The following is a 103,910-nucleotide window of genomic DNA, read 5'->3' on the forward strand; positions in this document are numbered from 1 at the left end:
CACCTATTTTCAAGCAGCCAAAAAAAATATTCGCTTGTAATATATTCGTATTTATATACGTTAACATTTATACATTTTTATCAGTATGTAAGTACAAATATGGTAACAAGGTGTAAGGGGCCACCTGGGAGAAAAAGAGATCGGTTTGTTGGTACGGCGGGCTGACGAGCTTAAAAAAACTGTAAGGAGGACTTCTATACTCTATTAAATATAATTTATTTTTGTATAAGTATCAGTAGTTCTTTAATAAATGTTTCAAGGAATAAATGAAGCTTAATTATTATTTTTAATATTTGTAAATATGAACAACAACTGTAAAAATTTTGAATCCGTTGCATTTTTGAGATGTCCCCGTCGAATACAAATTGGATACAAGTTCGATTTCATTGGAATAGGAATAATTTCCATATTTTCATTCAATTATGCTTATGAAAAATGTGATGTCACTTTTTAAACTTTCCGTTTTAAGCCATTTTAATATATTTGTAGCTGTGGTATTACTACGTCCACTTCGTAAACACGGAAGATACTAAAAAGCCTTTAGCCTTAAACGACAGATAGATGCGCTTACAGACCTATTTTAGAAATTTGCATTTGACCCTCAAAAGATCTAATGAAAGTTCTCAAAAATAAAATGGATCTTTACCGGGGCCAGCCTGTCTAAACCGATTATTAACACGACACATTTTTTATTTCCAATCCGAATTAGCATGTATGACGCTTGTTTGTCTTGTATTTCTGTTCGCTTTCTTTATCAATATCGTTGATTTACCAGATACCTAAGTATTTATTGCATAGCGTACGTATACACATATATAATACATGTGAATTTTATGTTCACTGATATACAAGAGTAATGTAAATGGTGAAGAAAATAATTTTGTGAATTAAGATTCAAACGCGTTGAATTCTTACTAGGGTTGGGTCGGGAACTGTGAGCGACAACTAAGGTAATCAATAAGTCTGGATTGATTTTAAACCTTTTTGGAGATGAATATAGTCTATGATATTGTAGTATTGTCTTTTTGAGTATATTTTTGCAAACACAGATACAAAAATTGTTTTCTCCTATATTTCTATTAGAATATCACTAAACCTTGAAAAGAATGATTCACTATAAAAATATGCCTACTTATTAATTTGAAATATTGTTGGAATTATAATTGTAATACTTTATTATGCTAAGGTTAAGAAATTTCACCGTAATGTATTCGAAGAGTGATATAAATAATAAAGAGAGTTTAATGTAAAATACAGCCTTCTTGCCTTGTTACTATGATCAAAGGCAGAATATGTATGTACATAGTTATCTAGCTGTATATAAATAAAAATGAATTGCAAAATATGTTGATAAGCGCAAAACTGACGGCTGAGGAGGTGTTTAGGGAGAGAAAATTTAGAAAACAAATTTTAGTTTTATTTAGCACGTTGGTTTTGCTTCCGGAAAAATTAACAGTCTAATGGGATGCCATAGAAAAATATTGATATGTTGTAGTTAAGGTAGGTTAAGTAAAAAAATTATATAGTATTTTGCGGCGGCTAGCGATAAAATTTCTGTTTGATCGATAAATCAATGTATAATGTATGGCATATATATTCATACTTCTATAAACCGAAAACTCATCATCTCTATCTGTATCAACACGATAAACTGTAATAAACTTCTTTGTGGTTTTCACCAATAGTTGGTATGATAACTATCTAAATAACTATCTGGCCGTAAATACCGTTACATAAAAACTTTTTTTTTTTTCAACTTTTTAATTATTTGGAATTTGAAACTCGTATTTTAAAAACTTATTTCGATTTTGCGCCATTTCACATACATTTTCTTGTTCAATATTAAATTACAATATGGAATAGGGTGTTAGAGAAAGTAGGATTAGAGTGATCGGTGATCTTGCACAAAGTTGGTAAGAGCCGTCGGTCAGTCGTATTCAAGACACTTCAGAAGCTTGGTCTTCATCGACCGAGGTCATCATCCTGCGTCAGTGATGCTTTGGATCAAGGAATCACAAAACTATTTTTTTTTAAAAAAGGAATAAAAACTTTAGCCAAAGTGTATCAAGATACAGGATCATGTTGTGAACCTGTCACCTATATTTTTTTTTATATACCGTGTACTTTCTAGCAGGATTCTGTACCTGGTCATAAGAGCTGAGACTGGCCCTCATTTAGCCCAGACCTCAATACTTTAGAATTAAAATGATGGTCAGTTCAAGAGGACATTCAATCACTTAAAAAATCTTTGGAGGAAGCCGCGGCGTAATTTCCCTTGGAAACAGTGCGTAAATCCAAGAATTTATGGCCAAACCAATCAAAGGCCCGTATAAAAGCCAAAGGTGGCCATTTCAAATAGATTTTTGTGGCGGAGACTGAGGTTTATTTAAATTATAAAAAATAATAAATGATATGTTCATTTAAATTTGTAACAGAGTTTATGGCTGTACTCGGTAAAGTGTATTCATAACTAAAATGTAAATGATAAGAACGCAAAAAGTCTTGTAGTGAAAAATGTAGAATTTTTACGAAGTGATATTTTAGAAAGCCTTAAAATATCTCGTGAAGTAATATAGGGCAAAAGCCTTAAGAAACAGAGTGCTAAGTTATTTAGTAGTATTAATATATTATAACAAAAGACTAGTCATTAATATAGTTAATGACTTTACATTCGCTAAATATAAATGCACTTTATGTAAGGTAATGTGTCATTAAAGAATAACGATACTGGATTATTTATGTAAAAAAATTTAGCTAAACGAAAACAATGTAAAATAAAAAAAAAGTTTACTTAACATGAAATTATAGCAATTTAGGTGAAAATATTTAAAACTTTACTAAATGCCAAACTAGTACTTGCCTTGGTGTCAAAATCAAAGGCTATGGGCGATATAAGTTTCTTTATTAAAAACTTAAGATGACGTTAATGAGTTTGGTCTTAAGGGTAGACTACACTTATGTTACTCACCGGGCTTGTAATGTGTAAGCGTCCTAATTTAGCTGGGTTAGGTAAATTTGAGGTGTAAAGAGCGCACTCATTGCCGCTCGCCGCGCGTCCCAATCGCGCGCTATCGCACCGCACTGTGTTATCGCGGCGAAGCTCCTGGGGGGAGGAGAGGGGGCACCGGGGGGCAAAGGGAGGAGTACGGCCGTGCGATTGGTCGTCATAATTTTCTCAATTTTTCCCCTCACGCGCGACGCTCTGTCAAATAACGCAGCCATTAAACAATGATATTTTTATAAATCTAGAGTCCGCTTCGACGGGAAGTATATAGTTCTTTTAGAGTTATAATTTTCATGTTATAAGCTTATTGGAACGCTGAGATTTTACTGTATACTATGAATACTGTATATTACTTTAAATAATAAATTTTGTAAGAAATTATAACATAACTTATATTTTTCTGATGTAGTGAGAACTATACATATTTCAGGAGCCTAAGAATTATTTGTTACATATATTTTACCAAGTAATTTTATTAAATTACTTACTTTTTCAAAATATTTGCAGATTCACTGACATTTGTTTTTCTTAGTAATAATCCTTTTTAATAAAAAAATGGAGGTTAATAAACTTAAGATAAGTTAAGTAAAAATAAAAACCTACGTCCAATTGCACAGTATTTGGAAAATAATATTTAGTTCACGGTTAAAAAACAACTGCACAACTTACAATTAATAATCATATCATCGAATCGATAAAAAAATTATGTCGAGACAATAATTTCGATGTTATCTTTATAACAAAAACTTTAAAAAATTGATAAATTTAATGCCCATATCTAATCAATGGCTTACAGAAGACATCGATCATCGGTCTAATTGCGCACTCGGAGTACACACACTACTACAATATTTAGTGTCAATTATTAAACACTTTTATAATTAAAAACAATCATTCATTTCGAGTTGTAGAGTTGGCCTTTAGGTTGTAGGTATAAACGACTCCAAATCAGATGTTGGGCTCCCACAGCAGCCGCTCATGACAGAGACACAGATTAAGGAAACTGTTACCGCACCTCCCAAACATAGCGAACAGATCAGATAGCGGGGCTGTTGGGTTTTAGTGGGTCCATTGTACCATAAGGACTGAACCCCACACTCGTCGCGTCAGTTTTCAATCGTTCCCCGACTGTAGCACATATATATAAAGTGTTATTATAAGCTTAGCAAGCATTTAGCTTTCGCTTTCATCCTACCATGCGTTAATCAAGAACAAGACAGCAAGGATGGGATTGAATGAAGATTTTTCTTGGCCAAAACCCAATAGGCTCGAGCAAAACTTGGAAAGTAGGTACTTGAAAATTACTTTTCTATTTTTTTACTATCTTAAAGATCACTGCTTAACAAGCACCAGTGTATAATATGCATACATTGTAAAATACGTTTAGATCGCAAGATTTCACTTTCATATAGGGTAAAATCAGCTTAATAGTTTAGAGGCCGTCAGTCATAGTATCGATACTATAAAACTTTTCATGCATTGAGTACTAATACTAGTTACTAATACTTGTAATATGGGGTAATTAGAACTTTAGTGGAAGGGGGAATACTGTAAAGTATCTAGAGACCTACTGTGTCTAATGTAGTAACTAAACTAATCGTTTGTCTCACTCAGTCAAACTGTGTTTGGGCTGTGATGAAAAGCGACAGCACTAAGCTTATCTATATTTTATGAGGTTTAGTCCTGTCATATAATACTGATGACTGAAAAAATGACATTTTTTAATATTTAAATCAGCGTTATTCAAAATATTCCCATTATATCCGGGACGGTCTGAACAAAACTGCTTTTAAAGTAAAATCCAAATCAGTTAGAATGTCACTTTAAAAAAACACCACACCAGCTATGACAAAAATATTGCGAAACGCCACAATACACACATTTACGTAGATTATATTATATTTAATTAAATTTTATGGTAGCTTGTTAAATAAACTCTGAACGTGAACGTGAAGAAGCACCGTGCCTTTCTAATAATTCGAAGCATTCTCTGTCTGTTTTGTGAAAATTCTAGGAAGATAAAATAGGAATAAAATAAAATTCTTAAATAGCTGTCGGGGTTTTTGATATCTAAGCGACGAATCTCAGTGATTTTATGTGAGATAACCGTTTAAATTATTATCGCTAACACGAATAAAATGAATGATCCAATTAATAACTTATCGTTTTATTAAAACCTTCTTAAGGCTTTTTCTTCACCCATCTGCAATTAACATCTTTACTTTTATAAGATTTTATGGTTTTAGGGGAGGCAAATCCAACGATTTGTTTTCCCTCTGTAACTCGCAAACTATCGAACTGCGTAAATCTCTCGAAGAAGAGAAGAAGAGCCGAAGAGAGTCTCAAGTTGCTGTTGTCTGTAAGTTGCAGAAGTCTCCATTGGCATTCAGTTTGGCAGACTTTAAAAATTAATCTAAGAAAATATGTTTCTATACATTGCTGTCTATCAGACATATATTTTTATACATTTCATTGAACAAAGGACTTTATCGGTAAATAAACTCATATTAAGCTGAACAAACAACATAGAAGAAATAATTAGTTTATTAACGTTTTCTGCCCTATATTAGTTATGTGGTATACATTCTTTTGTTTTCTCCTGTGCCTATCACAGGAGAAAACCAAAGAACCACCAACCCCAATTCATAATTGGAGAGCAAAAAAATTCGGCTACGTTCTACGCCGCTACACAACTACGTAGCAAGCGTTCGTAGCAACTGGAAATCTTTGTATCGTAATATAGACGTATTTTTTCGCTAGGCAACGCTGTCAAAACTTATAGCAATATAAGCCAAATAAATAAAAGATATGAATATCCAATATATTATGTTATCGACACTTGTCGCGATATCAGTATATCAGCCTGACTCACGTCCGAGATCAATGCTTATCTACGCCTTACGGTCGTGTTGCAGGCTCATAATATTCTCACTAAAATGTCTCACAGTTTAGGTTTAGACTCGTTACATCGGTGCAATCATCTTATCAGTAATTATCACACTGATTACAGAAATAAAACGATACTGCTCTTGTTTTTGATCTCGTTTAGACACCTTTCTTTAGGCTTTACGAACTTTACGAAAAATGTTTGAATACTAGGTATATAATAAAATAGGTAATAAAAATGTGATTGCAACGGAATTTATCGCTTATAAGCGATCTCTTTCTGTGCTTAAAGAGAGCTAATAGAAATTTAAAGAAAAAAGAAAATTTAAGTAGATTTCTGGTTATTGCGATACCATTTTTAGTTGATATGAATCGTCATTCCGCGTTTTTTTCTACGAAATGTGTTTAAACAATGACGCTACTTCCTTCTGGGAAATATTTCATACAATACCTAATTTAATGTCACACGTAAAATAATCATTGTTTCTGTTACAGAGACAGAACTTAAAAAATAGTTTCTAAAGAAAATGTTAGTTGCATATCGCAAATATCAGATGTGTATTGATAATTGATGAAGTGTGTGATAAGGTGACAGTCGCCTGTCTACTGTCAATATCTTCGTATAAACAAGATTATCAGCATCAGTTTTATTGACAGATCAATGATTTTATATTTTTGCTATACACTTTAAAAACAAATTCCTAGTTTTAATATTACGAGTATACAACTGTTAACCAGCCCGTTCCGCTGTTTACAGTACATTGATGTTATCTATCATAATTCATAACGTGTATGGTGTTTGCCCTTTGCTAGTACATACATCATAAAATACCAACCATAAAATATGAATAATAAGATAAAAATACGAAAACTAAATTGAAGGCATTTCATGCATAAAATAACTAGGATTCAAACGACATTTTTGATAGCGTTATTGTTGAAATTCTCTTATAATTTGTCCGTATATATATATATATATATATATAATATAATGATCTGTATTTACGATTAACATACGATCAAAAATTAACTTAATTCATGCCTGAATCATCAATGCACGTAATTCCAGTGATAATGAGATAAATGTCCACGTATCTTTACGATATCATTACAAAATAGTGAGATAAATAGATAGTTAATTATACTTTGTGTCTTTTTATAGACGTAGCGGTATCTATTCAGCAAACTAAAGAAAGGTACGCGACTGACACACATTTGAGGTGTTGTAATGTTTTGTATTCAGTGGTGTACTGAGAGAGGACAATATGAAAATAGAGACATTTTAATCTCGTTACAGTAAATGCGACTTTTGCTTTTGGATACATAACTAAGATGCAAACGCGTGTTATAGGCAGTAATAGATCTGGTGAACTGTGCTCGCATGTAGAACAGTCAAGTTCAATGACCCCACCCCCCCAGCAGTGGCTTGTCTAAGATATGCAAACTGCTATCTTGTTTATCTTAACTAGGCGTTAATGTGCTGGTTATCTTCGAGATTTGATAATCGTATCTAACAGATAGAGCGTGTAGCGGAGCTGGCGGCGTTGAGAGCGGGCTAGGCCGGCTGCTGCCGCGGCCGGGACGACTGCGGGGTGATAAGGGGAGCAAACAGCGCCGGCGCGGGCAAATATTTGTAGGGAACGGCGACGTGTCATCGTCTCCCCCCGCCTCGTCCCTCAAGCGACGATATGAAGCCGTGATATGACGGCACTATCCCTGATACGGAGTAATTATCAGATACAAGTCCCACAGATTTGATTACGAGAGCTCGTCTCCTCATTATACTGGCTGCCCCGACACGAGCAGCGCCTGTTGCGGGAGACCAGCTTTCGAGAGCTGGTGACTCGTCTGCATTTTGTGTAATTCCGTGTGTGATTGTGCTCTTGTGTGGGTGCGGGGCGTGGGGCCGGGGCGGAGTGTCCGCCGATCCGATAAGCCCTCGATACGTCCGCGGATTATTGATGGGCGCCGCTCGACCTCATCATGATGTTATCACTTGTTTTTTTCGTCGAATATTTTCCGTGAAAAGCTAATAAAGTGTTGGAGTGAGTGGGTGAGAGACGCGCGGGGCGTCAACGACACGTGACGCGATAAGCGGCCATATTGTTTCACTGTCCCCTCTACCCCACCCCGCACCACCGCAGCGGAATTTCAAGAACGGTGTATCACGCAATCCCCACGTTTCAGCGCTCTTGAGTGCTTACACAATGACAAAGAGTAGGTAGGTAACACGTACTCACCTCTAGGTACCTGTGCCGTAAACTGGAACACCGAAGTGCTAGCACAATAAACACGATAATACTATTTACAATAATTTGCCATAGCTTTCAATGTTCCTTTTAGTTTCAGTTTAAAAGGTGTTTTTGAGGTCATTCGTGGAAAGAAAATGAGGTAAACAATGACAAATGGAAATACGGCTTTGTGGCTAAAATAATCTGCTATTTCAAATATATAATTTATTGTTATATATCAAACTTTGAGTCACATAAAAATTGAATAATTTCAAACCATATTGCTGTTAATTCTTTTGGTTGTAAATAGCCGTCGGTAAAAGTTTGCACGTTTAAGGAATTTACAAATGCGTTATTTGACAAGAGATTTTTACTATCACAAATTACAAAATCTTAGAGCGCTTTCTTCTCTTTCTATCAAGTGTTTACGCTAACGTAAGAGAGAGAGAGAGGAGTTTAATTAAAACGGTGCAATGAACCGATTAGATAAGTGTGTCAGTATATAATAGCGTTTAGTTTTCGTGTTTTTCAGGTGAGAGGTCCAGCTTCATCACCTCTGCAAAGTTCATTATAAAAGTTATATATAACGCGTTCAAAAGGCTTTTTCAGCTAACAATACGACGCATTTATTTTTTCATATGTATGCAAGTGTAATTTTTAGAGCAGTGTGGGTTAAAATATTACCTAAAGATATGGCTACAAAAGGAATTATATAGCAGCAAATTAAGTAGTACACGCAGAACTATTTTTTATATGATTTATTCGTCAAACAATTGTTTTATATCCAGAGAGCGCTGAGTCTTGGCTAGAGGCCAACTAGACTCTCATCCATGAGGTGCTAGGTTTGACACCAAGCTTGTACTTCAATAAACTTTTCTTTCCGTGCGCATTTAGCATTCGCTGCTTGCATTCGCATTCGTACGTTGAAGAAAACATCGTCAGGAAACCGCATGCCTTAAACCCAAAAACGTCGACAGCGTATGTCAGGCACAGAAAGCTGATCTACTTGACTATAGAGATAGATAGAAAAGAAACAAATGATTACTTAACAGATTCAAATATAAGAGGCCCATGTTTAAAACGTTGTAGCATCTTAAATGTCTTCCTAACTTGATTCCTACACGAATCCTGATCTGTTTACGAACTTCTCTAATGTTTTATTTAAAAATGAATTAAAACTATTGTTATTTTTTCCTTAAGCTTGTTGTATATTTCATTATAATTATCAGTAGTTTCGTAATGTGTAATCTCTTTATTATTATATTTTTTACTTATCTTACGATCCTGCTGTCATGTTGAATACTTTTTAATTTGTTCTGTGAAATAAATAAAAGATTATCTCTTACTTATATGCGAATTACTCCGGTTGCAACAACATCAGTTCTCAACCAGTTGACCATTACTTAGAAAATTGAGCACAATACCATCTTTATAATAATAATTTCATATTATATAATATATAGCAGACTCGGCCAAGCGTTGCTGTGGCTAAGGTTTTTGTTATATTACATAGTAGTAAATTAATCAAGGGAAACCGTAGGAGAACTTATGTGAAACGTTGGTACCACGACACGGACCTAAACTAAACTACCTTTAACTCAGCGCCATCTGTTAGAATTGTATCAAATAATAAACAAATGTTAATGTTATCGTAATTTTAGTAAGGATGCCTATTTTTTTAGAAAATGAAATATAGCCTATGTCACTCAGGAATGATGTAGCTTTCCAACAGTGAAAGAATTTTTCAAATCTGCCAAGTAGTTTCGGAGCCTATTCAATTCATACAAACAAACAAAAAATCAAACCTTTCCTCTTTATAATATTAGTATAGATGTAGTTTTAGTTACAGTTATTTACAATTCGGGTTTAGTTAGTGTGTCAATATAGGTTAGTTAACAAAACAACTCAAGACATACACGTTCAGTATACCATTGGTGCTATACCTTATGGCTTATACGATGTATCAAGGATGTCACCCTTTTCCAAATCAATCACTTAGTTGCTGAAACCGTCTTTCAGGAACTTTCTATAAAACCATAATGAATTGGTTTACTTCTGTTCAGCAGTTTTCCAATCTCACTTTCAGAATGACGACAGATATTGTGGCTATAGTGTGGCTGAAAGACTTTAATTTATAAAATCTAAGGATTGACTGTGGTTTATGCGCCACACATTATACCAAATTATTTACAGATTTATTTAAATATTTAAAAGAGAGACGGAGTGTTTATTGCCAGTTCTTCTCGTCCGATTACGCCCTTGATTCGAGAACTGGCAGTAAATGTAAACTTTTTTACTGACGTTTATAAGAGTAAATAAGGTTACCAAAATTAATTGGGATATTTTAAATTCACTTACAGTTATACTTAAGTGAACCTTATTTGTTGAAATAATAAATTGATTACTATTCAATTAGGTAATTTTGTTTTGATCCATCATTTTTATATTGTTATTACTACTAATCATCTGTATTAAATTGATAGATTGTGTCACTATTAAAAAAATAGGCGTACATGAACTAACTTTTTATGGTTTAATGATAAACTTTTAACCTTCTGACTCCCAGAACCAACATTGGACGCCGTGAGCCTATTCACAGGATGTGTTCTACTTTGGATTCGCACTCCTCTACAGCGTTTAAGAAATGTCCTAAGACTTGTATCTTTCTTCTTTATTATAGCTAACAGAATATTTGCCCATGTGCTAATTTATAAATTTTGTGGTGTCATATTTTTTTATCAGTGAAAATTTTTGTCGGTACGTCCAATGTATTGATTTTATGTTTTACTGTATAGATATGTATCTGTTCAGTTTCCTTAATAAATAAGTAAATATTGATAAAAACTTAAACTAATCAGATTAAAAAAAAAGTTTGTTTCGTAGGTATTGGAGTTTATTATAAGACAATTTGATAAAATTATAATAACTAATATTATGTACAAAAACAATATAATAAAATTCTATACTAAAATTTGCCTCTTCGACAAAGCGGGCATCTGTAACTGCATTATAACGTACAGAGCCATCTACCGGTAACAATATAAAACTAGTTGATACTAATTAGAATTAGCATTTATGGAGTTTGATTCATTTTAGGTCGGTATTAAACATACAGGTAAATCTTTTATAAAATATATCTCTAATAAAATATAGAATTCGGTTCGCATTCAGAGAGGCTTCAGATCTCTTCGATGTTACCACTGGATTAACACTTGATTATATAAATATGTATATTTCATTTACAGCATCTCATAGTACATAGTGCACAGCTTAAAAAGTTATTCGGGGTCATTCTGAATCGGCACTAAATAAAAGAGACATTGTAAAGAAACGAGATATTTTGTAATATTTTAAATTTAAATTATTATGTCAAAATACATTTGCACCTTTGTTATCTAGCTTAAAACAAAGTATAGTAACTAATATTAAAAAAATTTATTTATACAACAGAAAGTTAAAACCAACTATTAAAATAACTTTGGTTTATGAGCTCGCTTAGTGATTCAACAAATATCTGCCTCTATACAAATATACTTTGCGACAGGCACCCGGGAACGTAATATTAAATTTTATTAAAAATGGACCATCTTTTATTTTCGCTAGTATTTTTTTTCTAGAGGCCCTGTTGTTCCAACCGTGAAAATCATTTGAAAAAATTTTATGACATTAAATTAATATAAATTAATCATGTCGTGTCAATATAATTTAAAACCATAATATATTTCTAAGGAACGTTTACATACTTTTTGAGCTTAAAACTACAATATGAACACATTCATTCAACAATTGAGCGAACATCAACAGGAATAAAATTAATAATTATTACTATAGAATAACGTGTATAATCTTATATAATAAATTCGTGGAATGCACACATGAAGTCATGAAGGTCACCTATTTATTGTACTTAGTAGCCTCTAAAATTAATTATAAAATTTATAAACGAATTAGGAATTCATCTTAGGAATGTTTCGCAGTCTCAATTTAATTACATTATTTTGGTAACGATTACTTACAAATAAGTAACTAGTGGGATTACATTATCATTGTTATATTAAAATAGAGCAGGCATTTTACAGTCATCTGTAAGCAATAGTAACTAAAAGTTGTTTGGACTGATACGCCAGTACTGCCATGGCGCACTGTCATTATTTGGTCAACTAGCGACTCCACTACGACTACACTATAGACACGTTTTGTGTCAACCCTATTGGAAATAAATTAAGGACCACTTTTGCGAGAATAACACGAATCACGCAGCGGAAGATACCTTAAGGATACTAAGCGAGTGAGATTCTATCGCGGAGATTCCGTGAGTTTGTTCTGTGCGTTGGGAGGGGCGAGGAGCTCAGCTGCCCAGGGACACAACGGTGGGCCGTTCGGGGTCCGCTGCGTGCGTATACGCCGCCTCCTCGTAGTACTCCTTGTGTGTGTGCGCGTGTGTGTGCGCGTGGGCGTGCGTGTGTGCGTGCAACGGCGGCGCGTAGTGCGCGTGCGCCGGTGGCGGTTCTTCAACCTTTACGGGACCGCCATAGCCGTAGTTCTCTATTTTCACCTCACGCTCTTGCTTGATATCCTGCGTTTGTATAGCCGACATCAACCTTTCCGTCAGCCCTGTGAAAACGATACATTTTTAAATTGATCTAATCTTTCCCGTATAATACATAAAAATGGAAAATGTTTTTATAAGAAACAAGATTTGCACGGTCAGGTTGTTCTCGAGCAATTTAAAATCTTAGATGTGACTAAAACTTTTTAATGAGTGACTTATGGCATTCTACTTTACGTACTGTTCAATACTTTTACCATAGTAACAGTATCACAGTCACAGTTATAAAAATAATTGAAAAAACTAACAGTTGTTTTTAACTTCGACGGAAGACGGCATAGAGTGTTGCGCTTGCGAATTGTGCGGCGAGTGTGCGGTGTGAGGAGGGTGGGCGCGGGGGGCGTGTTGCACCGCGTGCACTATGCTCTTGCTTAAGTGACGTTCCGCCTTCATACTGTTCTTGGGTTTGCGCTTTCGAGTCTGAAAACATTTGACGGTCACATTAAATATCACTTCTCACTAGTGAACTCCCAACTAACGTCTTTAGTTTTTGCGGGTACTTGTAAATACCTGTATTGAGTCTTTCTTCATGGCGATGGGGCGTGGGATGTTGTGCAGTTTGTAATAAAGCCCACAAGCGTTACAAACTGTCTCACCGTGAGCGTTGCGACGCCACAATGACGTGGTAGTGGTTTGGCAGTTGCTGCACGACATACCTGGCCGCTTGGTACCCATCTGCACACACACAAAATTTTCTTAATACACAGAAATACCATCCGCCAGAAAAACACTACGTGACCATTTTAATCTGTTAACCTCTTTAATCAAGCTTTTTGGTTTCGTTCTGTGTCGGTGATGACGAACATAAAGAAGTCTAAGTTATACCTCCCTGATACAGTCCAGTAGATTTTGCATACCAACATGAAGTCAAAGAGTCAATATTTTCTGAACACGAAAATTGTTTTTTTTTTGTTTTAGACCTTAAGTAATATTAATAATAAAATAACCAATTGGTCAGAGTGTTTCTCTTAGCGGAATTAGCCACAATAATGGGTTTAGTAAAATGTCAAAGCCAATGAAGGACTGATGGTTGTTAGTCAACAAATTTATAGTTTAGAATTCTGATACGAAGTATATAATCATGCATTATGTATGTTGGAGCAAGCAATGACTTATGTTAGTAAGCGTGAGGTCAGGGACAAGGGGAAAGTACGGATCTGGAACGTTTTTGTGGGACCGAAGGGACGAAGGACATCGGAGGGAGGGAATTCTCCGCACACCTACCCCTTTCTTCTGTTTGTAGTCGGGTTGGGCGGAGAGCGCGGGCGCGCAGAGCGGCGCGGCGGCGGCGCCGTTATACAGGAAGCTCTTGTAGAAATCCGCGCCCGGCGGCGCCCCCTCGGCCACTGCAAGGAAGACAAGTGTCAAGGACACGAAAGGACGCTCGGCGGGCGCGGATTTCATCGCGGGAGCGGGAGGTGAGTGGCGGGCGGCGGGTTAGTGGAGCTGTGGCTGCGTACGTCGGGGGCGGGGGGATGCGCCGCGTGCCGCTGACGTACCAGCCGCCGGGGCTGCTTCAGCGGCCGGTTCATGCCGTTCATCTTGTTGTAGAGGCCGCACGCGTTGCACAGGTAGTGGCCAGTGCCGTCGCGGCGCCACAGCGGTGTGTGCACGGCGCCGCAGTTGACGCACTCTCGGCTATCCGTCACCACCTCCGCCAGCTCCACTGCGCGATACCAGAGTTTACCGCCCACCAGACCTCCGGCTCACCGGCCCACCGAGCGTCATACATACATCTCCACATTACGCTCACGCAGCCATTCGCCAGCTTATTTCTACTTATTACTTAGGTTCAGAAGTTTTAGTAACTGCCTAATTTAGTCTTACAAAAACCTTATTCAGCAAATATTATCAAAATAATTTCTAAGCAAAAAAAAACAAAATATATCCTGATGCCTTTTTAATAAATGTAATGTTTGTTCGACGAATATAACGTGCATTATTTTCAGCGTTATTAATATATGATAACAATACAATTTTATACAGCTTGGACAATGTGAATATGGAAGTTAGACGGGATATCTAGTTTACTAGAAAGCATAGGTAAGCTAAAATCATAACTGACCCATAGAGAGAACTAAAACTGCTTGATCAGCGGCGCGACTTGCAATTGTTTATGTTAGTGTCGTCGAACTTGGCCCTGACAATGGACCTGTATGTATGTGTGTTTGTGTGTGTGCAAGGCCGCGCGTGCTTCATTCATTGCAAGCGCGACCAGGAAGCTATTACTGCACACAACCAACTTGCTTACAATGCTTATAAGTACTAAGTCCTTTGATTCTTTAAAAATCATTTTATGATTCAATATCATTAGTAATGTTGGCAATAGCGGTGAGTAACATGGACTTTGTGTACTTTGGAGGTACGTAAAATGTACGTCACATCCGTCCGTTGAGAGCAATGGGCCGGTGTCGCATTACTGTGATCCGGCGATACCTAGCTCACCTCACACGGAAATATTTCCCAGAACACTCGACTGTTTATAATAAAAATTAATTATTAAACGCGGAACGTGACTAGTAGTTATTTTGGATAATATATAATAATATTAATAATATAATAATATTAATAATAATATATAATATACCATCAATACAAGAACGTAAATCGATTGTCAAGTAGGTACAGTATAAATCAAGTGTATACTTTAAAGTAGTATTGACTTAACTATAAAGATAATTTTGACAAGTTGACTCAGGCTAGGTTGTATACCCGGCTGTGCACCATAGACTAGTTAGTTAAATTACAATAGTTGATAAAGGGCCGCATGTTGGACGAAGCTAAAAAACTATCTATTTTTACCGAAATACTATCTTAATTATTGTTATTAAATGCATCAGATACGGGCCATATGCGACCACGGCCATGTGCGCTGATAACAGCTCAATATTAAATTACTATCATTTCAAAATCGATCGATGAGTGATTCCAAAATCATATTTTTTATCTTATTACAATCAAGAATACAGTATTTACAATTTTTTAACCTACAAAGTAATAATAGAAATAATTAAAATTTAAATCCAAACAAATTTAAAAAGTTTGGTGCGTAAAGCGTACGTTTAACGCAGGATTGCGTCGCTGTATTGCGATACTTATTATTATAATTTTTTATCTTAATTTTTGTTTTTATTTTACGACAAATTGATATAAAATAATCATTTGAAATATTCTTCATTGTGCGCTGTGGAAACTGTATTATAAATTGTAATAGAATTTTTATAATGCATTGAACTTGAATTAACCATGACTGGTACCATCTCTTTTTATTACATATAATGGGTCAAATTCTGGGTGAACAGCGTGTTGGTAGAAGGATAAATCATGACTTTGCAGACTGGTATTGTGACTGCGCGAGAGTCGCTGCGTATCTGGCACACAAAGACACGTTTCGCGAGACTGACGGACAACCGCCAGTAGTGGACAGGCACAAAAAGAAGTCAAACAGAACGAAACAGATCTGTTTGTCTTCTTTTCGTCTGTCATATTAGGTCTTAAAACAGTGGATATGTAAATTTTAAATTAATTATCGTTGGTGCTTTCTTCAATCATAGAATTAGTATTGCAATACACCGAGGAAATGCTGCCATCGTTAAAATTACGCTGCCACAGCAAGCAAACTTTTTAAATTCGTTTTAATAAAATTTTATTACGTTTACTATGTTCGTTAAGAAATTTAAATATTATATTTTGTGTGGGAAAATTTAATTAATGTGTCTAATTAAAATTTAATATGTTAATGTAACACTATGTTTCTATGAGTTTAGGTGAACAAAAGACATGCGTCAGCGCCGGTGACGTCACGCGCGGGCTCTCTCCGCGATAAGGTGCGGAACTAATGTTCGGTAAACGTCGCCGCTAATTACTCTGTCCGACTTGCATGGCCTGACTATTAACTAGAATACGTCGAATGTATAATTTTCAACTTACACCTTACATCACCTAGGTATATAATATATGTATATCACGTGACGCATTTATTGACAAAGAAAAAACATCGAAATCCAAAATGAATAAATTGTAGTGTAAACAAATCATATGATGATTAACTATTTTAAAATGAAACGTAATTGAAGCTATTTTAATTTTAGCATTTGTAATGCGTGGAACGTTTAATTCTACGAATGATGGTATTTAAAACTAATGTTCGACATACACTTGTGTGCGTGTGTGCGACATGTATTTAAGTCAATAAATGTGTTCTTTCCTTTCTTTTAGAAGTCGAGGTGTGGACAAAGGCGCGGGCGGTTTGTCATCCTGTTTGCGGCACGTGCCTTATCCAGAATGCGATTTTAATGCTCGGACATCGGACAGGCGTTATTTGTCGCGAGGCCTAAGCAAACACGACCCATACATACATACACACACATTATTATCGCGGCTACATCACTTTGTTTTCGTTACAATCACGTAACATTCGTGCGCTTCCAACAACATGCTTCATTTATCGTATTTCATTATTACAATTTTTACGACATATTAAGAAATTTATCAATCTTATTTGTAGCAAATCTTTTATGTATGTACTATTTTACATATATACAACCATTAAACGGCGGGAAAGAATAGAAAATAATTAATATTTTTTGTTGAATTAATATAAAAAAAAGGTTTATTTATTTATACTATACCTAATATATGGTTCAAGTAAGTGCTTAGCAGATTTGCGAAATAACCTATAAGGTTCGATTTGGGTTAAAAAACAATATTACGAGTTTTAGACATGGTAATACTTCTTCTCTTCTTCTCTCTTTTCAATGCAATCATATTTCTTTAAAAAAAAATCTACACTACTACTATATTGTTATCTGCGCTGTAATTTCGTAGATTGATTCTATTCATTCAGCTTAATATATTTAAATATGTTCAAAACAGATCGAAAATTAAAAAAAAATCCGGAAAACAAGTATTTTTTTGCCTCTCAAGTTCGGCGGGCACTTTTTGTGTGAACTATTTCACGAAAACCAATAAATATTTTATGGGCCACAAAATATTAACACTTTTGAAGATGGATGACGGTTTAAGTGTGCACTTATCTATGATCTTAGTAAAATATCGTTTGAGATATCGCGGTCTATCTTTTTCTGACCCCTGACATTATGCTCCTCCCCAAACAGCATTTAAAAACTATTATCATAGCATTCTCGGGTTATCAGTAGTGTCACAAAATCTGTATATGTGTTACAATTTTGTGGTGTGTTTTTCAAGAATTATATTAAAGTGTTATTCTATATATTTTTTTAAAGTTTACTACATTTTAATGATTTATCTATAGTATATGTTTAAAGCTATATTTAGCTTCTTAATTTAAAATTAAAGATATATATAGCTTCTAAAATACATGACATTTATGGGAAACATGTAATTAAAACATAAAAAATAATAAAAATACAATATAAGTTCACTTCAAATTTTGTATTTTACAATAGGCTAAAAATTGCTAGCAAAATAGCGGATTACGCACCAAAAATTTTGCCGATAAGTAGGGATGCCTACAGGTTCAAATGACGTGGAATAAGTGATACCTGTCTATCTTATGTTTCATAATAAAGTTATTTTATTTTATTATAAAGGTGATTAACAATTCAGTTTAAACTTCCGCTCTTTTAAAATTTATCAGTCCACACCCGATTTATATTAAGCTCTGGATAGATAGTGTTTTTTTCTGTTATATCGCGTAAAATTCTAATGAGAAGTGCCTGATCTCATAAGTTGGTTATGAAAATTGTTTTTTAAACATGATTTTATTTACCACAAAATGTCATTATTATATTTTAATTGTTAATCTACGAATCTATTAGAAACTTCAAACACTGCTTCGTTCTATTGCTTGCTAACAAGCCTATTAACTTGTGCATGCACCTGCTTTTATTTGTGTGTGAATTAATCAGCATGTGGCTTAAATGTCGTCCGCGTAAAAGCAATAGCTAATTTGATTTAGGCTCAGATGAAACAAGACAGTACTTTATACATGGTCTATGTGTTTGTGAAATCATGTCGTTAACAAGGTTGTATTTCTCTGTAACGATTACACCAGAGTTATATAACACTGAAAACTATTAACATTAAATTCATTCGAACATACATAAAATAATTTTATTACCTGACTTAAGATACAGTGTTTACCAGTTACGAATACTCGGTCGTAGTTAATTGTAGAAATCATAATTATTTAATTAAAATGTCGGTAATCTAAAATTGATATGAACTCAAATCAATGATAGTTAAAAGATACTTAACTGGCTAACGATTCGCTCGAAAAGTAACGGTATTTTTGGCATGTATTAGGCAATAATGCATAATAGTTGAATTATCTTATATTGTTTTTGTGTGTTCTGTACTTACTGGCAGAAAGACTTGCGGCGGCGGATAGCTGAGGTCTATAGCTGCATTCGACACGCCAAAGCTCCTGCAACATAACACGATACTTCTCACTCACACACTCAAACATTACCGTATAAGGTTAGGAAATACTGACTCATGCAAGCCTAATGGCATTCTGAACAATGTCCTTATCCTACACAGCATATATATACTGTAAGCATGTAAATTCGTAAATATCCTGATATGTTTAAAAAAGGGAAGATACAAGAGCCCTTTTCTCTCTGAGACCTCGTAAAAGCCAACTGGTTCCACCTACGTCCAGATTGGGATTACATGAATCCTTTTCAATAAAAATATATAAAAATCCAAATCAGAAATGTTATTACACTGTTACAGAGTACCTGACCGATAGACATTAATCGCTTTTATAAAAGTTAAGTTTATTAAGTTAAGTACATTCTCCTTTTCGCAAAGTGAAGCCAAACAAGTATCTTGTAAGAATATAAATGTAGTGGAGCCGCTCACAACATTGATGTGCCTAACCAAGGTTCTTATTGTAATAAATTATAAAGTGTCACGTGTAAAATATAAGGAATGCAATAAAGATTTGAGTTTGAGGTCGTACAGGTAAAGGATAGTCCAGTTCTTCTTACCCGCTCTACGCCCTTGACTTGCGAACTGGTGGTAAATGTAAATTTACGATTAATTTAATTTGTTTTTCTTGACGTTCATAAGTGTACATGTTTACCGAAATGAATAAAGATATTATGACTATGACTATGATAGGTACTTACGGGCTGCGAGTAGGTAGCAGGGGCTGTGGCGGGAGCGCGTGACGTGGAGGCAAAGCCACCTCCGAAGCGCGCACTAAAAGCGGGAAGCGTACCACCACTGGCGGGTTCACCTCCACTTTCGCCTTCCACATAATCACCAAGCACAGTGCTCCCACAATAGACGGGTGATGAACCACCCCATGTTTGTGGTTGTCCAAGTTCTCCGCCACTGCTGTAGTACGTCGTGCTGCCACTGGCGTAACCACCGCAGCGTGCATACGCCGCACCGCTGCTTACGCTGCTCTCCGCTACGCCGCTGTAGATAAGTGTCTTACTATTAAATAACATACTAGAATAAGACATTTGAAATAATTGTAATTTCAGTAAAATAGTTTGCATTGTGAGGGAGCGTATTACGTAACGATTAAAACGAGGCGGGGTTTGAGTTATGCGTTATTGTTAATATTATTAGTTATTAATATGTAATATTATTTTCGACTTTCCGATACTTTACATCACTTAAATGACAACTTTAAGGTGTAATAAGTACCTGGGTGGTAACGAAACGTTTTACTTTTTGGTACAGAAGAATCAAGGACAATCGAGGGGGGGTCAAGAATCTTCAAAAATGGAGTCTTAATATGAAATAAGCTTTCATAATGTTATAAGGTATTTGTTAAATATACTAAATGTTGTTTGTATGTGGTCGCAGTCGATTGCGGTAAATATTAAAATTAAAATGTCTGGCAGTTGGTTGTTTTTGCTTAAAATGTGTACTAATTATTATATTAACTTAATTCACTGAAATAAAAAAGAAACCAGATACAATGCAGACTTGTAAAATACATATTAATGAACAACAATTATTCAGGGCAATTTAAAAGATAATATTTCGTATATACTTATAAGAAATTAAACTGTATTTAATTAAACTTCAATTCTGCATCGTTTTTATAAACGCCAAAGGGATCTTAATTTATTAATTGCAAGAAGAACAAGAAATTACATGTAAATAGATAAATACCTTGTATGTTATATTAATCTATTTAAAAAAAATCTTGTTTTAATAGAAATTGTAAAAAAAGGGTAGATTCTAAATTCTTATAATTATTATATAGAAATAATATTAAGAAAATTACCATTGACACATGTATTATATTGTATTCCTCTTTAAGGACAAATGACATTATATTAGACAATTCTAGTTGCTTTAACGAATGTTTAAGTTTACTTAAAATTTGTAAAAGTAAAAACCATAAATTTCATTAATGACATTGACAATTTACATATTTGCAAGTACCATTAACTATCTTCGCTATTGTAATAAATATGTTCATTATTTCGATATTACAATTTTCTTTAAAACTTGTTTTTCGTTTATTACACCTAGATAGATTCACAGACAGTAATAAATTAGAATTAAGGTAATATACTATAATATATAAAAAGTATGTATCTATATGTATCAGGAAGTTTTTATGTACAGCTCTCGCATGACATAGGACCCAAATATCGTATATATTGTATTCTTATAAAAGTTGATTATCTCTCTTTTGACAGCTTTTATTGTGAAAGAAATCGAGCCCATCGTATCTATAATATGCGAAGATTGTGACAGTTAAAGAATATGTTCAAAAATATGTATTATACACGCTAAGCACAGAGCATCGTTAGATTATTAAATCAATCTCAATTCTGCAAAACAGAAAGAATTGAACGTGAGATTTGTAATTATATTTAAGTCTTTTATAAGATTTAAATATACAAATCTGACAAGACAGACAAATTCGCGATTTGACTACACTTAAAACGTCTAAGTTTGCTTTTACAGTTTTACGCTGTGAAACATGACAATCAGACCTTGCTCTTTCAAATTCATTTCGTTTCCATATAATAAAAAAGAATCCTACTGTGTAACATCATCGCAGCGTCGATATCAGATATAGTTCAGTACGTTACTGAATTAACTGGATGGTCCTAGATCCTACGCCCTATGTATGTTAGCATGAAACTGTACTTGTGCTTATGTTATAAGTAATTACAACGCCAACTTGCTTACTACCGCAGCTCACTATGGGATGTAGTGCGCGGCTAATGGCCCGGAACATGCCCCCCTCCCTCACCCCGCTTACCTCGACCTGCTTGCATGTATTAGGTACAGTTTAACGACTGCGTCAACATGCCACCATAATTACAAGACTCACTAAAGTTACTACCATCTACCGCTACTTGTTGCCAGGCAACGAGACGATTAGGCAACACGGTTCCCCAAAAGGCGTGACAAGGGGACCATGTTATCGTACCAAACATTTCCTCGTGATGAGTGGTAGTCAGCTGGGCAAGATAAGCATAAACACGTCCATATAACGCGGTAACATGAGAACCCGGAACCCAGTGCCCTACTCGCACGACCGTTCACTTCTATTGTTTTCCCTTACGCACTAAACTTTATAGTTATGAGCTATACGATACGGCTCTGGCGGAATTACAAACCGATAATGTACATTTTCAGTCAGGCGATGACAAAACTGCAGTTGTCGAAGCACTGTTAACACGTGTGACTGCCCGTATTACCAACAGGATATGTCCAGTGTTGGCCCGTGTCTTTGCACGTGTCCGCACTTCCGGTTGACTCCCCGCGGACAGTGTTAACCCACGTTATCACATTACATTAGCTAACGAGATGTAGTACCGAAAGAGTTTGTAGAGTCTCACATCAATTTTGAATTTAGAATTCAAAACAAAGGATAACGAATGGCTGAAAAAAATTGTGAGAGCGCGCGTCGGGCGATATTTGCGCAGGGCTATAATCCCAGTCCTAAGAGCCTATACAAACAAGTCGTTTCGAGACACTTAAGATGTCACTCGACGCCGTAAATAAAGAGGACAAATTTGGATATGATCCGAGGCCGGGCAGAGTCTTCGTGACCCGTGACCCTTGACTGTGACCAGTCGTTATTATATTTGTCACATCATTAGTGTTTGTTATATCCCCTCAATATTTTCCTCTAATTATTATGATTTATTTGCATTGGCAATTAAAATAAGGAAAATTCCAAATACGAAACGATAAGGAGACGAATATAGATCTGGCGTAAGTTTCATTCCCTGATCGTAAGCTCCTTTGGATAAGATTTTGGCTATCTTAACGAGCCGTTGGCGCCGACATCACATTATCGACGAGTTGACGCATTTCGTCTTGACTCGCGACTTGGCAAACAACTTTACTTTTTCTTTCCGTTTCCTGGGCCGGGGCTGCGCCTGCGACTTGTATTTGCACCGATCTCGAGGGTCGTTTGCTTAACTACTTAGAACGTTTGCTATAAATTAATGCTTGCATCGTCAAACAAGATTGTTTGTCGTCCCAACATCTCACCAACACTTGAAACCCAGCCATAAACTTTTGTTTATTATTAATATTAAACCTTTTATTTCTTGCGTTAATTAGTACCATTAACAGGGTTGTAGACATAATGTTAGCTAGTTAAAAAAAACAAAATATTTACTAAGACACAGTCATTAAGTAATTGTTCGTAATCTAAACTATGGCCACTAATCTTTAAAACGTTGAGTCAGCAAGGCTCTGCCAGCTTGCACAAAACATTGTGAGTAATGTAAGCTCTTTACCTGATAAGATAACTCATTAGAAGAGCTTGACAGACCCATTTGCAAAAATAGAATACCCTAATGCTTGTTACATATATTACAAGATAGTACAATAAGCAAAAACTTAAATACGCTCCCAAAACGAATAAAGGATGTTTATGTCTACATACGGTTTCTGGTAATATAACTATTAACAAGCAAAAATAGATTGCCAATTAAATAAAATGTTTTAAATAAAACGTTGTTTGTGTGTGAGCACTCACACATGGACGAGTGGTCGCGCAGTTAATTGCGGCGAACGATAATAACCGAGGACAATAATTACTATTTACTGGTCTGCCTAAGCCGAAATTCTAATGAAATAAATTATAATGATTTCCTGAAATTATGCTAAAGTATTTTTAAATTTGAATAAATTGTAATTGTAAACTTTTTGAAACATTTGTCGGCGATAGTAGGAGACTTATTAGGTGACTGGAAATACTAACTACTTATGCAAAAAATCACAAAATTATTAAAACTAACATAGTTTCTAATAATTGTAGGCAATCATGGCGAAACGACAGAGTTGATACGCGCCGGACGGGTAGAATCGTTTGTAACTATGAAAAAAAATGTATTAACGATGATCATATCTATTAAATATAAAAACGATCAAATCTCAATTGTTGCCAAACCGCAGAGCTAAAACAAAAACCACAGCATAGAAGATACAGCGCCGTTCAATGAGTCTAAACAAAGTCACAAGCATAATTAAATAAAGAAGGGTTCGAGGTCCAAAAGGATTGAGTAATAGAACAATGATAACGAGAGACGGAAAATTCCGGGAGGCAGCTAACAACGTAGGACGTGCGCTGCGCGGAATGTGCGCCGCGGCGTGTCGAAACGCGCCCTGCAGGCACGTACTACCCATTGCAACATGCTCTACACCCGAAGGCTTCTTCGCAATCGACTAATTAATTAATCCACCAAGTATGAGAAGATTGCACATGTTAAACACGTGCGAAAATACCGCGTGAGTGAGGCTATCGGAAGTGAGCGTATGTTTACAATTAGCGTAGAGAGGTGATAGAGAGATAGGCATATGGCGCTATCTGGCAGCCTGCCAGACGGAGTGCCGGCTCCATATCGCAGCCGCGATATCCCTGCGCCCTTTGGTTGCCGTCCGACCTCTCTATCTGTCCATCTCCCACAATCATTCACTTATATTCGCTTCATAATAATGTGAACGAGAACCTGATTCTACTATTCACATTTGACTGTGATTCAATTTATCTTATTAATGCAACCCATACCTCTCACTTTATCGTACAATCTACGAATCACAAATCCAAATACAAAAGGCAGATACACATCTCGAAGTTGTAATCTCACTTCCCGGGTCGTCAAATAGTTATAAACAAACGAATGATCTATATAGAAGGGTTTACATTATGTATCGTGTATATATTAGGGTAAAGATATAGATATTCAGGCAGTCAGTCTATGTAAAGTGCAGGTAATTTTGTGCCCAGCTTTGGAATGGATTTGAAAATCAAAAAATCAAAATACTATTTCTAACTTCGAAACATAGTTTTTCTATAGAAATGTTGCCATATTTCTTCATTCATAATCTGGGATTCGTAATAATTATTAATAGGAATGGAACAAGAATTTTCTTTAAAAAAATTTAATTGATAGAAGTGCTATCTGCAGATCTAAATTATGTTTGTTTGTCACATCTCCTAATGTGTTTGATGTTGTCTCAAGGCAGGAGTACCAACATCATTAAATAACTAACCATCTATATTTAATGACTTATACGTTAATAATAGATATTTTTAACATATAATTTATACTTGTAGTGATTTTTTGTATAAATTGCATCGAGAAAGATAAAACATATTAAAATTTTATGCTGAACATTCATTATGTAGCCAGCTTCTTTTAAGAATTCATGTGTATTAAACGTTTTTAGGCGTGTTATTTCATTTGTGCCTACGCCTCTATTGCAAATTCGTTCTTTACCAATTCATCAATCTATACCTCATCAATCAAATTGTTTTATTATCCTATCCTATAAATTCAAAAATTGTTAAAAATCGGTGTACTACAAACTCAGGTGGTTGAACTGGTCCATGCCTAGATACTATTCATAGTAAGTCTGATGTAAAAGAAGAAGAGATCGTTAGTGTTACATACAGCTATGTAACACTCACGATCTACTATTTTTTACTACTATTTTTCACTAGACAGAGTTGGTCTAGAAGTAGACGTTATAGCTTAAAATCGCTTGTAATTCTGTACTTAATTGGAATAATAATAAAAATAATTAGTGTCAGACCTAATGACCTCATCGAAACCTAAATTACTCATTTCCTTGTTCTTTGGCAAAGGTTTCAAAGGGTTGAATGAAACGCGACTGGAGTCAAATTTTTAAGACTTTTCGATCGCTCGTATTGCTCGATTCTTTCGGTATTGCCATCAGCTACTATCCTCAATTAACATAACGAGCCTTCAAGGTCTTCCGAGGCTTATGTACGATTAAACGATATGTACTCACTTGTCGAGGTGGTGATAAGGTTGCGGCGCGGGCGGCGGTGAGTAGGGCTCGTAGTGCATCGTGCGGTACGAATCCTCGCGGCGTTCGGGCGAGGGTGTTAGGTCGGGACTGCGGTGCATGTATTCTCCCCCTGCCTTAAACAGCGCCTCCTCCAGGTGCGCGTATGACAGCATGTCGCGCGCGACTGGCGGTCGCAGTTCCTCATAGCTTCGCGCGCCCGGAGACCCGCCCCCGCCCGCCGCGCCTTCCGCACCTCCTGTACCCTCCGCGCCCTCTGTAACACATGCACACACGCTTAGCACACCCGCCATTGGCTCACACACTACCATAATACTACCGCACTGTCTCTTCACTACACAATCATAATATGACCACCAATCGAACCTGTGCCTACTGCCTACCTATATAAATTAAAAATTGTTCAAGTTCGCCATAAACGAAGGGAAATGCTCCATATATACAGCGTTGTTAAATTACGTTGTTATAAAAAAACAATAGGTATTCGTAATACGTAAACACTTTTAAACTAAGTAACATTTCGTAAACAACATAACGTGTAACAGCCGCATTGGCTAGCGAGGCGGGACAAGAACTGACCTTTACGTTCGTTGTTGTTAACCTCAGCAATGAAATCGTCCAGGGTGTTGTAGGTGGTTCGGCCGCGGTGCCGGCAGGCCTCAAGCCACGTCTCGTGTAGCATGTCGTATATGTGTCACTCGCAGACGTGCGGCGCGCTGAGCGTCGCTTTGTCAACTGGCGTCTGAGCGCCGGCGAGATGCGCGCGCGCACAGTCCCACCCCGCCCCGCCTCGTATACCGCTCGCCCCGCCCACCCTCTCCCATTGACTACTCCGGCCAAACACAGCCCTATCGCCTATCATTGTACCGGTTATCACTCACAATAAATCTCTAGGACTACTTTTCACATGGTTTTTATTAAGTCGTTACATACCGGTCTGTTTCGTATGTCAATTGTGAATTCTTTGTGTTTCGCATCGTAGTCCTATTTCCTAACTTAGTCCTAGAAATATACAATTTATATGTCGCAGCCAACAAGCTAATTAGCTGTTTAATTAACAGCCTAGCCTTTTAACTAAATAGCGCCGTTTAACTACCGGCCTGAAAGATATTCAGCCGTACCGTTTGTTACAACATTTAATAAACTGGCAAATGCTGAGGCCATTCGTACCTAGAGTCAATATTTGACAGAAATAAATAAGATGAAACATGATATACCTACTTACAAAATATTTATGTTAAGATTAAATTGCTTCAGTCAAATTGACATTATTATTATCACTACACTCTTCAAGTGTACTTACTTGTTATTTTTCATAAAACTTTTGAAAACACCATCAAAGTTGTGGTTTTCCAACGCCATATTGACAATTTCAAGAGTTATGTTCCGTGTTTGAGGGTGGTGGAATTAAATTTAAGTAACAGTAATTTGCCTCGCTGTTTGATAAACCGGCTGAACATCTTTCAGGCCGCTAGTCAAATGGCGCCGTTAAGTTAAACGGCTAGACATTTGATAGAACGGTTGATGAAGCTAGTTGGCTGTGGCATATATACTAGGTATTGTATAGGAAAGGTATTTTGTTAAGCGTAAACGTAGGTTATTTTAATATCTAAATACTGACTTGCCTGCATGTAGTTTAATGAACACAAAATAACTTTATTCATATATACGTACTAACCAACTACAATTCTGAAGACCAACATATTACATTGATTCTTACTTTTTGACATAATCTCACAAAGTAGTTTTTCATTAAATGGTACGAATGGCTCTTTAATATTTAATCTTTGACAAGCTGTCAAAAATATATTGTTTATAATCCCTTAAGGGTTTTGTTTTGAGTAAACAAATTAAAAACAAACAAATATGTGATTCAACTTGACTGCTAAACCCAACCAAAGGACTCCCCGCTGTTTGTACTACTGCGATATGTGTGGAGTATGATTTATGTTTTTAGGCATAGACAAGCGATTCCATACCTATATTTGTGTGTGTATGTGTAAGTGATTTTAAATTAGAGTTTTAATCATCATCAGCCTCCATAGTCCATTTGGAGTGAGGCCTCATCCATTTTGCTTCACTACGGCCTGCTCTTTGCATCTGCTGGGAGCTTTTAAAAATATTGTTTTGAGCTTTTGTAAGTACTATGTTAATAAGTTTCGGTTATTACAGTTCAAATTATTGATTTCAAAAAATACGTTGAAATTAATAATAGAGATGACGTAATACCTAAAAAACACGGTTGTCTGTAATGTCGGTGTACCTACTGACGATAGTTGAACTTGACAACATAAGAAAATACTGATAGAATGATTGCATCCCAATAACCAATCCCTACGAAGACCATCCATTTTTGGCGACGGATAGAATGCAATCTCTTCGCTCTTTACACTCATATTTGATAATCAATATAAACCAAATAAAGTTAATAAAAACGTACAATAATATTAAAATATACACGTCTATGTTTAAAACATATCAAGTAGCTTTTTAATTATTTTAAAAACTGGTGTAAGTTAAAATCTGAAGATATTGGCACAGTTGAACTGTCATTTTCTTACAAAGGTCTCACCGATCCGACCTACCATGGATAGCTTGTATCGACAGATGGCAATTACAATCCGTCGATTGGTTATTGACACACTATCAATATTTGGTTAAACATGGATTGTGATAGGTTATTTGGTTAGTTATTGGGTTTGGGCGTCTTCGTCTTAACTCTAAATCTTAAGAGTCCTGAACTTTGATATATAAAGATCTTATCCTCTTTAAAGCCGAAGCAAAGCTATAATTGTATACATACAAATCGAATATTAAAATCATTCGTTTCAGTTAAAACAACTCTAAAAGTTAACCGTAATGTTCGTAAGAATCTTTTTAATTGAACCAATTTTATATCATATTAATATTTAGCAGTAATAATACATATGAAGTTTTAATGTACGGTCAGATATAAAAAACAACATGTTGCTTTTTGCCATTTTTCATCTTACATTTGGTGCTAAGCATCAAACAAATGTCACCACACGTGTAACATGAACCGAATCCATGTCGGCAATAAATAACAGTAGATAATTACGTCATCAGTGTGAAATTCGGGAGTTCTCTGAATGTATTGCCTACAAATCATCAGCCAAATCTCCCGGAACTGGTATCAATTTTATCGTTCGCTTTAAGGGCGCTGTAAATCGCCTTTTTCTAGTTCCTAGTATCGACCCCCGTCGCGCTAATCCCATGTTGTGACTAGCCGCACGTGGGAACGGACGGGTTATAGATTAAGCCCCGTAATGGGCCATGGGGCAAACACATTTCTGCGTCTGTTTTTCTATCCAACAATTTTTATTGTGAATTTTTTCCATGCCATGCCATTCGTTGGAATCGAAACCAGAAATTATAGATTATTTAGATACGCAAAAATTTTTTTGTATCTCTTTAATCAATTTTTTCATGCCATTTTCTGGTTAATCCAAAAATTCTCATTACTTTTAAATTCATAATGTTGATTCCTGGTAGTCAACCCGTTCTTAGCTCTCATTATATCAGAAAAATACATTTACGTACCCTAAATCAACATTTCATTGTAAATAACATTTGACAAAACAAATACGTTTAATTATTCAGATAATTAACTAATTATGTATATGGGATTCAATTAAGGTATTTTTTATTCCCGTAGTGGTAACAAATGTTGGTCTAATGTATTTTCTTCTTATGTGCGTATTTAACACAATCATATTGGGGGTATAATAATCTTAAACACAAAGCTGGAAGCACAGAAGGCTGTGTAGAGGTTCTAATGGCATACATAATTCATGTTTCTAACAATTGCCTAATGCTTAAGAATTTAACCACAGAGAATTTTCTATAAAGTTAGGAAAACCAAAGACAAGAGTGAAATTTGTGTAACATACTATTGTGTTAACGATTACAAGTTGTTCTGTTTATATGACTATTATAAATAAGTATAGCTGGTTATTTTGTTTTCTAATTTTTTTAAATTGAATTTTTTATTTTTATTATAAGTCAAATCATTTATTCCAATTAGACCACCTGAAATAGCACTTTTGAAAAGATGATTCTAGTTGCCCCTTCCAAAAGTTTCGTTTGAAGAAGAATGGACAAGAAACTCCACAATCTCTCTCATTAAAAAAAAGACTTACTTAGTCTTACTCTTTAAAAATAGGATCCGCAATATTTATATTAGTTAAATAATTATATGTGAAGACAATGTACTCCTAGAATAAAACTACTATACAATTATTGTTTTTTTGTATTACATGTTCCTCGCACATTTACAAATATCGAAACCGTAGAATATTATAAATTTTTTTTTTCAAGAGCGCATCGTGCAATCAGTCTTCTGACTATGAGCAGATAAGTTGTAGGAGGACTGAGAATATTATAAATTAAAGATTAATCAAAAATCAAGACTTGTGATTCCGAGTTGTTCGAAAGGAAGACCTACAAAGTACAGAGCATCCCTACTCTTACTTAAGACCTCCGATAATAAATTTAAAAAAATAGCTGCTATGGTTCCTAGCAGCTATTTTTGTACTGGGCATAGATGTGTTATTTAAGATAAAATTGTTTAGATAATGGTAAATCATTGTTAATACTTGAGCGGCGGCCGGCGAAGGCCGGAGGTCATTTGTTATCGCTGCCTACCCCTCCCCAACCCCGCATGTACATCGACAAGTTAAATATGTGTTTTTATAAAACCCTATTACAGATTTAAACGAGAATTTTTATTCACGTCCATTCGAATTGCAAATAAATAAGGCTATTATTAAAATCGAGTTGTTACATTTTTTAAGGCAGTCTTATACAGACACAAAGAGCAGTTTTAGCTTTAGCATACGACTTTCATGCTCGGGATCGCAAGTTCGGCTGTAGACCAATGAACTTTCTTTCTATGTACGCAATTAGCATTCGCTCGGACGGTTCAGGCGAACATCGTGAGGAAAGCGGCTTGCCTTAGACCCAACAACCCGACGGCGGCAGCACAGGGGGCTGATCACCTATTTTTTTGACAGATGATTAAGAATCAGATCTGAAGCCAGCTAAAAAGGCTGTGACGTCACATTTTTTTTATTTAATACAGACACTAAACAGAGTTACCAAGAATATTATAGAGAGAATAATATTACTACCGTTTTACATGTATCGTTGTTAAATAAATGTATAGAGGTCGCGTAAAAATTTTTGGTGCACTAAGGGTAATTTGAAAATGTAATGGATTTTGACAGAGTCATAGTTCGCGCTAAGTTACGTTTCTAAATATTACTAAGTCTTGGCTATATGTATCTGTTTCGTGATAATTATTTTACTAATATATTTAATAGATATACTCAATAAGATGTCCATGAAAAAAAAAGAAAAGATGATATATAGATATTTTTTGTGTGTGGATATTGTGTGTTGTGTGTTTTTCAAGGAATAAATGTGGCTTTATTATTAATTATTATAATATTTAATAGAAAATTAGTAATGTGACTGGCATCTCTCCAATAGGTCCAATCACACCGGTTTCCTCCCGATGTATTCCGTCAACGTACTAGAGAGTTTTAACACATAGAGTCCATTGGAAGATTCAAACCCGCGACATGACACACGCTCAATCCACTAGACCAGTGTTTCTAAAGCTTTTTTGTGCCATGTGCCCCACAATTTAAAAATGATTATGCCAAGTGTGTATACATAACGTTTAATATTAAAAGTTGAATTGTTCACTTAAGAAAATTTAATGTTTATATTTTATGAAGAAATTACTAGAAAATTCTTAACGAAACACAGTAAGTAAATTTTCAAAATGTCTTATGAAAAAAATCGAGTCAATTTTCGCCCCACTGTGAACAGTGAACACCAAGTTGTTAAACACTACACTAGGCCAAAGTTAATACAGTGTCTGCATTTACCATAGAGAATATAAAATTCATTACTGAAGAGTTTGTGCTACGCGGGGTGCGGGGGGTGTATCGGGGCCGGGTCAGCGCGGCCGCAGCTCTTATCGCTACCTCCCCTCCCGTCCCTCACCCCGCTTATATTATGCAACGTAACCGCTCTGGCGAAAACCGAAAACGAATTCATGAAATAGGCTTGCAAGTTATAGCTTGATAATAATCTATATTAACTAATTTTGTAATTCAATTTAGCTCACTAATATTCTGTTTATAGATTTATACCTATATATTAATATTGTTTTCTTTCTGATAGAGAAAGAATAAAATAAATAAAAACAACTAAAGTAGAAGAAAGCAGAAGTTACAAGGAAAATAAGGAACCCTACTAAAACTACAATAATGTTAGGGAAGGTGTATAAAATGCCTATAAAATACATTTTATCGCATGCGCTGCGAAAACTATTGATGGTAGAAAAAAAATGTTCGATAATATTAAAGAACAATTCAATGTACATACAAAAAATGTTTCAAATATAAATGTCCACCCGTGCGAAGCCGTATTTATATTTGGCCATACATATTACATACTAATTGTAAAAAATAATTTAGTAAACCCGACAACCTTATTGTATCATCAAAGTAGCTATGATACTATAATATAATATTATATTATAACATTAATGTTATAATCTAATTATAATTTGGATAATCTAATTTTCTAGAAAAATAAATTAACTTTGATGTCACACACTCTTTCAATCTATATATTAATTATTTATTTTATAAAGAATAATGTAAAATCTATGGTTGCAATATTTGTGAATATGTGAGCCCCACATATTCACTTTTTCAAATTTGACTCAAAAGCACCTATTTAATATGGCTAACTAAAATAAATGATTTGTCTTCTACGTGTATAAAAATACATATATAATCTTAAATAAAATCAAAAAATCACAATCGGACAATTCTTTTGCTATGATGTCACAAACAGATACGTTAAAAAAAGCCTTTTTGGTGTAAATAGTTATGTTAAATCTATTTATCTTCTTATATCGTATGATATTTTATAACCGCAAGTTCAAAGGTTCAAAAATACTGTTTTTATTAATACGCCGTTAGCCGCACCCAACGCCTAATGACAATAGAGACTATTTTATAATAAACTGAATACTAACATTTGAGACATACGTTTTAATGTTTGTATAAACGGGAAAAAAAAAAATTAAACTGTTTTATCAGATCGATTCCGGAGATGATCGGATGATGTTTAGTAGTGCTATTCGCTTAGCTCCTTCTCTATTTTTCTTTAACATTACATTACATTTTATTTAAATTACCTATCATCATCGTAATAACTACTAACTGACGTGAGACTGATTTTGAATTTAATTTTCGAGATTCATGTGCACTTTTTACTTTTTGTTTCACGTACCTATCCAGTATCAGTTTAGTTTAATTTTTTGTTCCAGTTTAGTTTCTTCTTAATAACTAAATGTATTTTTGCACTTTTAGCCTACCTTATGAAATTTAATCCATTTTTTTTACTCAAAGTGGTTGCCTAGAAGAGATGGCTCGAATGCGATAAGGCTGCTAGTTGCCCCTCTTTTCATTTAATTATGTTCAATTTTTATATTTTAATGTAACGAAGTGTTAACGGATAAATAAATAAATAGTGCTTTAAATGAAAAAACCACGTGTGCACCACTCAATTGCTCTGGAATGTCATCATCAAATTCTGATTTCTTTTCACGGTACCACCATATCTCCTGCCCAACAATCAAATAAACGCCAAGTTATCCGATATCACACCATGAAATATACGAAGTGAAAACCCTCCTTTTTTCGAAGTCGGATAAAAATGTGTCAGTATCGCTTGACAGTCTACAGTTCCGGATACAGACCAAAACATGAGGCATCATAGCTTTAACTATTGTTTACATAAAAACGTGGTCATATATGATAACTGCTGACCATTTGCGTATTTTGAACGCGTTATCGGATTTTTATTATTATCTGACAGAAAGGTTGAATATTTTTTTGTGACCACACATAAACGGGTCTCATTTTCATTTATGATTACTAATTACTTAAGAATGCTTTGTTTTCTTTGCAAAGTTACACAAGTGATAACAGAATAGGAATAACTTTTTGTGAGCAAGTTTGAAGCTATCTAAAACGATTTTAATTTAAATCACAAATAAGATTACGTAATTCATATGATAATAGTCCAGTTATTAAAGCTTAAATTAGGTAAGAATCGGAATTCGAGATACCCAGCTGTAAGTCTGTAAATACTTGTATATTGACACCCAAAAAGTTGACTCAAAACCTGCATATGGTAGTGTGTACGCATCTATTTAATTTCACAGATATTTTTTGCGTTTTTTTTGTAAAATTCTCTACAATTTTTTATTTTTTACCCTTTTGGACTGGACTGGACTGGACTGGATATCTGAAATTCCGAGGTGAACTTACTATAACTTTATAATTACTGGACTATAAGTCACAAAAACTTTCAGAAGATTATCTGTATTTTTTCCCATTATTTTGCAGAAATTGCTCACGGTGTCCTCCATTTTCGCGGAAACGTCGGAAAAATTTAAAATTATATTAATTAATTTTTTACGATTTTTGCAAGAATTGTTTTACGGTCTATACTTGATTAGGATAAAAACCTTAAATGAAAAACATTAAATCTCTTTTAAAAGTATATATTATGTATATTATATTATATAAGAAAGACACAACTATTTAGTTAATATCGAATACAGTTTTTGTTTCTGACTAAAGTGATGAAAAGCGTTTATCAGGAATGGCATCATTTACATTATTTGTCTTTTTTATTCCTGTTTTAGTGATATTTTTTATTTTATTTATAAATAATTTCTCCATACTTTTTAAACACAAATAAATAGTATTTTAAATAATCATAACCAACATTAATAAAAAAATATTAATAGAAAATTAAAACAAATTAAATAGTATGGTCCCTGTCGGCTGTGGCAGTGTACTGGCAGGATTTTCTCGCTGTATATATATATATATATATTTATTTGTTGAGCGAGGAAAGAAACAGCTTAATATACTATTTACGTTTACTAAATTATTAGTATTAAATATATATAGTGAATGATACATTTAACTTCTAATTGTCTTATTTGAACCTTTATTGAATACTTAGTTACCAAAAAATATTTTACCTAGAACGGCGTTACGCCCTCGGCCCTACTGCGTCAATCGTGCAACTCACCCACATAGTGCTGCATACAATAAAATACATACGGTATTTTCAGAAGACAATAGAATGTAGAAAAAATATCTTTCAATTATCTTTCTTATAATCTGTCTGCAACACCTGAATTACTTTTCTGAATTTGAACTGTTATATGCAACCCGTATTACCCACTTTATACACAATAAATATTAAATGAGGTTTAAAAATATAATCATAATATTTTCTCTAATGTCATTCCGTTTGGGTAGAGTAAGTGGGAATGATTTTGTCTCAGGCAACTGGTGAGATTAAAAGTGACTCAAACTAATTGCAAAACGATACTGAAAAGATCTGTAGCGCAAGAATCAAGCCAGGGTGATAGAGGTACAGCTATAGTAAGCTATGATAGCAAACTTTTTACAATGAAAACAACTTAAATTATCAACATCTTTCAAATAAACTACTGATTGTGACTCAAAAGCTTGACTCAAAAGTTAATTATTTATGTACTCTATCCTCTGTTGGTGTTCCTTCGTTTTTAATTGTTACAAATTAGAGTTTTCTGGAAGAATCGCTAGTTAGCGATAAGGCTGCCCATTACCTAATAACTTATGCAACCTGCTTTTTTTATATGTATGTTTTTGTAATGTGTAAATAAATTAATAAAGGAAAATTTAGAAATTAAATTTTAAAGGGAGGAAATAGAAAATAATCTAAGCTAATCATTATATCAATCAATTATATTTGAATACTCATAAACGTTAAGTAATATTATACTTTATACATTTAAGTAGTGTTTAGAGCAGTTCCTCTCAAGGTAGTGATAAAAAAATCACTTGGTATAAAAACCATCGTGTACCCTAATTCCTGCAATAAGCGATGCACAATTTGCAACAGAAAAAGTTTTTTTTAAACACAGAATCCACTGTAAGAAAGGACCTATAGATAGATGTCTATATATTTTATTGTAGTGTTACAAACATAGTATATTATTATAATCGTATTATATGAAGTGAAATATAATGTTAGCGCTGATAGATGGATAGAGGTTATGTATGTTGTTTAGATGTATCATATATACTTTGTATCCCAATAAACAATGTTTTCATAAAGGGTCTACATAAACAAGAACTAGGCAATGTTTGATGTTGGTAACGGTTGGCGCATTACCGGCCCTTATCAGCAGCGCGGGCGGAAGTGGGTGGGGGGGGGGGGGGGTCGCTTATCGCCGCCTGCACTCTGCGACAACACGCCGCTACACATTTTTAATACGTATTTTGTAATGAAATAAAGAGGAAACACAACAGAACTCACCAACGCAGACATTTCACGCAACAATGATTCATTGCCGTCAACTAACATTGGGTGCCGTCGACAACTGCATTGGATAACACTGTAAGCAGTCCATCACTACCACGTCATCCGTGCTCATGCTGCGTGCTCTTACAGCGTTGCTGGCAGCGGACGAGCTGACTACGGCGGCGGAATAAGCAGCGGTGGGAGCGTGGCGCGGGCGCGCGCGCGGGTCGCTACTACTGACTGCCTCCACCTCGCTTTCAGCGGTTTTGCTTTATCTAATCGCGGGATGATAAAGCGCAGCCACTCCGCGTGTCTCGACACCGCCCCCGCCGCCCCCCACTGCCACTGCCTCCACCAGGTCTTGTGCTGATGTGCTCATTACCTGTACCGAACCCTCTACAATTTCCCTTTGATTTTATCCCATACCATACGACGTTTAAAGCCTCGTAGGTATATCTGAGTAGGTACAGGTAACTCACGTGCACAGCGCAAGCAATAAACCTCGAAGTACGTAATAATTTTAAACAATAGCTCGATTACTAGTTACAGTTTTACGTTCTTTAGAACTTTCCGTTACTACGCAAATCTAGGTTTGCTTTGTGCTGGATCAAATATCGGAATATAATTTATTTATTAGCGAACTATCTTGTGGGCTAAGCTAACTTAACTTATAAAACTATAATATCCGCCCAATGCCTTCGTGTTGTACGTGCTGCATCGCAGTTTGTCACGGTACAATACACAGCTCGCTGTAACATGTTCTCATTCATTTCTTTGAATCAATTGACCCACACGTGTAGGTATATAAGTATTTTGAACATTATTTACACAAATCGAAAGAATGGTTAGTGTGAATAACGTCTCGTAAATGAATATAAAGTAACATAAGATGTTGTTTTTAAAAACAGGCGAGATGCTGTTGTATATACACCTATTGTATATACTGTACTAAATTAAGAGTGTACCAAAAAGGGCCGGCAACACACTCGTGAGCCCTCTGCCATTGAGTGTCCATGGGCGGCGGTATCAATTAACATAAGGTGAGCTTCCTACCAATAAAAAAACTCCATAAGTGTCAGATTAATTTGTCCTCAAATCAGCCTAGTTCGCGCGAAGTTTTGTACTTTTATTTATTTAGGTATTTCTTCACGCCTTTTTTCCGAAAGCGAAAATCTCTACTTTCTACGGTCCAGATGTACCTTACTCGCTTCATTCACTTCCATGACATACACCAAGAATGAGGTCGGTTATGGGTACTTTTAATTTGTGCCTTCTCTATTACGTCCTGGATTTGGTCCAGGTATGTATGGCAAGGCCTACCCAACCCGACTTTGCCATCCACGGTTGCTTCTTACCCGCTTCATTCTATTCATGGCTAAACAACCCTCACTGTTCACCTATCTCTATAACTTACCCTAACACGAAATTTAAAACCCTCACATGGAAATCCACGGTATTTATTCTATATATGTTTTTTCCTATATTTCTATTTACTATATATCTAGAGAATATGTTATGGCCTTCCAGTTTCTGGTAAACTCCAACATGCAAAGCATTGGTTAAGAATAATACGAGATTGAGGAAAATATAGTTACCTATTTTAGTTGGATGCTTTAAAAATAAATGTTATTGTTTCAACCATAACCTTTGTTCACTTCACTTTATTATAATTATTAGTACTCTGTTTAATTATTTATACAAATAAAATGATAAAGTTCATTTGGTATTTTTCAACAGTTGTATAATGTGTATTCGACTCGATTTCACAACTTCTCAATATTTTTATTTAAAGTTTTGCTCTTATCTACCTAACAGTCTTGTCTTACTTAGTTGGTAACGCATAACGGTGGTCCTAGCGATTCCAGAAGAAATAATTGGCCGACGAAATTATTATTTTTATTTACTCCTACATATTCTAACATCATAGATATTACCTAGAGGTAATATCTATGATGTTAGAATATAGCTTGTGCTATAATCTACATATATAATCTACAATCTGTATTAGTAAGTTAATCTAGTTAATAACTGGAAAATTATTTAAATATGTGATATGTATAGACAAATAAAGCCAGGGTTTTAAAACCCTTTAATATACAATAATATACAGTTATAGATACATTTATCTTCAAATTAAATCGAAGGGGATTATAGCCATATTCAGCTAATAAGATATCAGTTTACTGGTCTAAGTTGGGTAGTGATGGGGCCAATGTGACCAAAGTAGTAGTGTCATAGCGCGGCGAGGGCCGACTCGCGATAAGAGGGCCAAGAGTTCACGCTCACATTTTTAACGAGTATCGGAGTCGATCGCTTTTGTCACAATACAAAATATAATATCCCTCTCGCATATTATTTCTCATTAAATATATGTTAAGACACCCGTTTACTACGTCTAGTGGCAATGTAACAAGTACCTTTATGTACATTTGTTTTTAAATCGGCCTCCGCGATCGCTTGTACGAATGTAAAGGGTAGATGTGAAAAAGTTGATTATAACTTTGAAAGGTTAATTGCTGCTGTCAAAAACAATGTGCAGGGTTAACTCACCAAAGTGGTAGTCGGTCCTTGTGGCCATCGTGTGGCGGTAGAAGCGGTGTTGCGCGCGTGTACAGAGCGGCTCATCGCGTCAGCGCCGCGAGAGATGTGCGCGCGGTCGCCGCTCGCCATTCGCCGGAGGTCGTCGCGAGAGTTGACGCCGCCGCCCGCGCCCCGCCGCCCCAGCACTTACCAATACAATAAATTCCAGTAGATTTACGGTAAATATTAATTTAAAATCAAGCGATCTGAATGAAGAGAATTTCTTTAGTTTGTTGGGTATTTATTTTTAATAATACTAAAAATAAGCGTTAATCATTGTTGAACTTAATCTAAGTTGCTCCTTTCTCCTCTCCTAACTACATACTCTCAAAGAGTGTTACCGCTAACCATGCGGAAATGAATTCGATGTTATAAACATAACACAATTACTGTCATAATTTTGTTAAATATTTGCTTCATCCTACAAAATAGAAGAGAATAATATAAAGTTGGTTTCTGTAAAGAACAATATTTCAGATGTTATCTGCATCGGAAAAAAAATTAACTGCATGAACCGACAGAATAATTGAGAAGTATAAAATATAGAACAAAGTATTAATAAAATATCTTCTTAATATTTTGATTTCAATTTAGCTCTACTTTATAAATGTATATTAACGACATCTAGACGATTCCCGTGTAAACTAAATGAGATCCAACGCTTTAAGTTACGTTAGTAAAGGCTGTGTTAAATTGCTCTATTAATGGCTCGCTGGCTGGATGGCTCTGGCGTTTCTATATCTATTATTTTTACGAGATTAAATCGTATGTACGCACTGTATTTCTAGGATGTGTTGTAATTAAAATATACTATGTTACAAACTAACCAACTGTATGGAGTAGGTTCCAGGTTTTTTTCTGCATTTTAAGGCTCATAGGGGGCGCTTTTATCAAACTAGAATATCTCCCCTAGATTGGTGTATACAGACTTATAAGATAATATCACGAGGTATCTAAATAAGCACAGTATAATTTTAAGATTTATTCAGATGAAAAAATTTCAAAAATACAAGATTTGTCGAGTAGAAATTTTTAACCTCGAGGAGCACTCATAAAAAATATGAATAATCGACATCGACAGTGAAAGTACACAATATCTACAATCTATTGATAATAATTATTTTTATTTATAAATCACAACAACACTTACGAGGTGTCTACACAAGGAGTAGAAGGTACGACGCAACGGGAATTACCTTGACAAGAGTCTGACTCATATGGAATATAAAAGTTAACTTCACACTAGAAACGTGTTTTATTATTAAATTTGTTATTAAATATATATCGAACGTCTCTAGCCTTTCAGGATCCTTGCATTAGACTGGGACGTGACGAATTATTGCGTAAAAGTAGTTATTGTCGGGGACACATTGAGTAGGGAGGGGTTAGCGCTCGGTGTCGGCGCGGGTTCTATAGCGTGGGGGCGCTGGCCGCGGAGGGGGGGCCCTCAACGCCAGGGGCTCCAGCGCCATGCTTCCGCTATCTGGGCCCGCCGCCGCCGCAGCTAAAGCATCCCCACGCTCCAACGACCATTGTCGCCGCAAAACGCGCGGTGCTGGTGCTTCCAGCGATCCCGCCACTGAGCAGCTGGAAAGGGAAGAACGTAGGTAGCGAAAGCGCGCTGCACCTGCGCTGCTACGACCGCTTAATGCCATACTTCTTCCAAGCGTAGCGCTACCCCGCATCCCATCTACGGCTGACCGTAAGCATGGGCTGCTTTCCGCAGACAGCGCGCCACCTTGGTTGCCCTCACCTAGATAAAAATTGTATTAACTGTAATAATGTTTATATATAATTGGTCGTTGTCTGGATTACTACTGTATTAAATTTTCTACTTTGTAGTTTTTGCCATTTCAAACCGAGTTACCGAGGAACTGGGCGCAGGGATCTGAGCTCTGCCGCTCTACCGTCTGCTGCGGGGCTGTGAGAGTCCGACCGAGATCCACAACGTTAGTGATATCAGACGATTCACTGTCATTCTCTCCGTCTGTTTCGAAAAGTACCTCTTCAGACCTAAAAAATTAGAAGAAAAAATTGTCGTTAATGTCTACAAACACACTGTGAACGTGAGCATTAATGAAACAAATGAAGAGATTTACTTACTCTAGTGGAGGGGGCGTGGGGAGTGGCTTGTCAAAGCCTTCCTTGCCAAGTAGCCAGTAAGTGTGCATAGCACCCTTTCCCTTGATCTGCGTGAGGCCACGCGAGCGCAAACGGAATCCGCCTGCCGCCGCTAACCTTTCTGCAGTCGCAGTGGACACCTGCACGCGCCATGCCGCTCCCGTTGACTCCATACGAGAAGCCGTATTGACGGTATCTCCAAACAAACAGTATCGCGGCATGGTAAGGCCGACAACGCCAGCACAGCAGGGTCCAGTGTGTAATCCAATTCGCAGATGAAGCGGGGTGGATGGCGAATGCCTTATACGAAACCGACCAGCTAAGTGGAGCAAATGTAACGCCATAGTGGCAACTGCTTGAGCATGATCCGTACTACGTATTGGCAGACCGCCGACTACCATATACGCATCACCAATTGTCTCTACCTGCAATTGGAGCTATTAACACACCTTTACTTCGAAAAAAAGGAAAAATAATGAAATTGTAGTTCAAACCTTGTATACAGCGTATTGTTCGATTGCTGCGTCAAAAGTAGTATATAAGTCATTAAGGAGATCGACAACTTGCACGGGCGTTGCTCTCGCAGCAATAGAAGTAAAACCCACGATATCGCTGAAGTAAATTGACACCTCCTCGAACATTTCGGGTTCCACGCGAAGTCCTAACAGCAACCGCTCTGCCACGGTTCTAGATAAGAAAAAGTCAGTTGAACGTTACAAGAATGTACTCGAACCAATTGCCAGTATGGCAACGCTTGTTATACTTGGTAAGCATTCTATACGTGGGAAGCATTCTATACCTGGGAAGCATTCTATACTTGGGAAGCATTCTATACCTGGGAAGCATTCTATACCTGGGAAGCATTCTATACCTGGGAAGCATTCTGTTCAACAACTGCTCCGTTTTTTTCTTCTCGATGTCCAATTGCTCTGTTCGTTCCTTAATTAATTCTTCTAAATTATTGCTATATTTTTCTAACATTTCAAACATTGAATCCATGATGTTTACTTTTCTAAAACAATTAAGTTCATCGTGAAATGGTTAAAGTAAATTTCAAACTGTAGATGGGGCAACGTGAGTCAGTACCGTCCACTGTGCAATTGGCGAAAAACCTCGTGAAGACGGTCAAAGTCAGGGCGATGCTCAGGTTGCTCGCTCCAGCACTGACGCATAATACTGACCGCTTCAGGCGGCGCTGCACCCATTGACACTGACGGTCTGATTAATGGCGGTGGACGACACAGTTTCTCCACTATTTCTATAAAAAAGTTTACATGATATTTCCCGACAACCACTAAATATAATATGAAAGTACATACAGCACGTGTAGAATTATGTTACCTTCAGGCGTAAAGCTGAGCATACAGTAGGGTTCCCCACGAACGATGACTTCTTGCATGATGATAGAAAAGGAGAACACGTCAGCTGACTGAGTAGGGGGCATTGCATCGCCGACTCTCAGCACCTCAGGCGCGCTCCATAGCAAGTCGCGGGGGCACCGTAGTCCTATGGGCATCCCCTGAGCATGCCCTAGCTGGGCAACACCATAGTCTGACACTCGCAGCACCCACCGCGCATCGACAAGACAGGCACGTGAAGTAAGGCAGCCATGGGCGCGTAGTGGTGACGCGTGTAGATAGCGCATTCCTCTAACCAGGTCCGTCAGCAGTGACAGCCGAAATGTCCAGTCTAGCCGCAGCTCATCCGCCTGCAATACTGCTTGAAGGGAGCCGCGCGCACCCGCACCGTACACCAATGCAGGTCGTGCAACACAGACACACCCTGCACACACACACTGTTGTAGTACTTAATATACGCTCTCCTAATCTAGCAAGAGCGTACTAATAACACGACATGTTTTCATATGAACAAACTTTTTTAGATGGGAAACAAATGAACAGCTGTCAAAATGAAAAGAGTCAATCTTAGAAAAGGAACCGCTTTTGTTTTGGTCTTGGCTAGCTTAGCTTGGCTTCAGTCTACTCTCATCCCTGAGGTGGGTTCAATGACCGGCTGACCAAAGGACTTTCAGTATATGTGCGCATTTAACTTTACGTATATTATTATAATATAAGAAATGAAAAAAATTGTCAGGAAACCGGCGTGCCTCAGACCCTAAATCTCGACGTCGTGTGTCAGGCAAAGAAATCTTATTACCTATTAGATTAATATTTTTTAGATTCTTATTTAACATTCGATCATATTGAAAGAGCAGCTTGTAAGAAATGGCAGCAATATTAAAACACTTACCAATAAAAATATTGAGATTTTCATGTCGCAAACTTTGCATAACAAGTAGCACATCGATAGCCTTTCGTTTAAGCTCCAATGTAGCCACAGGAAGGTACTTCATATGCACCGGATCCCCCTGAAAAAAACTTTATTTTCAAACTGACCCCATAATTGTGTAATACCAATTTCGTTTTACTTTATTACTTTGTACCGAATCCTTCCATCGGGCGACAGCCTCGAAACGCTACACACTGATGAGGGAGCAGAGGGAGCGAGCGGTCGCTTCAGTAAGTCAGGCTGGTCAGGCAGATCATGTAGTTGTTGTAACCAGCTTAACACACTTTCCATCCCCTCACCAACGCGCCGCTGTTCTTCCGCCGGGAACTCGAAGTCTACTGGAGCCAGCACGACAGCAGTACGTGGACGCCTACGCACGCCACGCCGCCAACTGATTGCACGACGCAGTACAACTACAGTAATCATAACTGCGGCTAGGACCGCACCTGCCGCACTCGCTGCTCCAACCGCGCAGACTGCCTCTCCCGGCATCCGCTCTACTCCAATTTCTTGATAAACTTCTGCGTGATTTATACACCACGCCTCGAAGTCACTACCCCCTTCCCATCTCACATCCGTGTGCCAACTCCCATCTGCCGATTGGGTGGTCTCTGTTAATGATGTTGTAACCAGCTCCCAGGTTGCTGATCCCTCGATCATTTTACTCTCATACAAATCATAAGAGTACATGATGGTTCCGGTATTGTTATACGGTGTTTCAAGCAAGTAGGTATAGGTGTCGATCGGAGCGCGTTCAATAAATAGCAAACTGTTTAGATAATCCGCGGGGTTGAGTCCTTTCAACTTCGTATTTTGTTTAATTGTGTTATCAATGTCAACTGAAGCCATCGAATGAAAAGTGGAATTGACTCTGTGATATTGAAAATATTCGGTCCATTCTAACTGTCGTTCAGTATCATTACGAGCAGATCTTCGTCTTATTTTCGTTTTTGTATTGTTAGTTAAATCGTTTTGTAATTTTATATTATCATAAATGTACGCAAAAGACCGATGTTTTGCAGAATGCATTATTGTCGAAACAAGCGGTCGCCGTACTATTAACACGGGGTGAACTGCATACTGCTTGTTCCGTTCATCATAGTTACGATCATCGCAGATAATAGAAACTGGAAAATAATAAATAAATCGTTTATTTGTAAGGAAGTAGTAAATTTAGATAGATTAATTAAAAAACCCTACAACCATAAAAAATTGGCTTGCAAATGTTATATTTTCATCATGTCAGATTAAGAACATTAACATTTTATAAAAATAAGTTAAGAAATGTATAATTGTTGGCAAAACTATGGTCCAAATACGCTATGAAGGCATCTTGCCTATAAATCTTGAATTTTAATCACCTTCCCCTTGAAAGCAATATATGGCAGTGATTGGAAGGCGATTAAATAGTTTGATAGCCATGGCGTAATGATTTTTTAGCGTAACAAAAATGTTTTAATTATTCGGCACAAAAAGTTTACTTACTTATTACATATTATGTTGCATTTCTAAATTATTTACTCCTTCACATTTAAATTATACAAATTATATATTTTTCCATAATTTTATTTAAATTTTGAATAAGGGAATATAAAAATAATTATTTCAAAAAATAAGTCAGTACACTTACTGTGTGTTTTCTCATTATATTTAGATTGAATATCTGTTTGACGCAGTTGTAATCCTACATCAAGAAGGGCTCGTTCTACTTCTTTCAGGATAGATGTGCAAAGATCCGACTGTTGGTTTCGACTCGCCACCAGCAAAGTGGCACTCCGCCAACGCAGGCGCAGGGCAAGTGCAGCCAGGGCTGCAGCACGCGCGTGTGGGTCAGCGCAGGATGCAGGGGCAAGATTCAGCATGGACAGCGCTCCACACAAGGCAGCGCCACCCCATCCTGCGCTTACCACAACTCCACCTTGAACTGCTATCTTTAAACCAGCTGTCGCAACGTGTTGCTGCCATCCTCTACCACACGTATCTGCAAAAATATGTTTATTTTACGAAGAATTAACATTTATAGGACTTTTATAAAATCATTTATTTTCAGAATGAGAGCAATTATTAACTATAGTGAAATATAAATAATTTACGAACCGTTGTAGTTCAGAACTGTAAAGGGACGCGGTGGTGAAATTCGCCCAGAGGACGCGATAAAATTCTCGAGAGCCGTTTCCGAGAACAGAAAGGTGTCGTTGAAACCACAGGCCGAGCGAAGTACCAGGAGGAGCGGCGCAGCAGCAGTAGTGGCGACGACGAGCGCAGCGAAGGTGGATAGCGTCGCGAGAGCAGCAGCGAGCATGACCCCGATGGCACTGTGGGCGCTGCGGGCGCTACGGGGCGGCCCTCATGAGGGCAGTGTGTCGATTACACGCTTGGCCGCGTCCTCCACACTTCACCGCCCCACATCAAACTGATCCGAGACCTCTCTCGCTACAAATAAATCGATTTAAGTTTATTTTTGATTATCACTTTGTACTTAACACCGAACTTATTTTCTTATTAATCGTTGAACATTTAACGGAATTAGGTAATATTTTTTTAAATGTAAATATTCTACAAGAAGACAGAAGACTACGGTTTCTTCTAATAAGAAATCTTGTGTTGCTATTTTAAATAAGCGGCACACTTAAAGCCTTAAATTGTTTTTGACTATTGTTTTGGAAGCCAATAACACAGACAGAAATTCTAAATAATATTCTATGTACATATTACAGTTATAAATATATTACTGAATGAAACACCCATTCTAACACGTCCATTTTAGTTAGTATTTTAATTGTAATTAATAATGAAATTAAATAAGTATCCATAAGTATGTTTGACAATAATATACTTACTAATTGATTAGTTCACGAAAGATCCAAACGAAAAATGTAATATAAATTACAGTCGATTTTATAACGAAATAGATTTTTTGATTTTAAAATATAAGATTGCGTAGATATTTCTATTGCTTGTGTATTTGTTTTCCTAGATATAACATAGCGGGTATATAAAATGGCAGACTCATTTCTGATGTGTATATAACCATTAGTAATACTAAAAACACAAATAGAAATTGTAATAATTGTAATTCGTTAGTAGGATTAGGTCACTATGATTTCAGATATATTTTCACATGAACACTCTGCGAATAATGGATATAAAATTCGACGACAACTGTTCGTTGAGTGTGGTACGAGGTGTAAAGGTTTGAATATACACGTAATTCTTGAGATGTTCCTACCTGAGTGTGTGCAGCGCGCGTAAAGCGTACATTACGCGCCGCAGGAAGCAGCGGGCGCGCGCCGCGTTACGGACGGGACTGCTGGCTGCTTCCGCCCGTTGCCCAATGCCTGCTGATTCGCGCCTGCGCGCACCCTGTTGTTTTCGCCACTTGCGTGATTTGATCCGTGATCTCATTGCTAGCTCATATCGGTGGTTCATTGTGTTTAGGGTAGTTGAGTATAATTTCTTAATTAGGCTGTTTCTGGAAAAAGCTTTTTCTTCGTCTAACCCTCTTTCGATTTTCAAATAAACAACGTTCTGTTACGTACTGTTCTTTGGATTCCTATGGCAACTACTAGAACTATATAGAAATATTTATTAATTTATATATAAAATAAGTAGGTACTGGATAGGATAAATAAAGAATCGTTAAATAAAAATTCAAAATCGCTTTCAAAATTCATGACAGTGCTGCTTACTTTATTCAGAACCCTATACTATAATTATTATAATATTGGATATAACGTTTAATATGATTACAGGCTTTTTGGGGAATAAAAACCAATGAGAGTTTGTATTTTTGTATGTACATATATTATTACAGTTCAAATGAGTTCCAAAAGATGGCAGTCAATTAAAATGAACATTAATGTCTGGCTTTGAGTAATTTTAGTTAGTTTTAGTTAGCATGCTAAATGTTCACAGTTTTCGAAGTCCTTAATTATTTAATAACAACAAAAAAGATATAAGTTAAAATAACGTGGAAGTCAAAAGTCTTAGAATTTGATATTTTATGTATGCTCAAAAAGTACTCCTCATGTGTGATGTAATCTGTGATCTGTCATTCTCATTCATCTAATCATCTAAAATTCAAAACAGTTTACAGTATACAGATTACAGTCTACAGAACAGCATATTAGTATATGAAACAAATTTACTTTGATACTTTTTAAATTTTTAATAATTAGTGTTTTAATCTAGCGAAAACTCGTGGTGAAAACTCTTTAAACGTTAAGTGAAAAGTGAGAAGAAATACTTACGGTATAAATAAGATCATTCCGGTTTGTTGTAAATATAATCCGTATTTGATAAGAAATAATACTATCAACCTGCTATTAAAAATTCAATCAAAATATGCGAATGAAAATTATTTTTTAGTTTGTAATGCTCATTACTTTGTTGGTAAACTTTAGGAGTATTATGGACTATATTAATATAGTTCCATTGGTGTATTTGAATAAAAAGATTAATTTGACTATCACAGATTTACTTCAAGTTCAGTTGGTTGTTTGAGTATCATAATTTTCCCTAGTTAAATACCAATAGAGATTTCCCCCTGAGCTTCTACTCTGTTTAAGAATTAATGGTATGATATTTTTATTGAAACAAATTCCTTTAGATTTTGGATTAAGTTCAGTTTGAATGAGAGGTCAGAATTATTGTTTAAGTCATAATTCTGAGAATTATTAATTATCTAGCATTTCTGCTAAAATTTTCATTTAACAAACAATCACTATTATCATATAATATAAAATTAACAATAATTGATAAAATGAATGTTAAAATTTGAAGCAAGAATTTAAAATTTATTATAAATTGTATTTTGATTTAAGGAATGTGCACTGAATCTAGAATGGTAATTTAAGTTAAAAATTTTAAAGTTAACTGGAGGTCACCATAAAATGGAAAAATTTAAAAAGTTATTTCCCAATAAGGAAGGATTTATTGTATTTGCTTTATATATAATATTATTTGTTTTTCAAGGTAAGACTTTTACACATTTCAGAAATATTTTTCTGAATGATGATTGATTACTAATTTAAATATCATTTTAGGTGTTTTCATTACTGCATCTAAAACTGAAAATGGAATATATGATTACAACACAACACTAGTTGTTTTTTTATCTGAATTGTTAAAGCTATTCATTTCTGCTGCTCTGTATACATTTAAAAGAGGGTAAGTGTAATTTTCTTTTCTTGTGATTAAATTGTATACATTTAAATAGATCATTCACAATAGTATTTCTTTTTCAGAGATAAACCTCATATATTTAAAGCTATTTCAAATAATTATAATCTTCTGCTCCAGTACTTCATACCATCTTTGCTATATTGTTTCTACAATAATTTAGCTTTTATCAATTTATCACATTATGATCCAACATCATACTATATTCTCCTGCAATTCAGAGTAGTACTGACAGCATTTATTTTTCAGGTGAGTAATAACTACCTGATAACAGTATTTATAAAAAAAATATATAATTAAAAGATTACAATCTATATGATAAAAATTTATCAAGTATTCATTTCCTTTCAGTTCCTATTCAAGAAAAAGTTGGCATTTATCCAATGGATATCTCTGGGCATACTTACACTAGGTTGTATGTTAAAGAACTTTGATGCTGCTACAATAACATCCAAGGGAGATCCTGATGGTATCTGGTCTCAGATATTTAATATTTATTTTGTTTCAATAAACTTTCAAAACTTCTGTTCATGCTTAGCTGGCACTTATAATGAATATTTGCTCAAAACAAAGGGTTCCAATGTAGACATATTTCTACAAAATGTTTTCATGTATTTGGATTCTGTCATTTGCAACTTTTTTATTCTTATGTGCAAAGGAGAAGTTCTTACTATGTTTCAAGATTTTCAATCTTTAGGAGATGTGTTTGTGATATTAATCACTGTGAATAGTGCTATTGTAGGAATAGTGACAAGCTTCTTTTTGAAGAATTTGAATTCAATTCTCAAAACATATGCTAGTGCTTTAGAGTTAATAATAACAGCTGTGGTATGTTATATTTTATTCCATATACTAATTACATTTTACACAATAGTATCTATTTGTTTAGTTGTTATATCTGTGGCTATGTATTTCAAAAATCCAGTTAATAACAGTAATGTTGAGAGTGAACAGACGAGAAAAGACAAAAAACCCCTTTTGGATGTAGTTGTTCAATAGATAGACCAGACAATATAGGATATAACATAAGTTGACAAAAATGTATACAAGAATGCCTAGGCTTCTTCAAAATTATCTTACTTCTACTTGTTTAAAACTGCATCAATAAAAATAAATTAAAAATTCATAATTAGGATCTTTCTTTTTTTATAACATTAAAAATTCAAAATAGTTCTATGAGTATCAAATCAGAAATTCAAAAAATAACATGCCAATGCAATATTATAAGATAGCTGTAAAGCCATCATTAGTATATAATTAGCCAAAACAAAGTGATACACATCCTTTAAGATTCTGGTTTAAATAGTATTTTCAACATAATAATTAATAGTGCTATTACTCAAAATTAAGCTAAGTTATAAAATTGAATTTTGAAATTTTTTAAGTCATAGAATTGCTAAGATTGTGATTAAGTGGTCTGCATTAGCTAGCAACATAAATTGCTGTAGTCAGATCTATGAATAATCAATATATAACTAAATAAGTTTTCCAGCATACTCATAAACTACATTTGCTACATCATAAATTTTATATATTATTCACTATTAAGAGGCCATTGGTGTTTTTGGCTAACACAATTGCAATAATTAAATTAATAAATGATGAATTTGATGACACTGAAACTAGAATAGACAAAATAATTTTACTACAGATTATATAAAAAAATTTCAAAGACATGCCGGAATATGATTTTTTATGGATTTTGGTTGATTCAAATAAAATTAACGTTTTACCTAAATAAGCTTGTACATCACACAGTGAGTAATTCAATAAATGAGTCATAACAGATATGATTTTAAATAATTAAGGTATTGTGGTTTTACCAAAGGATTATATAAATTAGTATTATAATTTTAATATTGATATAGAAGTGTTGAAAAGTTACAATATTATGAGAAAGTAATTAATATATGTCAAACATTTGTTGTTTTAATTTAATGCCATATATGTATAAGTAAAATCATTTACTAATATATTAATTTACAGAATGCAAAATTGTCAACTGACATGCACTTTTTTAAATGTTTATGTCACTTTTTCATTTAAAGAATCTTCATTCTTTGAGATACCATACCAGTGCAATATTAATAAAATGTTCTAGCCTTAGTTTTAGACTGTTAATCTAATCACAAATGATCTAAAAGTTTAACTTCATTGTAATTAAACCTAAAATCTTATAATAAAGAAAAATGATAATAAATAAATAGTATAATATCTAATGTTTTTCCTATATTTCAATACTTTTTAGTGATTTAAGTACCTACAATTTTTGTTTAAATTGGTTTATACAGCAATGTTGTGACATACTTCTTCCTGTGTCTATGTGTTGCTGATAGCACCATAACTCCATCCTTAATTGATAATGCATACAAATGGTTCAACATCACATGATTGGGTTCTGGTAAAAGTGTTGGCTCACACTGAAAATTTTAATATTGTTCAATTATCACTGTCACCTCAAATATGTGGTGTGGCAAAAGGCATACTAATGTAACTAAATTCCATTTATTAAAGCAGAAATAGTACAATAACTATGAATATTCTTGTTAAATAATTTTTTAATATATGAAAATGAAATCAAGTGGTCAGTCAAATTTGGTTAACTATAATCTATTTTTTTACACTGGAATTAGTAACCATTGGGAGATTTCACATAAGCAAAAGTGTATCAAAATTCAAAAGTATGCCAGTTTCCTTACAATGTTTAGCTGAGCACATAGAAACAAACATGCAAAGCTTAGAGCTGAGAGTTAAATGAAGCATATTAAAGTAAAATATAAAATTACCCTACCGATAATGGTGTATCTTTATTTAAAATAACTTGCAACAGATGGGGTGGTAATATTGGAGGCCCAGATACTTTTTCCCAAGGTTTGGATTGTGGGATTTCCTGAAAATAAACATCAGGCACATTGTAAATAATTTCCTTTCCTTAATATAGAAAGATTTATTTAGTTTATAATAGAAACCTGGGAATATTCAGTCTGAGCTGAACTATGTATGCCTTCACTGTCCTTAGCAAGAGCTTGAAATACTTCAAAATCAGACATTTTCACAGTTACCAAATTGTTTTTAGATCCCATACCATTGTCTACAACTTTCTAAAAAAATAAAATGGCTTGTTAAAACTTTAATAATAAATTTATTGTTCATAGTAATAATATATTTATAAAGGCCTAGCAAAATAAAAATAATATATAAAATAAAACATTAATCAAATAATAATATTAAAATTTGTATGTAAAGTTGAATGTTTTGTATATGATTTTTTTATAAAAATAGAAGTTTCAAGACTTGATCATTATCATTTATAAAAATAAAGGGGTGCCATAGTTGATTACTTACTACTGTAGGATCATGTCTCCATTCTCCATCTACGAAATATTTATACTGATGCTCACCTTCTGGTAGGTCAATAATAGTTACAAAATCTCCATGAGATTTGACCATGGGAATTGTTTTCCAATCAGTAAATGTTCCACTGATAAAAACCTGTAATGGTTAAAAACAGCATATTAGTATTGTTTAATATTAATGTAATTTTTAAAATGTCAACAAAAGAAACCTGTTTTCCTCCTCCTTCCCATTTGAAGACTGTAGGTAACACTTGAACATCTTCTATATTCTTATTGCTTTCAGTTAATGTATTTGATCTTTTACGGGGCATTGGTTCTTCATCATGATCTTCATGTTCAGGCACAGCTTTTGTATAATATGGAGCTCCTTCTTCAAGGATATTGTCATCGTCTCGACCGCTTCGGTCGTCGTCTGTTTTCTTGTCAAATGTAAAGGCCTCTCCATCTTTCGTTGGAGAAGATGGTCCAACTTCAACATGTTTACTTTGATGATCTTTTGTCCATTCCTTAGGAGGATTACTCCCTGCGTTACCCATAGTTTACTAAGGTAATAAAGGGTACTTCAGACACCGTCACTTCAAAGACATTAAAATTTCTTAAGGGTTATTAAATCTGAAATGTTTTATTTGTTTAATGGTATGTAAATTGAAATTAATATTTTATGCTATTATGTAAAAACCCACTGAATATAAAACCTTGTTTTTATTCTACAAGGTTCGAACCATTCGAACTATTTAGAACATAATTTTGAAGTTTGAACGAAAGATTTTTATTTTTTTCGCCAGTCGCCTACCTACTCACTCATTTTTCACTTGACAGTAGATAAATGACAACTATATTTGCCAATACTTTGCACAAATGAGTATAGACAGTAGAATTATAAGCCGTCTGCCGTATCATAGAAATGACAGATGAATGACATATTTAACATTGAATTTTGCATATTGGATTTATATTTTATACTTTCATTTTGAAATTTGATGGAAAAACAAATAATTTAGCCATAAAAAGAGAAAAATGCTATTGATACGGAAAGTTAATATTTCTTAAAATTGTGGGTGTGGGCGATACTAGGTGGATATGTTAAGATAAAGATAATAATAGCTATTTATTAAACATAAATTGTTATTACAAGAAATAAGTCGGATAAAGAAGTGAGATCCAAGAGATAGAAGATATAGTACTCATGGAGACTTACTTGTAAAAATTGTGTTATTACCTTTTACATTCAGCTTTTGATTTATCAACCTATATTAGATTATATTTTAACAATGACAAAGGAAGAAGAGGATACAACTTGGTAAGTATATATTTGCAGATATTTGCCATCTGTGTTGGAAGACTTGCGATTATACTTCTATATCTTTTTAGGTTGATTGAACTGGAATCGGCGCTCTTAGATGGTTGCTCATCATATGAAATAAACAACATAACAAAAGGTAAAAGAATTCCTGATAGCCTTCGGGCTGATATATGGCTGGTGTGTCTTAATTGTCAGGACAGTGCCAACCAATTACTTATGTTTGACGAAATTTTTGATTTGACTAACCAAAATGATCTAAGAGATGATGTAAAAAAATTTGTTCAGAAACTAGACAATGATGATGATGAAAAGTTGTCGGTAATTTCAGACATTGAGTCAATCATAACATTCTATTGTAAATCGAAATCACTAAACTATGCATCAAGTAATGGCTGGGTAGAAATATTGTATCCACTTTTAAGTTTAAAATTGCCACGCTCTGATACATACAACCTTTTTGAAAAGATATTAAAGTTATACATTCCAAGTGGATGTGTGGCTAATGGTGTACCTTTTCACATTTTAAGATTGATTATTCAATATCATGATCCAGAACTATGTTCTTTTTTGGATACTAAAAGGATTACACCTGAGCAATACTGTATGCCATGGCTTCGGTCTCTGTTCTCCGGGACTTGTAACTTGGAAGTAGTTCTATTTATGTGGGATTTATACTTCCAGAGGTCTGACCCCTTTTTTATATTCTTCTTATGTTTAATAATGATCATAAATGCAAGAGAACAACTATTGCAAATGAAAGAGGATGGTAAAGCAACTATAATTGAATGCTTAAGAAAAATGCCTCAGGATTTGGATGCTAATGATGTTTCAGATTTCTGTTCTTTAGCTCATTACTATTCTCTAAAGACACCAGTTTCATTCCGTGAAGATGTGCTAGAGGTATTGTTCTCTGATTGTGGACTTGAAATAAATTCAAAGCTCTATTCTCAAGCTTTATGTCTTCCATTGGCTGTCCATGAACTTATTGAGAGTGCTACCATTGACAGTATGGATACAGATACTGTCAAGTTTTTTTTAGTTGATTGCCGGCCAGCGGAGCAGTACAATGCTGGTCACTTATCGACAGCCTTCCATCTTGACTGCAACCTCATGCTGCAAGAACCTAATGCTTTTAACACAGCAGTACAAGGCTTGCTGAGTGCCCAAAAGCAAGCTCTAGCTGCAGGCTCACTGGCAGCTGGTGAACATTTATGTTTTGTCGGGTCGGGTAGAACTGAAGAAGATAGCTATGCTCATATGGTCGTGGCATCTTTCCTGAAAAGAAATATAAAGCACGTGTCTATGCTCGACGGCGGATTCGTTGCGATTCACGATTACTTTGGACCGCACATGACTGATTGTTTAGAGGATCACAATCAAGCAAAGTGTTTAGTGTGCGCTCCCAATAATAATAACGTACATTCGGAGTTAAGGGAAACAAAGAGAAGAGAAAACATACCAGCTATTCAGTTGTTCGGCAAGTTATCGTCAGCAATGAGGGCTAAAAGTCAGGAGGTCAAAGGAAAGTTAATTGAGTACATAGTTAATCCAAATTCGCAGAGTAACACAAGCGATTGGCACGTATCCACATCTGATCGAAAGGATAGCCGGTACAGGAATGTGCCACCTGTGTTTACCATTAATGATGATGACGACGAGTCTTACTCTGATGTGCGACCGGACCCAGCCGAGCTCGCAGACGAGATCGTACAAACGCAGTCTTTTCTTAAAGGACAGAATGTGATCAATAGTTTTCAATGTCAAGAAGTGTTATACAATGGTTATATGTATGACTCATACCTTGTAGTAACGGAAACCCATTTAGTTATTCTACGTGAAATCCCCAACAAGAAAGGTTTCGCTAAGGTGCTGTCTAGGCGGCTGCTTTCAACGATTGTTAAGATCACAGCGAAGAAGAGACACCCTGAATTGATCACTTTTAAGTATGGTGTGCCTGATGGTGATAGCTTGCTTATTAAAGATATGGACCGCTTTCTCATCCCGGATGCTGCGCTTGCTACTAAAGTTGTTTCTAACCAGATTGTTACGCAGCTAGACAATAAAGCTGAGTAATATTTCCATCTTGTTTCATACTGGTTTAGATAATGCATGAAACTTACTTGCCATTTTATCGTAATATTAGATTGTTTAATTTATCTACATTAAATACTATACGATTTGCACATAGACTATTAAATTAAAATCTCTTATAAGTACATATACATATAGTAAATTATTTCGCCACTCATACATCAAAACGTACTCTGTATACGTGATTTTTTTTCTGTAAAGTAGTTTTCTCAGTATTCACCACAGAGCATTGCACTATTCACAGCATTCCAGTACACTATTAATTCATATGTTTTTATTTAATTGTTATTTTAATATTATTTTGATGTTATAAATTTTTGTATTAACCATTAGGAGTAATATTATTGTGATTGTAGTACCTACTGACTTAGGATTTAGAAATATAGGTGTAACAAATATTTACTAGAGTATTTAAATGTATATTATAGAAAATGTTTTAATAAAATGCGCAAATAATTTTTATTTTTGTTAATTTTTTTTACTGTTTATCATTTAGTTTTCGCTCCGATCTATTCATTTCCATAACGTGATCGTGAAATAATACGTATACATTTTGTAACTTAGTATGTAATTACATAGCAAATAATTACATAATTTTAATTATATTGGCCGTCTCGCCTTGTGTCGCATGTAGGTACAATGCTATCACCAAAATTGAAGCAATTCCATTATTTCGTGGGGTTTATTGTATGAAATAATTCTCTAATGTTACGTGCTTAAAGATGGTTGTTTTCATATTTTCACAACAAAAACTGGTTAAATTTACCAAATTTTTAGTTTCTAAGCTCAAGTAAACAATTTTGTTGTTAACCATGGTATCTTCCACCTCAAACGTTCAAAAACTAATCATTGAGATGAATCTCAATTATGAGCTTTTGAACGTTACTACTGAAGTATTCTTTGAAAATAAGTTGCTCTGAGTCATTAGATGCCTAAAATTTGTTTTTATGTGATTTCCCAACTACCTAATTCGTATATTGGTTTGCTGTTATTACATTGAGTCACATTAAATGAATCGACACACTTGACTCGGTAGAAATTGTCAAACGAAATTCATATAAAAGCTGTTGATGTAAACGACGACGACTGTTGGTTCGGATGTTTTTTTTGTGCTAAAATGCAATTGCATATAATTGGGCTTCTAGCTAGTTTTGACGGTTCACAGTATTTACCGTCAAAATTTGCAGTGTTCAACTGTACACCGATATCAGCCCTTACTATATACTATATAGCTTCCGATAGCGATAGGAATACGTCTGCATACAGATTCGATGTAGTTCGCTCAATATCTGTAGCGCTGATTATCAATGTACTTAAGTACTTTTTATCTTTATTCGACTAAAATCAAATGACTTCTTGAAGAGTACAATTACAATGCCATACAAAACATGTTCCTCTTAAACTATTTTAGTGGTTAATTTGATCCCCTCCCCCCTTAAACCCCCATTAGATAGCTATTGAAAATCGTCCATTGAAAGTTGGTTAAAGCTCGTTCTATAGTAATCACCAAACACCAGATTCTCAATCATTGCTGGAAATTTTGACTTCTTTATGTAATAATCGTACTTAAGTTTTCGCATTTCTATGTATTTTATGAGTGGACCTCCTTCGAATTCGTTCCAAACGAATGTTTGAACAGCGACCGATATTGTTTTATGTATAAGTTATTGTTTTAAAGATTTTATGAATTGTGAAACGAGTCATTCATTCTTGAAATATACTTGATAAAATATACATGTTGTTTTATTTAAATTTATTCTCGTGAGACAATAAATTTACTGATCAAAATATAAGTATAGAATATATTTTTTTTTCACATCGAACAGGGGAAAAACAGGCATCATCTGATGTTGTTGTTGTACCGTCGCCTATGAACACTCACACTGCCAGACTGTAGAAGACTAAAGAAGCGCGTTGCCGGCCTTTTAAGAATTCGTATGTATAGTAGAAGGATGATATTTATTGTTTTGGTATAAGTACTATCAACACTAGAGTTCTTGAGTTAAATTCGCAGTGATTTATATTTTTTTGGGCTATTAACGTTACTTAACAATTATTAAAAAGGTAGAAATGTGTGTGCACATTATTCGACAATGAAAATTATCGTATATATAGTTTCCATATACATATATATATATATATATACGATATAAGTTCGACACTTTGTCAATATTACAGAATTTAATCTCGAGGCGAAACATAGGGTTTAAATTAAGATACGTCATTTTAAAGGAAAATAATTATCGTAACTCATATTCATTATTTTTATCAACAAGTTATTTATAGTAAATAACGAAACATATTCATTACTTATTGTAATACAAGTTGATTGCAGTGGTGAATAGAGAGTTATTTCAACAGTTACTTTCAACCTTTCTTAGATATCCTATAGGAGTAATTTTGGAAAGCCTTCTAAGATGCAGAGAGTGCTGTCAGATAAGCGGTATCTTATGTCAGTCGTTATGTACCAAGCAGCTGAGAATACCCTTTTAGACTGAATACTGGTTAGCACTAGCGTGAGTCAGCTATTTCAAAAGATATGTCAATTCAAATCCTCTGCAATGAAAGAGGCAATTAGTTTTTTAGGTATCTTAGTTTTGTTTCGATGTTAATCTCATTACCAGCTGTAGAGGTGTTTAAAATGGTATCTGACGATAAAGTCGTTTGATTAGGCTTTTGATTAGAGACTCTCCGTACGATATATTTGCTAAGCAAATGGTATATTTCGTCGCCTGACAACTGTCATTTTTATGAAATATGACATTTTATTGTCTATAAAAAGTCATTTTTACAGGGATTTAAATACATATAACAACGTTACCGTTGGTTTTATTCATCCATAAGAATAACCATTCTGATACTATTTGCTACTACCAGATCTCGTCATGTTCCTGATTCGATTGAAAAATGGCACGAGATCGCGCGAGATCGGGATTCCATAGATTAAATATTTACGATAGCAAACGTCGTTTGCTAGCCCAACCAATCAAAAAACAAGAGGAAAATTAGAGAAATAACAAAAAGGTTATTACTTATAATATGTATATTTTATTAGCATAGTTCGTCACTATCCATTCCATGTGGCGAATACAATTGACTAACTGTAGTTTTAGACATGCACCTTATTTTATTCAACACGATTATTAAAAAAAATAAAGCTTAAGTAATTGACAGTTATAATGAACAACATACTATGCAATTTACTTGATCATATATATTATAAAATTCATAGTTTAAATCAAGTAAAATATGTGACTATACAAACATAATAAATATCGTTAAACAAAATTAATTTTTTAGTTAGTTTTAATGAGTTGATCATGAAATAATACAAAAATAAGAGCTCAACAAAAATGGCTTGCCATATCTTCCATGGTATTTATCTGTGGCAGCCGCGGGACCTTCATAAAATGGACCTTCAGAAACTTCAAGGACAAATATACAAATAATTTTTCAATATTTAATGAATATACTTAACTATACAGTTTAAGAAATGTTTAATATACTCTGTTTTTGTACTGGGTTGCTGGTATTTATAGAACCTTTTAGATTAAACTTAACATTTTTAACACCATGTGATAAGTCGTATTGTTTCATCAATTGCAGGATATATAATTTATTAAATTATTGATAGGTATACAATTGTGACACTGTCGCAAAACGGCCAATAGCCGTCAATGTTTGTCATGTACTGCACAGAATAAAGCGATTGATTTTAATTTCATAAGAGTATACGATTATGAAATAATTCGTTAGAATTTTACTATTAAGTATTGCCTTGAATTGGTTCATGTTTTTTTAGCTTTTATTGACCGGAGCTAAAAAGTCGCAGTACTTTTCAAAATTTCACAATCTTCTGGCCATTTGGCTTGGCCACGCTACGTTCTTACATATACTTTGATCCCAATTAAACAAGGAGCTATGTACCATTATGAATAATTATAATAAATGAACGATACCCATCTATGAATGGCTACATGACTAATATTAAGAATATTTACATATATTTTTATAAATTATCTTATCTCCAATGGAGTAGTGATATGTATTATTTGGCGATTTCGATAAAATCTAGGCACAGTAAGGTAACTATCGTAAGAAGCCTTATTAACGAAATATTTCAACAGTTGAACTATTAAATTTCTACGTGAATTGAAATATTGAAAGTTGTTAAAGTCTCTTATATATGAAAAGTACTTAATGAAAAAATCTTATGTTTTGTCGTACGTGAAGCATTGATCATAATTGTTTACTTATAAAGATTGAAGATCTAGCAGAAGATAAAAATTTTACTTACGAAGTAATTACATCTAGCTAATATTAACGTATTAACTAATATAAGGAACACAGTTTTTTGCTGAGAACAATGTTTTGTTTTGATCATATAGTTCTACCATGCGTTTTATACTATGATACATAATTTGTATCAAGTCCTCGCCCCAAATTAAAGTAAATAATGTGATTAAATCTTTAGCGCTGACACGTTAAAGATAATTTCCGATAAAAAATATTAAGTAAACAATACATTTTCTACATTTAGTTTTTTAATATCTCTGTCACCTATTAAATATGTTGGCAAATGTTTTCCGAAGTAGACTTTTCTTTTACAATTTACAAATTGCTGAGAAATCAATGGTAGTCCATTCATTTAAAATTAACAAGACTTGACTTTATAATTTAGAGTTTCATCTTTAACGATTGCCTTCACAAGGCTTTCAGCAATGATTAGAACGATATAATTTACGCTTGCGTTTAATACTTTGTCAAAGTCACGATAGAGCTACTGTAGCGGACTGCGTCTTGGTACTACACTCCATCGTATTCTGGACGTGTGTATTCATTCCATTAACATAGCTTGCTTTATAAATGATAAGAAGCATTATTATGTTACTATCATTCTAACCAAAGCCAATATTTCAATGTTTACTATGATAAAAACAGAACGGTTTAAGTGTGATGTGATGTTGAATTACCTGCTTAGAACAGACTTTGGTAATTAAATCAGAAAATTCATTGTTTTGCCGGGATTTATTTCTTTTGTTATGATAAAAGTTTTTATCTCCAAGAGAATAAAAAATCTTTCACTATATTTTAATCGCGGTTTCGTTTGTAGTTTCTTTGTTGGTTTATTAAGCACTATCATTTATAATTTAGAGGAAAGTGCGTTTCCACTTGTATTAAAGCTGTATAAAAAGGCTTACTATAAAGTTAGCGATTATCTAGTTGATAAAAGGGCCTTGGACTAGGTGCTGGGTGGGCTACTTCTAATTAATTTGTTATATTTGTTTTAAATATTGTAGTATTGTTTGATGATTTGCTTTTTTAAGAGTACCGAGAGTTTTTTACGCCAGCTTTTTCTCTCGGCCTCTGTCTTGTTTGCGGATGAGTAGGGATGCCTTCAGATTCAAATTTACGGACGTGGAATTAGTGATACTTTGATGATCTTATGTTCCAAAATAAACGTATTTTATTTTATTTTAATATTAGGTTCTTCGCCTTAAACTACTTATCGGTATCGGTTACTTTCTTCCTTCGAATTTACCTATTTTTACTACTACCCGTACATACATCACAGCTCACAAGAGTACATTACTATGTCACTGTAATATGTTGTTGTAAATATACAAAATACATACACAAAATTTTGAATATCAGTTTCCCGACCAAAATTTGTCACAGAAGGTTTTAGACCTATTAGTATACCGTAAAATAAACTGTATTACTTTAATAAATTATTCTTGTTCGTGTTTGTGCACAGCTTGTTTACAAATGACATACAAAACATTGCCCTCAGCAGGTTGTACTTGAATCTAATCGATGTTTAGGTGAAGCGTCGAAGCTCGCGTTCTTTGTAAGCCCGAGCGATTAATCTCGAATGTATATCACAGCCAGATTACTTATTTTTGCAAAACCACAGTCAAATAATATAAAGGAGGTGTAAAAATATAATATGCGTAATAAGAGGTGTGACGAGCGCGCTGCAAGCATCGGAAGTGTTCTGTCCTGTCGTCAGATTCGAAGCTGGCTCCGGTTGACGTGAAGGTTTTTCTACTTCCACTGAAATGAATAAAATATATCGTTACTTATGTACAAGTGTCTAATATGTCTTAGGGTTCGTTCATATCTGGCGAATTGCCCTTTGCGAGCTGCGCGCGTGCATTTTTGTTCGTGCGCCGCCTGCGCGCAGTTCGCTCGCACTACCCTACACTTACATATTTATGTAATTCAATGTTATTTTATTCATTTGAATTTGGCGCGCTTCGCGTTTGTACAAGTTGTCTGTGGAAGTTTGGGGACACATCGGAGTAACGCGCGATGGAATGGCGGTTATTAATACATTGTACCGTTATAAAAAGATAGATAAAAGGATATAATTGTGGAGCCGATATTAGTGCACTTTAAATGTCGTTTCTTTGTATTTTCAGACAAAGAATTTGTGGTTTATTTTGAAATTCCTTAATAATACCTATATCTTATATTTATATAAGATGTCATGTGTAACATGTCTTATGGTCTATAAAAAGTAGCCGTATTTTGTTCATGTGTTCTTCGAATTACGATATTACTGTTATAACACCTTAGTATAAGATATTCAGTAAATGTTTTTACAATTGGCTTTAAATAAAAAAAAATATACTATCTACGCAGACATAGTAGTTGATATATATACCTATTACAGTTTCATTCCGGATATCAGCAAACTTATCGTGAATGCTCCTAAACTCGGGAATGGTACTGACACAGGTGAGCTGCAGACGTCCACTGACTTCTACTGTCACCTCCGACACTGTCACAAATAGTTCTCGCCGTCGCCATTTATGTCTGCTAACTCCTTGGACTGCATTAGCATCTTCCCGAGTAGTCCCTCCTGACTGTAAATTAATAAGTAAAGTGTATACACTACTCAATTAATTAACTTAGCAAAGTACCCTTCCGTTTAAGAAATATGTTGTAACAAAGTCTTCAAGATAGTATTTTTGATAAATTATAAATGTATGGGTTGTATTAATATACTTTTTATCATTGTTCAATTCTCAGTGTTTGTACAAATTTAAATATATGTAAAATATGTATACATTTTTTTACTTTATTTCCTCTGCGAATTTAAACTCGCTAGTTAAAGCGGAATTGAAGAAAAAACATTCTGAGGAAACAGGCATGGACATTAGACCGAAATACGGCGTGTGTCACAAAATGCCCATTACCTATTAAGAATATAGAAAAGTCACAAAACAAACACAGAAAAGCGCAGCGACACTGTATTTTTTTACTTTTTTTATTTGACTTCGAACACCTAATGTTTCGAGATTCATTACAACTCTATCCTTCCTACCTTGATTACCTTATCTTTTGATGAATTTATACTCTATGTATTTATTTCTTTGCCTTTAAAACTTATAGGTTAACATCGAAATGTGCTGTAAACTATCGTGCTACGTACGTAACTACATTCAGCGCTTCCGGGCCCACGAGGGGACGATGTATGACATCGTCAAACGCCCGCGACGCATACTGAATGTCAGTGACGTCCAGGTTCATTTGCATACAAGTAATTTCCCTAACCCTAATGGGAAAAGTTGTATAATGTTTAATAGCCATCGTAAAATTAACGCTAATAGAAAGCTATTTTAAGAAGGAAAACTTTTTAATGATGTTCTCTCTTATCTTTAAGTTACTGAAGTCATTAACTATTTAGGTTAATTTACATATCACAATTTACAAATAACACTAGTAGTCTTACTAAATATGTGTAACTTTACAAGCCATAAACAGATAATCATTCGCTTCTATCCTTACTTATATCCAGTTATAAAATGATTGATGACTGTAAAAATAAATTATTCAAAACGTTTAAAGAAGCTTGTACCTACACCAACACGGCCGCCTGAATGTTGCACCACGATGTAATTAATAATTTGTTATGCCATGACTATCAAAGTATTTTATCACCTTCCCAGAAATTATAGATGCCGTGTAATGCTTTCAAGGAGAAGGTGATTAAATTTTTAAAGGAAAGGTGTGGGATATAGTTTAGACAACCTTTATAAGTAGTAAGTTAAAATTAGGTATGACATTTGCATGCCTATTTTTATGTAGTTGTTGCGTTTCTAATAAATAAATCTGAATGTAACATTTTCTTTGAAAATAAAACTTTTATTGCCTAACAATTCATATTCAAAGTTGTTAATTTTTATACGTCAATCACCTGTTAAAAAACGGTCAGTATTAATCGACATCTCACATCAATATAGTCTTCACTTGTTTAATAATAATACTGTTTGGCGGATTTGAACGAAATTTCAGTGGAATTTTTAATGACGATACTTAACCAAATTTAAAAAAGTCATAAATATAATTTTACATGGAATTTAAAATACTACTAAGTAGCCTATAGCCAACTGCTATTTCTTATATAAGTATTCTCGCAAAGAAAGATTCTTTTCAGTTTCAGTATTTATATAAATGTAAATTTTCAGTTCACGGACTTTGTACACTTAAACATTCCGGGCGCGCTTCTAGTTCATAATGTACATACAGTTTTCTTTATATAAAACTTTATAACAACGAGACAAAATAATATTTCATTATGTTAATGTCATTGCTTAAGAAACTAACTTCTTTCGTTGAGGGCGATGCTGAATAAAAGTTACAGAATAATTATAAATTTTGTTAATATATTTTTTGTACACTCTGAGTTTCCTAATACTGGACCTTTAGCGCAGTGCTGCGGTCATTGAACTTTTAAGATCGCAAACTCAAACGTTCCTATCAAAATAGCTTTGGCTAGATTCTGTTTCGGGATATATATAACGAGGTCAAAGGAAGTTTTTTCCTATATCAATCCTCTATCCTATATCTGTTTAATATTGAATATAATTTATGTAATTTATGCGTGCCGGTAATAATCATAGCGTGATGTTTTTTTGTATTATTATAGGTACTATCGAACATAAAAAGAATGTATTAATTGGAATCAGGAGTTATCGACATTAACACATTAAATGCAAACAAACTGTTCAGTTTCTTATCTATACCGATATTTTTAAACCGATGACTCACGCTTGGTAATGATTATTACATAGAGAACTATTTTTCCTGTTTGTCAAAATCCAATACATTTAACGTGCGATCACGTACGTACATTTCAAACTAAAACGTCGATAATGCGACTAACGTAAAATCCCAATTTTCCCAAAATTTTTAAATTTCTATTCTTTTTTTAAATACCTCTCTCTCTTTCTGTGTACAGCCGGGCGGTCGCGTGGCAAGATGCGTGTTATGCGTAAGGGTTAAAAGTGGGGACGGGCTGGTCTGCGTAAGGGAACCCCGTCGGCCACCCCAGGATCGCTCGCTCACCGACACTCTGTACTTTTGTGAGTTAGCTAGCAGCTCATCCATCTGAAAACGTTGAGGAAACTTTAAAATTGGAAAAACATTGTAGTCAACTATCTTTCAGATTAGCCAAACATCATTTATAGGGTATTGTGTCAAATGTTACATTATATTCAAGATAAGAATACTTGGACAATCATAGAGCCTTGTCAAAATCAATTGGTTGCTGATCTAATTATGCATATTTTTGTTATTGTTGTTATAATACTACAAACTGTAATTATTTTATTTTTATCTCACACACACGTTTTATTGATTTTTTATTACTCTTGAATGTATAATATTCTACGGTTTCGATTTTGTAAATATGTGATTAACATGTATACTACACAATAGAATAACAGACCTGTTTAGTCGTTTTATTTTAGGGGTACATTATCTTCACATATAATTATTTAACAATTGTATACTGTGTAATTCTATTTTAAAAGAGTAAATGTGGAGTTTCTTGCCCATTCTCCTCCACACGAAACTACTTTTTGGAATGTGCAAGTAGAGTCATCTTTATATTTTATTTAATGTTCAAAAGTGCCTTTTAGGTCGTCTAATTGGAATAAATGATTTGTATGGAAGTGATTGTTTATGTTGGCTTTTTACGCGAATACTATAATGCTGTAAGTCATTGAGTACGTTACGTTAATACACATTCATCCACGAATACATCTACACAACTAACTTATTTTTAGAGACTGAAAAGTTTACGAGTGCGTTTTATATAAATAAAGGTATTTTGAACGTATTCCTCGTGTATTGTACATTTATCGAACAGTCGCTGAGGAATAAGAGTCTCAGATAGACTCTCAGAGACTTCATAGTTTCGATAGTGAATGTTTGTTCAAAATAATCGTAAATCTTTTGAACAACTAATGATAAAAAAGGGAGCAATCAAAACCGTTCCCGTCCATGATAAAATAAAACTGTAACAAGAGGGTAATTGTTTATTAAAGGCGAGCAGCGAGAGCATAACTGTGAATGGAATATGAGATTACCTTTTTGCCGTTTATAAACCAGGTGACGTGGGGCGCGGGGGCAGAGGGCGCAGTGGTACAGCGGGCTCGGAGGGGCGCGGGGGGTGGCTCCCGGGGGGGCACCTCTATCCGTGGGTGGTGCTTCTGCGGCTCTGTGGGATACTGACCAGTCACACCGAAGAATTTACGCTAGCTTATGCGAAAAATAACAGACGACCATAAAAGAGACCAGAAAGAAAATGCTTGGTTCACAGCCGGGGATCGAACCGACGACATCCAGGATAAGAGTTACTGCCAATACTGCTCTCATTGACCAATATAACTCTTAAACCTGTATAAAACAAGATTTGGACTCAATTTTCTTTAACAAAATCAGGGATAAGATTAAATAAATTTGGAAAAATAATACGTCTTTCAAAAGCTTTTCGTAATACTGATTAAAAAAGTAATAACAACATAAATGTAAAAAACAAAAAACCTTATATTCTGGCGATGTAGTAAATTATATATTCTGTTTCAACTACCAACTTGTGTTATATATGCCAACAGTTTCCATTCCACTCGTGAAATTGCTAAATATTGTGATATAATTACCTCACAGGATATTTAAATGATGATGTCTATGATGACATTTATCATTTCATGTGTTGTATTTATAAGAAGACTAGGGATGTATTGATTAATATATTTAGCAGTCATCTGATCTGAATATGATACAAGTACGTTGAGACTATTTATTTACATATTGGCGGTGTCAAAAAATATCGTATACATAAAACGATTCGAGATCAAATTGTTTGAATAAAGGGTCTGTAATATCTTTACTGGACCCGGCACATCTCCGTACTTGATAAATGGCCCGACCCAAGAAATAAACAACTGCCGTTTTCTTTCTTGAAATGTTAAATTTATTTCGACCTAGTAATCGGCACGTGAGAAATCTTAGTTTCTTCTTTAAATAAAAAAACGAACAGTGTACGCAATATTTAAAGTATTTATTATTTAGAGTTAATATTTAAATTAAATTATATCTATTCTGAAACTTTAGTTAGATCAAGCTTTTTTGTATATTGCTCCGTGCATGTTCCCCGAGGAAATCTAGAATTCTATGCTCTTAGGATAAATACTCTCACAAACAGAGAACAAAATACATACATATTAAAGGGTTTTATTAATTTCAGCCCTTAGTTCATAGTTTCATTCAAGCAACTTTTGCTATTTTATTTCCCCAGAATTGAGTAAAAGTTCTAAAAACAGAACCTTTTAGACTCTCAGCAATGATAGCTTGGAATTGGTTAGAGTGAACAATATTTTTATCCGTTTTGTTGATTGAAATATTTCCGCGATACTTACGGAATACTGTTAGCTGTTTTTCAGCGGAGGCTTTCGTGTAGATTGGAGTCTCTAATGACACTTCGCAAGAGTATCTGCCACTCGCCTCCAGCTCCAAGTTTTGTAGGATTATCGAGTTCTCTGTTGCTAGGGCTATCTGTAAAATATAATTCACCATATCATATTGTCATAGGAAGCGGTGTTGACTTATTGGTTAACTGTGCGCTATGGTCAAATGGTGCTATTCTGAAATGAATATTAATAGTTACTCGTACGGTTTTTTAAATGCATGGAATCAACAATAAACGTGTATCAAGTATACGTCGATAAATTATAAATAAAACTAAAGCGAGAACCTATTATACACCTACCTATCTGTTATTATCAGTCATAGTGTACTCACGCCTGTTGTATAAGCATTATCTAGTAGGAGAATAAGTTGATGGATAATATTAACCAATTTTTAAAATAACTAATTGAAATCAAGAGAAATGAATGTTTAGATTCTATTTTTATATTTCATTGAAGCCAGGATCTCGCTACGGCGTAGCATTTGTAGCTGTCGTGTATTCGCAAGCCTCAGTCTGACCCGGGGGTTATAGGAAGGGGAAGGTAGCTGTGAGCTCGACCTGTTACGCCCTCCCAACCTGAATGAGACGGCCACATGCAACTAGGGCTGCAGAAAGTACATACTATATAATAATTATTCATTTTATTATCATTACAATAGTATAATATTAATCTAGTGCATATGAAGAATTTGTGTGGCCAATATTATGAGGATATTCGGATGTTATTTTAGGCATAGATTTGTATATGTAAGTTTACTGAATGCTGTGACAACCTTAAAATTAATCACGAATAAAATTTCGGTGATGGACACATTTATTACTATGAACCTTTGGTTTGCTTTTTGTTGCAGGATAACACCGCTCATAGCTACTCCTATTACCAGAGGGATACCAAGTGCAGGCTTTATAACAATTGCTGCGCACTTTTCTTGAAGGACCCATAGTCGAATTGGTGCGGAATACATCGGTGCAGCTGGTTCCACAAAGTGGTGGTGCGTGGCTAAAACTGCCTAAAAAATGTTCAGTTGAAACTTGTAGATATGATAATGTATGCGTATTCAAAATCGAAACAAGTATTCCCCAGAAGTCTAATTAGCCCTTAATTTGCTGTGATAGTTCTATTATTTGTATGTCATATTTATTTGTGTTAACTTATTTAAACCTACACATTTTTTTTCTACTCCGTTTAATAATAAAGACACCCCTGCAATGTTAACGAAATTAAATTAAATGCGCTTTCCCAACACCATTTTATTTCTATTTGATTGGCTGCAGCTGAATAAAAACGTTAAGCTTTTAGATTTAGAACCCAGTGCTTTTAGTATATGAATTACATAATATAGATTCTGGGTTACGGTCGGATTGTCTGCTTTTATCATAATGAAATGCATTAATATATATTTAATAAACTGATATATTTTTCATCATGGAAATGTTTATTTATCTTTCTCCATTTGGCAATGGATGGTGTTTTCGAAAATGAGGTCCATATTTTATAGATCTTTGTCTTGGTGATTCTATAAAAATTGAAACGATGTAAGACAGATATAAATCAAAATTTAAAAATGATTTGTTCATGTAGTTAACATAATGTACACTTATGAACGTCAAAAAAGTAATATACATTAAATGCTTCTAGTAATTTTACATTTAAATTCTAAAATCACTGGCCTACAGTAATAGTACTAAACTCTACCGTAATTGTAGGAAATATTACTCGTATTACATTACGTATCGTAGTAGAAGTGTCTCTACACCTGACCCGGAAAATTAACTACAGCTGGGGTATTAGACACGCCGCAGACGAATATCAAGTGTGTGAAATGAGTCCATACATTCCCAAGTGCAAATGGCGACTAAGACTGTCCAATGTCCTCTGTTATTTATGTTGTGTGATGAAAACATTGACACTGTGTAAATTAAGTTTTATCTTAAATGTATTTTTATAGCAACTTGGACACTTGTCTTATATCAATTTTATATCAATGTATTCTTGAATGATTTTTACGGTTTTAAAATTAAAGTAATTTAATAACTCAGAATTTTGAAGTAACTCCATCTGTATTGGGCTTTAAATTTTTAGTAATTTAACATGTGTTTGCGAAACGCGTTTTGTAAAAAAATAATTTTGTTATGAGATTTATTTCGAATTTATAAAACCGTGTTCATTAAAGTTATGCGGATATTCGGATAGAATTTAAGACATACATTTGACACATCATTGTTATTGGATTCGGTATATGTTTTATGTATTAAACTAACAATCGAATTTCAACTATTTTTTAGGTGCATATTTATTATTTTCACCGATAAATCTCCATCGTGCCTTCTCCATCCTCACGACACTGGCGAAGTACCTTGTGCCCAGTTGGCACAAATTAAAGCAATTAAAAAAAATGTTTTATGTAAATTGTCATTAACATTAACTTTCAATTAATTTTACAAACTTATTAATCAGTGATGTATGAGATGTACGCATTTATTACTATGTTTACCTTAGGTTGTTATAATCAAAATCGAAACAACATAGTAAACAGATAATAATAATATTTAAAAATGAGTTTAAATAGAAAATTGAAACAAATTCAAAAAGTGCTACTTGTGTGTGTGCGTCCCAAAGAGAGTGCGAAGTGCAGTGAGCTGGCTCGAAATAATAACCAGCTGAAATATAAGTCTTCCCCGCAACTTCGATTTTGCTCCCTTTGGAGTAGATCTTGAGCTACTCCAAAGTGTTCAAGTTCACAGGCGATAATTATTAAAGAATTAAAGTTTTACCTGGTAGGTACACCGGTAGAGGGTAGATTTTTTCGTTGCTCAACGATTTTTATTAAAATAAAAATCATTACTATGTCGGAAAGAATATGGGTAAATAATATGTAAATACTATATATTTGTATGTTTAAAATAAATATAAACATAATATAATTAGATTAACCCGGTTTCGCTTAAATACAAGACAAGTTGAATGAAAACATAAATTTTCATACATTGGAAGTATAAATTACATTTCTTGGAATTACTTGAAATAAGTTTGTTGCAGTCGAGTGTTTTCTTGTACACGAATTGAATTGAGTTATTGAATAAGTTCGTAACATACGATTTTACGACTGTCTATAAATATGGAGGAAGTGTAGGCTCCATATAAAATATTTAAGCAACTAGATTTTATACGAAATTCCAGACTTCAACTGTAAGTGTATTTTTCCAATGTAAACCAGAACCAGAAGTATTATAGAAGCGTCTTAATACTATAATATGTCTACCGCTTCCAAGCTTAGTAGTTAATCTACATGTCTTAGTTTCCTAAACAAAAACGTTAAGAATATATTACAATCCCACTGAATTACACTCAATTATACAGAACCCCATGTCTTGTGTCGTTGAAGAGTTAGAGGAATATTCAAGACATTGTCGTGTTGGCATAGTCAGTAACGATAATTTATGTATGTCTGTAAATAAAATAAACTTTCGTAATTATTGCATGAAATCAGCTTGGCCATAAATTACAGATGTTATATTATGATGTGAGCTATTGCGCTTAAATAAATTACGTTGCATGTATATTGTATTGCTTGAATACAAATACAGTTTGATTGCTTCGACTACATAGGTATATATCTTTAATAATTTAGAAAACAAACGCCGAAAGAAACTGTACAGAATTTGTAAATTATATTTTAAAATAGTAAGTGTGGAGTTTCGTCCCATTCTTCTCCACACGAAACTACCTTTTGGAAGGGGCAACTAGAATCATCTTTATATTTTATTTAACGTTCAAAAGTTTAATTTTAGTTGGTCTAATTAGAATAAATGATTTGATTTGAATAACATAGTCGAATAGTACGTTTATAGATAAGACTTGTATTGATAAGTTATTATAAATAAATCAGTGACCTTTTCCCTCACGACGTTTTCCTTTACCGTACGAGCGTGTATTAAATGTACACACAGAGAAAGGGTGTACGACCCGGGATCGAACCTACGACTTTAGGAATGAGACTCGCACAATGAAGCCGACAATGCTCCTGATAAGTTATTCTATAACATTATATACTCAAGCAAAAATCTTTAGAGGTTAAAACTATTTGGAGCGAGAAACTGATACGATAATGTAATATGTACACTTGCGTTCAAAACTGTAAAGGTCATATTTAAATATGTAGTATTAACTTACGTTGAGAACAGCACCGGGTGTGGTAAAATTTCTGTATGGCGGCTTGCGGTTCTTAATGTACTGGAAGATCTTGGTGCCCTGTCGAAGGAAGACCACCTTGTCGAGAAGATGCGGAGGCACGTCGTGCAGGCAGCGTAACCGTACTGAACCACCGCGCCCCACCCACCGCTCCATCTGCAGCTCCACCAGTACCTCCGTGTGCCCCCGACCTGATGAAAAGATGGTAATTTTCTTTCAATACTATATGAAGTCCAGCAGTATCGCTTTCTCTGTCCCTATGTCCCTTTGTATGCTTAAATCTTTGAAACTACGCAACGGATTTTGATGCGGTTTTTTTTAATAGATAGAGTCATTCAAGAGGGAGGTTTATATGTATAATAACATCCATTAAATAGTGGAGAAGTACTGTTATTTTTGAGGTTTCTAATGTGATGTCGTAAATAATTACATTTTTTCCGCTTACATTGCAAACGCAGGCTGAACCCTACGAGTTTTATCAAAATAATGTACTAAGTATTGTACACATTGAAAAGGTCTACAGAAAAGTCCGTGATGGTATATGTCTATCTCTTATGGATAACCCACATTTTTATATACAACGTTCACAGATTTTCTGTAGTGTATTTAGTATCAGCATTTCACCCGTGCGAAGCCGGGGCGGGTCGCTAGTAATATATATATATATATATATATATATATATATATATATATATATATATATATATATATTGTTTTATATTATATTTATTGTTTCGCTGCTGAACTAACCCAACGTCTCTGGGTTAAAAGTTACTTAATCATAGAAACTAATACTGCTCAATTAGACTGCTTTATCAAAATTCACTCATCGTTATTTTTTCATAGTATTAAGATGGAAAGACACAAAAAAGTTCTCAAGTCAAAACAGATCAATAATGGTGATTGTATGATTAAGTACCTACGTAGTCAGCGTATTGTCCAGCCATAGATTAAAAAAGCGGATTTAAAAAATGAAATCGAATTAGCACTAAGCCGCCGAATGATTTAAATTTGAAAAAGGAATACAAGTTTGTAACTTTTTTAAGTTAAAACAGAAATAAAGATTCCTTACCTATAGATGTTGCAATCCATAGCTACAAATACATCGCCCGAATAACAAATACATAGTTCCCAATCTATAAAGGGCGGGACGTGAAAGAAAATTGAAATCCTACATATATACTTATACAACAATGTTGTGGAAGGTGTGAGCGATATAATTTGCGTTGTTGGGGAATGGAAACCCGCGGAAATATCGCATCTTCCTCGCGTGCCGTAAACCATTCCCGTGGCTGCCATTATGATTTGCACGGCTTTACGAGTTTCGCCTCGTCTATGCAACTTTCTACGTGGTACGTGGGGGTACAACACCCTCGCAATAGATTATTTAATTTACTTTGTATAGAGGAATTCATAATTTCTGATATTCATATATTTCTGCAAATACCTGCAGAATATTACGAAAGGTTGTACGATGCTTGCGACTTTGTTATATAATAGTCATGATTTAAAATAGTGTTAGAGAAGCGGTTGATTATGCGATTTTTAATCTTAAATCACGCATTTGAAATCCAGCTGTGCAACTGTGTTAGAACTACAAAGGAATAAACACATTTACGGACAAAACAACAGATTATATCGCCCTAAAGATTGTTTTAAAATTTAAATAAATAAAAATGGCGCAGATTTTCGTCTCTATTGTATATGTGCTATTTAAAGGGCTTCTTATACTTTTAAGAAAGAAGAAGCAATATTTAATATAACAAATAATATACACATAATTATAGAATATTTACAATATTACCTTAATGTGGTATATAACATAAATGTGGTATCAATGGCAGCTTTGATGCTGGCAACATTTCCTTGCATTATTGTGATATTATTTCTTAGAAAAATATGTTTTAATTATAATTATCCATAGTTATAATATAACGGTAATAATCTATTGCCAATATATACCAAAATAGCTCAAGTAACAATGAATACCTACATGGATATCAATAGACATTTTAATGTAAAAAGTCCACAGACAAGCCCTGTTGTGGTATAGATAAGATCTATTAAGTGACATAGCGTGCAAATTTAAAATAGTCCATAATAATTTCTTCGTATCTTGTGTCACTCAAGGTTTGTAGCAATCCAGTATCTTTCTTGGTTCAAATGGTTGTATTAAGATTACTTAATGGTAATCATTGTTTTATTTTATGAAAACAAAGATCATCTAAGAGCAGCAGGCAGGCCATATTGTATGGTGTACAGATAAAAGTGCAAGGAAGTGAAACGTGGAAAGGCCACAAAAGATGGATTGACGATATCGTAGAGGTTTCTGGGTAGAAATGGATGGAGGAAGCAAGGAATAGATTAAAAAGGGAAACCACAGGAGGAGGCATCTACCCATAAGAGGTCCATACTTCCACCAAGTCACGGAAATAACAATAACTAACGCAGACCAGTTTATAATAACTAATCTAACACCCGTATAATTTGTTATTGTCATATTATGCAATTAAAGTGGCTCTATTATTATTACTAATTTATTTATAGCGTGTATCTGTAATACGTGAACAAATGTATAAAAACTTGTGAAGAACAGATTTGCTCCTTCACCAATAGATGGCGGTGTATTCCCTAAAACAAGTTTATTTTATTAAAGGAATATTCTATAGACAAACTTTTGTCGACGATACGACATTTCATCTACATACAATTTTTAATCCCTAATTCTAATTCATAAAAACTACATCAGTCCAATTACACTGTTCTAACGGAAGTACTATTTTCTCTTTTCATCATAGCGTAAACATAGTAATTTCACAGAAAAAAACAAATGAGTACTCAATCCACATAATGAAACTACATTTTCTCATAAGTGTAGGTCACGTATTTTAAATAAAATGTCTTTCTTTCTGAATGATGAAGCATAAAACTTTTCTTTTAAAGAAAACACTTTTAATTTATTTAAGAATTTGTTAGAGAAATTATTTAAATACTTTATAAAGTGTCCGCTTTAAAAAACTATAAAGTTTTAATATTTTTTAAGAATACGTTCGACGTAGACGAATCTTTTAAATTGAAGCGAGAGAAATATATATAGAATGCGATTTCTGCTGTCAGAAATATTCCGCAAAAATTGTAATACCTAGAAAGCTTTCGTTTCGTGTTTCATTTTAAATATCTATTGTTGGTCTTTTGTTTCGTTACGAAAGAACTCACTTGAAATAGAGAAAACTGTGAGTATCCAGGTTTGCTTAAAAACCTCAAAATATTTCTTCGCTGCAATATTTTACCAATGGTTAAGATTAAAGAATATACGAATGGTTATGGTTTAATTACATAGATATATCTGAATATATCTATGTAATTAAACCAAATTCATATATTCAATTAACTTACCTTATATGAAATTTAACACAATAATAATTTTGTTGATTATAATTATCTAGCGAATTTTTCATTAATATTATTTTATTTACAAAACCTTGCCAACGCTTGGCACACTGATACATTCGTACACAAACATGATTTAGTTTGACAACCGCATTCATTGATTCATGAATTATAAAAACTAAAGGATAATTGATTTCAAAGTGTGAGGAGAGTAACTGTGGATATCCAGACCTACATTTATAAGAGTGCTCAATCTGGATATCGGAGGGTCGGAGGGGCAAATGAGATGATGGGATGATCAAATAATGTTCACGCTGAGATAAAACGTTTATATATTATATAAACCATTGCACACATAAAACACGTATGTTCTCATATTAAATACCGATACAAGCTTTAGACAAATTTTTGAATCATTTTTGCCCTTTTGAATTTGCATATATGCAATTCTTTTACTTTTCTTTGTTATCTTGTTTTATTTTTTAAATAAAATTAATCCTTAAATTTCTATTTTATTATAAGCGTTGCCAAATTATCAACTTCATTAAAATCTTGTGTTCATTTGCAAACAGTACAATACCTAGTGCAATATATATATATATATATACATATACAATACGAATTCCATCCTTGTCCAATTATCACTAACACAGAACCAATAAAATGTAATAAATTACGGCTAATTTAAAAAACAAAGAAATTAAGTAACTAAATTTACAGCCAGTTCTTAAATCAAGGGCGTAAAATGGACGAGAACAATGATCAAGAATGTGAAAATATTTGTGAGAAGCAATCGTTATACCTTACTCCACATAATCAAGCTAATAATAATAATAAAGCAACTTCAGAACATAGAAGACCGCTAGAAAGAATTCACACAAGTTTTTTATTAAAAACATAATTTTAAGGAAAATAACATAACATATCGTACATTTTTACCATTTGAGAGAAAATATGCAGACAATTTTAAAGTTATGTTTCGTCGTAACTAACAAGGGTTTGAAACAGTTATATTTAACAGGGTTTTCTGCATAACTTTCGTAGACGCAATAAAGTAAGATTATTATCTTTACATTTGAGACTTTACGATCGTGCCGTTAAGTTTTGTTTCTATGAAATATGACGTAATTATAATTAAAAGACGTTTAATTATACTACACGTTATCCCTTCGACAAGGTTAACAATAATTTATTAAAATAAAGTAGACTGTTTTTTCTATTAAAATGAGATTCTTTAATACATATATTCAAATACAACAATAATTTATTCATATAGGTAACAAAATACACTTATAAACGTCAAAAAATAAATATATAAGAAATGCTAATTTTACATTTACTGCCAGTTCTCAAATATAATACAAAATAATATAAATAAATTAAAAACAAAGATTTGCCCTCTATCAGCAGGAGGCATGGTGTAATAGGAGCACACACTTACATTTTCGTATGAACAACTCGCCAATATAATATAGATATGTGCCTAACTCATTAGGAGATTACATTCCTTATAAGGCCATCCTATTTATTGGGTCCTCAGCCGTGTATAGCCATCAATAGCTACTTAATAATATGAACTTAAATAACGCAAAATTGCGAGTTTAACGCATTAATAACTTGGGACGAAAATGTATTCATTAATAGTAGAAATAAATTCAGCCTATTTAAGGGTAGAAATTGTAAAAATGGTTTTTTAATCTCTCCAATAGTTTTTAAGTTGTTTTCGTTACAAAAATATATATCACCTACTTATAACATTGATGAATGTATATGTTACATTAAAAAAAACATTAATCTCGGCCGTAAATTGGGGACCTACTAATTTCCTTCCGGGACGATTTGGTTAAAAGAAAACCCTTTTGTGGGTTCATCAATCCTAAAGGTCAAGCAAACAGAGTATCGTAATATATTGATATATTTTCGTTTATTTATTTTTTCTTAAACTGGGAAGGAGCCCTATGTTTATTGATTGTTCGCCCATGGTCACTCTAAATTCCTGAGGGATGCAAGTGCGTTGCCGGCTTTTATTATTTGGTACGCTCTTTTCTTGATGTCTTAAGTCGAGTTAGTTCGGAAATACTTCAGAGGGTAAGTTTGTGGTAGTGGGGAAAAACTACCATAAAATACGTTCAGTTGTGAAATGACAGACGTGGAGGTGATACGAGTGGAATTTCGTATTCTGTATTTTCTTATAACATTGACTCCATCTTTGCCCCTGGGACATACACTTAGGACCTATCCTTTACAGGTCTTAGGCTTAGTTTGCCTCCGTTAGACAAGCAAACAATCAGCCTTCTGTCTCACGCATATCTTTGATTATTTGGTTGCCTTCACCATGGCAAGTGTTAGATTGCCTGAAATTTCATTGGTGCATTCGTGATTCATATGTACGTCCTCAGGGTTGGGAATTACATGAATTGGGAATGATTATGATGATTATTAGTTAATTAATATTGTAATAACTTTAAAGAAGAAGAAGAGGGCGCCCCAATAAAAAGTGGATAGAAGAAATAGAAGCGGTAACAGGAAGCGAATGGAGAAAGAAAGCCATGGACAGAGTCAGATGGAAAAAGCTGTAGAAGGCCTTCACCCGCGAAGGGGTTCCGATCGGCGGTACTAATTTTAGGTAAGATATGGAATATACGATATAAATACAATGTAAAAAATATAAGCTATATATTATATTTTTTGTAACGATTGTTAATTAATAACTTATTATTATTGAGTATAAATAAAGTTTAATTAATAATAAAGTAATAATAATTTCAAAAATATACGAGGTGTGCCTAAAATATTTGCTATTGTGTGTGTGTGTAAAATATTTGCTCGTTTGCTAGTAATGATAATTACGGAAAAGGATTTAATGTGTACATCGCAATATTTATTAATATCGAGGAACTATTCGGGAATGCAAATAAGCAATCATTAACATAATATCTCTTAGTAAAAGTTGTATTCAATAAAAGAGCTCTGATGAAATGATTATAATACTTTTATTTAAAACTGCAAAACAATAAAAATTTGGAGGGGAGGGGGGTCAAAATGACAGCCCCTTATCTCGTCATATCATACATATATATGTAACTAGTCTGGCCAAGTTTTTTTATAACGTATAATTTCCTAGTTAAATAAACTTTATTTATCTAGGATATAAAATAACTACATAAAAAAGGTCATTTATTTTAACATGTTGTCTATGCTAACTTTAGAGTGTCGGTGTGCGCATCGTTAAAATTTTACTCTTATCATTTGAAGTATAACTTTAAAAATAACGAAACAGACAGAAATTTGAGGTCCACACCGAGTCGGATGACTAATATTTACTTAAAGACACCATATATTTTACTTAAAGACATTGGAATGCTTACTTCTTTTACATAACTTTCCATAGATCTGAGGCTGAGATTTAGAAACGATCCTCCCGTATATCTGTCAAATGTGTAAAAGAAAAAACTTTAATTAAAAAGAGTGGCGGAGAGTTTATTGCCAGTTCTTCCCTTCCGTTCTACGACCTTGAGTTGAGAACTGGTAGTAAATGTAAAGTTAGAAGCATTTAAATACACTAAACTTTGACGTTCATAAGTGTACATTATGTTACCAACACGAATAAATGATTTTTAATTTGAAAAACGAATGCAATTTTTACTTACGGGAGTCATACTTAGCCATTATTTTCGTTTCTGAATATCACTCTGAGTATGTAAAGATCAGTACTAAATTAGTAAAAAATGAATGTGCAGCTATCGTCCCGAACTAATTGTGTCACCGTCTGACAACTTCGCTCGACCTACATATGTCCTTCTATGGATTATCATGTATTCAAAAGTATTTTCATGCTTTCATAATTACATCTAATTAGTTTATGTCAACACTACCTTCATTAACATCGTGACCCGTTGCTTGGTCTTCTACGGTATGAAAGACTTATCATGTAGCTAGTAGAAAAACACAAATTTGCTTACATTCCTTGATCGTTTGTATTAATATTTAGGCATTCAGTGCCTGAAATCATCGATTATTCATTAGTATACCCGGTACGTGGGCTGTAATTACTGCCTTTGAATAGCTGTAAGCTCTTTTGTCCGAGGGCTATATTACGTATGCAAATTTTCTGCAATGTATCCCCCCCACTTCCTCTGGTCATCAAAAGTAAAGCACTCAAAAATAATAGCACATAAACATTCCTTGTACAAATCCTTAAAAAAACATTGATTTTCAAGCATAGACAATACGCATAATATATGGGTAATATTTGTATAAAAGTAAATAAATAAAATTAATGTTGATGTAGCCAAACATGACAATTAAAGACGTCCTCATATAGTGCTTACGAAATACTTGCCTATACTGTCATCTTATAAAAAAATCATTTAGTCGGATAGGTCCCTTTAATCACGTTTCTTAATTAAGGTCGATAGTTTAGTAAAATACATGCACAAAATAAAGATTATCCGCGCACTTAGTAATCTCTTCAGCAAGTAACGTTCATAAATAATTTAAAACAAGACACGGCCGACGCTTCCCTCTCACTACAGCCTCGCTTAAATGTTGCATTAAACTTTACCTGAATTTGGAGTTAGATAATGCATTCGATATTAAAGGAAATTTAATTGTAGACTGTATTATTTTATTGAAATTTAATTATATGTTAATATAAAAAATATATTAATAGGTATTTATATATTTTTTTAATTTTGTGAGATTTGGCTTATTATTTTAATATCTAATAGGAATCACACAAACAGATGACAATATACAAATCACACCTGAAAACAAGAGTGGTAAATGTATAAAAAAATATCAAAATAGTTAACAGGTACATAGAGAATATAAAAGAAAAACAAAAACATTAAACAGAGATAATGCAACGGATGCATTTACAATATAAAATGTATTATAATAATGTATTAATATCTAATGACAAGATCATAGAATAATTACATCTCGACGCCTGGCGTTCCACAACACAGTACTTTTTAAGGAACTTCCTGCCGCACTCCAACTCTTTGTGAGATCGGCTGCCGGTAGAGGTATGTCCAAAACCAAACGACGGAATTCAAAAAAAGAGCGTACCATTCCTGAAAGGTCGGCAACACACCCGCTAGCGTTGTAGGTGTGTGCGGCGGTTATTGCTTTTTCCCAACGGCTGCTCGTTTGCCTCCTATCCCATAAAAAAATAAAAAACAAATAGTTGTATCTATATACAAGAAAAGAAAACTTATATTTATTACAGGCATAATAGACAATATATATAAATCTCGTGTCACAATGTTTGTCCTAAATGGACTCCTAAACCACTTAACCAATTATAATAAAATTCGTACACCATGTGCAGTTCGATCCAACATGAGATATAGGATAGGTAAGATCTTTAATTATAGTCGCAATTTTATTTTATTGCAAATTATTTGTTTATTATTTGATACAATTCTAACAGATGGCGCTGAGTTAAAGGTAGTTTAGTTTAGGTCCGTGTCGTGGAACCAACGTTTCACATAAGTTCTCCTACGGTTTCCCTTGATTAATTTACTACTATTTAATATAACCAAAACCTTAGCCACAGCAACGCTTGGCCGAGTCTGCTAGTAGACAATATTACATTCCATACATATCTATGGTAACGGTGCTACGGAATACTGAGTAGTAGGACTCATAAAATTAGCAGCTAATATTTCGTAATTCGTCGTCATATGAGCGTTTTCGAAATTCAAAATAACTTTAAAACCTCAAAGAATTTCATTTAAAAACATTTTACGCAAATGACCAACGTTTACTTCTAGTTAATCTCTTCGCTAAAAAGGATGAAGGTACGCGACATGTGATTAATATTTAAAAATGTTAAGCTGTTAGTTATTTATATAATGAATCGGATATTCATGTTTGACGACGTCACAGTATGTACACAATTATAAATTCACGCGTTTGTATTACTCGAATGGGCAAATAAACAAAGCAGAACTGTGGCGGTTCTATATTTTGGAGCAAACCGTTGCATGACCATATTAATGGTCAGTGTTCGTGACAGGTAAAAACAACTATCTTTACAGTATATAATTTTATTGCTTAAGCTTGTGGTCGTGCCATACAAAAAAATCATACAATTATTATAATCATAAAATAATACATTCAAATAATTTATTTACACATTAATTATTTTTATTTTTATTTTAAATCAATTGTTCTTGAATACGACATATTAAAACTTTGTAAATAAGCGTCCCTGTCACAGGTCTCTGACTTACTAGGGAGGCCTCCATCTGTATCCCATTTTATATGCCCATTGTATATGCTAAACAAATAAAGAATGTTATTTATTTTTTTGTTGTTATTTTATATTCATGCCCTTTGTCTTCAGTTTAATGCGTTCAGATTGTTAATGGAACTCTTTAGCTATGCAATAATAGCGCACTAGTGGACTAATTTATTGCTAAACGATAATTAAGTATATAGTGATTATATGCCCGGCCTAGGCAACCGTTGCCAGTTTATATTTTAAAAATATGTACCTAAACTGTTACGTTCACATTATAGAAAATGAAAACTGGTTTTTCCATGATATTTTTCCAAAATTTCTCTCCATAAAAACCATAGAGTTAAAAAATTACTAGAATAGATCCAACCGTCTTGGACTTTTGCATTTTTATTAAAGTATATAGATTTTATTGTTATTTGTACCTCGCTTATTACAATTACAATTTTAGCTCAAATGTACCTCGGAGAAGTTTTACGTATGATAGTAGAAGGAAAGTTACGAACGGAACTTCTTCCACGCTTGCCAACTTGTTTTCCTGTAACTTTACAGAATGAAATACAACTGCAATCTGCATCATACATTTCTGTTTTAATTAAAACACAGTGTTGAAGCAAACTTTCTATGTAATTACTACTTTTTTATGGAAATTATTATTTATATTCTTTTGATTTAATCACACGACATCAACCACAACAAAGTAACTCCAGAGACGGGGCTAGGATCTGAATATTTTAATTCAGTGTTTTAAATACTCATTATTATTATTATTTTTTCAGATATTCCTGGATTTTGCCATACAAAGAATGGTTGTATATATTATTTCAGATTAAAACTATAAAAACTGCAGAGGTATTATCATGACACAATTATTAATTTTAAAATTATAAAAGACTTATGATTTTATATATAACGTTTTCAAACGATAAAAATCTTTATTTGTATAAGTATTTACTTACGGGAATTTATTTGTGTCAGCTGACGCTGATAAATCCGACGTAAAGACGCTATCAATCAAATAACAAGCAGGACAAACATTTGTTGAGGGACAAGCTACGGGGACAAATAAAATAAACCTATATTTAACAAAATGTTACAAGTTATTGTTGTCTCAATAACATCGATATATACACGTCGGCGATTTTACTACGGAATAAATAGGGTTTGACCACTTTTTTAAATTGTCAGCAACACGCATTCATGTTCATTGTGTGACTCTTGTCCCTGAGATTGTAGGTTCGAACCTCGGCTGTACATAAAACATGAACAGATACAGAAATCCGAGGCCCAGAACTGAAGCCACCGCTTAATTTTTTAATATTATCGCCACTGATTAATTTTATTTCTTAAATGTTGTCTGGTGACAATAGAATGAAGTGCACGACCGTCTTTTGTTTTATATTCTAAACCCCTACTCTCAAGTAACACGTCATGTCAAAAAGAAAGTTTAAAGAAAAGCGAAAAGGATACAAAGATTTATTTTCTGCATTCTGAAGGCTACTCAATCAAACTAATTACCGTTTCTAATCGAAAAACCTCTGTACTCTAACAGTATACACATTCATGAATTTGCTACAATATTTTCAAACAATACATTTCCTCTCCATAATAGTGTTATGTATGTCGACCAGTCGCCGAGTGACCACGTTGATTGCGCAAACACGACCTACTCCCAGTCACATCCATGTTCAGTGCTCTTTTGTTTCGTGAATTTGTTTACCTGCAGCCATGACTCGCATATGCAAAGCTTCTTAAGTTTTCAAATAAAGAATAGAACAACTTTGGTGTGTTTCCTTTTTATTTTGAATATGGAATACAGATTTAAATGTACTTGTTGGGTTGTGTGATTTTCGATCAGCATTATATTGTATGCTACAATTTTTATAGAAGTTTAAGGCTGTGTTTATAGTGTTTAATCCCTCGCAAGCATTCATCATTACAGTTTCTAGGAATATAAACCTTCCCGCAAACAAATTATGAATGCATTTTACACTCGAAGTGGGAGGCAAGTTTGTAGATTTATCTCAGTGAAAATAACTTCCTTGGTTTAAAAGCGGAGGAGAAAATGATTTTCAATGCACAGAACCTGGTAACAAACATCAATTTGTCGAGCTTGTCTCATTGACTGACGTAAAAAAAATGTAAAAAACAGAGCCATCAAGATAGAATATAAAACTTCACTTTAATGAAATAAAAGAAAAAGTAAGTTACAAATAGAAAATTTACAAAAAAAAACCCAAGACAGATCGTAATGTCTCTCACACGAAATACTTTTTTTGCACAAAAATCATCATAAAATAGAATTTTCCATCGTGAAAGGACACCCACTGGGTCATAAATACGATATGTAACAGGAAAACTGCGGAAAGATTGGACCCTTATCAAGCCCATTGTAGTGGTGTGCAATTTCTGCAAAGTCGTCACTCGCCCTTTATTCTGAGATCTTAGTAATTAATTAACGTAAAAACGTGTGACTGATTACACTCCACACATATGTGTTGAATATAGAACTTGTAAGTGAAAGTTACTGTAGTGTTGTTGTTGTACTCCACAAATAATACCACTCCCCTTTTTCACCGCGTCGGTGATTTTACCGCTATGTGTGACGACACGGGCGCAGTGGGTGGAAATAGAACCTGCAGCCAGTGGCAGTGCGATTGGAACTCTCGAAAACTGTGCGCGCGAATTACGAATTTAACCCTTTATAACTTATAATTATTTTATTCATGTCTAAACGCTTTCTTTTCTCTTATTGTGCTGTCTTTTCTCTTCGTTTATTAACTTTGTTTCTTTGGTGTAACTTTAATATACATACTTAAGGCCTGAAGAAGTTTACTTTGTTTCCTGCCTAGCCTAGAAACTATTATTAGTGTTCGCCTCACGCGCATCTTTTAAATAAACCCATGGCTAGAAGCTTATAATCAAATCGACTACCATGTCAGCCACAGCCGTCTCTATACAATTACATATAAATATATATAAATACACCTATTGCATATTTAGTACGGTTACTTTTAAATACGCAATACCTATACTAAATTATCTTATACTAAAAGAGGCCGTGGAACCAACAAAGTGACGTTTATTATTACGCTTCCTGTATACAATGGAAAATGTCAAATGAATCGATTTGATCGAGCATTGTCATGAAGGCTTCATATTTTGAATCTTTTATTATAATTTGCTTTTTAATTGCCTACAGAACCGATTTATTAGGTTGTAATGTAAGTCATTATCAGTAATGCTATATTCTAGCAAAAAGTAACTACTCTCTTCCTTTGAAAAGCAGTATAACGACTGGATAACCTATTCTGGTTTGACAAGACTGGATATTTTTTAAAGAATTACTACTACTACTGTAGTGTGAGATAATGTATTTTCAATACATTATATTATATAATTCAAACGGTGAATTTTTTGAAATCAGTAGTTTTTGAGTTCATGTATTAGAAATATACAAAAATAAAATCTTTCATTTTTGATATTAAATTATTGCGGACATAATTACCTTCGCTTGTTTCTAACACTAAGTATGTCACCAACCAAACGATGTAATTAAATGATGGCTAGGAAGGAGCCTAATAAGGATTAGATGGCTATGAAATTTACTTCCCGTCACTATTCGCTTAGCTCCTTCTCTATCTTCCTTTAAATTTCTGCTGTATAAACATTACCTGTCCATGTCATATCACTAACTACTAACTGACGTGAGACCGATCTTGAATCTTGAATTAGATTGTCATGATTCATGTGCACTGTTTACTTTTTGTTTTGTTTTATGTAACTTGTATCAGTTTAGTTTCTTTTTATTTCTTTTTGTTTCTGTTAAGTGTTTTTTTTTTTGTTTTCCCTTTTTTATTTTTGCACTTCTTGCCTACCTTATCTAATATACTCATAGTGGTTTTTTCCTTTACTAACAGTGGTTGTCTGAAGAAATCGCTCTAAAGCGATAAGGCCGCCAGTTGCTTGTCATTAAATTATGTTTAATATTTTCCTTTTATGTAATGCAACGAAGTGTTAATAAATAAAAATAAAAAATAAATAAATAAATAATAAAGACGTTATATACAAATTAGTAAACTATTTATTAATTCAGTATCAAGTAGCAATAAATTACTAAAATATAAATAAATGAATTCATGTAGATTAAATTTGTCCACGCTATTTGGAAAGCCACATATAACTAACTAAATTAATGCATTTGACACAATTGAAATTTGAGTAAACAGTTATTAAATTAGAAAATAATTACCGAGCCCAAACTATTCAGCAAAATGTATTCACAACTATCTAAATTAAATTATACATGTTCCAATATTCTATTACGTACCTGGCTATGTATGTGTATTGCTTATTATTTAGTTGATCAAGTAGAACATGATCTATGTTATCTGAATAATAATATGAACTTGGTTATAGTTTCAGTTCCTTAAAATATTTTAGACGAAAAACTTGGCAATCAAAAAGTTGGGTTCATGTATGTATCAACCAAAAGGTATCTTTAGAAAACTGTCAGACATTTAATGTAACCGAATCAAGCCGATTTTAACCCACACAAACACACACCCACACCGAAAAGGCCTACACGCTTCTCTCTACAGTACTATAGTATAGTTTTTTTTTAACATTTCAATATTGTTTACCTATAGTATTTTTTATGTTACACTAGAACATACCCTGATACTAGATGTTAGGAGGACATGTTTTGCAGAGTTGAGGGAAAGCGAAAAGTATCGATTTTAAATCTTCATTCTCAAACTCAAAACATCAAGGCGAAATCTTTTTTTTATTTATTTATTAACACTTCGTTGCATTACATAAAAGGAAAATATTAAACATAATTTAATGACAAGCAACTGGCGGCCTTATCGCTTTAGAGCGATTTCTTCAGACAACCACTGTTAGTAAAGGAAAAAACCACTATGAGTATATTAGATAAGGTAGGCAAGAAGTGCAAAAATAAAAAAGGGAAAACAAAAAAAAACATACTATTTGTATCCTATGAAAAATATACTATTGAAATCCTATTTGTATGAAAATAAACTGACGTAAAAATGTGTCCCATTTCCCATTAGCCACGGGAGTTCATTCAAATAATATGTATTTATAGAACCTTAACTGTCAGAGGTAGGTAGGGGCGGCGGCTTGCAAAGTTTCATTCGATCCTGCCGATACAGTAGCCAAAGGCTTCTCTTGGGAGATTTCAACTAAAAGATTTATTTCGGGTCCGTTGAAAGTGCACAACTTGTACTTTTATTTCTTCTGTCGGATTTAAAACTACGCCTAAAATATATAATGTGATTTCTTATTCTGCCGGATTACTATTCAATTAAGAAAACTCACTATGATAAGTAAGTGACTTACAGTCTATTTCAATGTCCGGATAAGTTCCAAATAAGTAATTTATTACTTATTGGTAGGATAAACACTATTGTTGTGCTTCACGACTGTCAGATAGCGCTATTCGTCATGAATAATTTATGTGTTGCATAGGTATTTGGTACTTATTCATACATTGTGAAACAGACCCTTAATCATGTAACTTATTAGTATTATAACTATATAATTAGTTTAAGACATAAGATTCTGGACCCTTCTTTCAACGAATTAGTGTATTGCCTATAGTCAACCAATTTGGCTTAGACTTTACGAAAAGAATGTACCAATTCTTGGGATTGGAATTGTTAGTGTCCATGGACAGAGATATTACTTATAAATCATAATATATAATCAGATCATGTCCCTTTGCGTTCTGTTCCATAAAATAGCCTCGACGAAAATTCTAAACCTTAAAAATTTTATGACACGTCAGTATAAGTTTGTCCAGAGAATTTGTCACGTACCATAACAATTCATTGTATAATTCTTCTATAAAAACTGCTGATCCCATTGAGATATTCATATGCAAATTCAGTGAAAAGGTATCAAACAAAGAAAACTGAAAGGGGTCGATGTTTTCCTTATACCCAATGAAAAATTGTGACAATTTCATATTGCAGAGAGGTGGAATTTATTCTCTCTCGTTGACACTGTTCATCTCCGGATACTTGAAGTGTCGCCGTACTAGTGAATAACAATGAAATCTTCGCTCGGGAGCGCGCTCCATAAGGAAATTTAATTCAATATCATTTTATAGGGCAAAGAAAATAGGCACCTCGAAATATAAGTCAAGGGTGCAGTCTGCATTAATGTAACGTCAGATATAAAGTAAAAGGCGGGCAATGCACTCGCGAGCCCTCTGGCATTGAGAGTATCCATGGGCGGCGGTATCACTTAACATCAGGTGAGCCTCCTGCCCGTTTGCCCCCTGTTCTAAAAAAAAAGTAATTAAATATGTGATCACTCTCCTGTGCCTGACACACGATGTTTCCCTTCACCGTTTGAGCGAATGTTAAATGTGCACATAAACGGAAAGTCCATTGGTGCACAGCCAGGGATCGAACCTACAAAATCAGGGTTGAGAGTCGTTCGCTGAAACCACTAGGGCAACACTGCTACTGAGTCAAACAATTAGGTACTGGAAAATACATTTGCATCGAAAGAATCGCTAATTAAATTATATTCTTGTTAATTCGTAAGAGATAATTAAACTTTTAATACAATGAAGACCATATTGACATACAAAGCCCACGTCAATGAACTAATGAGGTAGCATAGGGGTGCATCTATAAGGATTTGTGTATGAAAAAATAACACACCCGATGTGCATTGTGCACATTTCTAACAGGCGACATCATGACACGCTTGCAAATTCATAATTCATTTAGTTGACAATTGTGAAGGTCGTGTGCTAATTATGGTATGGATTAAATAAATAACGAGTAAGATGAAGATTTGATACAAATTTTGGGTACATATCTGATACTATATATAACCGAAATTGTCATTAAATGCTTTTAAACTGTACTTTTCAATCTGCGACTCTTCTAGTATATTCTTCTTCTGATGTCATAATGTGTGTGTGTATGTGACATTCGTGTGAAAATCTAGAACTGACGCGTGGCGTCTGGTGTTGTCAAGATAAGATAAGAAATATTTTGAGATTATTTTTTTTGGGTGGCCACCATCGAAAACATATCGATCTGGAATGTCATGATCGGGTGGCGTGTGCTCGCATGGAGTCGCGTCGGCTGTTCCGATGTTGGTAGTACAATTTGATTCGACTCAACACTCGTCGCGTTTGATGGGGTCGCGTTGCGTTTTAATAATGTGATTTCGCCTTAAATTTTAACAGTCAAGTATGTCACTTTCACTGCTAAATATATTAATTAACGGTCTACAATAATTAGTCATGTTTGTCTCTTTTTTACACTCACGGCATCACGAGTCATAGAAAAGTTACTTTTACCTTGCAGATTCCGAGTTGAGTCATTCACTCAATACGTTTCATATAATATGGTTTTTCAAGTATTTGTTCGAAGAATATTCACCGAACAATTTAATAGTTCATTAGTTTGTATCGAATTATGATACTTAAATATAAATTTGCACTATATTATCACACACGGAGCATGTGTTGATAGTTGCTGCACGCACGAACCTTCTTTTAAATACGGTTTTACATTTAAAGAAAACTAATTTCCAAATTCAAATCAATGTCACGATCAAAAGTTAAATGTTATGATCGCTGACGTGTGGGGAGAGTTTAGAAAGATTAAACGTTAAAGTTTATTTTAGTAAAGTGTCTCGTGATAAATGTCAGTCAAGTAGGTCAGCCGAGGTGTAAACGGGGCGCAGGCAAGTTAAACTACATTATTACTTCAATCGCTACTTCGTAACAGATAACTGTTTGCGATTATCACGCGCAAGGGTGCATCGGCGATTTTACAGTCTATTATAGTTTGTTATAATTATAGTAATTCTGTTCAATTTATATCAAAATTCCCTGTTTGATGAAACAATTGAAGGACTCAAAGGTCAGATAACCATAGTTTATTGGAAATATATGAAATTATTTAAAATTTTACTAAAAGGCCGACTCTGAGTACGACTGGTAAATCAGTCGCTTTCCGAGAAGTTTGATGCTTTGGGGTCGCGAAGAGATGTGAGATCTCTGCAGTTTCTACCACATTTACCACGTCAGGGAGAGTGTTCTAAGGAGTTGGTCATATTAATACCTGCCGCTGAGTTTTATCTCGAACGTCGATGCATAATACGAAATTCCATCTTTTCCACTTTCCGCTTTATACTGAATAACTATTGGTAACATAATTCTTACAAACTATGAAGACTATGTCATAACTAGCCAGAAACATAATTATAACAAATAAGTTCTTACATTTTTTTTGAAAAGATAGCTATGCTCATCTATATCTATCGACATCATAAAGAAAATAACTGAAAACCCGATTTCAATATCTTCTTTAAAATGTCACATTATCTATGACTAGAGAGTCTTAAATATTTGACGTACGTGCCTCTAGAAGTATATACGAAGGTGCAAGTAGGTGTTCATTTATTTCGTAATCCTATAGCTAACATAAACTATACATAAAAGCAATTATACTAAATATATAGCTATAGCTGGAATACATAATATACAGCTAAAATCAATAAAAATATTAAATGCTAGCCGATCGTTGTTCGAGGGCGATACCAATTTTAGTTTGTATTATTAATTAACAACATATTTTAACTGACATAAATGCTTTACTTAACTAGGGACGTTACGGGTGCATTTCCGTCTTCCGTCTTTATAGTAATCAGCGAGAGACTGCCACATAAAGATGTCTGATATTTTGATTGTCTATCGAAACTTTGCCACATTAATTAGGTCTTTTAGGTTTTTTTTTTATAGAACAGGGGGGCAAACGGGCAGGAGGCTTACCTGATGTTAAGTGATACCGCCGCCCACGGACACTCAATACCAGAGGGCTCGTGCGTTGCCGGCCTTTTAGGAATTGGTAAAAGGCTTAAGTAAGGAAGATCTTTAAAATAACTCAAGCACTCTTATCTTTTTAACACTAATGACAACTGCAGGTACAGACAGATTGTACCTCATCAATATACTTCGAATAAACTTTGAGAAAATCCTCTCAATTTTCAGGTTAACATAAAGCGTTGTAATATCGGTATGACTAAAAAAGTTTTAATAATTATTATATAAAATTGTTCAGCGACTCTTAACGGTCGCGGGTTTGATTCACGGCTGTGAAAATATGTACTTAATTTTTTTATTCAACGCAGGGCAAACGGTTAGGCTGCTAATATGTGAAGGAACTGACTTGTTATTCTTCCTGTATATTTATTATACTTATCAGTGAAACTTAGAACTTATAATTCAGAATTTAGTATCAATTTTTGTATAATAGGTAAAACTGTGCTTTACGTTTCTGTTTGAATGTGTATTCCGTTTTTGGCTTTTGTGTATAATGTTTGAATATTGTGTACTGAGTATCTTTAGGAATACTTTAATAAAAAAAATATTTTAAAATAAAACATAATTAAAATAATGATAATATTATCTTATTGCATCTTTAGATAACATCCTCGTGTATATAATGCGAGAGAACCTTTTCTTACCATTCACACAACCTTCCCCCGACACAAGATGCGACATGCGTCCTCGTTTCACGATCCACACTGTATTTAAATATTAAAATGTGTAACCATACATTTTGTACCCAGGGGAGCGGTATCACTTCAACACAGTGGGAAAGACAATTAATAATACGATTACACTGCATCGACTCCCTGATGTTTAATATAACTTCTCCGAATGGAACTTGAAATGAATTTGAATAATTCAAAACATTGAATTATTTTGACGAAATTTGTATAAAAAAGCGTTTATTTTAAAAATAGTGTTTTAAATTAGTTAAAAGTCTAGCACACAAATAAACAGTATTTGCAATATGTTTAACCTATGTCCGTAGTAATAATAATCATAATAAACAATTAAAACTTAATTAAACCGATTGGACCCTGTGTACCTTTAATGCTGGCAGCATTTCCTTGCTGCGAGGCTTATTCATTGAACCAGGAAAACACCAGCTCTGGGGTCATCGATACCAGGTGCCAACATAAATTTTTAATTATCCCCTATACAATTGAACCCTACGGACCAATTAAAAACTAATTAAAGTTTGGTAAAGTGTACATTATTAATCAAATGTATATCTATGTCGTTGTGTATATCTTGCCCGCTCTACGCCCTTGACTTGCGAATTGGTAGTAAATATAAATTTAAAATTAATTTAATTTTTTGACGTTCTTAAGTGTACTTGTTTACCTAGATGAATAAAGATATTTTGTTTGTTTGTTTGTTACATCTTAAATCGTATTGATTGTAATAAAAACAACAGAACCTAAAAAAATGTCAAAATCAAAAAATATCTCTTCTTGTACTTACTAAACAACTTGGGTACCATAAAACGATAACTTTATAAGCAATAAGTATTAAATTGGAACCATGAAACTTTCGCTTCACTATTGACGGAAACAAAAGAAGTCTGCGCGGCCATAAAGTTGTGTTAACTTGTACACGTACGTAAAGGGGTGGGGTTAGGGCAGGGGGGGAACACGCGATCATACCCAGCAACTTGTAGAGGAAATATTTTATCTTGATTTAGACAAAATACCATTAAACGACGTGGGTTTTACGTGATTGGAAAATTATCGAACGACGGCTTTCTCGACGAATATGGGTTTTCTTTGAACTAATAAATAGCAAACGCAACGCAATAATATTAATATAGAGAGCTTGGAGAAAAGTTTTAATTGAAGTTTGGCATTTAAGATTTGCCTGAAATAGTTAATATATTTTTACACTTAAAAGGCCAGCAACGCATTTGCTTTCTGGCAATATCAGTCCATGAGCGGCGTTATTACTTAAAATCCGTTGAGCTTGCCTTTACATAGATAATTTCGTTTTAGATTCCTGTTTCCAGACTTTTTGGAAGTAATCATGGTGCGTATGTTCATACCATGGTGCTACCACATTTTTAGTTCTGAGCCACTAATAAGCAAGCAGGTGATCACATCATCGATGTTTTCCTTCACCGTACGAACAAGTGTTAAATACGCATATAGAAAGTCTATTGGTGGACAGTCGAGGTTCGAACCTGACCCAGGCCAGCTCTGCCAGACATTCTATGATTCACGGTTGAATGATTTATAGCTTACATATGTCTTATGCATGTTAAAAATGTATTAGATTATACGCTCTTTTTATAATATTAACATGACGATATCCCTTTTTTTAAGTTATAGGAGCTGAAGTTTCACCTCATATTAAGTGATACAGCCGCCCATGGGCGCTCGCACTGCTAGGTGTCTCGTTTTAAGATTACGTACGCTCTTTTCTTGAAAGACCCATTGTCGATTTTAAATATATTTTTTGTATAATGTACCAAATCTTAATATATATATAAATCACGTGTCACGTTGTTTGTCCGCGACGGACTCCTAAACTATTTAACCGATTTTAAATTAAATTTGCACAACGTGTGCAGTTTGATCCAACTTAAGAGATAGGATAGCTTACATCTACATTTATAGCCACAATATTATTTTACTGCAAATTATTTGTTTATTAAATAAATAAATATTATTTGATACAATTCTAACAGATAGCGCTGTGTTAAAAGTACCAACGTTTCACATAAGTTCTCCTACAGTTTCCCCTGAATAGTTTACTACTATGTAATGTAACAAAAACCTTAGCCACAGCAACGCTTGGCCGAGTCTGCTAGTTATATTATATAATTGAGTGAATTATTCAAATTCTACACAAATATAATACAAAATATATGAAGAGATATATTTTTTCCATTTAGCGTTTAATTTATATCAAGAAACATTAAAGATACTCAATTTTTAACATCACGAACGCTATAAGACAAGGTGTATTTTCACCGAAATATCACTAGCAATAATTTAACTTTCTGATGCCAGCCCAACTACGCTCTCTGAATACGAAATCGTCGCAACATTGATTTTGGTTGCTAATTTGTGAGCTTTGCGAGGTAGGTCTGAGATAAGCTCTTGGGTCATTCAAGGCCTATTTTAAGACTGGTTCTCAAACATTAACTAGTTCTGAATATAAATTTAGATTAAAGTAAATACTAACTTATTAAAATTCACATAACTCGGAGTTTCGAGCTCTTTACATACCTAAATCCTGAAGACGTTTAAATATAAAAAAATATTGTAACTAAAGTCTTCAAAATTAAGTTCAATCAATTTTTTAAACCTAATTCTAATAGATTCTTCTTAACAGCGAAGACTACATTTCATTGTTGTTAAACTAATTATCTAAATTCTCTCCTATCCTAACTCTGGATCCTTTAACGCAGTTAAATAGTAATGTAATTAAGGTAAAAAATAACAAAAAAATAATAATTTGCAATTGTTAATAACACAAGCCGCATTGGAAAATCTTGCACGCCGACAGAACCATTTCTAATAAACTTTATTTTATTGGATATGGTCTCTGGTAATTAAGCCTTTGAGCTCTAGGCTTAAAATATTTTGAACAAACTGCATACGAAATACAAACGGACAGAATGCTTGCAGAACAATAAAGAATTTAGAAGCCCTATTGCGGCAGGTAGAAGACCTGGAAGGAGACGGACGTCTTGGGTAAAGAATCGCCGCCAAGACTTTGGTCAAAGCACCAAGTGATTATTTAATTTAAATATGTTAAGATGCTTATATGCTCAGACCTAACCGTAAAGTATTAAAAAAAAATTACTTTTAAACAGAATATTCAAGTCTCAAGAGTACAAATGCAATTGTATTCCTTGAAAATTCCCGTCGAAACAAAGTACACGAGGCGTAGAATACATTTGAGTTTCACTTACACCCAACTGCTTGCCAGACGGGCATTGAACACAATTTGTACCTAATACCTCTGTGAATTTTGTTCTCACAATTTGTATTTTTGTTGTACTGCTTGCATAATCTGTAGTCAACTTATATTAAACAAATACTTGTCAAACTGGATGACTGATGAAGTTTTATATGAATAACACTCAAATGTTTTATTTAAATACTTCTTTAACTAACGCGAATTGAATCATTATTTACATAATTCGATGTTACGAAGTTTTCGCCAATCGTGGTTTGTGAGAGACTATACAATTCTGCTGGATTGAACAAAAACATTTATTGCGTCCCTTGTTTTTCGGTATGTCTGTCTCATGTTTATGTATAGTACTCGCCTATTTGTTTTTAACTACTTATAATTTTATGTAACAAATATTGTACTTTTGAGAATATTAAGAAGAATAAAGTTATATAATTTGTTGCTAACTACAATATTAAAAAACGCGTTTTTAAGAAAAACATTTCTATCCATACTTACTAGATTATTGAAAGAATTGCTTAAATCTAACAATATATTGGTCAAAAATCGTTTTACAATTGACATTAAATGTGAAATATCTAATTAGTTAGTGTATGCAATAACCCTTCTAAGGGAAAGCAAGATAAGAATATTATGGTCCTGGGTGACATAAAGTAAAGAGGCAAGTGCGCAAGTCACAGTGAATGTAGACGACGGCAGAGATAATCAAGATTTTACAAAAGTCAAATGTACTCGAATAAGGCCGAAGTAACAGGCGGGGCATAAAACGTGTTTAGTGATTTTGTTATTCAGCGTTCAAATAGCATATCTGAAAAGCTCAACAATTTTAGTATTCGACCAGTTTTCTATTTCTCTTTTCGGCTTATTTTTGTTAAGCTTTTTCATCTCTTTAAATATTCGCGCTTGAATATTCAACAGACTTATCTATCTGAATATTGCTGAGTTTTGTGAGTGGCAACCCGGCTTTGCATCGGCGCACATCTTGCATTCTATGTTATGTACATATAACGCGCCATCTTTAATTGTACTAAGCATAGCCACAAAACCAGTGAAACGCAACTACTGTCAAATAGTATTAAAAAAACAACCTATTTTCTAAATTTGAAATAGTTCCCAACTCTTATATTAAATTGGTAGTAGTACCTTCGAAACTATTAAAATTTTCGAACCATCTTTCAAAATAAAACAATCGAATATTCTAAATTTGAATTTGCCACCCGTCTTATCTGTAGAAAGTCGGAAACTAAATTTCGTATGAAAATTTCTCGACACCAACTGTCATTATCATACAAATTTAGATGTGTCATATCAAACCCTGCCGGTATCGATAAGTAAAAACCAAATAGGTATAGGTACAGACTATACACTTGTACGCGCTGAGAGATTAAATCGATCGTGATTTAGCGTGATAGCTGCCGTGCAATGAAATTAAATTGATAATTAATGCAAGCTCAACGTTCCGCTGACTCACGTTCGCGAGATATTTTTCTTAATTACAGCTACAAAGGCAAAAATTATACTGGGATGATTATGTAAATTTATACCTGCGTTTAATCATGGTGTAAACCGTAAAAGCTGCAGGAGTCTTGTTTTCTTTTTAAATAGGTTTTTGACAGCAATTCTAAACTTTCATTCTTCAGAGCACTTTGAGGGTTTTCCAATATTTCTTTCGACTATTCTCAATATTTAGAAAACACAAGTATACTACCATTGCATAATGCTGAATTTTTCATTAACCCAAATTAGCTTTTTATACAAAGAATCATATTTTTACATGGATTTTGTAAATTCCTTTCACATATGAGCAAAACTATGTTTTGTAATAAAAATATTTTAAATTAGTGTAATTTACTTCTCTCTATATATTTTAATCGTGAATTAAGAATCCTTCAATCTTGTATTAAATAGTTGAAAAATCTAATCATTTAAATGTATGTTACATTTGGATTCCAATAAATATTAAGTACTTAATTTGTAGACGTTGTTCTTGGACGTCTGATGAAGTAATTAGTCCGACAATACTCCAATTATGTCGGTACCTAGTCGCTTTGAGACCGAATTAATATAGAATTCATTTAAATAAATTATACTAAATATTTTGAATAAAGCGTACGTGATATTTAAGATGGCCTTCAGCATGCGACTCCCATTCTTGAGGTCGTAGGTTCGATCCCCGGCTGTGCACCAATGGACTTTCGATGTGCGCATTTAACATTCGCTCGAACAGTGAAGGAAAACATCGTGAGGAAACCTTGCCTTGCTTGCCTTAGAACAGAAGTCGACGACGGGCGTCAGGCACAAAAGGCTGTTCACCTATTAGATTAACATATGATCACGAAAGTGATAAAGAAATGAGGAGGACTTCAAAAGGTAACGCCACTGATTTATTTATTTCAAAACAACCGTATTACTGGTTCAGTTTATGAATAGAAGCAAATTTAAACTAGGTTTTGACAAGTTAAGAAACTAACCGTTTGCCGCAAGCTTCCACCCTGAAACGGAACGAAAACTGTGCGCTTACTTTGACCTGAACTATCTGTTGTGTGCAGTGTTTCTCTCCTTGTTAGTTGTGTGTCACACCACGCACATTTTCCTAATTTTAATGTGAAATGAATAATCATAATTTATTTTCAAGAATGTGATACAAAAATGTTATGTGGTAAAATCTGTCTCTCATAATGGCGTGCAAATTTGTGTAACATAATTTAAAAGTGGAACTTTACATAGTAGTGATATATTACATTATCAATCATATCATCAAATTTATTTAATCACTACATTATTATTAAAATATATAATTACACTAGCGGATCCGACAGACGTTGTCCTGTCTATACGTCTTTAATTTGAAAATTTCAAACTTTTTTTAATAAGCTAAAACATTCTGGACCATTTTGATGAAAATTATTATTCAAATGTTATGACAATATCTAACGATCCAGCACATGGTCTACAATAACACAATGATAACAAACTAAACGCAGCGCTAACTGTCGAGACAGACTAAAATTAAAATTCGAATATTATTTAAAATTTGACAGTGCGATGGTAGCGCCGTCTGTCGGATCCAATCCAAAATCAACAACTACTAATTAATTAAAAAAACATTGTCCAGCGGACAAAATTGTGAATCTAAACCATTCTCGAATCTCCACGAACACACACAAAAAATTTCATCAAAATTGGTCCAGTCGTTTAGGAGGAGTTCAGTCACATACACACGCACACAAGAAATATATATATTAAGATTAAAAAAACATTGTCCAGCGGACAAAATTGTGAATCTAAACCATTCTCGAATCTCCACGAACACACACAAAAAATTTCATCAAAATTGGTCCAGTCGTTTAGGAGAACACAAGAAATATATATATTAAGATTATCAAATTAATTATAATATTTCACTCAAATAATTAATAGGATAATATGTTTTTTCAAAGGTAGTATTGTCTTTTTTTTAAATCTCTGGTAAATTATAATAAACCTTGAACTATTCATTCACCATATTATCTGCAATCGAAAAAAAATTTTTTTTTTAAAGAACGGGGCAAACGGGCAGGAGGCTCACCTGATTTAAGTGTTACCGCCGCCCATGGACACTCTCGATGCTAGCGAAGCTCAATACGATTATAGAAATTAATATCGCTACTGTATTCATTACAGGTAATGTAAAGGATGCATTGTGTAGAAGTGAGTAGTTAGTAATGCAGCGTCTGTGCTGAAATCGTTTGAGACGCCGAACTCGCGCTGTTTCGCTCCATTGAATCTTTGAGTTCGCTTGTTTTACGGTTTCCGAAGTTAAACTGAAACTTTCCACTTCACTGCAGCTAAAAATAAAACTTATAAATATTTTTCAAACGAAATGAACTTTATATCTGAAGTATGAATGTAAGGCAGTCGTTACAATGGTACTAGTTATTTCGATTTATGAGGATAAAAATGCTTTTTACGCATGAAAGATTGAAATTATAAAAGTGAGGTTGTGTCGAACAGACATGCATTAGTGTAAATAAAAATGTTTTTCCCACATGGAATGAATGGGATTGGACGGGTATATCTATACATATGTGTAGTGGACGCTTCTGGAATAGGTGATTAGTATTCATAATCGACAAGGCAAACGGTGGATACAATTGATCTTCATAATTGTAATGTGTATACCTATAGTTATATGAACCACTTTAATATACGAAACAAGAGAGGTGATATTTGAAATTTATTTATGTCATCCTCTGAAGGAAGAAGACATTTAGATATAATTATAGTTAGTGCATCACGACTATGTGGAACCAGCTGCCCTGCTCAAAAATTTGTTTACATTAAATAATACCGCCCATGGACACATTGCCAAGGTTCGCAAATGCGTTGCAAGCCTTTTAAGAATTGGTTCGCTCTTTCTTAAAAGGCTTCAATGGCAAGGTTGGCAGCTGATTCCATTTGGATTTCGATTAAGTGGTAGATTTCAATGGAGAACTGCTCAGTGGTAGAACGTCGGACGTCGAGGTGATACGGATGGTGTTTTGTTTTCTGGGCGTCCAATGTTGAAACTCAGCTGCAGGTATTAGTCCGAACAACTCCACTGATACTAAGAAGATAAGATAAGACTGAAAGATAATAGTGTACCAATTTCTGAATGGCTGGCACATACAAGCCTTCTGACAGGGTCATTGGTTTCACTTATTATTTACTTATAACTCAACTCACCCGTTTGCCCCCGACATTATATTTTTTTTTACAAACATCTACAATTAGGTATACACGCACAATTGTACAAATCAATTATCGTTTTATTCTCTTCTCGTTTTCAGTACGATGAATATATACGAGGTCAAACACTTAACACGTAAATAAATGTTTGTCGATACCACTTCGTTCCCGAAGGACACATTCAAAAGAACCGCAATCAGGTATCACCGGCCTCTATATGCACATGTAGGTATATATGTTGGATTTGTATCTGAAGTAAATTTTCAAAGGACCTATTTTGACAGTTGCATGGGTAAACAATTCGGAATTTCTCTTAACATAATGGCATTTTCTTTTGCGAACTAGCGAACTGTGAAATCGACTTCCGGTGGGAGTCATCCCTGAGAGAAGCGACCGTTTAAAATTCGAGCGTACTCCTTACTCAAAAGCCGGCAACGTAACTGGGTGATGACTGTCCTTTTTAGGCGTCCCGCAGGCTCCCCTATTATATAAAAAAAATTATCAACATTTTGGTGCGTCTTATTAGCATTACCATACACATACTATTACTATAGGCTTAGACCTTTAAAGAACTTATTTTTATAGGTAGCATACGAAGATTTCGAAGGACAAAACCATTCAAAGAGAAGAAAAGAGGGTTTCCCTTAATAGAGACTGTAGTAAGCAGTTTTATTAGAATGTTTTTTTATGTAAAATATCCTTACATTAAAAATAATTAAGTCCTTGGGTACTATAGATCGTCTAATGATGTCTTCAGATTTGATGAGCAGCCAAAGTAAAAAAAAGTGGCGCTACAAAATTGTTAGGTCTTGGCCTCAGATTTCTATATATGTTTCATGATTTTTGTTACTCTAATAGGCTAGTAGGTGATCAAGTTCCTGTGCCTGACGCAAGCTGTCTTCTTTTTGGTTTCCTCGCGATGTTTTCCTTCACCGTTCGAGCGAATGTTAAGTACGCACATTGAAAGAATGTCCATTGGTGAACAGCCGATGATCGAATCTATGACTACAGGGTCGCACGCTGAATCTACTAGCTCACTGCGCTGAGCAGTTAAAAGAAATTGTATTTGAAACTTACCAAAAGTTTTATTAAAAATATCGCATTATTATTAATGCCAAATATTGTTTTTTAACTTAACCGATTTTTAATGGACCGCGTGTTTTCAAGAAGTACGTCATGTACTTGTTAACAGCCTCTGTTTTCTATGCAATAAATGTTGATCAAATTATATGCCGTGGCATAAACAACTAAATATTAAAATCTCGTTAATTATCAACAATAAACGGAAATAAGGCCGTGTCACGCATGTTTAGCAAGTTAAAGTTTGAATTATGTTTCACGAAACCGACTTATTCCAAGGTGAGGTTGAGGGAAAATAAAGTTTGCAATCTGAACGTAATGTTGTGTAAATGAGGGCTCGTGAACTAATCGAGGCTGGCGCCAGAGAACCCAAACAAACTTTAATGATCACCTGCGAGAGGATATTGAGCTGTATACTGCCTCAATAAGGAAATGTTTATTTCGAGTAGTTTTTAGTTTCGTACCTATAAAAAATAGTAATTGAATTTTCAGTATATAAAATAAATAAATAAAACTAAAAGTTTCTTTATTTGACCCAAAACAAATACCACATTACACATATTACAACATTCATTGTGGTCAACCTTATATATAATATACATCTATGAGCACTAGCGTTTAAACTAGATAAAACACACTCTAACGAAACATTTACATAGACACACATACAAAAGAGAATAATCCTTTTTTAACTAATAAATATGAAAAAGTTAAACCTAACTTAAAAAGAACAGTCCCTGTGGCACCTTTAACGCTTGCAGAAATTCCTATATATTATATTAAATACTTGTGTAATTATTAACATTATTATATTATAATTGTTTAATGTTGTGCTCAATTTTTATGTGTATGTATTGTTTTGTATGTGATATAAATGTAAATAATTTCCGCATTTTTGAGTGGTTAATTATTTTGTTAAAATAATCCAAGTTCCAAAACGGCTTGACCGATTTTCGTGAAATTGTATATCAATGTTTAGGTTGCCTATCTTAATTTTATTTTACTTTTAGGACAGTATTTTTTCATGATCTGGCATTTAGATATAACCTTAAATTTTCACCCGTCTACGACCCCGGAACTCAAATTTATAAGAGCGTTAAAAATGTTGCTAGCTCGGTTAGTAGTAAATTATATTACTCCTTAAAATGCTGTAACAATGTTATACTGCTGACTGTCTTCATTTCTCATTTGCCATGGGGTTACCAGTTACGGGTTTTTAAAATTAGTCGATATCTGTACATTATATGTAGCCATAAGAAATATATGATTTCTTTTGAGACTAATATTTATTATCTTTGTATTGTATTGTTTGAGCAGCATTCATAGGTTTCATTGTTTGATATTTCATTTTGCTTTCAATTTAAAATTATCCGCTGGAATCGCCATGTTGCAAAAATGGGCGCCATTTTATATCAAGTTTTGATCTCCATTCCGACACTTTTTACAATAATTACACGAATATACATTTGATACTATGTTTATATTTTAAATGCATATTTTTTGTACCTTTTTATTTAATTTTCAACATTTACAATCATGACTCTCTTTTATTTTCAGCTTTTAGAAAACGACTATCTAAAATTACAGTATGCGTGTTCTACCGTACAATCCAATAATGTTGACTTTATACGCACGATAGCTTGATGCAAATTACTTTTTAGTTGTTCGCTTACGTTGCCTCCCCCTCTTCCACTTCCGGTTTCCTTCGGCTCGTTAATGATTCATTCGGTGAGGCTTCACTAAATCTGCCCTGCAAGCATTAGCCGTGCTGAAATATGTTCCGACCCCGCTATAAATAATATTACATCCACGCACTGTATTATCCTTTATACTCCACCTAAATTTTATAAAAATAAATTTTTACACAATGAATAGGAGGAAAAAATATAACCTTCCATAAATAAACTACTAGCTATCAAAAAGTCATATGTACCTTCAAATTATAACACAAATTACCAGCATATATTTAGTAACTAAATAAATTCCTTAAAAATTATTTAAAAAACTCTGGTAAGTATATTTTATTAATAATGGCTTCGTTATTTTTTCTATTTAACATTTATTATAATGATCAAATTAATCTTTGAAGTTATAATTTAGAATTGAGTAATTTATACTTTGTTCTATTTTTTGTATAAATATTTCATACTGCACTATAGGGCCTTGACTCTTGCATTCGAAAGAAAGAAAGAAATAACTTTATTAGACACAAAATACAATTCGTTTCTTTTATCATTGAAATTTATTAAAGAAGCGGGTGATCATCCTTATGAGTGGCATAGTTGTAAATTTTGGAGTTTGGATCATGTCAGTTTCATCAGAATGTTTTCTTTCAGAAGTAATTTTTCATTGCGTATATAGAAAAAAATCCATACAAATACCATGATAAACTTGAGTCACACGCTTACACCGTTAGGCCAGCACTGCCCTTTATAATATTCATACAAGATTTTCGATATGCCACAGGCACCAAACTTTTTAAATATGTTTAATTTTCTTTTTATTAATAATTTTATTTATTTTTTATTATTACCGTGTAGGTTAAGAATATTGTAAATACTGTTAATTGTTTGTTGTGTTTAGTTACACGAATAAAGAATAATAAAATAAAAAAGCCTATTAATTTCTTGCAAAGAACAAAGTACTTAATGCTATTGATTACATAATTATTTAGTAAGAAAAGTAAATTATGCAAATTTTTTCGTATTTTTTTGTTTTTGTAATTATTTCCCAGTTATTTTGCGAGAACCCTTCCGCAGGTGTACCTTGATTTTACAAATATAAAATATTGAACTTACAATTAAACAAATCGAATTATAAGATTCTTAAGTTCTATTTTGTTTTTGTAAAATGTCTTTACAATACAAATATTCGCTTATTACACCCAAGTAGAAAAGTATAACTTATATTAGTTTTTAATGTCAGAACAGCTGTTTTAAAGGAATTTTAATCTACTTTGATGTTCCAGCAAAGTTTTTTAAGCTACAGCTCGGACTTAAGCTAAATCCAGTGACGAAACTCGATTCAAGAATTTAAAGTATCTAGGAACAATATATTTCTAAATATATTAGGATTAGGATTTAACATAACGCTTTAAGTATTTTGATCGATTCTGGTCAATATATGGGGAAATTTTTGATTTGTTTTCCGCCACTGGTGGGTTGCGAGGACTTATAGCTTATTACTCAGGCTGTTCCTGTATGGAAATTTTAATACCGAAGACAAGATTCTTTAAGTTCAGAGATGTATAAGGTAACCAAAGAAGGTAATTGAGCTCAGCTATTCTCTGGTGGGTCGTATGCCTGGGTAGTAGGTAAAGCGAACCCTAGGGTCCTTTAGGGAAGCTTATGCTTTTTTATTTACTTGATATTTAAGGATGCAAATATAATAAGATTAGAGACACCGTAAAAATGCTTGCAAAATCACAGAAAAATTGTTTAAAAACGCTATCGTAAAAAAAAATTGGGTTTACTATTAAAACTGTCAGAATGCATTATTCGCAAAATGTTCGTGCATTTTTTTAACCACCAAAACTAGAAAACCCTTACGGAAACGAAAAAGACAATCAGTTATTCTTAGATTCATGCGTTATATAATCTTTTAAGTTAATGAGAAATCCTAAGTTCAACATTCAGTTTGGGTTAAATAGGAAATCACCAATATTACTCTGTTTGATTATAATGTAATAAACACTTACCTGCAATCGCCCGGCCCAGCAGTAATGTACTGAAGACAATGGTCAGCACTTTGCCATTATATTTAGCCACCATCTTGCTTAAATATTTCCCGCCAATATCAACTTATCCAACTCATTATGTTTACACTTCGAATGTCACTTGTCACAATGAAATGTCAGTGTTCATGTGAAAACTGAAAACAATTTAAACGTGAAAGCCACAGAAACATTTCTGTGTATGTTCTTTCCAAGATGATTAAGTGATCAATTTAAACCAATACAATTATTAATTCGATGAGATATATTCATATAAGACATACCTAAAACTATGCAAATCTTACCGCCATTACGTACGTAGCTTCGCAGATATTACTTCCCGCCAACTGTGTTCGATTTTAGGAAAAACTAAGTAATGACGCCATAAAACAGGCAGATTTTATACAAGCCCTATGGAGTCGTAGACTAATTAATGGTAAGAATTAAAGAATTTTAAAATTAGGGCTAGATTTAAAGACAAGTTTTTATTTAAATTTTTACCATCTGCTATCAGCTTCTTGCCTTTTATCAGAATTTATGAGATAATTTTGATGCAATTAGGGAATGCCAATCCAATAATAATTTGTCTTTCCTACGTAAATCCCAAAATATCAAAGCGCGGTAAGTCCCACTCTTTGAGCCGAAGACATATATGTTATTTTTTTATATTGCCCCCT

At 34.0% G+C, this 103,910-nt stretch overlaps 7 protein-coding genes and 1 long non-coding RNA gene across 16 annotated transcripts in view; 3 read left to right on the plus strand and 5 right to left on the minus strand.

Annotated features, from left to right (window-relative positions):
* LOC110993989 (transcription factor GATA-4) overlaps nt 1-3,202 on the minus strand; it is a 9,891-nt gene extending 6,689 nt beyond the window's left edge. For both annotated transcript variants that reach the window (XM_022260445.2, XM_022260444.2), the window contains exon 1: nt 2,969-3,202. The gene's annotated coding sequence lies outside the window, so the exon portion shown is untranslated. The remainder of the gene's footprint in view (nt 1-2,968) is intronic.
* Nucleotides 3,203-6,954: 3,752 nt separating this feature from the next.
* Nucleotides 6,955-11,384, plus strand: LOC110994034. Its single transcript, XR_002600208.2, has 2 exons — nt 6,955-8,111; nt 10,688-11,384. It is a non-coding gene; the product is annotated as an uncharacterized LOC110994034 (long non-coding RNA).
* On the minus strand, nt 10,997-39,087 carry LOC110994033 (transcription factor GATA-6). Of its 5 annotated transcripts, none has more exons than XM_022260507.2 (8): nt 38,960-39,087; nt 25,976-26,249; nt 19,849-20,143; nt 19,076-19,139; nt 14,191-14,396; nt 13,241-13,405; nt 12,979-13,150; nt 10,997-12,735 (listed from the first exon to the last, which is right to left on the minus strand). In XM_022260507.2, the coding sequence occupies exons 1-8, from the start codon at nt 38,985-38,987 to the stop codon at nt 12,470-12,472; spliced, it is 1,470 nt and encodes a 489-aa protein (XP_022116199.1). In that variant the 5' UTR covers nt 38,988-39,087; the 3' UTR covers nt 10,997-12,469. The 5 variants fall into 5 exon arrangements, with proteins under 5 accessions (XP_022116199.1, XP_022116201.1, XP_022116200.1 ...); XM_022260509.2 differs by lacking the exon at nt 38,960-39,087 and adding an exon at nt 36,425-36,636; XM_022260508.2 differs by lacking the exons at nt 14,191-14,396; nt 38,960-39,087 and adding exons at nt 13,955-14,076; nt 26,573-26,740.
* A 1,178-nt stretch (nt 39,088-40,265) lies between these two features.
* Nucleotides 40,266-46,695, minus strand: LOC110994012. Its single transcript, XM_022260479.2, has 12 exons — nt 46,629-46,695; nt 45,497-45,832; nt 45,030-45,380; nt 43,547-44,526; nt 43,361-43,478; nt 42,452-42,892; nt 42,197-42,368; nt 41,982-42,122; nt 41,605-41,797; nt 41,093-41,535; nt 40,857-41,002; nt 40,266-40,742 (listed from the first exon to the last, which is right to left on the minus strand). The coding sequence occupies exons 2-12, from the start codon at nt 45,699-45,701 to the stop codon at nt 40,375-40,377; spliced, it is 3,558 nt and encodes a 1,185-aa protein (XP_022116171.2). The 5' UTR covers nt 45,702-45,832; nt 46,629-46,695; the 3' UTR covers nt 40,266-40,374.
* Nucleotides 46,696-47,485: 790 nt separating this feature from the next.
* LOC110993994 (UDP-galactose transporter senju) lies at nt 47,486-50,794 on the plus strand. 3 transcript variants are annotated; one of them, XM_022260457.2, is made up of 5 exons: nt 47,486-47,670; nt 48,223-48,373; nt 48,445-48,568; nt 48,646-48,829; nt 48,932-50,794. In XM_022260457.2, exons 2-5 carry the CDS (start codon nt 48,292-48,294, stop codon nt 49,577-49,579), a joined length of 1,038 nt encoding a protein of 345 aa, XP_022116149.1. In that variant the 5' UTR covers nt 47,486-47,670; nt 48,223-48,291; the 3' UTR covers nt 49,580-50,794. The 3 variants fall into 3 exon arrangements, with proteins under 3 accessions (XP_022116149.1, XP_022116148.1, XP_022116150.1); XM_022260456.2 differs by having other exon boundaries at nt 47,486-47,650; XM_022260458.2 differs by lacking the exon at nt 47,486-47,670 and adding an exon at nt 47,680-47,975.
* Nucleotides 50,790-52,766, minus strand: LOC110993995 (5'-AMP-activated protein kinase subunit beta-1). Of its 2 annotated transcripts, none has more exons than XM_022260459.2 (6): nt 52,620-52,766; nt 52,146-52,548; nt 51,926-52,072; nt 51,550-51,681; nt 51,372-51,470; nt 50,790-51,000 (listed from the first exon to the last, which is right to left on the minus strand). In XM_022260459.2, exons 2-6 carry the CDS (start codon nt 52,470-52,472, stop codon nt 50,854-50,856), a joined length of 852 nt encoding a protein of 283 aa, XP_022116151.1. In that variant the 5' UTR covers nt 52,473-52,548; nt 52,620-52,766; the 3' UTR covers nt 50,790-50,853. The 2 variants fall into 2 exon arrangements, with proteins under 2 accessions (XP_022116151.1, XP_022116152.1); XM_022260460.2 differs by having other exon boundaries at nt 52,146-52,511; nt 52,620-52,758.
* An 82-nt stretch (nt 52,767-52,848) lies between these two features.
* Nucleotides 52,849-57,064, plus strand: LOC110993993 (TBC1 domain family member 23). Its single transcript, XM_022260455.2, has 2 exons — nt 52,849-53,236; nt 53,308-57,064. Exons 1-2 carry the CDS (start codon nt 53,208-53,210, stop codon nt 55,310-55,312), a joined length of 2,034 nt encoding a protein of 677 aa, XP_022116147.2. The 5' UTR covers nt 52,849-53,207; the 3' UTR covers nt 55,313-57,064.
* Nucleotides 57,065-61,018: 3,954 nt separating this feature from the next.
* Nucleotides 61,019-103,576, minus strand: LOC110994000. The gene is made up of 8 exons (XM_022260465.2): nt 103,539-103,576; nt 103,219-103,391; nt 71,269-71,477; nt 67,045-67,180; nt 65,713-65,843; nt 64,559-64,729; nt 62,001-62,202; nt 61,019-61,387 (listed from the first exon to the last, which is right to left on the minus strand). Exons 2-8 carry the CDS (start codon nt 103,289-103,291, stop codon nt 61,248-61,250), a joined length of 1,062 nt encoding a protein of 353 aa, XP_022116157.2. The 5' UTR covers nt 103,292-103,391; nt 103,539-103,576; the 3' UTR covers nt 61,019-61,247.
* Between the last annotated feature and the right edge of the window lie 334 nt (nt 103,577-103,910).

This window comes from Pieris rapae, chromosome 10 (genome assembly GCF_905147795.1).
Source record: "Pieris rapae chromosome 10, ilPieRapa1.1, whole genome shotgun sequence".
NCBI classification, from domain to species: domain Eukaryota; kingdom Metazoa; phylum Arthropoda; class Insecta; order Lepidoptera; family Pieridae; genus Pieris; species Pieris rapae.

Coding starts and splice junctions, on each gene's coding strand:
- LOC110993995 (XM_022260459.2), bottom strand. CDS start 52,472: ATGGGTAACGCAGGGAGTAATCCTCCTAAGGAATGGACAAAAGATCAT. Junction 51,682..51,925: donor GGAGACATGATCCTACAGTA/GTAAGTAATCAA, acceptor TTATTTTTTTAG/AAAGTTGTAGACAATGGTAT. Junction 51,471..51,549: donor CTCAGACTGAATATTCCCAG/GTTTCTATTATA, acceptor GTTTATTTTCAG/GAAATCCCACAATCCAAACC.
- LOC110994033 (XM_022260505.2), bottom strand. CDS start 26,675: ATGCTACACGAGACGTGGCTTGAGGCCTGCCGGCACCGCGGCCGAACC. Junction 14,397..19,075: donor CGCCGCAAGTCTTTCTGCCA/GTAAGTACAGAA, acceptor GGTATCGCGCAG/TGGAGCTGGCGGAGGTGGTG. Junction 12,736..12,978: donor CGTCGAAGTTAAAAACAACT/GTTAGTTTTTTC, acceptor TCGTTTTCACAG/GGCTGACGGAAAGGTTGATG.
- LOC110994012 (XM_022260479.2), bottom strand. CDS start 45,701: ATGCTCGCTGCTGCTCTCGCGACGCTATCCACCTTCGCTGCGCTCGTC. Junction 44,527..45,029: donor ATATAATGAGAAAACACACA/GTAAGTGTACTG, acceptor ATTATTTTCCAG/TTTCTATTATCTGCGATGAT. Junction 41,003..41,092: donor CCCACGCCCCCTCCACTAGA/GTAAGTAAATCT, acceptor CTAATTTTTTAG/GTCTGAAGAGGTACTTTTCG.
- LOC110993993 (XM_022260455.2), top strand. CDS start 53,208: ATGACAAAGGAAGAAGAGGATACAACTTG. Junction 53,237..53,307: donor GAAGAAGAGGATACAACTTG/GTAAGTATATAT, acceptor ATATCTTTTTAG/GTTGATTGAACTGGAATCGG.
- LOC110994000 (XM_022260465.2), bottom strand. CDS start 103,291: ATGGTGGCTAAATATAATGGCAAAGTGCTGACCATTGTCTTCAGTACA. Junction 67,181..71,268: donor CACCCGGTGCTGTTCTCAAC/GTAAGTTAATAC, acceptor TATATTTTACAG/ATAGCCCTAGCAACAGAGAA. Junction 65,844..67,044: donor AAAACAGCTAACAGTATTCC/GTAAGTATCGCG, acceptor AGTATCCCACAG/AGCCGCAGAAGCACCACCCA.
- LOC110993994 (XM_022260457.2), top strand. CDS start 48,292: ATGGAAAAATTTAAAAAGTTATTTCCCAATAAGGAAGGATTTATTGTA. Junction 48,374..48,444: donor AATATTATTTGTTTTTCAAG/GTAAGACTTTTA, acceptor ATATCATTTTAG/GTGTTTTCATTACTGCATCT. Junction 48,569..48,645: donor CTGTATACATTTAAAAGAGG/GTAAGTGTAATT, acceptor TTTCTTTTTCAG/AGATAAACCTCATATATTTA.